This window comes from Taudactylus pleione, unplaced genomic scaffold, assembly GCF_031769625.1.
Source record: "Taudactylus pleione unplaced genomic scaffold, aTauple2 ptg001041l, whole genome shotgun sequence".
Taxonomy (NCBI): domain Eukaryota; kingdom Metazoa; phylum Chordata; class Amphibia; order Anura; family Myobatrachidae; genus Taudactylus; species Taudactylus pleione.
In genome coordinates this window covers 832,195-976,373 of record NW_028285442.1, presented here as the reverse complement: position 1 = coordinate 976,373, position 144,179 = coordinate 832,195, and the positions used below count along the sequence as shown (strand labels likewise).

At 45.7% G+C, this 144,179-nt stretch overlaps 1 protein-coding gene and 1 long non-coding RNA gene across 7 annotated transcripts in view; both read right to left on the bottom strand.

The window, feature by feature from the left end:
- IVD (isovaleryl-CoA dehydrogenase) overlaps window positions 1–54,589 on the bottom strand; it is a 61,870-nt gene extending 7,281 nt beyond the window's left edge. Inside the window, exons 1-10 of one of the 4 annotated variants that reach the window (XM_088461386.1) lie at window positions 54,483–54,577; window positions 52,955–53,095; window positions 52,194–52,364; window positions 45,208–45,297; window positions 43,970–44,021; window positions 43,098–43,267; window positions 31,473–31,566; window positions 5,772–5,908; window positions 5,530–5,626; window positions 4,924–5,017 (exon numbers count right to left, since the gene is read on the bottom strand). In XM_088461386.1, the coding sequence (XP_088317512.1) occupies window positions 4,924–5,017; window positions 5,530–5,626; window positions 5,772–5,908; window positions 31,473–31,566; window positions 43,098–43,267; window positions 43,970–44,021; window positions 45,208–45,297; window positions 52,194–52,331 (872 nt within the window). In that variant the 5' untranslated portion in view covers window positions 52,332–52,364; window positions 52,955–53,095; window positions 54,483–54,577. The other 3 variants (XM_088461384.1, XM_088461385.1, XM_088461387.1) reach the window with 3 other exon arrangements.
- A 17,715-nt stretch (window positions 54,590–72,304) lies between these two features.
- On the bottom strand, window positions 72,305–142,457 carry LOC148454008 (uncharacterized). Of its 3 annotated transcripts, none has more exons than XR_015874850.1 (7): window positions 142,426–142,457; window positions 112,301–112,377; window positions 103,548–103,677; window positions 92,495–92,609; window positions 84,200–84,261; window positions 82,840–82,914; window positions 72,305–72,481 (listed from the first exon to the last, which is right to left on the bottom strand). It is a non-coding gene; the product is annotated as an uncharacterized LOC148454008 (long non-coding RNA). The 3 variants fall into 3 exon arrangements; XR_015874852.1 differs by lacking the exon at window positions 142,426–142,457 and adding an exon at window positions 116,382–116,445; XR_015874851.1 differs by lacking the exon at window positions 142,426–142,457 and adding an exon at window positions 116,283–116,312.
- Window positions 142,458–144,179: the final 1,722 nt, after the last annotated feature.

Genomic DNA, 144,179 nt, shown 5'->3' with positions numbered 1-144,179 from the left:
CCACCGTATGACACTGGCAAGCTGTGTCTTTTTTGGAATATACAATACCTCTAGCCGGCCGGCGTTAAGGAACTTACCTCTCAGTATGAACTTGTAATCTGATGTCTGCTGTTCCACACACACACATGCGTGGAATTAGTTTATAAATACTTGGTGTACTAAGCAGGGCCGTAGCTAGGCTAATGCGGCCGGTGCCATCGCACAGGGCACAACAGGTCAGGGGGCGCTGTTTGGGCCTGTCAAATTTCTATTTATTATCATTCTTGCTTGTAGCTTCCTCTTATTTCATCCCCAGCATCTCCTGGCCTCTCCTATCTCTTCCCTGGCCCTTCCCCATTAAGCCATGGCCCTTTTTTGGGTGCATGATGTCTCTTTGAAAAATGAGGGGGGCGCCAATGCTCTTTCTGGCACAGGGCACCAAAAAGTATAGTTACGGCTCTGGTACTAAGCACCCGATTTACGCTCTATGAGACTCTATGTTTGGACTGTGAGGTCTACAGACATTCTGCTTTGTGCAACTAAGCAGCAGATACTGAGTGATAAAAAGTCAAGAGTGATCAGTTCCAGCATCTACTAACCCCGACACAGACCACAATTATAACCTTATTCAAGACCTGGTGACTCTACAGTGCATTGTCACCAAGTCAGAGTGTTGAAGACTGTGGGCATATATTTGCATTATATTTTATTATTACTATTTGTTTATATCATTCCCCTTTTATTGATGCTTGATTAAGACACCTACTGCAGAGGTGATCTCTTCTAGGGCAAAAGATATACTTATGACAGCCTAATCCATTTTTTACCAGTTTGACATATATTATGTGTAGTGTGTGTTGTGTATTATTATTGTTTAATTTTTATTAAAAATTGATTTTTCTTTTTCTTACATTAAGTGCTCCTTGTTTAGACTATCACTTGCTCTTCTACTCTATGCACCTTATTGAGCATTAATAATATTATCATGTGGAAGTGAAGCATTTCCAAAGAATTTAAGGCTTTATGTTTAGTGGGGTATATAGATCCTACCGCTGTAAGGAGCTACTTCTATGGAATACTAAATGTGATTGTGTTATTAGTTTGTCTTATGCGCCTGAATTGTATATGGATATGTATATACATACACAAATAAATATTAGTTCATTTTAGGTTTGTAGTTTACCTGTTGTTATTATTATTATTATTATCATCATTTATTTATATGGCGCCACAAGTGTTCCGCAGCGCCTTCAAAGTACATAGACAAATAAGTAACCAGTGACATACAATACAATACAATACAGGACATGGATAATAAATATTGCTATATTAGCGACCTTTACGCCCACATAAGCAGCCAAGTGTTAGTTGCCCTAGTGGGGAGTAAGAGATAAATTAAATTACAGTACGGAGAAACATAAGAGGGTAGAGGGCCCTGCTTGAAAGAGCTTACAATCTTTAAGGGAGGGGAAGACAAACAGGAGTGACAGAGAATGGGCTAGGTGGGGAGAAAGGAAGATGTAGCAGCAAGTTAGGATGAGAGCTGGAAGGCTTTAATGAAGTAGTGGGTCTTAAGAGCTTGTTTGAAAGATTGTAGAGAGGAGCAGAGTCTGATGGGGAGAGGGAGGGAGTTCCAAAGGTGGGGAGCAGCACAGGCAAAATCTTTGAGGTGGGAGTGGGAGGAAGTAATCAATTGGCATGAAAGGTGGCGTGTATTAAGTGAACGAAGAGGGCGGACAGAAGAGTGAAGGGAGATTAGATCAGAGATGTAAATGGGAGAGGAATGGGTGAGGGCTTTGTAAGTGAGTGTGAGAACCTTGAATTGGGTTCTGAAAGGGAATGGGAGCCAGTGGAGGGCTTGCAAAAGAGGGGAGGCAGATGTAGAGCGTTTGGAAAGGAAGATGAGCCGAGCAGCAGCATTGAGCACAGACTGATCAGTAGAGAGATGGGATTTGGGGAGGCCAGCTAGGAGAAGGTTACAGTAGTCCAATCTGGACATGACCAGTGAATGTACAAGGGTTTTGGTAGCATCCTGGGTGAGAAAGAGTCTGATCTTGGAAATATTCTTGAGATGGAAATGACAGGACTGCGAGAGGTTCTGAATGTGTGGTTTGAAGGAGAGGGAAGAGTCCTGGATGACTCTAAGGCAACGCACTTTGGGACTAGATGAGATAGTTATGCCATCTATTAATAAAGAAATAGTGGGACATGATGTTATGTGGGAGGGTGGGAAGGCTATCAGCTCAGTCTTAGACATATTAAAGTTTAAGAAATCACTGGGACATCCAGGAAGAGATAGCAGAAAGACAGGTAGAGATAAGAGTCAGAGATGGGGAAAGATCAGGTGAGGAAAGGTAGATATGAATATCATAAGCATAGAGATGATAATGGAGGTGAAAAGAGCTGATAAGTTTACCTAGAGAGGACGTATAGAGAGAGAATAGGAGAGGTCCAAGAACAGAACCTTGGGGAACACCTACTGTAAGAGGCGGTGGGGAGGAGGAGTCGTTGTGAGAGGAAACCGAGAAGGAACGGTCAGAGAGGTATGAGGACAGCCAGGATAGAGCAGTGTCACATAGACCAAGGAAGAGAAGCATATGCAGCAGTAGAGGGTGGTCCACAGGGTCAAAAGCAGCAGAGAGGTCAAGGAGAAAGAGCAGGGAGTAGTGGCCCTTGGATATGGCAGAAAGGAGGTCGTTGCTGACTTTTGTGAGGGCAGTTTCAGTGGAGTAGAGAGAATGGAAGCCAGACTGAAAAGGGTCAAGGAGGGAGTGGGAGGAAAGTGGTGAGGAGGTTGTAAACAATATGCTCAAGGAGTTTGGAGGCAAAAGGGAGGAGAGAGATTGGTCGGTAGTTAGAGAGATTGTTAGGATCAATGTTAGTTTTTTTTAAGAATGGGGGAGACAAGGGCATGCTTGAATGCAGAAGGAACAGTGCCAGAAGAGAGGGAAAGATTAAGAAGGTTGGCAAGATGGGAGCAGGCAGAAGGAGAGAGGTAGCGAAGGAGGCGGGAGGGGATAGGGTCGAGGGGAGAGGTGGAAGGGGGGGGGAGGACTGGAAAAGGGCCTTTACTTCCTCTCCTGTCACAGGGGAGAAGGATGTCAGAGTCGGTAAAATGGATGGGGAGGGGTGATCCGGGAAAGGAGGAGGTGGAGAGCTGGGGGACTGGTTGGATATGATGTCCTGACGTATGGAATCAATTTTAGATGTGAAATAGGTAGCAAAGTCAGTGGCAGAGAGCAAGCAGGGGAGACGAAGAGGGGGTGGGCAGAGGAGGGAGTTGAAGGTGGAAAGGAGACGCTGGGGATTTGAGGACAGGGAGGAGATGAGATTCTTCAAATATGACTGTTTAGAGAGGGAAAAGGCAGCACTGTAGGATGACAGCATGAATTTGAAATGGAGAAAATCTGCCTGAGCGCGTGATCTTCTCCACGGTCGCTCGGTGGTTCGTGAACATTTTTGCAGGTATCTGGTGCATTTGGAATGCCAGGGTTGAGGTGTGGATTTTTGAGGGTGAGTAGTGATCACCGGAGCAACAGAGTCAAGAGCAGAAGTAAGGGAGACATTGTATAGGGAAGCAGCTTGTTCAGCACAGGAGAAAGAGGATAGGGGAGAGAAGTGAGTCAAGTAGGGAAGAAAAGAAAGCTGTGTTGATAGCTTCAATATTACGCTTAGTGATGGTGGCTTTCAGAGGTAGAGGAGGGGAAGGAGAGAGGGATAGGTTAAAAAAAGAGAGGAGGTGATGGTCAGAGAGGGAGAATGGGGAATTGGAGTAGGCAGAAATATCACAACGGTGAGTGAATACCAGATCAAGCAAATGCCCACTCGCATGGGAGGGTGAGAAGGTCCATTGGGAGAGGCCAAATGAGGAAGTGAGGGTGAGTAGTTTGGAGGCAGCAGATTCTGTGGGGATATCAATAGGAATATTGAAGTCACAGAGGATAATAGAGGAAAGGTCTGAGGAGAGAAAGTGAGTGAGCCAGGAAGCAAAGTTGTTAAGGAACGGAGGGAGGGCCAGGGGGGCGGTAGATGACAGCTACTCTGAGGTGTACTGGTTGGAAGAGGCGTATAGCATGAACGTCAAATGTGGAGAATGTAAGGGATGGTTCTGATGGTATATGTTGGTATGAGTAACCAGGGGATAGAAGGACCCCAACACTAACCCCCATGGCAACCCCCAGGCCTGGGAGTGTGGGAATAGGTGAGGCCCCCATAAAAGAGAGCTGCAGGAGAAGTGGTGTCAGAGGGTAAAATCCAGGTTTCAGTAATGGCAAGGAGATTCAGGGAGTTGGAGATGAAAAGGTCATGGGTGAGGGCCAGTTTGTTACAGACTGATCTGGCATTCCAAAGGGCACAGGATAGAGTGACAGTGTTGATAGGAGAGATGTGAATGAGATTGTCAGGGTTGCTATAGCGTGGAGATTAGATTACTTTGGGAGAGTGAGATGAATAGAGTGTAGGGATCATGCGGGCTCCTGTGGTAGGAGGGGAACCTGTAGGAGGTGGGCAGGGAGGGAAATTAAGGAGATGTGGATGAAAGTGGGGTGAAGTGACAGGGAGATAAGTAAGGGAGGAGAGATTAGCAGTGGGGTAGTAGGATCCTTGGGGGGTGTAAGAGAATGGAAAATGGAGTACTGGGAGAAGAGGTTCTAAGATACTAGCAGCAACCTGTGAAAATTAAGGATCCTTTACAGATTAGCACCTTTTGTTCTACATATTTACCCAGTATACACAGCCTGACTAATGTATAATTAAACTCCTGCACTACCATATGGGGGAATTAGGCAAAGAGAAACAATTGTGAGGTAAATTAGAACATTGTGAGGTAAATTAGAACATCAGAGTTAGACCATAAAACCTAATCTATCAGGTTTCCCTTATGCAAAGACATTACACTCCACATCTGCACATAAACTGTACCAGTTGCTCATTTATAAAAATTACCCCAATGGGCCTCCGGTGAGCACAAGTCTCTCAAAATCCAACCCACTCATCAGCACATAGACTCCCTTGCCAATATGTCCAAGCATGTTCTTCTCTGAAAGAAAATAATTTTAAAAAAGGAAAAAACTTTGACCAAACAGACTACAAAACAAGGACAACAAATTATTTTCCATGTTAGTAGGCAGCCATTTTAATTTTTTAACCCATGGAGGTGGGATAAGTATAGAGGGACATTAGGTAGAACTCAGAGAAAAAAAAAGTCACTAAAAGTAGAGTTCAATTTGCAAATGGTGATGACACCCATAGTAAAGAAAGTATACATTTTGTGGTAGGACCTATTTTTATATGGATAGTATCCTTTGGGAAATTTTGTTTTTTGTAGTGAAGGATTGGTCAGGACCACTGGGGATGTCTTCATCGGTATGCTGTATTTCTCACAAAACCTATCACAATAAATAACATTTTGTTTGTAAATGTTATTCATTATTCTATTGCCCAGTGCAATAACAGTACTCAGTAACTGTATTATAGTTACAGTGGTGGTGGCAACGGAAGCAACCTTCCTCCACTGGCTGTATCCAGCAATATTAAGGAGAATGACCTCACCCGGAATCTTGCAGTCCTCAAACACCAGCTCACTGGTGCTTGATCCTCTCATCCCCAACTTGTCAAGTTTCTGTGCGGTGCTAAATCCTGGGGTTCCCTGCAAAAGAAAACACTAAATACTGTAAAACACACAGTACATATACTTCCCTAAGGCCTCCGTCCCTTGTGGATCTACAACCAGGCCTTCTACCATCAAGTAGCTGCCTATTCCTGAGGAAGAAGCTATAGAAGGTTATACTGACCTTCTCCACAATGAACGCAGTGATTCCGTGTGAGGCTGGCTGAATATTGGAGTCTGTCTTTGCATACACAACAAGCACATCAGCATCAGGCCCATTTGTGATCCAGAACTTGTTGCCATTCAGAACATAATAATCACCTAGGAATATACAGCAATAGGAATAGAATGTAGATTTCCAAGCACCTTCCCAAATAAATTCCACAACCCAATATACTTTTAACAAACAAAAACTGTGATTTTATGCATTTGTATTCTAGCATGGATCTGTAAATAGAGCAACTTTTATTATTATTATTATTACTTATCATCATCGTTTATTTATATGGCGCCACAAGTGTTCCGCAGCACCTTACAAGGTACATAACCAAAAAGTGACTTACAGTAAAATACAATACCATGAAGGACAAGGACATGGATAATATACATTGATACATAGGTGGCCATAACACCCAATTAAGCAACAAAAAATTGGCACCAAGTGTTAGGTGTCATAGTGGTGATTAAGAAGTAGATGAACATAAAGTAAGGAGAAGCACAAGAGGGTAGAGGGCCCTGCTCGCAAGAACTTACATTCTCAAGGGGAGGGGCAGACAGACAGGCATGATACAGACAGGGGCACCGAGAGGGGGGGGGAGCAGGTACAAATTACCCAGGCTAAGGCTTGCTGGAGGGGCCCGGCGGGGGCCCTGGTCCGGCACCGCCCCCCCCTCCTACATCACAGCAGCCCAGCACACGCTGCTGTGTGCTGGGCTGCAGTGGGAGACTGCTCGCAGCAGCTGGAGCAGTCTCCTATGCCTATGGGGGGAGCGATCATGCTGATCGTGACCCCCATTGGCTATGTGCCAGGCTGAGGGGCTCATAGTGCCCCCCTCCCAGTGAAGCAGCGCTGCTAAAATGTTTTTTTTTATTCTGTATTTTTTTCCTAAGGGGACGTGGCCATGCCTCCCCTGATTAGGCCACACCCCTTCACCCGGGCCCGCCGCGGCTCTTGGCTGCCCTGGATACAGATAGGGAAGACAGGGAGGAGGGAGCATGTAGTAGCAAGTTTGGATGAGAGCTGGAAAGCGTTGATGAAGTAGTGGGTCTTGAGAGCCCGTTTGAAGGATTGTAGGGAAATATTGTAGTTATTAAACATGGTCATGTAATAAGGCAGACTGGACGGCTTCCTCCCTCCTTTCACCATATACAAATCCATAAGGAAGAGGATAACTGATCAGTATTAGAAGACATTATTCATCACAGGATTTATTTCATTTTAAAAAATAAAAAAAAATCACAGTGACATAATTCTGCATTATATAGAGATTATGTTCCTTTACGCAAGTTCTATTTGGGTGCCAGGGAGCTTTACCTTTGGTGCTATGTAAATGATATAGGATACTTAAATCATTAACATCTAAAATGATTACAAATAAGTAAAGAAGCATTCAGGTTGTGAAGGAGAGATAACATAGTGGCTAATGTTGCTGTAACTTCAGTGCAATTGTTATTATATCTTATACTCTTGACCCTCACCCTCATTTATTACACTCTGGCATCTTCTGCTGAAAAAGACTTTGAACTCCCGTCTGACCACTCGCTAACATGTCTTGTTGTAATACATAATTAACACTCTGCTTTCAAGAAATGATTCTGCATAGTTAGGTTGTAGGGACAGGGACGGTTCTAGGGGCGGGCTAACAGGGCCGTCGCCCGGAGCGCGCCGTTGAGTCCCTCCCATTAAAGAACCTGTCTCTAAAAGATAATCTTTATCTCAGTATTGGCGGCTGCGCCAGCAGGTAATAGCCACCGCCCGCTATTCAAGACCCCACTGTGCCTTATCCAAAGCCGGATTAAGGGGGCGAGTACCTACCTCCGGGGGCCCCCAACCAGAGCTGCTGCCTCCCCTCCTCCTCGACAGGAACAGTGCACTCACTGCACTGATTATGTCCGGGCTCTCCAGTGCTTGCACTGCAGTAACGGTCGGTGAAACACGGAGCCGGAATCACGTGACCCGGGACAATAAAGTTTTTTTAGTTTTTTTTTCCCCCGAGCCTGTACTGCGCGCGTGACGTCATGAGCAGTGAGGAGCCTGCAGCCGTGACTGAGGAGGAATAAAGATAAAGAGAATATTCAGGTAAAGTGAGGAAGTGACACAGGGAGGTTCTGGAAATTATACAGACACACAGGGGGAGGGCTGACACTATACAGACACACAGGGGGAGGGCTGACACTATACAGACACACAGGGGGAGGGCTGACACTATACAGACACACAGGGGGAGGGCTGACACTATACAGACACACAGGGGGAGGGCTGACACTATACAGACACACAGGGGGAGGGCTGACACTAAACAGACACACAGGGGGAGGGCTGACACTATACAGACACACAGGGGGAGGGCTGACACTATATACAGACACACGCAGGGGGAGGGCTGGCACTATAGAGACACGCAGGGGGAGGGCTGGCACTATAGAGACACGCAGGGGGAGGGCTGGCACTATAGAGACACGCAGGGGGAGGGCTGGCACTATAGAGACACACGCAGTGGGAGGGCTGGCACTATAGAGACACACGCAGTGGGAGGGTTGGCACTATAGAGACACACAGGGGGAGGGCTGGCACTATAGAGACACACAGGGGGAGGGCTATCACTTTACAGACACACAGAGGGGGAGGGCTGGCACTATAGATACACACAGAGGGGGTGGGCTGGCACTATAGAGACACAAACAGGGGGTTGGCTGGCACTATAGAGACACACAGGGGGAGGGCTGGCACTATAGAGACACACAGGGGGAGGGCTGGCACTATAGAGACACACTCAGGGGGAGGGCTGGCACTATAAAGACACACGCAGTGGGAGGGCTGGCACTATAGAGACACGCAGGGGGAGGGCTGTCACTTTACAGATACACAGAGGGGGAGGGCTGGCACTATAGATACACACAGAGGGGGTGGGCTGGCACTATAGAGACACAAACAGGGGGTGGGCTGGCACTATAGAGACACACAGGGGGAGGGCTGGCACTATAGAGACACACAGGGGGAGGGCTGGCACTATAGAGACACACTCAGGGGGAGGGCTGGCACTATAAAGACACACGCAGTGGGAGGGCTGGCACTATAGAGACACGCAGGGGGAGGGCTGTCACTTTACAGATACACAGAGGGGGAGGGCTGGCACTATAGATACACACAGAGGGGGTGGGCTGGCACTATAGAGACACACATAGGGGGAGGGCTGGCACTATAGAGACACACGCAGGGGGAGGGCTGGCACTATAGAGACACACACAGGGAGGGACACGCCCCCTTTCCATAAGCGCACGCGCCAAGGAACGCCATCTATTGAAACTTTTTTTTTGTGTGTGTGTTTGGGCGCAACTAGGAAATTTCGCCCTGAGCTCCACAATGTCTAGAACTGGCCCTGTGTAGGGACCATTGGCACGCAAGTCCTTTCTAAAAGAATGACCTTGAGAAAGACACAGAGGATCAGACTGAGGGGTCTATTTACTAAGCAGTGTTAGGAGAGAGTGTGAAAAGTGATAAGATACTGGCACTATACAGACACACAGGGGGAGGGCTGACACTATACAGACACACAGGGGGAGGGCTGACACTATACAGACACACAGGGGGAGGGCTGACACTATAGAGACACACAGGGGGAGGGCTGACACTATAGAGACACACAGGGGGAGGGCTGAACTATAGAGACACACCGAGGGGGAGGGCTGGCACTATACAGACACACAGGGGGAGGGCTGACACTATACAGACACACGGGGAGGGCTGACACTATACAGACACACAGGGGGAGGGCTGGCACTATAGAGACACACAGGGGGAGGGCTGGCACTATAGAGACACACGCAGGGGGTGGGCTGACACTATAGAGACACAGAGGGGGAGGGCTGAAACTATAGAGACACAGAGGGGGAGGGCTGAAACTATAGAGACACAGAGGGGGAGGGCTGAAACTATAGAGACACAGAGGGGGTGGGCTGGCACTATAGATACACACACACAGGGGGTGGGCTGGCACTATACAGACACACAGGGGGAGGGCTGGCACTATACAGACACACAGGGGGAGGGCTGACACTATACAGACACACAGGGGGAGGGCTGACACTATACAGACACACAGGGGGAGGGCTGACACTATACAGACACACGGGGGGAGGGCTGACACTATACAGACACAGGGGGAGGGCTGACACTATACAGACACACAGGGGGAGGGCTGACACTATACAGACACACAGGGGGAGGGCTGACACTATACAGACACACAGGGGGAGGGCTGACACTATACAGACACACAGGGGGAGGGCTGACACTATACAGACACACAGGGGGAGGGCTGACACTATACAGACACACAGGGGGAGGGCTGACACTATACAGACACACAGGGGGAGGGCTGGCACTATACAGACACACAGGGGGAGGGCTGGCACTATACAGACACACAGGGGGAGGGCTGGCACTATACAGACACACGGGGAGGGCTGACACTATACAGACACACAGGGGGAGGGCTGACACTATACAGACACACAGGGGGAGGCTTGACACTATACAGACACACAGGGGGAGGGCTGGCACTATAGAGACACACTCGGGGAGGGCTGGCACTATAGAGACACACACAGGGGTTGGGCTGACACTATAGAGACACACACAGGGGGTGGGCTGACACTATAGAGACACGCAGGGGGAGGGCTGACACTATAGAGACATGCAGGGGGAGGGCTGACACTATAGAGACACGCAGGGGGAGGGCTGACACTATAGAGACACGCAGGGGGAGGGCTGACACTATAGAGACACAGAGGGGGAGGGCTGACACTATAGAGACACTCAGGGGGAGGGCTGGCACTATAGCGACACACAGGGGGAGGGCTGGCACTATAGAGACACACGCAGGGGGTGGGCTGGCACTATAGAGACACACGCAGGGGGTGGGCTGACACTATAGAGACACAGAGGGGGAGGGCTGAAACTATAGAGACACAGAGGGGGAGGGCTGAAACTATAGACACACAGAGGGGGAGGGCTGGCACTATAGATACACACACACAGGGGGTGGGCTGGCACTATACAGACACACAGGGGGAGGGCTGGCACTATACAGACACACAGGGGGAGGGCTGACACTATACAGACACACAGGGGGAGGGCTGACACTATACAGACACACAGGGGGAGGGCTGACACTATACAGACACACAGGGGGAGGGCTGACACTATACAGACACACAGGGGGAGGGCTGACACTATACAGACACACAGGGGGAGGGCTGACACTATACAGACACACAGGGGGAGGGCTGACACTATACAGACACACAGGGGGAGGGCTGGCACTATACAGACACACAGGGGGAGGGCTGGCACTATACAGACACACAGGGGGAGGGCTGACACTATACAGACACACAGGGGGAGGGCTGACACTATACAGACACACGGGGAGGGCTGACACTATACAGACACACAGGGGGAGGGCTGACACTATACAGACACACAGGGGGAGGGCTGACACTATACAGACACACAGGGGGAGGGCTGGCACTATACAGACACACTCGGGGAGGGCTGGCACTATAGAGACACACACAGGGGGCGGGCTGACACTATAGAGACACACACAGGGGGTGGGCTGACACTATAGAGACACGCAGGGGGAGGGCTGACACTATAGAGACACGCAGGGGGAGGGCTGACACTATAGAGACACGCAGGGGGAGGGCTGACACTATAGAGACACGCAGGGGGAGGGCTGACACTGTAGAGACACGCAGGGGGAGGGCTGACACTATAGAGACACAGAGGGGGAGGGCTGAGACTATAGAGACACTCAGGGGGAGGGCTGGCACTATAGCGACACCCTCAGGTGGAGGGCTGGACTATAGAGATACATGCAGTGGGAGGGCTGGCACTATAGAGACACACAGGGGGAGGGCTGGCACTATAGAGACACACGCAGGGGGTGGGCTGGCACTATAGAGACACACATAGGGGGAGGGCTGGCACTATAGAGACACACACAGGGAGGGACACGCCCCCTTTCCATAAGCGCACGCGCCAAGGAACGCCATCTATTGAAACTTTTTTTTTGTGTGTGTGTTTGGGCGCAACTAGGAAATTTCGCCCTGAGCTCCACAATGTCTAGAACTGGCCCTGTGTAGGGACCATTGGCACGCAAGTCCTTTCTAGAAGAATGACCTTGAGAAAGACACAGAGGATCAGACTGAGGGGTCTATTTACTAAGCAGTGTTAGGAGAGAGTGTGAAAAGTGATAAGATACTGGCACTATACAGACACACAGGGGGAGGGCTGACACTATACAGACACACAGGGGGAGGGCTGACACTATACAGACACACAGGGGGAGGGCTGACACTATACAGACACACAGGGGGAGGGCTGACACTATAGAGACACACAGGGGGAGGGCTGACACTATAGAGACACACAGGGGGAGGGCTGACACTATAGAGACACACAGGGGGAGGGCTGAACTATAGAGACACACCGAGGGGGAGGGCTGGCACTATAGAGACACACAGGGGGAGGGCTGGCACTATAGAGACACACAGGGGGAGGGCTGGCACTATAGAGACACACAGGGGGAGGGCTGGCACTATAGAGACACACGCAGGGGGTGGGCTGACACTATAGAGACACAGAGGGGGAGGGCTGAAACTATAGAGACACAGAGGGGGAGGGCTGAAACTATAGAGACACAGAGGGGGAGGGCTGGCACTATAGAGACACAGAGGGGGAGGGCTGGCACTATAGATACACACACACAGGGGGTGGGCTGGCACTATACAGACACACAGGGGGAGGGCTGGCACTATACAGACACACAGGGGGAGGGCTGACACTATACAGACACACAGGGGGAGGGCTGACACTATACAGACACACAGGGGGAGGGCTGACACTATACAGACACACAGGGGGAGGGCTGACACTATACAGACACACAGGGGGAGGGCTGACACTATACAGACACACAGGGGGAGGGCTGACACTATACAGACACACAGGGGGAGGGCTGGCACTATACAGACACACAGGGGGAGGGCTGGCACTATACAGACACACAGGGGGAGGGCTGGCACTATACAGACACACAGGGGGAGGGCTGGCACTATACAGACACACAGGGGGAGGGCTGGCACTATACAGACACACAGGGGGAGGGCTGGCACTATACAGACACACGGGGAGGGCTGACACTATACAGACACACAGGGGGAGGGCTGACACTATACAGACACACAGGGGGAGGCTTGACACTATACAGACACACAGGGGGAGGGCTGGCACTATAGAGACACACCGAGGGGGAGGGCTGGCACTATAGAGACACACAGGGGGAGGGCTGGCACTATAGAGACACACAGGGGGAGGGCTGGCACTATAGAGACACACAGGGGGAGGGCTGGCACTATAGAGACACACAGGGGGAGGGCTGGCACTATAGAGACACACGCAGGGGGTGGGCTGACACTATAGAGACACAGAGGGGGAGGGCTGAAACTATAGAGACACAGAGGGGGAGGGCTGAAACTATAGAGACACAGAGGGGGAGGGCTGGCACTATAGATACACACACACAGGGGGTGGCCTGGCACTATAGAGACAGACACAGGGGGAGGGCTGTCACTTTACAGACACACAGAGGGGGAGGGCTGGCACTATAGATACACACAGAGGGGGTGGGCTGGCACTATAGAGACACACATAGGGGGAGGGCTGGCACTATAGAGACACACATAGGGGGAGGGCTGGCACTATAGAGACACACGCAGGGGGAGGGCTGGCACTATAGAGACACACGCAGGGGGAGGGCTGGCACTATAGAGACACACACAGGGGGAGGGCTGTCACTTTACAGACACACACAGGGGGAGGGCTGTCACTTTACAGACACACAGAGGGGGAGGGCTGGCACTATAGATACACACAGAGGGGGTGGGCTGGCACTATAGAGACACACATAGGGGGAGGGCTGGCACTATAGAGACACACATAGGGGGAGGGCTGGCACTATAGAGACACACGCAGGGGGAGGGCTGGCACTATAGAGACACACGCAGGGAGGGACACGCCCCCTTTCCATAAGCGCACGCGCCAAGGAACGCCATCTATTAAAACTTTTTTTTTGTGTGTGTGTTTGGGCGCAACTAGGAAATTTCGCCCTGAGCTCCACAATGTCTAGAACTGGCCCTGTGTAGGGACCATTGGCACGCAAGTCCTTTCTAGAAGAATGACCTTGAGAAAGACACAGAGGATCAGACTGAGGGGTCTATTTACTAAGCAGTGTTAGGAGAGAGTGTGAAAACTGTCATTTCACAGGCTGTGTTTGAAAAATGACAGTTGGGAGCTGATTGGCTGGCACCTCATCACAGACTTATCACTTTTCACTCTCTCTCCTAACACTGCTTAGTAACTAGACCCCTGAGTGTTGCAGCCAAGTCGGCCGCAATTACATAAACACTGATTATATTCACCAATATGACGCCTTGTATGCATTTATACAGCCCCATCCTTCCTCTTGTTCTAATAACCATCATCAGTGTCAGCATGCAGCTGCACCAGCACTATCATTTCTGCAAGATGCATCTAAAATCAGACAGATCTCTGTATACATACAACTCAGCGGATATACAGCAATTCCGCCTAAAAGCCCTCACTAAACGTAGCCCACACGCCCCGTTACCACCCAGTGACGCCATTACCACCCATTCAGCCTTAAGTGGATGTATATGACTCATAATAACCCATAGATGCCCTAGGCTCCAAAAAAAAAAAAACTTGCCTGCAACTTTGAAATGGCCCCAAGGAGAGGAACAGAGAAAGCCAGAGGCGATTGACTGCAAATCCACTAATCAGCATATATTTAATTCTAATTACTTACTATAGACATAAAATATACTAGTAAAGGGACGTGACATATGCTACATCACTCAGTCTGCCTCTTCTACACAGGCCCACCCCGTTCCCTATCTGCTTACTCACCTAAACTCCACTCTATACCACCCTTATTCCCAGCGAATGGTGGGTTCTCCTCTTCTCCAACGCTAGGTCTGTCCCATCTCCCTAGCAGTGGAAGCAGTTAGAGCGCTCCCCAACTTACAGTGCTCATGCATGTGGGAGATGGGAGAGACCATAGCAAATTATTATATAGATTTACCGCTCCTCCCCTTGTTCAGCCTTACTAATTAAAATACCTTAGCACTATCCCTGCCATGTCTAAAGCTGGTCACCCATATTGTAACACAGCACCCAAAAACTCCAAATCATTAGCATCGTTTCCAAGCATATTGCCTCAAGATGACGGTCATTAGCCCATGTGTGAGCCCATGTGAGAGGCCACCTTCCAATCACACTAACAAGCTGCAGTGAAACTAAAATTTACCCAACAGCTCAGAGAGTCTTGATCTGAATGTTCTACTGAGAGCCGGATTAAGACCTTTAGCGGCTCTAAGCACTTATGATTTTGGTATCTCAATATATATTTTGCTCCCCAAAAAGAACCCATAGAAGAGTCATATCCAAAATTCTCCCCAAGGCCTCTAAAAGCCTCCAAATTTGGAGAACCCCCCCCATCTGGCAACACTACTAAGCGCCGCTAAACTCACTCCCAGTGGACGACTGAACGGGACAGCCAGCATGACTAAGACAAGAACGATCACGTGAGTCTCAGTGGACAGTGTGGCAGTTTACCAGTTACTATATACTAATTTTGTTGTTTTCCCAAGATTAATGTATACCAGTGACCTCTATTATTACTATTTAATTATTGTATTAAGCCCTTTTTTGTGGAACCTGGTTCAGCTGCACCATTTGCAGATTTGCACCATATGATCCATGGTAAATCTGGCAATGGAAAATTTCCTTTCCTTGATGCCCTAAGCACATGCTTATTTTGCTTAATGGTTGATCCAGCCCTGCCTCTGCTGATGGTACTGTAATACCCCTTTTACACCAAAGATAAAACCTGGGTTATTGCAGGGTTAACCCGGGTAGCTCGTTGGTGTAAAAGGGGACAGGGTTGGATTCCCGGGTCGAGTGACCCAGCAATCCAACTCAGGTAAGTTGCAGGGTTTAACACCTGAATGACCTGTGAAACCCTGCAGTTTAAACGGTGCGTTCCGGGTCACGATGACCTGGAGCGCGCCGCATACCGGCCGATTGGCCGGCTTCAGTGGCACTTGGAGATGACGTCATCTCCAAGCATCCGCTTCCACGCCAGAAAAGCCGGGTCACTGCAGACCCGGGTCCGGTGTGAATGGCGCTGACTCCGGAATTTACTGGGTCGGCGCTGGCTAAAGTCCGGGTCTGATCCGGTTTGGAACCCTATTCCAACCTCCGGATCAGATCCAAAATTTAGGTATAAAAGCAGTATAAGACTTACTCAGAGAAATTGTAGAAAAGGAAAATCTACAACAAAAACAGCAGGAAGACCCTTTGTGGGGGCACAACTTGTGTGACACAAAATATTGTATACTCTATCATATAACTTTTAATAGATATAGTTAAAACATATGAGGAAATTAACAAACACTCTTTCTAACAAATAGAATACATTTTCTTTGTTAATATTTTCACCCAGCCATTTTTACTAAGAGTCTCAGTGTTAGTGAGATAAAAATCAATGTCTGGGTCTTTAGAGGGTTAGCTTATATTACTGAAAAGAAATAGTATTATCTTAACCCCGATTGCTAATAAGTTCACTGTTAATTAGCAGTAAGTCTAAATACTGCAATTTTCCAATTAGACAGCAATGGATTAGTAATACGGATACTATATTTTATTTTTAACACAGACATATTCAACAAGATGTAGATAGAAGAATTTATGAATATCCGGGGTGAGAAATATTATAAATATCACTTATGTAAATAACTAATAAGTTGCACAGGGCTGTAAAGCAAATAGAATTATTAACTAGTCAGTGAAATAATTAGTAATACCAATTAGCAGAATAGCTTTTTATTATATGGCAGATAATTCGTTATAGATGGCATCATCCAATTGGCTCTATATTGTGCATATCTAATTGTTATTAATCTTTCCAGTATCAAAATTGTATTACATAGAAGGGCAGTAACAGTTTATAAATGATATTGCACAGATTAGATACTGATATAATATGCTATACGCTGATTCACATTAAATGCATATAGTCGCAATATGATAATCTTAGTTCACGTATTGAGTGGACCTAATGAAAAGAATGCTTATTATATTTCTTTTTTTCTCTACAGAACAAATAACTCATCATAAACAATGTAACCTTCCAATATGTTAACCAGCAATATTCAGGTCATCTGAAATTAATGCAGCTGTATCCCAAAATGCTGCTGAGTGAGACAGACAGACAACTAGATTATCCAGTAATATCCCTACAGTTTGTAGAAAAATATACAATTGTATTCCAGGATCCTAGGTAATAGTGAGACCGACGTCTCTGCACTCACTAGTATGTGTCAGTGACCCATAGAAAAAGTTAGCAGAGTTGCAGTCCTTCAGTCACTAAATAACACCCTTTTCTGCCCGTGTGCTAGAAGGCAGTGTACAGACATAAATCGGGTATATGGTGTAAAGGCTTACAATATAGAAGGAAGGGAAGTCACTTCTGCTGTTCGTATTTTTTTGCTCAGTGCGATCACGGAGTTATAGTGAATACCAAGTAGGTCTATACTAATCACTTATAAGTTGGGTCATTTATTTACCGAATACACATAATTCCAACCTATAAAAAAAATATATCATTACCATTGTTTGTCCTGTGCAAGATACATTTGTTTCCTTTGTAGGGACTGATTTGCAAGTTACTTGGACAAGGTTAATGTTAATACAATCAAAATAGCAATGGAAAGCGGCTAAAGAGGCAATGCGTAGGGTCATACAAGGCAGACAAATAAAATGTAGATGAAATCAAAGGGTAGGAGTAGGCACTACTCATGAGAGGTCTTACTTGTCTTATTTCAGTTGTGCCTTCTTCCAATTAGTATGCAAGTGTGGCTGCCAGTGTAGACTGGGACAGTGCATTAGTGTGGGTAGTATAGTGGGCAATAGGGTAGGTGTGAGTGTGCACTAGAGAGTGTGTAGGTGATAGTGGTGTGAGTGTGAAGTATAAGTGGGAGTTGGAGAGATGTGAGGATGCACTAGGGAGTGTGTGTGGTATAGTGGGGAGTAGGGAAGTTGTAAGGGTGCACTATTGAGTAGTATAGGTGAGAGTAGCGTAAGTGTGAGGGTGCAGTGCAGAAGTGGGGGTAGTATAGGTGGGAACAGGGTAGTTGCGAGTTTGCACTAGTGTGTAGTATAAGGAGGGAGAAGGGTAGGTGTAAGGGTGGACTAGTGTGTGTAGTATAAGTGGGAGTAGGGTAGGTGTGAGGGTGCACTACTGCGAATGGCATATGTGGGAGTAGGTTAAGCTGTAATAAACAGATGAGTTTACAGAGAACAATTAGTAATTTTAAGGTTGTGTGAGAGCCTGAGCAAGCTAGACATGGGTTAATTCTGGGAGGCTCTAGGTAGCTGGGCCCCTGGTCGAGTGGATACCCATTGTAAGGGGAAGGAACAAAGTAGATATTTCTTCTTCGCGGTCCATGGGGTCCACAGCCATTACGTTGGGGTATTAATCCCGGTCACCAAACAGTTAACACAAACGAGCTCTCTGCTCCCAGGATGCACCGGGTTTCCTCCTCATATACCCCACCCCCTGCCTCAGGTAGCCAGTTCTTCCTGTTTGGTGTGTACACCACATAGACAGTGGGACTGCAGGAGCAGTCCTGCAGCGGGTGGTCTGAGCTGTCCTGGAAGCAGCCTCGCACCTGATTGGAGGCGCACCGGCCACGCGCTGCAACTACCACCGCTAGCCTTGGCAGGTCCATGGCTAGGGCTTCGGCAGGGGCTCTCATGCCCTGGACCTCACCCGGATCAAGGGGATGGCAGGTAAGTAGGAGGTTGCAGCGGCTGCTGACGCCGGGACCACGTGGCGGTCCGGCCTCCGGTGGTGAGACTGGCCGGAGGCACGCTGCAGTCAGGAGGCATATGGCTTTTTGTCCTACACTAGACCGCCGGGATATGATGTTCCTGACCAGCCAGGGCTTGTGGTGGCAGCCAGGTCAGTTTACCGGGCAAGTCCAAGCAGCATAGGGGAGGTACGCTTCCCTGGCGGCTCCTTCCCCAATGCACACGCTAGTTCAGTACTCTGGCGCAGTGATTGTGGGTTGCTCCTTCCAGCCTCCATATAAGACAGACAGCCAGCGTGTATGTCAGTTGCTCTCTGAACGCTGCTCCTACAGGACGCTGGGCAGTTTCCCTGTATACCTTGCCTACTGCTGGTTTTGGTGTTTACAGGGCTCTATCCTACCTAAGCTTAGGCTGATTGTTGTAGTGAGAGCTTATATGCATATGGCTCGCGGAGTATTTATGCATGACATGTGATTGTTGTTTATGGATATTGTTTCTTCTGTAAAAGAACTGTAATTCCTGTATACTGTCACTGTCTCTCCCCTTCCCTTGCTACAGGTGTGTGGGTTGAGAGTAGAAAGCAGCACATATACACTCAGAACCAGTGGCATAGTGTTATGTCTAAGGAGTCTGAGGGTCAGGTGGCGGGAGCCCTGTTGCTGATATCCTGTGTAGCCTGCAAGGCAGGTTTGTCCCCACAGGACTTTCTACAAAATGGGCTTTGTGTGAACTGTTTTAGACAGCCACCACAATAATTAAGTTTGCCTGTTACAGGCCCTGAGCCACCTTGGGCATCATTTTCTCAGGTTATGGCTCAGGTGGCGGAGCTGCTGGCTGCCCCGGTACCACCAGTTTGGGGTTTGCCCCAACAAATGCATCCTATGCCCATGATGTGGCCGCCTTGGATGGACCCTGGTGCTGGTAGGGTTATGGTATCATTCTCGGGGGTCTTTCAGCCTCAGGCTGTCAAACCAAAGCAGCCTAAATCTAGGCGTCATTTGCCTTCTCACATGAGCGAGTACTCCAGTGCCTCCTCCTCCGAGGAACAGGCACAGGACTCTTCACAGGAGTCTAGCTCTGAGGAGGGTCATGATCATTCCCAGTAGCAGATGTCCCCTTTCTAATAAGGGCTGTAAAATCGGTGTTAAATATCGAGGAAGGGGATCCTCCGCTTAGGAAGGCCCCTCTGTTAAAGCGCCAGAAGGTGGTTAAGGCAGAATTCCCAAAGTCTGAACATTTGTCAGAACTTATGGAGGAAGCGTGGGTCTGTCCGGATAAGAAAAGCCATCCTTCTAAAAGAATGACGCTTCTATATCCTTTTCCAGCAGAGGACTGTGCCAGGTGGGAGAATCCACCGTCAGTTGATGCACATGTGGCGCAGCTGATTAAACGTACCACTCTGTTAATCCCAGCGGTTTCGCTGAAGGAAACCACGGATAGGAGACTGGAGACTTGTCTCAAATCAATTTTCTCGCTGGCCGGAATGGCCACCCGCCCGGCTATGGCCACTGCCTAGGTAGCAAGAGCTATTGAGGAGTGGGCCAAAACTTTAACAGAGTCTTTACCAGATGCCTCTAAGAGCAACTGGATATGATATCCTTTATTAGAGAAGGGGCCTCTTATTTGGGGGATGCCGCCTTGGATGCAGGGATCCTTTCCTCCAGGGTTTCAGCAGAGTCCGTGGTGGCACGTAGAATTCTCTGGTTAAAGGATTGAAAGGCAGATGCCGGGTCCAAAAAAGCCCTACAATCCCTTCCATTCACAGGGGGTGTTCTCTTTGGTCCAGAATTGGGCAAATTGTATCCTCCATGGCAGCCTCAAAGATGGCAGGTTTGCCATCAGCAACCTCGTCTAAACTGAGAAGGTCGTTCTTTCGGGGGTTTCGGCCGCAGGGCAAGGCCAAGGGTCAGCCCTCAGCGAGAATTCCACCAAAAAAGGCAGGACCCAGGAAGCCCTGGCAGAACAAACGTCCAGGATCTAGGGTCCAGGATAAACCAGTGGCCTGATGGGACGGGCCTCCCTCTGGGGGATCCCAGGGTGGGGGGCCAGCTGCTTCGGTTCTCTGAGCCCTGGCACCTCACGACGGAGGATGCCTGGGTTCGAGGAGTTGTCTCCCGAGGGTACGCCCTGACGTTTTGGAGGACTCCTCCTCAAAGGTTTTTTTGTGTAAACCCACAGGAGGGTTCAGAAAGAGCTTTGGCCCTTCAGAAAGCAATTCTTGCCTTATTAGCATCGGAGGTAGTGATTCCAGTGCCAGAGAATCAGTTCCGAGAGGGGTTTTACTCCAATCTGTTCTTGGTTCAAAAACCGAACGGGTCGTACCGGCCTATTCTGAATCTGAGAGAGCTCAACAAATTTGTTCGAGTCCGGATTCAGGATGGAAACATTACGATCGATTGTGTTGGCAATGGAGCAGGGGGACTATATGGTTATCCTTAGATATACAGGATGCCTATCTCCACATACCAATCACACGGGCTCATCAAAAATTTCTTCGTTTTGCGGTAGGAGGGGAACATTTTCAGTTCCAAGCCCAACCTTTTGGCCTGTCCACAGCCCCCCGGGTATTCACCAAGGTGATGGCGGTGATGATGGCATGCCTCAGACGCCAAGGCGTCAGGATTTTGCCGTACTTGGACAACCTCCTGTTGCTAGGGCAGTCCCCGCAGCAGTTACAGGATCATTTGAGGCTGACAGTATCATGTCTGTAGTGTCACGGCTGGATCATAAACTGGCAGAAGTAGTCACCCTGTACGGTACAACAGATGTGTCATTTGGGAGCAAGATTGGACTCCGTGGTGCAGAAAATATATCTGCCGGAGGAGAAGATTCTTGCCTTACAATCACGAATATGCAGGTTGCTTCACAACAGGCAGTTATCCGTTCTAGTGGCCATGCAGGTCCTGGGGTCGATGGTGGCCACCTTCAGGATGGTGGAATACGCTCAATTCCACTCCAGACCACTGCAGCAATTAATTCTGTCTCGCTGGGACAAGGATCATCGCACGATCAGGTCTCAGTTGCTGCGTCTCTCTCCAGAGGTGCGGTTGTCCCTGTCCTGGTGGTTGCAGACAAAGCATCTCAGGCAGGGTCACCCCTTTTGGGTGTCGGATTGGACATTGGTCAAAACCGACGCCAGTCTTCAAGGTTGGGGGGCAATGACGGGGTCACACACTTTCCAAGGAAAGTGGTCAGTGGCGGAAAGCCGGCTACCAATAAACATCCTGGAACTAAGAGCTATATTCAAAGCTTTAGTGCAGGCTCAAGAAATCTTAAAGGGCAGGTCGGTGCAGATACAGTCGGACAATCGCACCGCGGTTGCCTACCTAAATCATCAAGGGGGCACAAGGAGTCGGGCTGCCTTGGCAGAGGTATCAAAAATCTTGGTCTGGGCTGAGACTCATCTGCCCACGATATCTGCAGTGTTCATTCCGGGGATCCTGAATTGGGAGGCCGACCTTCTCAGTTGGCAGGAGAGTGAGCCCTACATCCACAGGTTTTTCAGAACCTTGTGGACAAGTGGGGTCTACCAGAAATAGATCTGATGGAGTCAAGAAGGAACAACAAGGTTCCCAGGTACGGATCCTGGACAAGAGATCCGAGAGCCGAGTTTGTAGATGCACTAACAGTAAAGTGGTGTTACAAGCTGGTATATCTGTTCCCCCCATTTGCTCTTCTTCCCAGAGTGGTCAGAAAGATCAAACAAGAGGGCAGTACCGTGATATTAATAGCTCCGGTGTGGCCGAGACGGCACTGGTTCACAGATCTACAGTCTCTCTCAATAGACACTCCATGGCCTCTGCCATTGAGACCGGATCTGTTGCTACAGGGTCCCTGCTGGTACCCGGATCTTCATCGGCTATCATTGACAGCATGGCTCTTGAGGCCTCCGTCATGAGGAAGAAGGGTTTTTCCGAGTCTGTTATACATACGATGCTGAAGGCATGGAAACCATCTTCAGCCCGTATATACTATAGAATTTGGCATACTTTCTTTCAGTGGTGTGAACTGAAAAGGGTATGACCCACAGAAATTTCTGATATCCAGAGTGCTTGATTTTCTTCAAAGGGGTCTGGAAAAAGGGCTCCGCCTGGCCTCTTTGAGGGTACAGGTGTCTGCTCTTTCAGTATAGTTTCAACATAAAATTGCTCTGAGACCAGATATAAAGACCTTTTTTCAAGGGGTGTTGAGGATTCAGCCTCCCTTCGTTTCCCCGGTTGACCCGTGGGACTTGTTCTGAAGGTTTTACAGGCTCCTCCGTTCGAGCCTTTAAATTCAATAGACATCAAGTGGCTAACAGCAAAGACGGTATTTCTTCTTGCTATGGCATCTGCACGTAGAGTGTCGGATTTAGCTGCGCTTTCCTTCCGTGAGCCGTTCTTGATATTTCATCAAGATAGAGCAGTACTACGTACTAGGAAGGGTTATCTTCCGAAAGTAGTGTCTAAATTTCATATTAATGAAGAAATAGTAGTTCCAACATTCCAGGGCTCTAGTCTCTCACCAGGTGAGGCTTCCCTGGATGTGGTCCGTGCATTGAGAATTTATGCGAGACGCACGAGCAAATGGAGGAAGTCTGATTCACTTTTTGTGCTTTATGGTTGTCATAGGCGTGGCTGGCCAGCCAATAAACAGTCATTGGCTTAGACACAGGCTGGTAGGAGGGTGCCGGATTCAATGACGGCACATTCTACTAGGGCGGTAGGTCCATCATGGGCGGCCCGCCGAGGTGCTTCTGCTAAGCAATTATGCAAGGCAGCCACATGGTCTTCCATCCATACCTTCGTCAAATTTTATTCCTTTGACAAATTTGCCTCTCAGGATGCCTCCTTCGGGCGTAGGATTCTCCTCTCTTCCAAGAGTCAGGAGCGTCCCCGCCTGTAGGGTTAGTGCTTTGGGATATCCCCAACGTAATGGCTGTGGACCCCATGGACCCCAAAGAAGAAAATAAGAGTTATGGTATGATATACCTTTGTTAACTCTTTTTCTTCGAGGTCCATGGGCTCCACAGGACACCCACCCAGACGCACCTGTAGTTTCTGGGGGAGGTTTCCGTAATTTTCTTCTCTTGAGAGTCTGGACTCATGAGTATGGGTTTCTTCTTTCTTACCCTTTGTTTGTCTCCACCTGCTTGAGCTTGGTAACGAACTGGCTACCTGAGGCAGGGGGTGGGGTATATGAGGAGGAACCCCGATGCATCCTGGAAGCAGAGAGCTAGTTTGTGTTAACTGTTTGGTGACCGGGATTCATACCCCAACGTAATGGCTGTGGACCCCATGGACCTTGAAGAAAAAGAGTTAACAAAAGGTATGTCATACCATAACTCTTATTATTTGAGCCAACCCAGCAGGGGTTTTAGGGACACGCTTATTAGAAGGGAATCAGTCCCTTTAGGACCAACAAAGGATGGGTCCCGAGTGTGTGGGGATTTGGATCTCACTTATTCGAGTTCAAATGGTCAGTATAAAGCCAAAGCAGCTAAGCAGATTTATGTACTGTGTGGCTGCATGCTACGAACACCTTATAAGCTGCAATGGTGCAAAATAACAATTTCAACTAGCTTCCTATAGTTCTAATTATCATGCTTCCTATGCAGGAGCAATAAAGCTCCATGCCTTATTTGTCTGACTTGTGTATGAGGTTGAGTGCTCAAGTCCTAAGTATGGTATGCTGAGAATTGTCTCTTTTAAATCCAGGGAAATTTAAATAAATATTAGCTATTAAGTACACACAAATCAGATTTTAGTGACAGCTCCTAGGAGAGCCGCGGCTCTCCTATCACAGCCGCTGGAGGAAGCCAGAAGCATTGGCAGCGGGCGCCCTGAACTCCTCGCCCGCTGCCTGCCAGTCCAGTGTCGCCGGACCCAGTAACTGCACCCCAGAGTCCGGCGCACTGTGACATTAACCCCCCCCCCTCTAGGGTGGGGCACCGAACACCCCACAAATAGTTTATCAGGAAATTTCTGATGGAATTTCTGAAGTAAGTGAGGTGCATGAATGTCTGAAGCCTTGACTCAACAACGTTCCTCAGGGCCATACCCCTTCCAATCAACCAAGAACTGAACAGATCCCCTCGACAGTCTGGAGTTTAAGATCTGCTTTACCTCATACTCCTCCTGATGGTCCACTGAAATCGCCGACGGAGGACTGCGAGGTACTGAGAAACGATTAAGCACCAGGGGTTTCAGCAGGGATACATGAAATACATTAGGTATCCTAAGTGTACCAGGTAATTTTAAACAAAATGCCACTGGATTAATCACCTGAAGAATCTGGAAAGGGCCAATGTACCTGGGAGCAAACTTCATAGTGGGAACTTTTAAACTCAGATGCTTGGTTGACAGCCAGACTTTATCACCGGGATTTAACAACGGACCCCCACCTCCTTTTTCTGTCTGGAAAAAGTTTATACCTTGAAGAGGCTTTGCACAAATTCTTTGTTACCTCCTTCCAGATAGTACAAAACCAATTCACTGTACCACACACAGCTGGAAGTGGTATTGACTGCAGGCCTGGCAACTCGGGTAATAGTGGATGCAGACCATACTGAGTAAAAAATGGGGAATGTCCTGATGCTTCATGATAAAGCAGCAGAGAAACCCAGTCATCTTGATTGGCAGAAACATACATTCGAATAAACTTCTCTAATTCTTGGTTTATTCGCTCCGTCTGGCCATTGCAGTGTGGATGGTAGGCCGATGAGAAGTTTAACTTGATGCCAAAGCACCTGCATAAAGTTCTCCAGAATCTAGAGGTAAATTGTACCCCTCGGTCAGAAACAATATCTTAGGAAACCCATGAAATCTAAAGAGTTCCCTAATAAATACTTCCGCTAACTTAGGTGCTGAGGGTAGCCCTTGTAATGGAACAAAGTGAGCAGCCTTGGAGAATCTGTCCACCACCACCAGGATAGTATTGAACCCTTGGCATGAAGGTAGATTTGTCACGAAGTCCATGGAAATGTGAGTCCAAGGACAATCAGGCACAGGTAGTGGCAACAGAGGACCAGATGGAGAGTGCGGAGGAATCTTGTGCTGAGCACAGATTTGACAGGCTGCCACAAAATCTTTAACACCTTGACGAACTGTTGGCCACCAATACCCCCCGAGAACTAATTCCAGAGTTCTATTGACTCCTGCATGCCCACTAAAACATGAAGAATGCGCCCATTGCAACAACTTGGCTCGGGATTCAGGTGCTACAAATGTCTTCCCTGGTGGAATCTGGACCTTGTTGGTAACAGCCACGAAGCAAGCAGGATTTAGAATGGCCTTGTCCTCCTTTAATTCTTCCATCTCATCAGAACTGAATGCTCGAGATAGTGCATCGGCCTTCACATTCTTATTACACGGCAGGTAGGTATTCACAAGATTAAACAGATCAAAACAGATAAAAAAATAACGACCACCTAGACTGGCGGTAATTTAAACAATGGGCTGTCTTGAGATACGTTAAGTTCTTATGATCGGTATATACTGTTAACGGAAATTTATCTCCTTCCAACAAGTATCAACATTCCTGAAGATCCAACTAGATGGCCAGCAGTTCCTCATCTCCGACCGCGTAGTTCCTTTCTGGCGCAGAAAACTTTTGTGAGAAGAACCCACAGGAGTACCACTTGTTTTCCTTATCCTTCTGCAACAGCACTGCCCCCACTCCAACCGTGGAAGCGTCCACTTCCAAGAAAAAAGGTAAATCACAATTAGGTTGCCTCAGAATAGGTGCTGAAAGGAAGCACTGTTTCAATTTGGTGAATGCTTTCTCTGCCTCAGATAACCATACACAAAAGTGTATTGACCCTTTTTGGTAAGAGCAGTGATGGGAGCTGCAATGGATGAATAGTTCCTGATGAACTGGTGGCAGAAATTGCAAATCCCCAGGAAGCGCTGAAAAGGCTTTCAATCCGACTGGACAAGGCCAGTTTATAATAGCAGCAAGCTTTTCTGGATCCATTCTTATGGAGCGTACACACGGTCAGATTTGTCAGACTTGTCAGATTTGTCAGATGAACGACGGAACGATTAAACGATTTGAACGATTTTACCAAAGTTTTGAACGATTTGAACGACTGAACGATTTTTGACTGCATTAAAATGAATGGAATCGTCCAAGTCTGACTGCAAACCCATCAGATGTCAGATATCGTTATCTTACAAACGGGAACGCGCATCGTTGATCGTCCATCGTTCAGGCATGTCAGATATGAACAATTTTCCTTCAGATATGAACGACTGAATGATTTTTAAATCGTTATCGTTCATATCTGAAGGAAAAATCTGATCGTGTGTGTGCACCATAAGACAGGAACCTGAAATGATGTATCCCAAAAATGTTAGTTCCTTTTGCTCGAAGGAGCATTTCTCAAGCTTGCAAAAAAGCTGATGAGCCCAGAGTCATGACAGCACCTCACACAGGTGTTGATGGTGACTTGCAATATCCTCTAAAAATATCAGGATAACGTCCAGATATACCACCACGTACTTGTATAACAGGTCCCGGAAAATATGGTTCATGTACTTTTGGAAAACAGCTGGGGCATTGCTTAATCTAAAGGGCATAAGTAAGTACTCGTAGTGGCCAACACGAGTATTAAAAGCCAACTTCCATTCGTCCCCAGACCAGATTCTGATAAGGTTGTAGGCCCACGGAGATCCAGTTTGGTAAAAATCTTTGCCCCTTTTACTCGATCAAAAAGTTCAGAAATCAGTGGTAAGGAATACCGGTTCTTAGTGGCGATTGCATTTAGGCCCCGATAGTCGATGCATGGCCTCAAACCTCCATCTTTCTTCTTAACGAAAAAAAACAAACCAGCTCCAGCGGGTGATTTAGACTCCCTGATAAACACTCGCTCCAGATTTTCCTTAACATATTCAGTTACAACCTGGGACTCGGGAAATGTAAGGGGAACAATTCTTCCACAGGGGCCATCCCATCCCAGGCAGTAAGTCTATAGCACAATCCCACTCTCGGTGAGAAGGTAACGTCTCAGCTGCCTTTTTACTGAACACGTCTCTAAATGATCGATAAGGAACTGGAAGTTAGTCCTCTGGAGAGACGACAGATTCAAATGGCACGGTGAGGATGATAAACAGAACCCACGGCATTGAGAACCCCACGACAGGATTTGAGGTTCATTCCAATCTAGAATGGGAGCATGGGGAGACCTAGACTGACTGGACTCTCGGCTGATGGAAGAATGTAGAATGTTATCAACTCTCGATGAAGAACCCTATTTGCATGGTGACTTCCGTCATCTGTGAGTGAATGGTAGCCATAGGAAGTTTATTCCTATCCACTCCGATGATGCAAAGGGGTTTTTCCAGAGGAATACTAGCAATACCCAACTTTTGGACCTTTTTAGCCATAATAAAATTGCCATGGGCACCCGAATCTAAGAAGACCTTGACTACTTCAAAAGGAATTTCCCACAACCAGATGGAAAACTGGGAAGTAACTATGGCCCTCATTCAGAGCCGTACGCTCTGAGCAGAGCGCACGCTCTGAATGAGGGCCAGCCTCCATAACTATGGAGCGTCCTCCTGGACGCTCGTATAGCTGTGGGTCACCACCCACAGCCTATACGAGCGTGCAGTTTGATGGCCGCGATGGTCTTGACCATCGCGACCATCGAAACTGCGAGCCGGAGCCTGCGGTTGAGGTTTTCAACCGCAAGGCCCGGAGTGATTTTGGCTCTATCAGACAAGCCGGGTCAATACCAACAGACGAGACATGACCAGGGAGCAGACGTAAGCGGATCACATGGGGTAGCCGGGGTCAGAATCATATATCAGATGCAGTACAAAAGGGTCAGACGAATTCAGAGTCACAAGCAAGCAAAGTTCAAGATTAGGAACAGGTAACGACTTTAATGTTGGAGTATGGTATGGAGCCTATACTCTGGCACCTGTGTGCTGCCAGAGACTCCCTCTTCTAGAGAGAACTTGAAATTCCGTGGCAAACGCGATTTAGAGTTTGGCGCACCTGCCCCTTTAAATCTAGAACAGGACGGTGCTTGGGCTCCTAGAAGAGCCGCTGTCGCCTGTCACAGCCGCTGGAGGAAGCTGGAAGCATCGGCAGCGGGCGCCCTGCATTCCTCACCCGCTGACTGACAGGCCAGTGTCACCGTACCCGATAAGTGCACCCCATAGTCCGGTGCACTGTGACACTAGCTGACCAATGTAACATGTAATCTAATATGATCACCTTAGTGTACGCTTGTACATGATATTTAAAATGTTCTATGGTTAGGTTTTCTTCAATATATTGGTGTTTTGTTCTTTTGATTGTTTGGTTATACTTTTGAAGGGTATGAGAACAACATATTTACACTGACTGTACAGAACAATGGCTATCTCCAGGTAAACCCAGTTCCCCCAGCACAAAGTCCAAGGATTGATCTGGGATCCATGGGAAAGTGACCATAGCAAGATCCATTTGAACATCTATTTGGTACTTGTTAAAGGCACCATTCAAGTAGATATCTGGTACAGACCCTTTCAGGGCGATCTGTGTGTTTAAGTTTTATGCTGTTCTTTATCATTACTATGTGAGTAGATAAATTAAAATGATCTTTTCCACATTTGCTGGTGATCTTGCACTAGATTGGTTACCCTTTTTTAGGGTTGGGTATGGAATCCCGGCACTTGGGATGCTGGCTGTCAAAACACAGACAGTGGCATCCCGATGCTGAGGGAATAAGTACGCTATTCCTCCCCCCTTCAACCACTAACCCTCATTTTCTCTACCCTAACCCTCCCTACCCCGCACCCTAACCCTCCCAGTTAGGGCCTAAAGCAAACCCTCCCCCCTTAGTACCTAACCCCCCTTCCCGCAGCCTAACCTTAACCCCCCCCTGGGGTGCCTAAACCTAACCCTACCCCCCACCCCCTCGACTAACAGCTAAGAGCACCCGCTGCAATTATGATCGGGATGCCGGCTGTCGGGATCCCGGTGTCGGCATCTCCACTCATGTCGGGTTTCCAGTACCGGTCTTCTATCCGCAGTTCGGGATTTCGGCACCGGGATTTCATCAGTCGGCATCCCAATGGTAGGTTTTTTAACTACATCACCCTTTTTTACAGGTCTTGAATTTGCCCTGCATTTGTAGAATTTGTTAAAGACATGTCGATACGCCCCTTTACTATCAAAGTTTAATATTCACCAATTTTTCCTGTTTGGAATTGTCACAAGGGATGTACCAAGTTATGTTTGTAATGCACTATATGTTTTTATTATATGTACACATTGAATGGTCCACAAAAACACCTGTGGGAACACAACCCACAGCGCTAAGAGGGAGTCACTCCAAAGATAATTCAGATTAATTCATAAGGTGTTTAATTGCACCAGCGGATTCTCACCTCAGCTGCAGTGGGTCAGGAACGCTGTTATTTTTTCTAAATTTCACTGTAATTTGACCAGGTAAACCTAGTTTCCATGCCTTATTGAGAATTCTAAAAGGTGCGTACACACTAGACGACATTTTAAACGATTTTGCCGATAACACATCATTACAACAAATGCGTGCTCCCATGGGTCGCTAACGACAGTCCCAGTCGTCTATAGTTACAGCTCAATCTGGGGATGTCATTAGTGATGCCATGTTGCATGGCCCCATCCCGCGGCTGTCGTTTCTTCGCTATCGCCATCGGCAAGTGTGTAAGCACTTGCCGAGGCCGGCACCCCGCCGGGTCCATCACTGACGAGGCCGCTGAGTACACACATCGTTTAGTGTGTACTCAGCTTTAGAATCTCATTTTCTGTGTCAGATAAGTATAGAGGGTTGTGATGCCCGGATAGGAGGAGGTTACAGTAGTCAAAGCAGGAAATAATGAGGGCGTGGAGGAGAGCTTTTGTTGTGACTAGGAACAGTAAGGCTTGTATTCTGGCAATGTTGACAAAGTTGGGGCAACATGCCTGGGAGGGGGAATGCATATAGGGAGTAAAACACAGGGCAAAGTGCTGGATAAATGTGACACGAAGAAAGAACATGAGCGACAGAGGAGGGTGTAGTGTTGTCAACGATAAGGGCAAAGCTTGAGCTTCAAGTAATATAATTGCAGCAATGTGCTTTTCATATGAAGCCAAACCTACAATGACCTATGGCCTCAGGGCATCATTTATCAACAACTTTTATCATTCACAACGAGTGATAAAACTTGTTGTGTATGATAATGGTGCTCCAGCCAATCGGCTCCCAACTATCATATGTTTGAAAAATGACAGTTGGGAGCGGATTGGCTGGAGAACCATTATCATACACAACAAGTTTTATCACTCATTGTGAATGATAAAACTTGTTAATAAATGAGGCCCTCAGAGATGTACGTAAACCCAATGGTTTGTGGGTCTGCAATTGTGCAGAACAAGTCCTGCTTGTAACCCTAATCGAGTTTCCATGGGTTTTACATTACTGATATGGACCATAAAGATAGCACTAAGTGAATGATAATCTGTGTACTGGACCTTCCATGTTTGGAATCTGATGACACAAGTGTAACGTCATACAGTTACATGATAGCATAAGAGTAGTACTGTGTTATTGTGCTTTTTCCCCATGTCTGGAAACGACCAGCAATCTGCTCTGCATTAAAAAAGTTGTATTAAATATGGTAACTACTAAAGCAAAACTAAAAAACACATTATAGATATTGTACGAGAATAAAACATTGACACCTTCTCTGTAGTAAGAGAGGAGAGGCTTACCTTTCTTCTCTGCCTTCAGTTTCATGGACACTACATCAGAGCCAGAGTTTGGCTCACTCATGGCTAGTGCTCCTATGTGTTCTCCACTGATGAGCTGTTTAAAGAACACAAGTCCAGTCAGGAGAGATGCCTGGAACACACAGTCGGCTATACAAATACAAAGTTATTTACATATAATAGGTAAGGTTTGTGCAGGAGAGAGGGGCTGAAACAAATTAGCCACGAGCACTGCCGGCGGCTTTGCGGGTAGGTCTCAGTGGCTGGTTTCTGGTCACAGCCTATAGAGGTAGCGAGGACAGGTCAGCTTACCACACTTGGCATTTATACACACAGAGCCAGATGCTAAGGGCATATCATGGTTAACTGAATCTCATCCAAAGTGTTTGGGGACTAGAACAATATGGAACCAATAAATGTATTGGAATGTTAATGGCGTCACAGAGAATTTCAGCTTAGCCAACTCCTGTGTGTCCATAGGTTAGCAAGTTTAAAGATGGGATAGGCCAACATGTAGTCTAACTACCAAAGTACATAGTTAAAACAAAAAAAGTGTCCTAGAGAAGGGGTTGAAGATTGCACCTTCCAACAAAGTAAATTAATCTGAAGTGTTTATTGATCTCCAGAGGCTCATTAGGAAGTTGCCACTTAAGAGGTTCTCTGCGGAACATCCCATGGACCAAAATAATGACCCCACAGAGGAAGGGATTACATGTACAATCGTTAAGAAAAATCCTCGTTTTCTCCAGCACATAAAAAGGGATGCTTCGTGGATACCTTTGAACGAGTGATAAGAGAGGAATTAGAAAGATTTCATTTTTTACTGGGTTTAAGATGGATCCTCTCTAAGGGAAAAAAGAGGCAATTCAATCCCTCAAAAACAATAAGGAAATCATAATAAAACCCGCCGATAAGAGGGGTGGGGTTATTATTATGAACCTAGATTATAACTTGGGGATAAGACAGTTGTTAGATAACAGTACATATAAGAAAAAATAAAAAAAAAGGAGAGGGAACCCCAGTATGGGTGTAACAAAGAAGTTTGAGACATTTATGGTACTGTAAATGAGCAATGGGACTATAACTGAAGGAGAGAGGTCCTATATGAAAATTAATAAACCTTCTATAACGGTAATTTACGGTCCTCCCAATATCCACAAGAGCTTGATAAAATCACCCTGTCGACCGATTGTGGCAGGGATTAACTCCATACTGTCCAAGTTTATAGATCATGCGTTCCAACCATTAGTTAAAAAGACCCCCTCCTACCTTAAAGATACGATCTCAACGATTAATAAATTGACCGAATTTAAATGGGAGATTGTTTTCTAGTAACTGCGGATGTTACTTCTTTGTACACTGCGCTTAGTCACCAGTTAGGGTCGGTAGCTACCAGGTAGCTTTCTTGGATAAAAAGAGCACTTCACAGAGACATATAAGGAGTTTATTTTAGAGGGAATCGCCTTAATTTTACATAAAAATTTATTTTGGTTCTTTTGGACTAATTTTATTTACAAATCTCTGGTACCACTATGGGCACCAGGCTGGCACCGAGCTATGCCAACCTTTTCATGGCCCTCTGGGAGGAAAGGTCGGTATAGAGTGGTCATGAGTTTGGTACCAGCCTGGTGTCCTGGATGTACTACATCAATGATATTTTATTTGTATGGCGTGAGGATTGACACATTGGATACATTCTGAGACTATTTAAATAACAACTCATATAATATCCAATGCAGCACATCAAAAATATGTCTATACTGCTAGAGATATATCTCAGAAGTGTTATACTTTATGGGACAGATGGCTAGACTCCCCATATAACTGTTTGGGGGCTGCATTATTGAGTAATCCCTTAGAATAAGATTATAGTATTATATGTGGGATGCAGTAATAGATGTCATTATTATGATTTTCTATACCAGATGATTATACTTTTTATGTGTTATATATACAGAGGAAAGATTGTATTGTATGGTACAATGATATTTAAATAGCAAGAAGTGAAGCCACACATGTATGTATTTTTGTCTTTTGTTATTTTTATTGTTTTTATTTCATCAATGTAATGTTTACATTGCTTTATTGGTTATAAATGTACATTGAATTGTATATTCTAAACAAAATTTAATAAAAAGCTATTGGATTTACAAAAGAAAACAATTAGAAATCCTAGTTTTAATCAAATATATATTTGATTAAAACTAGGAATTTCAATAAACCCACAGATTGCAATTCCTTTATTAAATATACTAGCAACCACCATCAGAACTCTCTTAGGAGTATACCCCTTAGACAAATTTCAAAGGATCATACACAATTGCACTGACAGAGATGTTTATGAAGTACAGGTGTCCACAATTAGACAACAGTTGGTCTGTAAGTGGTATGTCAATGATTTGGTGGAGAACGCTACGAGACCAGTCCTAGAGATAAATAGAGAGATGTTGCACTAAGTGGCAGTAACTACGATAGTGTTGGAATACCTTTTATTTCAAATCATCACAGCCAGTATAAACAAGTGGAAGGGATTGGTAGAAAACATTGGGAAATTCTAACTAAGGATCCGTTACTAAAACAATGTGTGTGGGAACTTTTGGTCTTTATATACTAGAGAGCTAAAAATATTAAAAACAAAAAAATGGTCAGAAGTGTTACATCTGGACCCAGGATGACTACAGTCAATAGATCAAAAGGGTTCTTTCGGTGCGGATCGTGCATGATGTGTAGATTATGCAAAAATATGAGATATGGTAAGAACTTACCCTTGTTATCTCTATTTCTACGAAGTCCATAGGGTTCCACAGGATACCTTGGGGTATAGGTGTGACGTCAGTCGCAGGGCACCAAAGAGTTAAGCTTTCAGCCTCCCAGGATGCACTAGGTCCCCCTCCTATACCCCGCCCCCGAGCCAAGGCACCTCAGTTAGTTACCAAGCCATAGGCCGGAGGAGGAGAAGGAAGAGAGAGAACAAAGATCTGGACACATACAAGAATCACATTCTCACCAGAGGGAGACGGAAAACCGGTGACCAGAGCAAAGCCCATCTGCAGCACAGGTGCGACAGGGCGGGAGTCCTGTGGAACCCTATGGACTTCGTAGAAATAGAGATAACAAGGGTAAGTTCTTACCATATCTCATATTTTCTACTTCAGGGTCCATAGGGTATCCACAGGATACCTTGGGGATGTCCCAAAGCAGTATCCTTTAAGGGTGGGGACGCTCCTGTGCAGAAAGGAGAATCCGCCGCCCGAAGGAAGCATCCTGAGAGGCGAAGGTGTCAAACCTGTAATACCTCACGAAGGTATGGACAGAAGACCACGTAGCAGCCTTGCAGATCTGAACTGCCGAGGCACCACGTCGAGCTGCCCACGAAGGACCCACAGACCTAGTGGAATGAGCCTTCAGAGAAGGAGGGACCGGTAGGCCTTCATGAAGATAAGCTTCAGAAATAGCCATACGGATCCAGGCTGCCAAAGTTTGCTTTGAAGCAGGCCAACCCTTTTTACGGAAGCCAAAGAGGACAAACAAAGCGTCCGACTTCCTAAACGAAGAAGTGCGGTCAACATAAGTCCTTAAGGCCCGCACAACATCCAAAGAGGCCTCACCCACGGAAAGACCCGGTGAGTTAAAGGCCGGAACAACTATTTCCTCGTTAATATGAAACTGGGAAACAACTTTGGAAAGAAACTCGGGCCGAGTGCGGAGCACTGCCCTGTTCCCATAAAAAACCAAGAAAGGGGGTCTACAAGAAAGAGCCCCTAACTCAGAAACACGTCTGGCCGAAGCAATGGCCAGAAGGAAAACAGTCTTAGCTGTTAGCCATTTAAGATCCACTGAGCCCAGTGGTTCAAACGGCGGTCCTTGGAGAGCCCTCAGGACCACAGCCAAATCCCAAGGCGCCACAGGTGGAACAAAGGGCGGCTGAATGCGGAGAACACCCTGCATAAAGGTGCGCACATCCGGGATTGTAGCAATCCTACGGTGAAACCAGACAGATAGGGCCGAAACCTGTACCTTCAAAGAAGCAAGGCGAAGCCCATGATCTAGTCCCGCTTGCAGGAAGGCGAGAATCCGAGACAGACGAAACTCCCGCGGTGCATAACCTCTCGGTCGACACCACTGGAAGAACGTATGCCACACGCGATGGTATATCCTCGCGGAAGACGGTTTCCGAGCTCGTAACATGGTCCGCACCACCGAGCTGGAAAACCCCCGGGACCTCAGCATGGCCGTCTCAACAGCCACGCCGTCAAAGACAGCCGAGTCAGGTCCGGGTGAAGGCAAGGACCCTGAGACAGAAGGTCCGGTCGTAGCGGCAACCGCAGAGGAATGTCCACGGACAGACCCTGAAGGTCTGGAAACCAGTGCCGTCTGGGCCACGCGGGAGCTATCAACAGGAGCGTCCCTCCTTCCTGTTTGAATTTCCGGATTACCCGTGGAAGAAGGGAGACCGGAGGGAACAGGTATGCGAACCGGAACGTCCACCGGACGGACAGAGCATCCACCAGAGACGCCCCTTCGTCTCTTGTGCGAGACCCGTACACCGGCAACTTGTTGTTGTGCCGGGACGCCATGAGGTCGATTTCTGGAAGACCCCACCTGTCCACCAGTAGTTGAAAAACGTCCGAGTGCAGGGACCATTCCCCCGGATGAACGTCCTGGCGACTTAGAAAGTCCGCCTCCCAATTGAGCACTCCCGGGATGAAGACCGCTGATATGGCCGGAAGATTGCGCTCCGCCCAAACCAGGATCCGAGAGACCTCTACGAGAGCCGCCCGACTGCGAGTTCCTCCTTGCCTGTTTATGTAGGCCACGGTGGTAGCGTTGTCCGACTGGACCTGCACCGGGCGACCCTGGAGAAACCGCTGTGCCTGCTGGAGAGCATTGAAGACCGCACGGAGTTCCAAGATATTTATTGGAAGCTCCGCTTCTGTCGGCGTCCACCTGCCCTGGAACAAGTGTGGACCCGAAACTGCTCCCCAGCCCCGAAGACTGGCGTCCGTTGTCAACAGGACCCAATTTGGAACCCAGAACGGACGTCCCTTGTTGAGGTGGGTCGTCTGTAACCACCACGTAAGGGACAGGCGAACCTCCTGGGTGAGCACAATCGTCTGGGACTTCAGAGACTGAGTCAGCCCGTTCCACTTGGACAGGATCAGGTGCTGCAGAGGTCTGGAGTGAAACTGGGCGTATTCCACCATGTCGAACACCGACACCATGGAGCCCAGTAACCTCATCGCCAAGTGTAAGGACACCCGGCGGCTGTGCAGACAACTGCGCACCCTTGACTGTAAAGCAGAGATCTTGTCCTCCGTCACGAAGATCCTTTGCTGTCCCGAGTCCAATAAGGCTCCAAGATGCAGAATCCTCCGAGACGGGATTAGTGGACTTCTGCCAGTTGATTAGCCAGCCGTGCCGTTGCAGCAGTGCAATGGTCAGGTCCAAGTGGCGTAACAGGAGCTCTGGAGATCCTGCCACCAATAACAGGTCGTCCAAATACGGCAACATGCGGACTCCCTGCAGCCGCAGAGAAGCCGCCATGACCGCCATCACCTTGGTGAAAACACGTGGTGCTGTTGCCAGGCCAAAAGGTAACGCCCGAAACTGGAAGTGGTCGCTGCTGATTGCAAACCTGAGGAACTGTTGATGGCGCCAAAGAATAGGGACATGCAGGTAAGCGTCCTGTATGTCCAATGACACCAAGTAGTCCCCAGGTTCCAGCGCCAGAATGATGGACCGTAGGGTCTCCATCCGAAACTTCGGGACCCGCAAAGACTTGTTGAGTGCTTTGAGGTTGAGAATCGGACGATATGACCCATTGGGTTTCTGTACCAAAAATAGATTTGAATAGAAACCCTGGCCCCTCTGGGAGAATGGAACCGCCACTATAACTCCAGCCTGGAGCATAGTGTGCAATACCTTCCGCAGCTCCGTAGCCTTGTTCCGGTCTGATGGGAGACCCGTGGTGAAGAAGCGAGCCGGGGGTCTGTGCCGGAAGGAGAGGGCGTATCCGTGGGAAACCACCTCCAGAACCCAAGTGTCTGTCGTAGTGGTCGACCAACACTGGGCGAACTGTAGCAGGCGGCCTCCCACCATGGGATCCCCCAAAGGGAGGCCCGGACCGTCAGGCCGCAGGCTTGTCATCTGGCTTGGGGGCCGGACGTCTGGTACTCCATGCCTGCTTCCGGGGCTTGACCGATTCCTTAGGGCCAGCCTGTCGAGGAAACGACTGTGGTTTGGGCCTGCCCTGGGCCCTAGATGACCGAAAGGACGATGGTCCCGAACCAGAAGGAGCAGCGGCCGACGGGAGACAGGCAGATTTGGCTGCCGCCAGCGTGGCCACAATCTTATCCAGATCCGGACCGAAGAGAACTTCTCCGGTAAACGGCAACGCTTCCAGACCTTTCTTGGAATCTGCGTCCGCCTTCCAGGATCGCAGCCACAAGGTGCGACGAGCAGCTACCGCTGCTGAAGAAATTCTAGACACCAGAGTACTAATGTCTAAAGCCGCCTCGTTGATGTAGGTGGCCGAATCACGGAGATTGCCAATCAACTCCGCCTGATCGGCCGGACAGTCGGATTCAAAAGAAGCCTCTAATGAATCCGCCCAGCGCTCCATCGCTCTGGCAACCCAGCAAATGGCCATAGCCGGCCGTGCTGCCCCCCCTGCAAGGGAATAAGCGGACTTCAGGCAGATTTCTACCTTGCGGTCCGTAGCATCCTTAAGGGAGGACATGGATGGCATCGGCAATGTGGCACTACGGACAAGACGGGTCACGTGAGAATCCACCTGTGGAGGGGATTCCCACTTCGCAAAATAATTATCCGCGAACGGATAAGCCACCGCCAGGCGTCTCTGCGGCTGGTATCTTTTGCCAGGTTGTTTCCACGCCTCCTCTAAATGGTCCACCAACTGACCCGAAAGAGGAAAGACTGTGGCATCGCCCTTCACATCTTTGAAAAAGGCATACTTAGATTTAGCCGCTGGGGGAACTTCGTCCTCAATCACCAAGGCTGTGCGGACCGCCCGAATAAGTCCAGGAATATATACTTTGGACTTAGCATCAGCGTCCTTAGTATGGAGAGGTTCCTGATCGTAAGGATCTAGAATCTCCCCATCATCAGACGTCCCTTCGTCATCCTCATAAGGAGCGGACAGAGACGCCACCGGCCTTTTATGAGACCGCATCACAGACTCCCCTTGCAACACATCCGACAAGTGCTGTACAGAACTCGTCAGGGAGTTAACCCACGCTGGCTCCTGAGAACCCGGGAGCGGGGAAATAGGGAGACTGTGGGGTACCACCAATTGTCGTGGGAACCCCTGCATGGGTGACGACACCACAGACTGCTGGGACAAACCCATCGGAGTAAACGCGGGCTGCGGAGCTAACTGGCACACTAAAGCTGTTAACGCCTGAGCGAAACAAGCCCAGGGCGGCTCCTGTACCGGTGCTGTAACCGTAATAGGCCGCGCCATGGACAAACACTGCTGGCAAAGGCCCTCCGCGCTACCCTCCCCCTCCGCTAACGGTACTTTGCACGTGGTACACTGTAGCCGGAGGGGAAAATCACTTTCAGACATGATGGCACCACGTATGTGACCTCTCTCACCAATTAAGTATTAAATAGGCGAGAGACCACCCTGCAGCACCGCACCGCAAGGGCTTTAGCAGAAAGAACAGGGACAGTAATAAAGCTGACAGTTTAGAGAAGAAAAGATTACAGGCAGCAGCGCTAGCACAGTCACATACAATGCAGAAAAATAACAATTCCTGCACTAACAGCGCTGATCACTCAACTACACAGACACAGGGCCTGGTAGGACACAGCGCTGCATACACAGACCTGACCACAGCGGAGGAGAGGTATGCGGGGGGACCCAGACCACGATGCTTCCTTCCAGCGCTTCCAGCAGCGTCGTTCACCATGCGTTCTGGAGAAGATGGCCGCCGAGGAGCAGAGAGGAGGCTGGCCTGGGGGAGGAGCGCTGCCACAGGACCAGTCGGCAGCATGCAGAGAGGGCTGTGTGCAGCGGGGGAGGCGCCGGCTGTGAGACAGGGAAGGCGCGCTCCCCTGGCATGCATTTAACCCCTGGGACGCCGCAGCGCTACCGCTCTGCTGCGGTCCGCTGTCCCAGGGGGTAGTGGAAGCGCAGGTTGGTCGCCTGGCTCCACGCTGCAGCCAGTCCCCAGGGAGCCCCCTGCCTGGGGACTTAGGACCACGTGATCAGCGGGGACCCACCGCGGGACCCCGCTGCTTACCTCTGTCCCCCTTGAATCCGGCCATGGTCCGGAGCATCTGGGGTCACCGCTAGCTGTGACCCCAGACGCCCACCAGCATCCCCGGATCAGTACCGGCGTTCTGGTACCGGCGGGGTGTAGGGAAGACAGCATGGACGTCAGGACTGACTGTCCATGCTGTTCATCCAGTTGTGCAGCCACAGCTGCATGAAGAATAAGCTTCAGGGGCTCTTCTAGCCCCCACTCCAACAGGTGCACCCGACTCCGGCCGGGCACCAAACTAAACTGAGGTGCCTTGGCTCGGGGGCGGGGTATAGGAGGGGGACCTAGTGCATCCTGGGAGGCTGAAAGCTTAACTCTTTGGTGCCCTGCGACTGACGTCACACCTATACCCCAAGGTATCCTGTGGATACCCTATGGACCCTGAAGTAGAAAGTAAGGATACGCACATTACTCGGTATTGGTCCACAGTCCACACAATCCAATAGGACTTATAAAATAAGGGATTTTGTGTCCGGTCATAGAAACTATTGAGTATATTTGTAAGAGTGCTCATGTGGATCCCTGTACATCAGGAAGACCACACAAATTAGAAAATAAAGACTGGCAGAACATGCTTGAAATATTAAGGAGGGCCTCCTATCACATAATTTATCCCTACATTTCCAACAAAAACATGTGCGATATCTCTCATCTGTCCTGATTTTGTGGTATATAAGTGATACATCCAAATTGGAGGGTAGATGATAGATATTCCTAATTTCAGCTTTGGCTAGCCTATCTGATAAGGACCCTGTCCCCTAGAGGCCTTTGAATTTGAACCTAAATGGTTTTTTAAATAAATTTATTAGGAATGATGATGGGTGTAACATCCATGCAGCCCTGTTGGGAGTCTTTTTTTATTGTATTTATTTGTTCATTGGTTTAATTGATGTGCGGTAATAATATGCATGGAGCCTTACCCTAGCATTGTTGTTTTTTTATTGTTGAAAACAGGGACACATTGGGGAGGAGAACCGTTCCCTTAACCTGGGGGTGTGGAACCTTTTTTCTACCGAGGACCATTTTGATATATATAACATTATTCGCTGGCCCGGTGCAGGCCATACCCCTCCGTGTGACGTCACATGGGGCATGGCCTGCACAATTGCCGGTGATTACAGCAATGAATGCTTCGGTGAGCTGTAAGGACAGTGGTGTGACCGTCTAAAGCATCCTAAGGAGGTCGCTCACCCCTGCCTTAACCAAAAGCATCCTCTGGCGTTTACAAATGATCAGTGACAACTTCCGATTTGTGCGTTCCATCAGCCCACGCCTTCCAGTCTTCATGCGTTCCATCTACCGGAAGTGAGCAGCAAGGATGGAGATGGACAATCCGTGTCCGCAATTGAAAGAAACGGTTTTAAGGAGCTTCCATAAAAAAGGAGTTTCCGGTCATCCTTAAGGAGAAAATGGCTGCGGGGGACGATTATGAGGAAACGCAAAAGTGGATCGGGATTCTGGCAAGCCCTCCACACAAGGATACTATATGAATGAGAACATGGAGTATTTCGGAGTTTTCTTGGACAGTTTTAAAGCATATGAATTATGTGTATGCATTATAATGTGTATTTGGATATTTTATGTATTAATGCAATGTATTTATGTGTTACTGCATCACTTGGTCACCGATGTAAGTTTGTTTGGTTGTGAATTGGGATGAAATGTATACTAGTTTCTTAACTGAGGACTATGGGTAAGAGTATAAAGGGCATTTCCTGTCAGGTCCAAATCACATCCTCAGAAAGGACTTCGGTCTGAAATGCGTTAATGGTGGTGGACCTGGACTCTTTTTTTTTTTTTTTTATACAAATAAAGTTGTGTTTACCCATTTAGCCTCTGTCTTATGCAACTGACAGGAGTGGTAACTTCACTTCCCTGGTATGTGAGGGGCGATCCTTTGGCTATATAGTGGGTGACATGTGGTTTTAGGTTTTTATGAATTGTATATGGACTATTTTATGGCTCTGTTATTATAAAATTAAAGAATACTCTATATAAGAAGAACTTGGTGCCTGCCTGTGTGAACCTGATGATTCCAGGTTGGGAGGATCGAGGATTAAAAGAAATCTTTTGGGGAACGTAACAATTTGATTTTTGGCGAGTACCTTTTCATTAATCGGAAAGCGAAGGGAAGGAACTCAGTGGAATTTCGCGTATTGAGGGGGAGCACTAAAGAAACCTTTCAGTGAATGTCGTTCACCGATTTATGGTGAGTTCTATCCATATTGTGGTAGGAAGTGGAAAAGTTCAGAGGGAGGACAGATTGCTGGACAGGATTGGAAAAGACTGTATAGAAGACATAACTGGAGTCGTATTAATTGAAAACATTTTTGGGACAGCGCTTGTGGACTATTCCAATTGGTTTTGTAATGTTCTCAGTGGATAAGTTGGTAAGTTGCAGCAATTTTTTTCAAATTGTTACTAATGTACATAGCGTCCCAGTGCTCCTGCAGCAGAGCGGCACCGTATATAATAAGTTATTCCATATTCTACTCAGAACAGAGGTGGTAGAAAATTTAGGGAAGGGTGGTCACAATCCCGACGGTAAGTATTAAAGTTAGGTACTAGGGGGAGAGTTAGGGTTAGTCTGCGGGAGGGATGGGTTAGGGAAAGTGTTAAGAGTTGGGTTAAAAATACTTACCAAAATCCCTTGGGATGCCGCTGTCTGTATTCTGACTGTCGGAATCCCGTATCCAACCCTTATGAAGTTGCAAACTGAAATATGTGGCCATTGAAGTGCATCAGATTGCCCATCACTGACCTAAGATTCTATTCAACGTTCCACTACAGCAAGCTACTGTATTGAGGGAAGGTGGGAGATATGATATATATATATATATATATATATATATATATATATATATATATATTATACATATACACACAGAATGAGGAATTCCATAATCACTAGAGAGGGGGAAGCATTTACAGACGAAAAGCCGTTCCAGGGATACTGTATGTCTGCAACTGAAACTTGAGAACTGAACAAGGAAGATAGGGCTGCAATTGGAATTATCCGATAAAGGGGTCTATTTACTGAGCATTGGATGGAAATAAAGTGAACGTAGATAAAGTACCAGCCAGTCAGCTCCTAAATGCCAAAGGTGGTGTTTAAAAAAATTACAGTTAGGAGCTGATTGGCTGGTACTTTAACTCTGTGCACTTTATCTCCATCCAAGGATTAGTAAATAGACCCCTTATTCTGTACAGGGGCACCAGCCTTTCATCTTTCCTATTTTATTTAGTTTATTTCATAAAACTTCCAACACAATGGGTGCACAGAAGAGATCAGTTCTAAGCGTGCACTTACTAGACCACAATACTACAGACCATACTGTACCTTAGGTAGATACTTTTCTTTTTGGGCTTCGCTTCCGTTTCTCACCAGCTGGTTGATACAGAGATTGGAATGAGCTCCGTAGCTCAAGCCAACAGCTGCTGACACGCGTGAGATTTCCTCCATCACCAAAACGTGCTCCAGGTACCCCATGCTAGCGCCTCCATACTCCACTGGAAAAGAATTGAAACCAACAACTCAATTAAAAAAACAGAAGCAATGAAATAAAAAGGATTGGAAGAATTTACTGGCTGCATCAGGGAGTGTGGAAGGTCACGGGTCCACTGTAAATTAATATTAGTAGATTTTCAGCAGGGTGATCCAAATGAATGGAAAAATAAAATATAAAACCTTATCTGGAGAAATCCAAGTCGCTGGTATTCTGGATAAAGCGGCCCCATACCTAAGCATGCACATTTTCTTGACCTCCTAAGGTCAGAGGTTCTCAACCATTTTCCACCTGAATACCCCCGTTTGCATTATTTTGATGACCAACATTTGCAAAGCGAAACATTTTTAGTGACTATAATTGCCATTAGATAACATGTCTGGGTGTTGCTATATATAAAGGCAATAAATGTGCTACAAACAAGCATTTAAAAAAACATGATGCAATAGAATGAATTGTACATATAATAAGTAAGAATTATATACTGTATTTAAAGAAAGAAAAAAAGTGACAATAAAACTTTAGTCTACATAGACTTTCTTTTCGTACTCATTTTTTTAGCTATGCTATCTTCTATCATTTTTGTGCTGTACCCCAGGGTTGTGAACCCCAGTGCTAAATACTCATTACATCAGAATCTCTGTATTTCCATCATCTTACTAGAAGTCTCAGGGTATGCTTATGTCATTTTGCGCTGTGTACTAACCTGGGGCGGTAATACCAAGGAGGCCAAGATCTCCCAGCTTCTTCCAAAAGTTCTTTGAAAACATAAATAAAAAACATATAGTCATATAGTCCAAGCACAATTATCAGCACCACAATGACAACAACAGTGACATAGCTGATACAGACTACATTTCATTAATGCATAACGCAACCTTACCAACATAATGTTGTTTCTACAGTTCTGCAACATTTTATTCTGTGTATCTACTATTTTGTTAGGATAATATAAATGGAGAGCAGTACCATTTTCTCTACAGAGATCTTTATGAGCAATAACTGCAATGATCTACAAACAAGGAGAAACAGAACTATAATCCGTTTCATTGGAGCCAAATGAGGGACAAAGCAGCACCACAGGATTCACTGCACTTTGACAATGAAAAAAGGTGCATGTGATATCCCTATTTATCACCCTCTCCTGGCCAGGTAGCTCAGTATGTGTATAGCAACAAGCAGGGGGGAGAGAGAGAAAGAGAGATTTAGTTACAGGGAGCAATCACTCTGATCAGCCCCTCTCCTGATTTTTAGAAGTGGAGTTTTTGCCCATAGCAATGAATCAGATTATAGCTATTCTAGAAGGTGCTAGATAAATTATAAATATAATCTGATTGGTTGCTAAAGGCAACATCTCCACTTCTAAAAACCGGCACTTTAGTAAATATACCCCCTGGATCACCCACCGCAACCAAGACTTTAGAAAACAATCATACTCTTAGTTCCAACAAAGTACAGAACTCGAGGTCTCCTAACCATGCGATTATTCCACAGATGCCATTTCCTTTGCACATTTTCATCTGCATCCTCTATAGCAGGGGTATTCAACATGGGCAGACGATTTACATTAGAACAATCCTGCACCAGCATTTAGAGGACCTGTAATATTAATTATCCAATAACTATTGGTTCTGTATCCTTATATCATATATCACATATTTTTAGACTTATCGTCATTATAGTGCAGATATGGTGCTACCCTGATGCTATGAGTCTTAGACCAAATGATTTCAAAGGAGAAGAAAAAAGAAAGCATCTAATAGAGTGTACTCTGAACTGCTCAGTTTTATTAAACACTACAAGCAGTAAGTTCCGAGATACTACAGATGTAACCACCAGGATCATGCAGAAAGGTTTTGAAGTTGTAATGGATAGAATTCAGATTAAATGGTTCCTGGAAGAGGTATATTAAACTGCAGCCACATAATCATTATGGTTACTCACCCGAATGTCCTTGAACTCATTCTGTTGATCTATTTCTTGTGCTTTAGGGGCCAGATGGTCCTGAAGAAACTTGCGCAGTGTGTGCCTGAGCTAAATTGGAGGAAGATTGCAGTTACAGCACACATACCAGGATCCAACAGGCTACAATAGAACAGAGCCATGGCTAACAGCAAATGCATTTTACCTTGCAAGCTAACGTGCTATATTCTTTCCTTCTGAATGCTAAAGTCTACAGATGAGTCCTTACACATCTTTGCTGCAGTCGTGCCAAAAAGCTCCTCTCGGAGTGCCAGGTCCCGTAAGACTGCCATCACCTGATGAGACTAGGACACTCCAGCACACTGTGCTGATTCATATGATATGTGACACTTGTATACCTGTGTGTGACTGAGTCTCTTAATCTGTATATGAAGAGCTACAATGTACCGGCCGCTTTTTTCATCCCAAATTCCGCTGCGTTTCATATATAAACTCAGGTACACAGATATACAGGTGTCGCACCAGTTTCGGCATAAAAAAGTTGCCTAACGCTAGCAGAGTTGTACGGGACCTGGCGGCTCACTCACACCAGGCAAGTCATGCTGTATGGCTTATTGAGGCTAGATTATGGGTGGGCAATTAGTGGCCCCCAAACTGTTGTAGAACTACACATCCTAGCATGCCCTGCCACAGTTTTCCTCTTTGGCTATGCTGGGATTTGTAGTTCAGCAGCTGGAGGGCCACTTATTGCCCACCCCTGGTAGATGTATGAGGACACATCTGTAACTTCATGCCCAGTTTATAATCTAAATTGAAGGCCACACACAAAAAAAACAAACACTAAATCTGGATAGTTACATTTGAAATTCTAGCACTCCCTCCATTGGCATTGCTTGATTTATACAGCAGCACTTTTTTCTAGTTAGTTCAGAGCACTTATGGTTTACTTATTGCAAGTCAGGGGAGCTTGTAACGTCACTTACTGTATATGGAATGTAATTCTAATAGTCATATATTGGCAGATTGCCCAGCTAATAATGTTACCCAGAGCTCTGCTACAGAATAACTCCAGCAAAATGGTGGTAAAGAATTACTGGCATCCATCCCAGGAGTGTATGCATTGTGTATGTGTGTGTATAACCTGGACAGCACAAAACTAGAATATAGCCCTTATACAGATGTAAAATGGGATCTTTGCCACTAAACCACAAATTGCACAATTAATACAATGAGTTTTTAGTGAATATTTACATAGCTCAGCGCTGTGTTTCCAAAAATGACGATCATTGTAAAAACATATATAAATGCATACAATAGTGCATTATTCAAATATAATAAAAATACAAAAACCCAGTGTACACAGAAATGTGAAAAGTGATTTCCTTATTCTAGATGTGTGTAGATAAGATCCATAGGTTAGAGAATTCCAGCCACCAAATCGTATAAAGATGAAATACCCTTAATTGAGGCTATAATATATGGGCATGTCAGCGTGTCTTTATGGTCCTCATTTCCATTTTATGAAGGGAATCTCCCCACAATTGCCATGAAAAGAAGAAGTAAAAAGATCTAGTGTAACACTGTATGTAACTCACAGGTTCAACTTTAATATGCAGGTACCACACTTACTAAATAATAAAAGCAATACAACATGTAGGTAGATTATGCTCATACCGGATTTATAGCAATTCAGAGCACGTCAATATACAAGGAGCTAGATAGTAAGAAAATCCTGTACTGGAGTCCCATCGAATAAACACAAGTCTTGAATGATGCAACAAACGGGATCCCCGCTGCGCACATATTTCCATTGTAAAATATTTCTCAAAAGGCCAATCATATAATCTTATATATACGCTATCTTTTTACCACGGATAGACTTAACGTGCTATTCATTGGAAAAAGCACTCATGTTGTAATTTTGGCTGTTAGCTACTTTACTGGCGTGGTCACACCTGATGGGACCAGTCAGAAACACCCACTGAGCGGCTGCCGGAAAATTATCTTCTCAGAGGAACCTCCCAGCCCCTCTGCATCCTCCCCCAGTGTCTGCCGTGCAACCAATTACTGCTGCAGAGATGAGCGCCGGCAGGAAAATGTAAAGTCGCAATGTCTTGCTGCCCTGATTATCGATGTTTCAATATATTGTCATTCGATGTTTTGAGAATCAATATTTATGTTGTGTGTTTAAAAATAAAACTGTTTAAAAAAATTGTGGGGCCTGATTCAGACCCGCTCGTAAGCGGGTCGATGGTGGCCCAGTGCGCACGCGAGGCATACGCACTGCGTGAGCGCAAAAAGCACTCGCTCCGGCGCTCACATCCAAAAGGGACAGCTGTCGATTGACAGCTGCCCCGTTAGGAAGGCGGGGAAGGGGGGTGGCTGAGCAAACAGAGGAGTTCCTGCAGGAACGCCTGCAGTTTGTGGGCGGCCATACTGACATCACTAGTGATGTCAGTAGGTGGACTTCCTGCTCTAATAGTGCAGGAAGTCCACTGGGGCTTGCGGCAATGAGACCCTACTGCAAGGGTCTCGTCGCAAGCCCGATGGTGGCGATGGTCTTGACCATCGCGACCATCATCATGGCCGCTTGCATAAGCTGTGGGTGGTAGCCCACAGCTATGCAAGCGGCCAAGAGGCTGCAACAACAACAAAAAAAAAGCACACGCCCTGATTCAGAGCGAGCACACGCTTTTTGCGAGCGACTCTGAATCAGGCCCTGTGTTCGATAAGTTTTAATAGATGTTCTTGACCTAATTCACTTGCAAGAAAAATGGCAATTTCTGAGTGGTTTTTGGAAAAAATATTAGCCAGTTAAGGGGTTAATAGTTAAGTGTAGGAACAAATGGAGAAATCACCCTGTACCACAAAAAGTCCAAAAACATATTGGATAATTCTGTAGTATAAATGTCTATTAGTGGGCAAAAGAAACATTGTTGGGGCTCTTAATGTTTCATATGGCTAGTACTGTACTTGTATTTTTAATAAAAGTTAAAAAATTATAGAAAATGAAATGTTCTACTGTAATTTTGGGTGCCTGTAAATAGATTTTTGTGTTATTTGTGAAAAAACACCTGTCCCATCCGTACAATACCCCCATATACCTGCACCTCATCTTTTACCCCATTATTCTATACTTTGCAGAATATCATCATCAAAATGTAGTTATTGGCCAAATTAAGCTACTTAAAAACTAATAAGTGCCTAATTAATCATCAGATGGGTGTCCCAGGGGTTCTGAACCAAGTCCCAACATTTTACCTTAAAATAGGGAATATTTTCAGAAATGCTTCATTTGCTCAGGGACTGCAAATATAAAAAGCAGTGTTATATCCTATTGAAAATGAATGGGGCTAATCCCTTTCACCTGCTGCTCTGCATCTATACACTAACTAGAGAGAAGGACTAGGGGCAGCCCCCAGCGTGACAAAAACACGGGCGTGACATGTGGCCACGCCCCATACTGCAAGGCCATACCCTCTTTTCAGACACGCACACAGTGTCCCGTTCCTATTAAAGCTAATGTTGGGAGGTATGTTTTAAATGTGTCGCATTTAAATACGCATTCAAAATGTAAACAAGACGGAGAATATATTATAATGATCACTGGATCCTTAAGACTGCGCTATTTCTCATGAGATTTAAATGAGTCTTCACAGTGGTGTAACTGGCTGCTCACATCACTGAGTATTACAGTGCTCCAACATAGCACATTATTCAGCAAACCTTTTATGGGGTGTGATGTAAAAGGTGTAATGATGGTGTGTGAGGCACCACTGTTCCAATTGATTCTCTGGGACATTGCAATTGCTGGTAATTGAATTGACCCCAAGAATCCCCCTATTTAATGCCTTTCCCATGAACTCCTATCATTACCTTGGAATAAGTAGAGAACTATAACTTTGTAATGCAGAAAGAAAAAGACTCTTCTGGATAACATTATATCATATAGAGAGCTCTGTAGCGCACGCAAGGGGGATGCAAGGGGGATTTCCGAGCACACAGAAACCCCCCCAGACTAATCAATTATTTTTTTTAAAGACGGAGACAACCTTGACCCTGCAGAGTCAGCGAGCCACCCGCAGCCACGATTGGAGCTGCCACGTGCAGCAGCTGCTCAGGCAGAGAGCTCTGATCAGTAGAGCTCTCTGCACTGGATACAGAAGATACGGATGGCCGAGGGAGCTGAGGCGCATGTGCAGCATAATATCTGCTAGGGTAGCTGCGGCGGTGAGCTCCTCCTCCTCAGCCTGGGTTTATGTAAGTACTATATGCTGTATGTGTGTGTGTATGTATGCATGCTATGTGTGAATGCATGCAAATCAGTGTGTACAGTATGTATGCATGCAAGCTTGTGTGTAATTTATATATATATATATATATATATATATATATACAGATACATACATACATACACACACACACATATACATATATATTTCTTATGGAAACTCCCCCCCCCCCTTAAAAATCCTGCATTTGCCACTGAGAGAACTTACATTTTTGTGTTTGGGAATACTACAGTGAATGTGTCACATGCTGTGTGACCCACCAATTAGGAGCCACTTAAGGGAAAAGTCTTTGAGCAAGTTGGAGACACTACTGATCGACCGAGAAAGGAGATACATGGCTGCTCTAAGCAACAATGGGGTAGATGTATTGTAGCGGCACTTAATGTGCTGCTATAACGCTTCCCGCTTCGCCTCTTTACCGAGGCGAAGCAGGAAGCACTACCGATGAGATGTATGAACATCTCATCAGCCGGAGAGGGGGAGCGTTAACTTCCCCCTCCGGCGCTACACACTAGAGACCGCAGCACATCAGCCTAGTGCTGATGCGCTGTGTTTCTGTCCCGGCCGGCTCCACTGAGCATGTACGGGATCTCGCAAGTATCGCGAGATCCCCGCGTGTAGCCTGGAGCCAGCAGCCGCCGCAGCAGGGACAGCGCTGTCCCTGCTCTCGGGATAGGGCAGCGCCAGGCTGTAGCCGTCGATAGCGACAGCTACAACGGGCCGAACGGTCAGGCGATCTGACCGTTCATACATGGCACAGGCTATCGGCACTGCTATCTTGTAGATAGCAGCGTCGATAATGACAGGGGCGATTAGCGCCCCTGTCATTTACCGCTCAACCCCCGACCATACATCGGGGAGAAGCGGTATCAGCGCACATAACGTACGCTGATACTGCTTCAGAGCTTCATACATCTCCCCCATACGTCTCTACAACTAGCCAGGGACAGATTAACAATGGGGACGATAGAACCACAGTCCCTGAGGCCTCCACATACATATAGCCCCAACATTATGACAGAACTCAGCTGACCACATGGTCAGTCATTAATCATAAGCATTAAAATTATATTTCCATTTTCCTCACAAAATGGTGACATTTTTCTACTTTTACCTATTTAGGGAGGCATTGTGGCTGATAGTGTATGTTGTGCACTGGGCACAACTGCTCCACTTCTCACAATAAGGGGATCAGTTCAACTGGGGCAAGAGGGGTAAAACACTGAAAAAGGTGACTCCAACAAAAGACATTTGGAAAGGAAAATAATAAGGAATATAGGGCCCCATTTATTAACAATGCATAATCCCTTTAGCGCTCGCTAAGGGGGGTTAGATCATCCTTTCTGTATTCAACAAACAGTGGTAATCTAAGATTTGTCACAGCTTCGTTCTTACCTTCTTTAAATGGCGAGAGCAATGCGGTCCCCATTGATGTCAAAGGGGGACCCAGCGCTGCCCTTCCGATTCCAGCAAAGTCTTCCAGGCACTGCCGTGTCCCCGCTGGGTGAGTGTGCCATGCTCATGTGCAGACAGACCGTTGCACATACGCATTACAAAGGAACCTGTCGCTGGCAGCGTTAGGCTGCCATCAGATGAGTGGAGGACGTGACAAACGAGGACATCGCTGGACCTCGGCAGAGGGGTAAGTATTGATAAATACCAGTGGCATTTTTGTTTGTATCACAGCGATACTAAAAATGCAGCGAGTGTTTAGCTTTGTTAATGAATGCGGCCCATAGTGCTGAGAAATTAGCCCATATACTCTGACATGCACCCGGAAAACCCAAGTTGAAAGTCAATCTGAATTTGCAGAAAATTATATTAAAGTGAGCAGTGATGATTAATGATCGCACCTGGCATCTCAGGCTGTGAAATACTGTTATGCTGTGTGTTTTCTTCTCTAGCAGAGAGGGCACCATGGGGTAGATGTATTATAGCGGCACTTAACGTGCCGCTATAACGCTTCCTGCTTCGCCTCTTTACCGCAGGAAGCACTACCGATGAGATGTATGAACAGCTCATCGGCCGGAGAGGGTGAGCGACAACTCCCCCCTCCGCCGCTACCCGCTAGTGACCACAGAGCATCAGCCTAGTGCTGATGCACTGTGTGTCAGTCCCGGACGGCTACATTGAGCATGCGTGGGATCTCGCAAGTATCGCGAGATCCCCGTGCACAGCCTGGAGCCGGCAACCGCCACAGCAGGGACAGCACTCCCTGCTGTGGGGATAGGCTAGCGCCAGGCTGTAGCTGTCGATAACGATAACGACAGCTACAGCCGGCCGAACGGTCATGCGTTATGACCGTTCGTACATGGCCCTGCCGTCGGCGCTGCTATCTAGCGCCCCTGTCATTTACCACCCAGACCCCCTTTCATACATCGGGGAGAAGCGGTATCAGCGCACATAACGTGCGCTGATACCGCTTCAGGGCTTCATACATCTCCCCCCCATATCTCTAAAAGCACAACCACAGCCTTATACTAAGCTACTAACCATAGCAGCATATTGAATGCAGGAGAAAACTGAACTAATTACAAAGAGAATCATTTATTCTTATCCTCTACCTTTCATGGATTAGCAATGGCAGCGCTAATCTGCTACAGGCATAATGGTTCTGGCCGATCTGTAAAGATAGTGGATGTGTCCAGCAGGCACAGGGAATTACGTGCATTTTGACACCACAAACACGCAACACACGGGTGAGGGGGCCCCCACCTGTTTCTGCTCATCATTCAGCCCGTTCACAGTGTCATCCACCGGGACCCCAGCACTCCAGCATCCCCGGCTGCTCGGGGCCAGCACAGGCCAGCTTCGGCGGCTGCAGCGTGTCAGTGTACGGAGGAGCACTGCCATGATCTATGCAGGAAGCGGTCAGTGTTGCCAACTCTGAAATGGAAAACAAGCAATCTATAAGTAAAAAAAAAGCCCAAAACAAGCCCAACCCAATCCTAAAAATCCCAATAAAAAAAACCCAATTTATGGGGGGGTGTCTCTTTGTCTTCACTCTCAACCTGCTTAACTTCCTTTATTCCCCCTCTTCTCTAACCTAAATATTTTAGTAAACAGAGAGTAATAACAAAGCGCACCTGGAATCCTATAGCAGCTCCTATAATCTATATTTTGCAATGAGAATGAACAGTATAAAATATAAGAAGCGCTGGTTGAAAATAAAATAGATATATAACTGTGATTGCTTGTGAAACAATAAATTCTTAATATATTGTGTATTTTTTATCTGCAAGACCATTCAAACAAAAAGAAATAATAAATAAGGTAAAGTAATATAATGTATGAAATATAAAATCAAACTGAAAATAAAATAAAATTAAAATAATGTATAGTGGAAATGAACAAAATGATCGCAATGATGTTTATGCTCTTTAAGGGTCGGATGGGTGCCAGCTGCTATACTGCAGTGCTGCGGGTTTCTGTCCCTACCTTTCCCTGAGACACGGGGTTCAGCTCGCTGCACGCACCTCCAAAGTCGGTGGTGACTTCGGCGCTCAGTGTTGGAGGAACACTTGTGCTCTGTCCCGTACTGGATGCGGTGTTGGTTGCTTGCCGCTTGCTCCGGCTCGCTGCCGTCCGCTTTTTCCTTCAGTCCCCTTGCTGGTTAGCTGGCCAGAGTGGGGGAATGTCAAATGCTGTGTTGGTGTTTGATAAAAAAAGCTCCAACGCGTTTCGTCCACGTGACGGACTTTATCAAGGAAAACTTTTCCTTGATAAAGTCCGTCACGTGGACGAAACGCATACTTCACGGTGTGGTGACCAAACGTCCGATATGTCGGGCACCGGCTCCATCCACTATGCCAGTGTCTGCATCTGGGTCGTTCCATCGGCCATACATGCAGGCAGACGGAACAACCCAGATGGACAACCTGCAGGAGTGCGCAGGGTCATGCATAGTGGGTACACACTGGCCGATTTGGAAGATATGTCAGCCCAATCCACAGGATCAGGCGAAATATAACGTCTAGTGTGTACCCACCTTTCCTTTACCTGACTCCTCTCCGCATTTCTCTCACACCTCTTCTTTACCTCCTTCATTCCTGTCACCTGTCTAATTCCATTATCCCCTCTTTTTAACAGCCTCAGTAATTTTAACTCGCCCCCATGTACCTGCCTCATTTCTATCATCTAGTTTACCTCTCCTTCTTGCCTGCCCCCTCCAACTTCACCCTGTCCACTGGCTACTGCCCTCTATTCCCCAGACACAACCTTCCCCCCTCCCTCAGTCACTACCAGTGCAAAACACACAGACACACACTTACCTCTAAGGGTGTCTCTGCAATGCACACAAAAAAATAAGCCCAAAAACAAGCAACAAGCTCCTTGCAAAATAAAGAAGCAACTTGCAAAAATAAAAAAAGCCCAATTTTGCTTGTTATAAGAGGACTTTGCAACTATGGCAGGAAGCTTATTGTGGAACACAATAGAAGAAGGGGGTGTGGGAGCCTGAGCCAATGGGATCTGTATAACCTCTTCCTGCCAGGGTGATCCAACCAGAGCCCACCCTGCTCATTACACAGTCTCACCTTCAAAGTGCCTTGTCTGACTGGGTGTATTTTACGGTTACAAGGACACAATCTCTTATACAACAATAATGATGATGATAATGTAACACCCTTTAATAAGTATGAGAGGGATAATCCATATGGGGTGTAAAATATGTAAAAGAAAGTAGAAATATATGTGTGTATATTACATTTTTAAGATAGTTTTGTATCTGTATGTTTAATATGACTGTGTATAATTATAATATGTACAGTGTGAAGGGGTGAAACATGGCCCCAGCGACAGTGATTTACTGCACCTCATACACAGCATGGAGGAGGTCAGCAAGGTTATAAATACCACAGCAGAAGCAGTAAGGGACAGTCTCCTGATCCCCCTCCAGAGCTGACTGGCCTGATAACCTCCATGCTGCCTGGCTTTAGAGTTGAGGTGACAGCAGAGAAGGAGTAACAGGCTCAGTCAAACCAGTGTGGGCAGAGCGGCACATACCTGAACTGACAGCATCAGCGTCAGATCGAAGGAGTAGCCGCAGCAGCATCTGTCCACTGAGATAGTGGAGTTCAATCACAAGCTGTGTGACGCAGGAGCTCAGTGCAGCTGAAGGAAGGCTGTGGCCAGAGTAAGCCAATCAGCAGTGGAGTAGCCCAGCTGAGGAGGCAGCTGTTAGAGATTTGCCTGACTGACATAAGGAGTCAGCTGGGAGCTGCTATACACGGGAGGTGGTGAGCCCAGTTAATAACAAAGCATTAAAACACTAGGAGATAGTGAAGTGAAGCAGACACTGGTCTCAGCTAAAACAGGAGGAATTCAGTTAGCTAACTTGTGAGGGAGTGAAACTGTTAAGGCCCCCATACATCAGCAATTGATTGCACCAATCGTGCAATTTGCCATCGATTGTGTATAAAAATCTTTCCCTTTTTCAAACGATTGTGGCAATTCTGCAATCGATTGAAAGAGGGAAAGATTTTTATACACAATCGATTGCAAATTGCAAGATTGCTGCAATCAATTGCTGATGTATGGGGGCCTTTAGAGACACTGCAATTAACACAGCATTTACATCCTCTTTGCCACACAGTAGAAATATCTATCAGGAATTTTTTCTGCAAACATTATATTCCCTCATTTCACCCTTCCCTGCTGATACTGCTGAGGTAGCTGTCAGTCTGAAAGCAGAGTATACTGAAATATTTAATAAGAATTATTTGGCTATCACTAAGGAGTCACACTTATAAAGCTTTTATAATAGCCAAATGGAGGAAAGTGCTGGGAGTGGGATAGGATTAATTTAGATTATGCAGTGATTCCATTTACTGAGATATTACCTTCTGTCTTAAATTACCATTATTACACTAACTAATCCCTGGGGCCATGAGACATCCTTAAAAAACAGACTAGTAGCAATATCAAAAGAAAATACATTTAAAAGGTAATTTGCTTCAATAGCTACCAATATTAAACGAGAATCTGGACTTGAGACAGTAGAAGCACATTTACTGTACCAAAGGCACCCGTCAGGATATGATTTAAAACACTACCTGGAACATATAGCAACCTAAATACTGCTCAGTCTAAGCGAGCTATAGCAGGGGACTTCCGTCTGTTAAATACAAATTGAGATTACTCCATGATGCAGGACTAAAGGCACACTGCAGGCTGTCTATTGTGTGATAGACCCATTTATAGACTTTTTAAAATAATTTCATATGTGATGTTTTTTCAGTGTTTGTATGTAATAATATACAAGATATTTATCCTGTCAGCTATCTGCTAGGTATCATATAAATTGCTATATTAATAATAACAGTATGGTTAATTGTATTGCAACCACTATTTAAACAAGTGTTATTCAATATGTTGGTATTACGAAACCTCTAAAATAGGTAGAGCATGCTTTCCATCTACAACAGACTGGTCACCTCCAAGACCAAAAATATGAGATATGGTAAGAACTTACCCTTGTTATCTCTATTTCTACGAAGTCCATAGGGTTCCACAGGATACCTTGGGGTATAGGTGTGACGTCAGTCGCAGGGCACCAAAGAGTTAAGCTTTCAGCCTCCCAGGATGCACTAGGTCCCCTCCTATACCCCGCCCCCGAGCCAAGGCATCTCAGTTAGTTACCAAGCCATAGGCCGGAGGAGGAGAAGGAAGAGAGAGAACAAAGATTTGGACACATACAAGAATCACATTCTCACCAGAGGGAGACGGAAAAACCGGTGACCAGAGCAAAGCCCATCTGCAGCACAGGTGCGACAGGGCGGGAGTCCTGTGGAACCCTATGGACTTCGTAGAAATAGAGATAACAAGGGTAAGTTCTTACCATATCTCATATTTTCTACTTCCGGATCCATAGGGTATCCACAGGATACCTTGGGGATGTCCCAAAGCAGTATCCTTTAAGGGTGGGGACGCTCCTGTGCAGAAAGGAGAATCCGCCGCCCGAAGGAAGCATCCTGAGAGGCGAAAGTGTCAAACCTGTAATACCTCACGAAGGTATGGACAGAGGACCACGTAGCAGCCTTGCAGATCTGGACTGCAGAGGCACCACGTCGAGCTGCCCACGAAGGACCCACAGACCTAGTGGAATGAACCTTCAGAGAAGGAGGAACCGGTAGGCCTTCATGAAGATAAGCTTCAGAAATAGACATACGGATCCAGGCTGCCAAAGTTTGCTTTGAAGCAGGCCAACCCTTTTTACGGAAGCCATAGAGGACAAACAAACCGTCCGACTTCCTAAACGAAGAAGTGCGGTCAACATAAGTCCTTAAGGCCCGCACAACATCCAAAGAGGCCTCACCCACGGAAAGACCCAGTGAGTTAAAGGCCGAAACAACGATTTCCTCGTTAACATGAAACTTTGGGAAGAAACTCGGGCCGAGTGCGGAGTACTGCCCTGTTCCCATGAAAAACCAAGAAAGGGGGTCTACAAGAAAGAGCCCCTAACTCAGAAACACGTCTGGCCGAAGCAATAGCCAGAAGGAAAACAGTCTTAGCTGTTAGCCATTTAAGATCCACTGAGCCCAGTGGTTCAAACGGCGGTCCTTGGAGAGCCCTCAGGACCACAGCCAAATCCCAAGGCGCCACAGGTGGAACAAAGGGCGGCTGAACGCGGACAACACCTTGCATAAAGGTGCGCACATCCGGGATTGTAGCAATCCTACGGTGAAACCAGACAGACAGGGCCGAAACCTGTACCTTCAAAGAAGCAAGGCGAAGCCCATGATCCAGTCCCGCTTGCAGGAAGGCGAGAATCCGAGACAGACGAAACTCCCGCGGTGCATAACCTCTCGGTCGACACCACTGGAAGAATGTATGCCACATGCGATGGTATATCCTCGCGGAAGACGGTTTCCGAGCTCGCAACATGGTACGCACCACAGAGCTGGAAAACCCCCAGGACCTCAGCATGGCCGTCTCAACAGCCACGCCGTCAAAGACAGCCGAGTCAGGTCCGGGTGACGACAAGGACCCTGAGACAGAAGGTCCGGTCGTAGCGGCAACCGCAGAGGACTGTCCACGGACAGACCCTGAAGGTCTGAGAACCAGTGCCGTCTGGGCCACGCGGGAGCTATCAACAGGAGCGTCCCTCCTTCCTGTTTGAATTTCCGGATTACCCGTGGAAGAAGGGAGACCAGAGGGAACAGGTATGTGAACCGGAACGTCCACCGGACGGACAGAGCATCCACCAGAGACGCCCCTTCGTCTCTTGTGCGAGACCCGTACACCGGCAACTTGTTGTTGTGCCGGGATGCCATGAGGTCGATCTCTGGAATACCCCATCTGTCCACCAGTAGTTGAAAAACGTCCGGGTGCAGGGACCATTCCCCCGGATGAACGTCCTGGCGACTTAGAAAGTCCGCCTCCCAATTGAGCACTCCCGGGATGAAGACTGCTGATATGGCCGGAAGATTGCGCTCCACCTAAACCAGGATCCGAGACACCTCTACGAGAGCCGCCCGGCTTCGGGTTCCTCCTTGCCTGTTTATGTAGGCCACGGTGGTAGCGTTGTCCGACTGGACCTGTACCGGGTGACTCTGGAGAAACCGATGTGCCTGCTGGAGAGCATTGAAGACCGCACGGAGTTCCAAGATATTGATTGGAAGCTCCGCTTCTGTCGGCGTCCACCTGCCCTGGAACAGATGTGGACCCGAAACTGCTCCCCAGCCCCGAAGACTGGCGTCCGTTGTCAACAGGATCCAATTTGGAACCCAGAACGGACATCCCTCGCTGAGGTGGGTCGTCTGTAACCACCAAGCAAGGGACAGGCGAACCTCCAGGGTGAACACAATCATCTGCGACTTCAGAGACTGAGGCAGCCCGTTCCACTTTGACAGGATCAGGTGCTGCAGAGGTCTGGAGTGAAACTGGGCATATTCCACCATGTCGAACACTGACACCATGGAGCCCAGTAACCTCATCGCCAAGTGTAGAGACACCCGGCGGCTGTGCAGACAACTGCGCACCCTTGACCGCAAAGCAGAGATCTTTTCCTCCGTCACGAAGATCTTTTGCTGTCCCAAGTCCAATAAGGCTCCAAGATGCAGAATCCTCCGAGACGGGATTAGAGTGGACTTCTGCCAGTTGATTAGCCAGCCGTGCCGTTGCAGCAGGGCAATGGTCAGGTCCAAGTGGCGTAACAGGAGCTCTGGAGATCCCGCCACCAATAACAGGTCGTCCAAGTACGGCAACAAGCGGACTCCCTGCAGCCGCAGAGAAGCCGCCATGACCGCCATCACCTTGGTGAAAACACGCGGTGCTGTCGCCAGGCCAAAAGGTAACGCCCGAAACTGGAAGTGGTCGCTGCGGATTGCAAACCTGAGGAACTGTTGATGGCGCAAAAGAATAGGGACATGCAGGTAAGCGTCCTGTATGTCCAATGACACCATGTAGTCCCCAGGTTCCAGCGCCAGAATGATGGACCGTAGGGTCTCCATCCGAAACTTCGGTACCCGCAAAGACTTGTTGAGTGCTTTGAGGTTGAGAATCGGACGATATGACCCATTGGGTTTCTGTACCAAAAAAAGATTTGAATAGAAACCCTGGCCCCTCTGGGAGAATGGAACAGGCACTATAACTCCAGCCTGGAGCATAGTGTGCAATGCCTTCCGCAGCTCCGTAGCCTTGTTCCGGTCTGATGGTAGACCCGTGGTGAAGAATCGAGCCGGGGGTCTGTGCCGGAAGGAGAGGGCGTACCCGTGGGAGACCACCTCCAGAACCCAAGTGTCTGTCGTAGTGACCGACCAACACTGGGCGAACTGCAGCAGGCGGCCTCCCACCCTGGGATCCCCCAAAGGGAGGCCCGGACCGTCAGGCCGCAGGCTTGTCATCTGGCTTGGGGGCCGGACGTCTGGTACTCCATGCCTGCTTCCGGGGCTTGACCGATTTCTTAGGGCCAGCCTGACGAGGAAACGACTGTGGTTTGGGCCTGCCCTGGGCCCCAGATGACCGAAAGGACGATGGTCCAGAACCAGAAGGAGCAGCGGCCGACGGGAGACAAGCGTGGCCACAATCTTATCCAGATCCGGACCGAAGAGAACTTCTCCGGTAAACGGCAACGCTTCCAGACCCTTCTTGGAATCTGCGTCCGCCTTCCAGGATCGCAGCCACAAAGTGCGACGAGCAGCTACCGCTGCTGAAGAAATTCTAGACACCAGAGTACTAATGTCTAGAGCCGCCTCGTTGATGTAGGTGGCCGAATCACGGAGATTGCCAATCAACTCCGCCTGTTCGGCCGGACAGTCGGAATCAAAAGAAGCCTCTAATGAATCCGCCCAGCGCTCCATCGCTCTGGCAACCCAGCAAATGGCCATAGCCGGCCGTGCTGCCCCCCCCGCAAGGGAATAAGCGGACTTCAGGCAGATTTCCACCTTGCGGTCCGTAGCATCCTTAAGGGAGGACATGGATGGCATCGGCAATGTGGCACTACGGACAAGACGGGTCACGTGAGAATCCACCTGTGGAGGGGATTCCCACTTAGCAAAATAATTATCCGCGAACGGATAAGCCACTGCCAGGCGTCTCTGCGGCTGGTATCTTTTGCCAGGCTGTTTCCACGCCTCCTCTAAATGGTCCACCAACTGACCCGAAAGAGGAAAGACTGTGGCATCGCCCTTCACGTCTTTGAAAAAGGCATACTTAGACTTAGCCGCTGGGGGAACTTCGTCCTCAATCACCAAGGCTGTGCGGACCGCCCGAATAAGTCCAGGAATATATACTTTGGACTTAGCATCAGCGTCTTTAGTATGGAGAGGTTCCTGATCGTAAGGATCCAGAATCTCCCCATCATCAGACGTCCCTTCATCATCCTCATAAGGAGAGGACAGAGACGCCACCGGCCGTTTATGAGGCCGCATCACAGACTCCCCTTGCAACACATCCGACAAGTGCTGTACAGAACTCGTCAGGGAGTTAACCCACGCCGGCTCCTGAGAAACCGGGAGCGGGGAAATAGGGAGACTGTGGGGTACCACCAATTGTCACCCTGCATGGGTGACGACACCACAGACTGCTGGGACAAACCCATCGGAGTAAACGCGGGCTGCGGAGCTAACTAGCCCACTAAAGCTGTTATCGCCTGAGCGAAACAAGCCCAGGGCGGCTCCTGTACTGGTGCTGTAACCGGACAAACACTGCCGGCAAAGGCCCTCCGCGCTACCCTCCCCCTCCGCTAACGGTACTTTACACGTGGTATACTGTAGCCGGAGGGGAAAATCACTTTCAGACATGATGGCACCACGTATGTGACCCCTCTCACCAATTATATATTAAATAGGCGAGAGACCACCCTGCAGCACCGCACCGCAAGGGCTTAGCAGAAAGAACAGGGACAGTAATAAAGCTGACAGTCTTGAGAAGAAAAGTTACAGGCAGCAGCGCTAGCACAGTCACATACAATGCAAAGAAAATCAATTCCTGCACTAACAGCGCTGATCACTCAACTACACAGACACAGGGCCTGGAAGGACACAGCGCTGCATACACAGACCTGACCACAGCGGAGGAGAGGTATGCGGGGGGACCCAGAACACGATGCTTCCAATGCAGGCTTCCAGCAGCGTTCACCATGCTTCAGAAAAGATGGCCGCCGAGGAGCAGAGAGAAGGCTGGCCTGGGGGAGGAGCGCTGACACAGGGCCAGTCAGCACAGTGCAGAGAGGGATGTGTGCAGCGGGGGAGGCGCCGGCTGTGAGACAGGGAAGGCGCGCTCCCCTGGCATGCATTTAACCCCTGGGACACAGCAGCGCTACCGCTCTGCTGCGGTCCACTGTCCCAGGGGGTAGTGGAAGCGCAGGTTGGTCGCCTGGCTCCACGCTGCAGCCAGTCCCCAGGGAGCCCCCTGCCTGGGGACTTAGAACCATGTGATCAGCGGGGACCCACCGCGGGACCCCGCTGCTTACCTCTGTCCCCCTTGAATCCGGCCATGGTCCGGAACATCTGGGGTCACCGCTAGCTGTGACCCCAGATGCCCACCAGCAACCCCGGATCAGTACCGGCGTTCTGGTACTGGCGGGGTGTAGGGAAGACAGCATGGACGTCAGGACTGACTGTCCATGCTGTTCATCCAGATGTGCAGCCACAGCTTCATGAAGAAAAAGGTTCAGGGGCTCTTCTAGCCCCCACTCCAACAGGTGCACCCGACTCCGGCCGGGCACCAAACTAAACTGAGATGCCTTGGCTCGGGGGCGGGGTATAGGAGGGGGACCTAGTGCATCCTGGGAGGCTGAAAGCTTAACTCTTTGGTGCCCTGCGACTGACGTCACACCTATACCCCAAGGTATCCTGTGGATACCCTATGGACCCTGAAGTAGAAAATACTGATATGGTCCAACTACCGAGACGGGACCAGCTCTAATCTCATTGCAGTGGATATTTATCAGATCAACGCTTACTGCGCTCTGGGTGTTGGAGCCGTCACTCACCGGGAGAAGGCACGCCTGCAGTTAGCGCTGAATTACGGCGCTCCACTTTTCAAGTGAGTTCACTAAAGACTGTGCTGCTTCGGCCTCACTGAGGAGATCTTGTCCCCGCACTACTACAGCCGGCGCTGCAGTGTACTTGGAGGGAGATCGTCCCGAGCCCCACAGCCGACCCTATACTCCATAGAAGCGGCAATTCTTATAACCCCTTTCTCCTGTTTCCACGGCCTTCAATACCATCTTCTGTGGCCCAAACTAAGTATTGCAGTACCATCAGCTATTTTGCCACCTGACGGCATTTACAACAGGAGCCTGCAGGTAAATCCACCGGTTATTCCTTGTATACATGACACAGGTAGAACCACGTCCAACACGATACATTATACCACTGGATAAGTGTTTCGTACTTTTAAACTGGTAACATTGTATTTGCCTATGTTATCTCCTGGGACCACCTTCATACTATTAGGACTATTTTACCTATGTATATATATATATGTATATATATATATATATATATTATATATATGTTACTGATGCAGTGATTAATACTATTATATATGCATCTGTTATGCTGATGTTGATATGACTATTTAAATAAATGTCTATTTGTTGTTTATGAAACACCTGATTTGATTACTTTATTAATTTACCCCAGACTTTATGGTTGCCTGTTTTTCTAGTACGAAACCTCTAAAACCCTGTTTGAAAGTTATCACAAAATATAGAAAAGAAACTTGTACTGTGGTGTTATGTACTTAACAATCCTTAGGTGAGATATTTCAAGGAGTGAATTCAGTGGAGAAGAATTATACAGACATACAGATAGCAGGTAAATGATGTTTCTATGTAACGCAACACTTATACCCCTTTTACACTGGAGCTAAAACCCGGGTTTTTGAAGGGTTAACCCGGGCAGCTCCCTGGTGTAAAAGGGCAGAGGGTTGGATCGCCGGGTCGAGTGACCCGGCAATCCAACCCAGGTAACTAGCAGGGTTTAACACGGGCGTAGCCCATGAAACCCTGCTATGGGAACAGCGCACTCCGGGTCACGAAGACCTGGAGTGCGCTGCTAGCCGGCCGATTGGTCCGGCTTCAGTGGCGCTTGGAGATGACGTCATCTCCAAGCGTCCACTTTCACTCCGCAAAAGCCGGGTCTATGCAGACCCGACTGCGGTGTGAGCGGCGCTGACTCAGGAATATCCCGAGTCAGCGCCGGCAAAATTCCGAGTCTGATCCGGATAGGAACTTTGTTCCAACTCCGGGTCAGACCCGGAATTTAGGTGGAAAAGGGGTATAATTTAGTAATTAGGTGGGTTTTGCCCAAGTGGACCCATACTACATTATGACAGTAAATAGCTTGGGAGGAGGCACTAAACTTAACCAATCTGCAGTCACAAACAGGGTTACAATAATAATTTAAAAAAATACGTATCTTTTAGAGCAATATATTTGTATGTAGAACAGGTAAGTAGCAATGGGCCTGATTCAGAGCGGTGGGCGCTAAGCAGTAGCAGGTACTGCAAGATTATGCTAATGCTGCAGCTGATGGGATGGGTGGTAGTTGAAATCCAGACACCCTGGTGCAGCCGCTCACAATCCCGATGCTGGAATCCCAACACCAGTCAGAATCCCGGCGCCGGCATCCCAACGGTAAGTAGCTGGGTTAGGCCCTGGGGGCAAGGTTTGGTGTAGAGGGAGGGGTAGGGTTAGGATATTAACTGACAGGTGTCAGTATCCTAACCCTTTTGAGATGCCGGCGTCGGGATTCTGACCACCGGCATCCCGTACCCACCCTGATGGGATGCCCACTGAGATGCCCATTGGCTGCAGCTCTAATCTGCCAAACTCTATGGTTGATCCGAATGTCTGACAGTATTGGCTGCTGGAGTCAGTGAAGCTGCATCTTCTGTCTGCTGGCTCTAGCTACCCCCTCTGTCACAGCCCAGGATCTCCATGCAGTTCCAATCTGCGTCCAACTGTGCTAACGATCGGGACGCATGCACGTAAGTAAAACAGCGGGTGCTTGCGGTCAATGTCTTAATTACCTACATCTCTGAATCACACCCCATATATGGTGTGTGTGTGTGTGACTGGAAGAGATGGATACACTGCAGTATGTTTTGTTATGCATTTATCCAAGTCACTAAGGAAGTTGGATACACTTCCACAGAAATATTGTCTTGATTTAGGTGTAACAATCTCGATTCTGGGGACTGTCTCTGCCGCCAGAGCACTTATACTGACTTCAGTGGCGGAACTCCCGAAGACAAGGAATCATTTGCCGCCGGGCGCCAGCCCTGAAGGGGGCACCTGGCTCCATTGTCATCTGGCCACTGCTGAGGAGGAGCTGCATGGAGAAGGAGCCCCGCTGATCAGCGCTCCACATCTAGTGGCATAACTAAGGCAGGTGCAGTTGCACCCCCTGCACCCTCCAGTTGCCGGGCGCCGACTCCTTCTCTCCCCCCCCACTCGGCGGCAGCCGGAGCTCACTCCCATAGTTCTGAAGAGCAGGCGCCAGGGACGGATGGCAGCAGGCACTGGAGCGGGGTTTAAGGTAAGTATTTTTTATTTGTATGTGTGTCTGTGTGTGCGCACTTGGGGGGCGGCACTACAGGGGGCACACTACTGGTGGCATCATAAGGGGGCATTACAGGGGCCTTACAACTGGGGGCATCATATGTTGTCACCATAGCGGCATTACTACAGGGGCCTTACTACTGGGGGGCACTACATATGGGGACCACTACTGGGGGCATTGTGTAAAAGTAAATACATAGGGGGGGGCGGCAGCAGCTGGGGCTGGGGGAAATTTTAATTTGGGGGGTGGGGGCACCAACATTTATCTTGCCTCCGGGCACCTGGGATGAAGTTACGCCACTGACCGACTTTCTGAGAATGTGAGGTGGGCCATGTCCTAGGGATGTATATATATGGTTTGCCATTGATGGCAGAGCTACAATGGTTCTCTGCCTGCGATGGCAGAGAGCATGGCAATGTTTTGTTGACTCCACAGAACAGGGGGCACTGTAGCTGGGCCCACCCCCCTGAAAGCCCACTCAACACACCACCTCCAATTGCCCCACCTCCCACTCAATCAGAGTAGTTGCCAGAACATGTGTGAAAGTAGTGATGGTGCCATCAGTGGTTTACATGGATGACAGGAAACCATTTATTGTTTCCTGTCATCAGTGTTGAACCACTCTCTGGTATGTCCATTCCATTTTGGAGAAGGGAGAGTCCATTGGGGTTATTCAATTTGCCACAGGATACACCCTGAAGATAATTTTAATCACCATTCCCCGTGCAGCGAGATAATTAGCCATTTCCCCATGTGGTAAACACACACTAACCAAGAGGTTCCCAAACATGGTCCTCAAGGCATCCCAACAGTTCAGGTTTTAGAGATATCCTTGGTAGAGTCTAGATGATTAAATCAAATTGACTGAGGTACTAATTAAGATATCTGTGGTCAAGCATGGATATATTTAAAACCTGGACTGTTAGGCTGCATTGAGGACAGAGTTTGGAAACCTCTGCGCTAACCCATTGATTCTACATAAAATGCAGAATCAATGGGTTTCCCCACGCATTCAAATGCAGAATCTGCATTTTAATGCAGATTTTTCCTCGCAGCTACTGCCTCTGGTCATTAGCACACGGGGTACCCACAGCTAATTGAATCAGGAAGCACTAATTTAATTCCCCCCCGTCTCGAATTACAAAATCTAAATGATGGTAAAAATGCTAAGTAGAAATGTAAGAAAAATTAAAAAGTGTAAAGTCTACTCTCCTTATCAAACAGCACATCTTCTGGTGGTCTAGTGGTGTTAAACTGCAGTGCATCTGGTCCAGAACCTAAGAAGCAGCAGTGCCAGTAGGCCAAGTACTGTTGCAGTGCTTAAACGCTGTACACGCTATGTGATATATTGGTTGTCAACTGTACGAATTATATGTTACATATATATATATATATGTAACATCAAAAATGTATTTGGATTAGTGTTTTACCCTGCCCTACTTGCTCTTTACTTAATTTGTAAATCGTATTATCCTATATTTATCCAGTAAATGTATTATTAATTTTAGTGACCAAAAAACTGGCCTGCTGTCTTGGCTTTCCAGACTGAAATTCCCAGAATGTTATCAGATTAATGTTTAACTGTTAAAAATAATGATGAATAACTCAACTCACCCATATGGCAAAAAATGCAGTATTCAAAATACAGGTGTCTAGATTTGTTAGGGTCATACCTAGAACCCTATTGATAGGTGGGTGTTGTAGCTGGCATTAGGGCTTGCTAACATATTTCCTATATCATACTTTCAAACTTTGGAGATTCTGATCATGGGGCATTATATTGTCATAGTGCTAATTACCAAACCAACAATCAATATATCTATTTATATATTGGATAGCACACCACACACACACATACATACCTAGCACACATACTGTACATGGCACACCACACACACATTGTACACACATACCTGGCACTGCACCTACATATACATAGCACACATACAGTACCTGGCACACCACCCACACACAATCACATACCTGGGGCTGAGAGATCGGCAGCCGCAGCACCACATACTGTGAGGAGGGAGAGGGAGCAGCTGTGGCTGAGTATGTGCAACTCCCCAGCTCCCTCTGACCTTCTGAATGCAGAGAGCCCTGCCGATCCGAGCTCTCTGTAGAGGTAGCTGTGATCGCGGCAGCCATTTGTGTTGAGATGGAGACACCACTGTCTCCATCTAAAAAAAATAACTAATTGGACTCATCAGGGGTGGGGGGTTTCTAGCTGCGGGTGGCATTTGTCAGGGGCACCGGCTGATGGGGGTCCCCCCACCGGCCGGCGCCCCTGACAAATGCCATCCTAGCCAATAGGAAGATACGCCCCTGCAAGTACATCAGCTCATGTGTAGAGCCAATATGTCTGAACGATGTTCTTCACGGACATATCGCAACAGCCCTGGAGCATGATAGATGCAGATATATCAGTACATCTGCCTGTGTGTACAGACGACCTGCCGAACGACCCGTACACTGGCCGCAGGAACCGCCGTCACGACCAGTTTTAATCAGTGACTGGCCATGGCTGGTAAACCACTCACCATTGGCCTCTGATCATCAATGGTTACTAAATCGTTGAGGGCCAACCCTAACAAGTAATTCTAGGTTCCTGTGAACAAGATTTTGTGGTGGCAGCAATTACCCTCCTACAATTCAGGATATCAGTTCAATGTGCTGTTCAAACTATCAGTCAGTAAGTATCTGATTTGGACTGAATGGCATCATTAAGTCAGTGATGACAGTTTCTGTGGAAAGAGGTGGCATAATAAGCCCAACTAATCACAGGTGCAAGACCTTTTCTTATGCATGCAGTGAATCCTTAAACATAATGTAAAAAAATGTGTTTTTTCTTTTCAAAGTGTTTTTTTCAGACTAGCAGCAAAATCATGGATTATTTATACAAAAAGGCAACCGTGGGGTTGGGAGTACATATAGTCACACTCAAATCAATATATATGAAAAAGGTGAGTATTTATTATACAATATTTCAACAAATGGCAATTAATATCCAATCTTAGTAAAATATATATACGTATATCTATATGAACATTGGCAATGCAAATTCAATAAAAAGTTAAAACAATAGCACTATTGGATCCATCCCTGAATTGCTTAAAATGGAACGATATCCATATATATTAATAATGGCAGTCTCCAACAGAGTCAATAAGGTGCTGAGTGAATGTGTACCTTTAATGCCTGACAATATGAGCACTACATTCATCTTGAAAAAGACACCAGAAGGACGTTGAAACGCGTAGGTGCCTCACCTGATCTGTTTATCCCTGCAACAATTACCCATTTGAACTCTAGAATTTACTTTTGGGACTACGTGATCCTCCTGCCACGCTTCCTGCTGCACGGACTCTAGAGCGGCTATTACATTCTGCTCCCCTCCCTAGGGTTGAGCTTTTCTGCCTGCCACCCGTGGACACAGCTTGGTTTACCACCTTGTCAGTCGGAGTCTTCACCTACACCCAGCGGAAATTTCACAGCTTTCCACACGCACCCCCACTTTCTCTGAGTGGCTACATTTTATCACCATCAAGCCGGGGAATTCACTTCAGAGCACCTACGCAGCTTCACAATTCCACGCAGCTGCTTCTCCATTCCCCCTGACACGCTCACATTCCGGACTGTGTTTACCATCATCAGGGAGGAGAGAACTTTCTCCGCATATCCAAGTCCGTTTGTTTTCCAGGACTCCATGAAAGTCTGCAGGTAAAATCTACTTGGAAACCTTGCCCCGCAGTAAAGGTACACATTCACTCAGCACCTTATTGACTCTGTTGGAGACTGCCATTAATATATATGGATATCGCTCCATTTTAAGCAATTCAGTGATGGATCTAATAGTGCTATTATTTTAACTTTTTATTGAATTGCCTTGACAATGTTCATATAGATAGTAAAAGAAATATAAGATTGGATATTAATTGCCATTTGTTGAAATATTGTATAATAAATACTCCCCTATTTATATATATATATATATTTTTTTTTTTTTATTTGAATGTGACTATATGTACTCCCAACCCCACTGTTGCCTTTCTATATACTTACTCTGATCATTTGTGAGGGTGACCTCATTCAACCGTTTGGGATTGGAAGTTGTTGAAAAACTCTACAGCACCTGGGCTATGTTTCAGATTATATCATGAATTATTGCAGGTTGCTGCTAGGTGTGAAAGGGCCAACGGTTGGATCCCTTGGTCAAGTGACCTGGCAATTCAACCCGGGTAGCTTGCAGGGTTTATTACGGGAACAACCTGTGTAAACAGGTAACCCGAGACATCTGACCCAGGTTCTGTTTACAGCATGGGAACTTCTTGTTTTCCCGGAACTTGGAGATGATGGCAGGCCAGTTCCACTACACCCGTGAATAACCAGGTCTGCCCTGGTTTGTAGCCTTATTCCAAATACTGGGTCAGACCTGGGACATTAATGTAAAAGGGGTAGAAGTGTAATTACATTTAAAGTATTATAAGAGTTAATTTATAACAGAAGGAAACCAGTAGGGTTACAGTCAACCTGAAATCTCTACTACTGTAAAACTATTTTGAAGAAACTGCACTTTGGCCTCTCTCCAAATTAAAACACCTGTATTTCTCCATAAAAACTGCTTATATTTGATGGCAGAGTTCCATGCCGGCTGAGACCCCATACAGACAGCCGGCCCGACCCGGCACTAATGCCAGGTCGAGGTCACCATCGGTATCATGTGATGAGCCAACACTTGGAGATGATCTCAAAGCACTGGCTCTTCCTATGCAAAGAACCCTTCTCATGACCAGGATTGAAATGCCAGGCCGCTCGACCCGGCCCATGCACACTGCACAGTAGCCCAAGTTGCTGCACGTTCACATGCAAAAACACGGGTTATTGGAGCTAGTGTAAAAGGGGTATTACTAAACACCCTATGCCTCCTGGACACTTCCCCCAACAGGACCTCTGTGACCTGCTCATGAGTATGTCTACCTACCCTAATGCCCTAACCGAAAACTATCCCCTAATACCTAAACAACCCTAACCCCCTAATAACCTTAACTGTTGACTAACCAAACCACAATCCAATTTAACCAAACCTCTAATCCAATCCACAAACACCATAACTCTAATACTCCAACACGAATGCAGAAACAACCCGAATAATCTAACCCAAAAAGGGGCAAACTAGATTGGCAGATCAGAAGCATTTGGCCATCAAATTCTATGTTTCTAGTTCCCATCCAGTACAAATATGCTGATCTCTGAGTGTGCAGTGATCACTCGCAGCACGGGGGACTGATGATCAATCCCCTCTGTCCTGCTTCGCTGTCATGAACATTGTATAATAAGACAAGTAACCACGAGTTATAGTAAATGCCCAAGAAGGACCTGTCATGTTCCTCTCACACTGAGGAGTCTGAGCAAGGCAAACTTAACAAGATTCAAATGTCAAGATGATACCAGCTAAATTATAAGGTGCAAATTAGGCTCTGAAAGCTTGAGGTGCAGAAATTTGTACAGATGGTCCAACATGTTGGATTTCTCGGATTTACCAATACCAACCAAAACAGGATTGGATCAGCAAATCGGGGATTTTTAACATGAAGAATTTCAGATTCCCTGACGGATGGCGATCTGCATTTCTGATCAGCGAATCAGCAATTCCAGTCCAATTTGGGAAATGGTCGGTTGAATGTGGGAGCCTTAAGATGTAGGGCTAAATTTACTCTGCAAGTCACTGCATTTTAGTGGTCACGGCTGCTGGATTTTGAGAGGAAATAATATCAAATACAACACATCTAGTTTCAGATTATTTATTGTCCCTTTAAATCCAGCGGTTGAAACTGGGAGTATTCAATCAACAGGAAGATTAGTTATTTTGACATCGGATTGCCTTAGAATGGAAGGCACTCAAACACTATGTTAGAGAGCATATGTCAAACATTTTGCAAACCTTTTCAGAGAGCAGACCCTTGGGGGCTATGTCTCTAAAGTATAGACATGAAGAGCATGGAAGATGAAAGCCATATCTATTCCTCTTATCATATGAGCAGGCAGTTTAGTTTTTCTTAGTGGTCATCAAAAACAGGACAAAATTCTATTGGGGTTCGTCCGTGCACTCCACATATGTTACAGAACTGCAGGTGAATGGCGATTATTTTGGATTGCCAACATATTTGGAGTTTGTAATGACCACTAAGTTTAATCAATGCTTGAGACCCTGCACTAGCTACATATACAAGGCTGTAATCAGAATTTGGGGGGGGATATGGTTCAAGCCTCCTATTGAGTGAAGTTGCCCTTAGCAACCAATAATCTACATATTTTGTACTTGATAAAGGTTATCCAGGCACATTGGTTGCTATGGGCAACTGCCACTTTTAAGGAGGATTGATACATCTTCACTTTTGTGGTCTCAGATGAGCTTTATTCACAAATAGTGTGATACATATACATATTAGAGCATGAGCTCCTTTTTAAAACCGATCCCCCGTCAGTGGCTTTTCAATAAACTTTACTGCCAACTATTGCTAGTTGACAATACAGTCTCCCTAGAAATTTGCTGGTTGTAGATTCCAGAAAACTTGCATTTTCTTTCAGGCATCCTCAGAAGTAACAGTGAAAATGGCCAGAGTAACAGGAAAGTCAAATTCTGCAAGTTCTACAGATTACTTCGTATAACACAACCAAAAAAAAAAAATAATTAAAAACGTGAGAAAACATATGAACACAAGTTTGACAAATACATATTTACAAAGATAAATGATAAAGCACTGGGTCCATTCACTTAGCCTGCCAGTAAGTGACAACATGCAGCAATTGCTGGAGCGCCAAACTCTCCCATATTGCTGCATACAAAACACCGCCACAAGTCTGGGATGAGATCACGCGGCATTGAGTTGCTAGTGTTTCTGTACCGCTGCAACCCTCACAACTAATTGGCGCCATTGTCTGCAAAGATCAGCTTTTTTGCCCTTTTGAACAATGTGTGGAAATAGTACAGCTAGTCAGCCAGCATATAGATTATATTGGGTATATACATTAGAAAAGCTATTACTGAATAATGCTGACAAGTCTCATCAGGGCCGTAGCTAGGGTAGTGCGGCCGGTGCCATCGCACAGGGCACCACAGGTCAGGAGGCGCTGTTTGGACCTGTTAAATTTCTGTTTATCATCATTCTCACTTATAACTTCCTTATTTCATCCCCAGCATCTCTTGGCCTCTCCTCTCCGGCCCTTCCCCTTTTTTGGGTGCATCATGTCCCTTTGAAAAATGAGGGGGGCGCCAATGCTCTTTCTGGCACAGGGCACCAAAAAGTCTAGCTACGGCTCCGAGTCTCAGATCATTAATATCAGCCAAGCATCCTTGGCCTACTGAAGTAAAGGTATTGTGGCTTTTGCTCCCCAGTTATTCATATAAAATTTACTGCTGAGCAATACTTAACAGTAACACATTGGTTAAAAATAAGTCAGATACATGCTTCTAATGTAAGTGCACCAGCAAACACTTCAAAGAAAAACTGAAAAAAAAATACATCTATAGAAGTACATGTAATAGACTGTTTGTATTTAGACAAATATTATTGCTCTGTGAAAACTAATTGTTCTGTTACTTCTTTATCCAAGTTAACCTCATAAGAACCTTGTGACAATAAAATGCTCTACACAAACTTATTCTACCATCTCATGTTGGCAGGTGTAAATTATGGAGAGGACTGACAGCACTACCTATTTCAGTTTGTGGATGATTACAGTTGTCTAAGGTAATATTTTAGAAGGACATAACCATGCCATTTAGAAGATAAAATTTACCACAAGTGGCTCTTTATTTTGTACAAAAATTATAGAAAAACATTGGTTGCACACATCAGTTCTAATCACAAATCAAGCCATTTCTTGGAGAGCTGATTGAAACTGCTGCAGGTCACTGTGAAAGGCGCGCTGCTCCTCCAGGAACAGATTCCTGTGCTCCTCTGCCTCCTTCCATTTCTCTCTGACAGACTGACAAAAGAATTGCATCATTTCAGTCACAGATTTTTAAATAGTTTAGAAAAAAAAAAAAAAACACACATACATGGAGGTGCTACCTGTGGAGACAATTGATATATGCGCACAAAAAAAAAAAAGTACAGGTGCTCAACTCCAAATTAATTGATTGTATATAAATAAATTTTAGGTAGGTCCCTAACATACTAAGATTCAAATCCAGAGTGCAGGACACCCCCAAACTGACCCAGCTAAGCCACCTCAGGGCACCGCCATAGTAAGAAAAGTGCAGTGTAAGAGAGATAGTTAAGAGCAGCCAAGGCTGCATATAAAGAATGAAAATAAAAAGTGAAGTACATATATAATACAGTGAAGGGTTAAAATGTGTTATAAAAGAAAAGTGTTATAAAGCAGTGCCCTGAAACAGATCAGCCAAAGCAATCCAGGGGGACCCACACCCCAAAAATGAACCACACAGTCTATGGCGGTGCCCTGGGGCAGCTTAGCTGGGCCAGTTTGGGGGTGGGGGGGGGTGTCCTGCGCTCTGGCTTTGAATCCTAGTATGTTAGGGACCTACCAGACAGAGGTTACTCAGATGCGATAGGTAGGCCCATGACCTTGGCCAAGATTATGCCAAAAACCTCTATTTAATGGAAAAATGTATTTATATACAATCAGTTAATTTGGAGTTGAGCACCTGTGCTTTTTTTTTGTGCAATTTTGCTAATCTGCAAGCAGAGGCTCAGTGTCATGATAACTGCTTGGGAACAGCGATCATACATATCCTTATACAGATGTGGTCTTCTGAGCTGCCAGCAACATTTGTTAAAAAGCTTGTTGTGTAGAAATAGTAGGTCTTGCATGTAGATAAAACGATAAACCTAAAAAGGCATATGGTTTTATTACCAGGAGTTTGTAAGATCTATGGTTATAAAATAGAACACTTAAGAGTTTAAGGACTTAAGATGAAGGTTTACAAAAAGCACAGGGGCGTTTGCAAATTGGATGTAATTAACACTCAAGCCATGTGTAAAACCTACGTAGGCAAGATGCTTGCAGGTTGATACCAGTATTACATGATTCCAGGTTATACCAAGCAAACATCATATACACCAATGTCTAGGTTTTTAAACACTAGTTTTACTGAATAATAGTGCATAAATTATTTGCATAAAAACCATCAAAAACTCTAATACAGCACAACCAATCATCTACGCAAACTGGCATAGCACCCCATTTCCTCAAAAGGTTGTGAATAGTTTATTAGAATAACCCAGCTTCATTGGACTAATTAGAGGTTTGTGAGGGTCTCTGACCAGAGATGAATTGCATAAAACCTTCCTTGAGGAGCTACTTGTCAATGGAAGTAGGGATACAGGGTAAATAGACATGATGTAATGGCTCTTCCATTAAAACCAGCTTTGAGACCTGCTCTCCTGGTGCACCTTCTTATAGGCAAACTCTTCTTGTGTTATAAAGATGCCATCCAAAGGGAAGTCAAGTTTAACAGAGTTAAATGGAGTTAGCCCCTGGTCCACAACAATAGCTAAGTAGTAGACTACCTCTCTTGTAGAATATGGTCCATCTGTTTTTTGGGGAAGGACTTGGCCAATATACCTCTAAAATATGGACGGATCCAATTGTATTGCCTTATGTCTGGGCAGCCGATACTACGTTCTGCACTTCTTGGTGAATGCCGACGATCTATGCACAGGATGGCCCGATGGGAATTACACAACAAAATACTTTAGCCTATGGGACAGTAACCTTTTGCAGAGATGCATTTCTCATGCCTTATGGGCACTACACAATGATATTTGTACCTTGCCACAACAAAATACGTGAGTCAAGAGTCACATGCTTTTAGAGAAAGCTTTTGCACGATTCTTACAATACCTGGTACACTATGTGAGAAATGCTTACTAATACAGTACCCTTTATATACATATGCTTTTATATCTATATGCTTTTGTAGGCAGGTTACCTTTCTTACTCAGCTATACAGCTTTGCTCCAAGAACAACCTTATTTGGAACAAGTTCTAACACTCACATGTATTGCAGGGATAAGCCAATGTTTGGATGGGGTTTCTAACCTGGGTAATATACGCATACAGATGTGTCCACATACATCTATCCTCCGTACGCTACAAGTCGCGGTACACAACGCGGGAGCTCCAAGTGACTCTGTAGCGCTGAGAGTCTTTTTACCTTCAAATGAGTCTTATTCACACAATGTGAATAGATAGCATTTTAATCAGCAGAGGTTGCTTGTGCTATGAAGCATGCCTATGTTCTGTGTGCAACTGCGGGTGTATCTGCATGTGAAACGCTACGTCACTGTTTCAGCGCTGACACTAATGTAGCATTTTGCACACAGATACACCTGCAGTCACTCACAGACTATAGGCATGCTGCATATCATTTTAATTAGCAGAAGCTGCCTGTGCTACTTATTCACTGTGTGATTAAGATGCATTTAAAAAAGGTAAAAGTTGCATGAAAAGACACTCTGAGCTAGAGTCATGCCCATGGCATGGCACAACTAGAAGGGCTGTTTAACGCGTATGGAGGCTAAAAGGATGACGACACCTGTACAGTGGCGTGAAAAAGTTTGTCCTCTTCTTGATTTCTTCTATTTTTGCATATTTGTCACACTTTTGTTTCAGATCCTCTAACAACTTGAGCAAACACAAAGTACAATTATTAAAATTTTCATTTATTGGAATTGCCCCCCTCGTGACCAAACTGAATTCAATTAGACTTGACACCATTAGGCTTAATTAATGCAAGCCCTGTTAAATCTAAACATCACTTAAATAGAACCTTTCCAGCAATGTAAAGTTGGCTAAAAAGGTCACAACAAGCAGCACAGTGCTCCATGATCAAAACAGGATTTGGTACTTACCGATAAATCCCTTTCTCAGATTCCACAGGGGACACTGGATTCTAAGTACAGCGGGTATAGATGTGGGTTAACCGGGAGCTGGCACTTTAAGAATTTAGAAAGGTAGCTAGCTCCTCCCCCTTTAAAAAGAAGCAGCCTTGACACCCTGAATTTTTAATGGAGGCGAACCCAGTCATTCACACCGAGACATAAGACTTCAAAAATGATAGTGTTTTGAAGAGACTTCCTTTCGAGCCTGAAGCATAGTAGGAATCACAAGCGAAGGAATTACTTATAGTCTTAAGACAACTTTGTTTAATGGCGGGGATGTTAAAGGGCTATTTTAAGTCCTGATAGATAAGCTGACCCAGTAGAATATCCTCTTGCAGAGGAAGAGGCCACGGGTCGTCTATCAGTAGAAGACGTAGGTTGGAATTCCACACCCGTCTGGGCCCATAGAAACAATTTAGTTACTGAAGGAGCTTTGAGAAGATCTTCCAAATAAGGGACGATAGTAATACCCTGAGTCCGTAGCAGAGCCCTCATTACGACCCTGACCTTCGTAACAACTCTAGGTGCTGAGGAAAGACCGAAAGGCAAGGCCTGAAAAATTGAAAATGAGAGTCTCGCACCTCAAACTGAAGAAAGGCCTGATAAGGAGGCCAAATGGAAAAGGCATCCCTTATCTGTAAAGACACGAGAAACTCATCCTTCGAGACCTTGCAATAACAGATTGAAGGGACTCCAGATCTGTGGGCCTTCAGGTTCAAGATGGATTGAGATTCTTCAGGTTCAAATAGGTCTCACCGTCCCGTCCGGCTTGGGAACTACAAACAAGCTGGAGTAAAAACCTTACCCCTGCTGGTGGATTGGAACATATACCACCACTCGAAAGAACAGAAGCCTGCTTATAGCTTCCTGCATCACAACCCGTTTGTCTGCTGATCTTGGTAAACCAGTTGTGAAAAATCAAGGAGGTGGTTGGAGTTGGAAATCTGGATTCAACCCCTTAACAACATTGTCCCAGGTCCAGGCATCCTGACAAGATTGGATCCAAACTTCTTTGAATTCCTGAAGGCAAGCTCCCACCCTGGGATCCACCAGGTGAGAGTGGCATGCAGCTGAAGACTTATCCTGTTTAGATGAGGATGCAGTGGCTCTACCTCTGCAACCACAGGAGTAGGTGCTTCTCTGGAATGACCTCTGACACTCCCTGGAACACGCAAGGACCGAAAGGATGGTCCTGCAAAAAGTTTCCTAGAATGGGGAGCCGTAGACGGGAGATAAGTGGACTTACTGTCTGTGACCTGAGATATCCACTTATCTAGTTCAGATCCGAACTAGAACTCCTGTGAAATGGAAGTGCCTCCACAGCTCTTTGTTGACTCCGCATCAGCCTGCCATTGTCGTAGCCAAAGAGCTCTAGGGGCCAAGATAGAGAAAGCAGAGGATTTGGAAGAAAGATTACATATGTCCTTTGAAGCTTCCCCTAGGAAGCTGCTGACTGCAATCTGAGAGGATCTGATTCCTTTAGCGGAACAGAGACCCCAGACCTAAGGCCCTCAGAAAGTTGTGTAGCCCAAGCTTCAACAGCCTTGTTGACCCAGCAGCTTATTAGTGTGGGATGAAGGGACACTGTAAATAGACTTTAATGTATTTTCTAACTTCCTGTTGGAAGATTCCTATAAGGAACTGCTCCTGGAACCGGGAGCACAGTCTTCTTAGACAGACGGGACATCGAAGGTGGAGTCTCACATAATTCCCTACTATCTAAAAGGAAAGGGATATAGGTTAAAAGTTTGAGACACTTTGAATGTCTTATCTGGGTGTTTCCACGCAGAGGTAAGGATTTCATCCAATACCAACACTTCAGACTCTGGAAAGGTGACAGCCTGTCTTTGTCTTTTATTAAAGACAGACGGTGTAGTAGAATCCTTAATATGTAACACCTGGTGGATTGCAGCAATCAACGCCTTTACACCCTGAGATAAAGGTTCCGTCTCCTCAGATTTGAACTTCACCTTTTTATTCAGGCATCTCGCCCTCTTCCGACTCATCCCACCTAAGGGGACTCTGAATCAGTCTTTTAGCGAGAACGAGGCCATGGAAGGGGCCTGGGCTGACATAACATTTGTGAGCCCTTTTACAGATCTGGCTAAAGAACGTGCTCAATCTGTTCAGAGATGGCTGATGTCTGAGATCTGGCAACCTCTCTGCGAGAAGCTTCCAGCTCTACAGACAGATGAGACATAACCTATTTGGGCTGATCACTGTACTTCAGTTATCTTAGCATTGCTCAACAGATACTGTCTTTTAAGTACCGTGCGCTATACCGATTACACCACTGGAGCACATTGTTGGTGAAGCAGCAATCTGAGGCTCTGAAGCACATTTTTCACACAGCATGGAAGTAGATGACTGATTCACAAAAGAACCCTAGGCGCTCCAGAAACTGGAACTGAGTAAATTTCTAGAAGCAGCTCACCACTGAGGGGGATTGGCTTGTCCCCAATTTGAATCCTCTATCTAAGAAGCAGGGGTGTGGGAGCGCTGACTAGAAAGGCAAAGGAGAACAAATGAGATAGTTATTTGCATAAGTGTATAAAAATAGGGAATGGCTCCCCTTATTTTAATATAGGTATAATTGGATCATAACCTTCCTATAGTCAATATAAAAAATACACAGAAATAAATGACAGCATGAACATGAGTGATGATGCAGAAACAATAGGCATATATAGGAATACTCCTAGGTATTGAAAGATAGATTCCGTATAGCAATGTCCATAGATAAAATAAGAAAATTCTATAAATAGGTTAAGTTCAAATCTCTTACGGTTGTAGATATTCTTGTCACATTTATAATTCCATTTACACTGTGATAAGTATCCCACAGAGGAACATGGATACACACATACTGACCCTGTACCTAATTTGTCACATTTAGACTTCCATTTCCACTGTGATAAGCGGTATGGCGCCAGTTTACAGCGCTGAGCAGGCTGCTTTGTTAACTCCCCGCTTGTAAATATTCCTGGCAGCCCTGCTACTCAGGGTGCCAGGATGCACTAACCTTATGGCTGGAAGGCTGGTGGTGGACCGCAACATATGCCGAACGCAGCGCGTCTAGGTACTCCCCAGAGACAGTGGTCTCTGCAGCCAAAGACCCCAGCGCAAATAGCAAGCAGCTGCAGTGGGGTCTCAGCAGCTCCATCGTAGCAGACAGGGAGTGCCTGTCTGTGTCCTCATATTGCTGATCGAGGATCTTTTGTCATATTACAGACAAAATGATATTGGAGTGAACCAGTTCTCTGGGCACAAAATTAAGACTGACCAGTAGGGGTGTATAGAGGGGGAGGAGCTAGTAACCTTTCTAAATTCTTAAAGTGCTAGCTCCCGGTTAACCCACATCTATACCCACTGTACTTCGACTCCAGTGTCCTCTAGTGGATGAAGGAGAAAAGAAATTCCAGAAGAGAGAGAAAAGTTATTGAAATATATCAGTCTGGAAAAGCTTGCTAAGCCATTTCTAAGGCTCTGGGACTCCAGCGAACTCAAATGAGACCAAATGCTGGCCAACATCGCCGGTAGTCAGCGCTGTCAACTGCAAGCCCATTAGGGACTACTCAGGTGCACCACAGTGACAGCAGCAGTGAATCATCGCGCCCCCAAGTCTACGGTGCCAAACAGTTCCCACTGGCTAACTATCTGTCACAGGAGACTGGGGGGGGGGGGTGGGCAGATCGTAAGCTAGCCAATGGGAGCCGTTTGGCACAGAAGTCTGGTGGGCGGGATGAACCATTGCTGCTGTTTCTGTGGTGATGTTCCCCGCTGACTGCGCAGTCTCCTGGCGATGTTAGGCAGCGTATGGGGGTGAGTGTTGTCGGCTCTCCACTTATGTTTTGGACTGCGCTGCAGCCCTTTCTTTGGAACCTTTGGCTAAACTAAAATCTCTGCTTACTTGTAATGTTAGGAGTGTAAATAAAAAATAGTTTGCTGTTTTACTACACTGAATCTCATCTCCAACTTCTCATGCCCTGCACAAGCTGTCTTCCAACTACAACAGCTCACTACCTCTGCCCTTGATGTTACCATTAGCCTCCGTTGGTCTGCACCCTAACCCTGACAATCTAAGCCTACAGGCTACCGCCAGAAATGCTCACATCCTGTTGAGTAAAGGGGGGAAAAAAAAAAAAAAAGTTACATATTCACGCAGATTCTCTACTTCTAATTTACAGTCATTACTCACACTAATTAAGTCCTACCTTGAGAATTGGGAGAAGATTAGATACTTATCACTTCTTTGCCACCTTCAATTCCTCCACCATCCTCCCTGTGGGCCCTGGACTTTACCACCTACTTTACATCCATTATTGGCACCATCCTCAACCCCCTCCTGTCCCTCCAGATTTTAACAAGGGGCTGCAAGGCTGCACCCAGTAAAATCTGCCATCTCAGTGAGCAAGTTGCAGTCTGTGACAGTGGTTTCCTGTTGGAAGAATTACCTGCCAATCATACACAGGACAGGCAGTCTCAGGGGAAGGAGTTTTAGCCCCCTGACACTGCCAGGCCACGTTGAGATTAGAAATATGCGCCTCCAGTGGAAAGTCGCTCCTCTGCCCATCGGGCAGGTCTACCTGCCCTCTATGGAATGCAGCTGCAGTCCCAAGAAGCCGATGGTGGCGCTACATATGCGCATAACATCGCTTATGCACATGAGCCTGTCCCTGCCAGATCCATTGTGCAAAGGTCATGACCACACTGCCCAGCAAGGGACTGCTGCATCTCCTCCTCCCCAGGTCAGAGCAGTGGCAGCTCCTCTCATCTAAGAGGGTAGGAGCCACTCCTTATGCCCCACCATTAGGGATGAACGGAGTCATCCCCTTCATTGTCTTACCCCTCCATTTGTCCCCTGGATCCCACTCCCTCTCTCATGAAGCCTGCTCCCAACTTGCCTTTCTTCAACTTGTCCCTTCTTCCCTCAAACAGTTCCTCCACCGTTCCCTAAGAAACCTTCACTTTACCGTGATGCACTCTCAAACTACAGCCCTCTCTGATGTTATAGTGCATACACATGGTCAGATTTTTTGTCAGATCTGGACGATAACTATTTTAAAAATAGTTCATATCTGAAAGAAAATCTGACATGTGAGCCTGCAACGATGCGCGTTCCCGATTGTCATAACGATATCTGACAGTCTGCGTTTGCAGTCAGATTTGGACGATTCCATTAATTTTAATAGTGTCTAAAATCGTTCAAATAGTTGGTAAAATTACAGGGTGTGCAGTCCAGAAATCTTTACCCTATACTCCATTTAATGTGCTTTATTGCACACCTGAGGGAAAGGAGACGCCCTCAGTCTGGATTAGCACCCCTACCTTATTGGTTTAAAAGCATGGAGTCTAATAGATATGCACACTGGTATTAGGCACAATTCTAGGTAAGTCCTACAAGTTTTATATACTGTAGTGCAACTTTGGTTCATTTTTGGGGCGTGGGTCCCCCTGGATTGCCTTGGTTGATCTGTTTCAGGGCACCGCATTATAACACATTTTTCTTTTATAACACAATTTAACCCTTCACTGTTTGTTTATTATACATGTGCCTCTTTATATGCAGCTGTGGCTGCTCTTAACTATCTCTTTTACACTGCACTTGAACCCTAGTATGTTTGGGACCTACCCTAAAGAGGTACCTGGATGTGGTGGGTAGGCCCATAACCTTGGCCAAGATTATGCTACAAACCTCTACTGATTGCAAAATTCTATTGCATTTATATATTAATAATTTGGAGTTGTGCACCTGAGATTTGTCTGTGTTTGCAGTCAGATTTGGACAATTACACTCATTTTAATAGTCTCTAGAATCGTTCAAGTCGTTGGTAAAATCATTCATCTGACATATCTGACCGTGCGTATGCACCATTAGTTATACTTCTTGCTCCTGGGCTTGAAAGGTACTTATTCAGCATAACGCATGTTAATGTCCTGAAGTAGCCAGGATTTAACCCTAGGGCAAGGTTTCCCAACTTCAGTTATCAAGGACCCAATAGTGCATCATTTTTCAGGTCTCCTAGTTGGTCCACAGGTGTAGTCATTACTGGCCTTACATTTTAAAAGTTCTACAGGTGGAGGCAATTATTTTAATTTTGATACTAAGAAGATCTGTAAAAACATGCACTGTTAAGCTGGCCACACACTAGACCAACTTACATCCAACCATTCAAATAGTTGATAGGACGGAATGAAAATATGGTAAGGTATGAAAGCAAATGACAATCAGCAATTTGCTCCCACATGCCAGAAAATGGACAAAAACTGTTTGTTAAATGTTTCATCTAAACAATTTGTTCAAACTTTCCTGAAAGACCATTTTCATCTGTTTTCTGGCATTTAGGAGCAAATTGCTGATCATTTACTCCCATATGTTACCAGATTTTCATTCCAACCAATCAACTAGTTGGATGAAAGTTGGTCTAGTGTGGGGCCAGCTTTGGGGTTAACCGAGGATGAGAGTTGGGAAATATTGACATGGATGTAAATCCCTAGGGCAGTGTATACAGCACAGCTAGCATGCAAAGCTTTATCTTTTTGAAGAATTTTGAAAATGTAAATTGTAGATTTCAGGATCATTTTGATTAGACCGATCCCTTCTTTTGGATATATTAAGTGTGATAGACCCAAGCTTGATGCACAGCAAGTGCCTTTCCTATACACAGGCGAGGTCAGGGGGTTTTGTTTCCTAATTATCTTATTTTTAAAGGCGCCACAATTTCAGCAGAGAAATATACCAAGTAACAGTAACACATGACATATTACTAAGGGATGTCCACTTACAGTAACTACCATTTTTAACACTGCAATAAAGTGACAAAGTAGGAAGCAGACAAGGGGCAAGTATTGGGTAACTGATGGGCAAGCAGAATTGGATAGGAGATTTAAATGCTTACTACTCTGCATAGCCTTGACTTTATCGATGCTTGACTCCAGAGCATGTGCAGTGCAAAAAACACATCTACACAGCATGAGAGCAAAAACTCGCAAGATACTCTGCAGACAGACATATCTAGAACTCTCAGACCCAAAGTGTGTACAGAAAAGTTTCTTCATATATTGCAATGATGGACGAATAACTCTTATCGGAGAAACCTAGTCAGACCATGTCCTACATTATAGAGGCTGAACATGTGGCTTATGGGTGTGTATAGATAGAATTCGTAACATTATGTACCTCCTAATTTTGGGTTCAGTGGGGTTTATGTATCAAGCAGTGAAAAGTGTGGAGAAGTGGCCCAGTTGAGAAGTTGCCTATAGCAACCAATCAGCTCTATTATTTTCTAGACTTGATAAATGCTACTTCAAAGCTGATTGGTTGCTATGGGCAACTTCTCCACAGGTCTACTTATTTACGCTTTTCACGACTTGATACATAAACTCCATTGTTCTTGATTACAACATTTTTCTTTATAAAACGTGTGTAATACATACCTGCACAAGATTTTTGTGTTCCATGGTAACAAGGCTGCAATGTTTCAGTTCTTTTAATAGATTTTCTGTGAAAACCTTGAACGGAAAGGCATTGACATGTTATATACAATTACAACTTGCATGAGGCTTTTGTTTATATGAAAGTCTTGTGCACATAGAAATTAATAACTGCTCCTGGGGTCAGAAAAACAGGCATCTTACCGATTAAATGCCGTTACATGGGCGTGCATAAATTAGTTAGTGCGATCTACACAGTATGAGAGCGCTCTGCGTGTCAGGAGAGCTGCAGTATTTGTGGCTGGTCAGACCTGCCACGTGAGCAAGATGGCTTCTCAATGTTACCAATATTCACGCAGGTAAGTGACGTTGTACGCAAATGAGAAAGCAGCAGTGGGCGTCCCTATGCTCGGGTGATATTGGGAACGATTAGCATATTATCGCAGTTGTATAGCGTGTGAAAATGCAGCTGCGATTGCCTTAGCGTCCATCTCTGAATGAGACCCTTGGAGGAGTAGCAATGTAATACTCTTTTTAAACAGCTAAAACCAAATCAGTTATTCGTTTAAGAAAAGATGACTATTGGGGCACTTACAGATTCATTGAAAATATACAATTTTTAAAAGATACTATAAACATTATAGAACCATATCTCATAATGAGGCAGAAATAATTCATTTCTAATAAAAGGTATTGTATTGGCACAGACAGCGCTGATAGGAAAGCAGCTCCCCTGTCCTGATATCAGAGACATTGCAGTGTGAATTGCAGCTACTAATGAGAAGAAAGTGATAACTGGTATAATGTAAAAGTGGTGCGAGCTTCAGTGCCAGTCCCTGTGTGCCATCTGTGCTAACAGCACACAGAAGCAGAGAGAGGGCACATGTATCGCCTGAGAGTGGAGGGGGTGGGGATTGGTCCAAAAAAAAAAAAAAAGTTAAAATGGGGTCTTGGAAGTAACATTTGATTGTAGTGATATTAAAAGCAGAGCACATGGGGGCTCAGGTAATTTAACAAAACAAAACACAACTGGTTTTAGGTTACACAATCCAGTATTAAGAACTTCTTTAGTTACTCAATGTAGCTAAAGTACAGTTTTTTTTTCCTATATTAATTTTTCTATACTAATTTGTAGGTGTCGGAAACGGCTGCCACCCAGCAATGGTTGGAAAGGAGAAATATAATATAAGAAAAAAAATAGTAAGTGGATAGATTACAACCCAAATGTAGTCCCCATTGTCCTAGTACAGAAAGGTCGGGCATCCATGTATATGCAACACATCACCTTTAAAAGGGTCCATTTCATTTTTATCCAATCTGAAGATCAAAGCCCAAATGCCTCATACAGTAGGAGTTTCCTTACCTTGGTCTCTTCCCTCACTTTGCTGGTCTCTTCTGCAGCAGCAATGATATTGTCACCTGTCACTGAAAGGGAAGACCGTACATAATCATACACACTATCTTCTGGACCAATTTACTGGCAAAGGAAATTACTTCTACGAAAAGCAAATTATTGCATTATGTAATAAGACATTCTACAGAATTCAAATCTCTATATTACTAGTTAGCAAAATATTAAAGCACTTTCTTGGTTTATTGAATCAACAAATGAAGTTATTGCCTTGTAAGTATTCATTTCCAATTAACTTCATAAGTGAGCAAATCTTATAAGTTATTGCAGTACTTGGCTCGCATGTCTACTGTACACATGAGCCATACACACAGCAAACTAGGCTGAAACAGACAAAACATGTACCTTGTAGCTCCTGATAGAGAATGGGCTATACAGGCACCAGGGGGATCAATGATCACACTACCTGTGTCATTACCAGGGGAGTGCGCTTGTGACTTGCTGGTAGGCAGAGTAAGCAAACTCTTACAAAACGGTCATCTGAAGCAGCCTATGATAGTTAGGATGTCATTTCACAGCAGCCTGAATGACTTTCTATTTACCCAGCATGAAAAACTCCAAATAAACTTTAAAAATGTACATATGCATAGAAATAAAATTCTGTGTAGACCTTATAAATGGTAGTGAGTAATGAGGAAAAAAACACTATTTTAATAGGCCAATTCCGCCATTCACACTGCATTTTTAGCAGACTAAACTGTTCTCAAAAGAAGATTGTCTAATTCATGCATTTAGTATTTCCAAATTACAGGATTAGGAGAGCGAGCGAGAGTCCGTGACTGCGGCAGGGGAGAGTTCAAGACAAAATGAGTGACTTATTGGGACTTTTCAGTAAGTTAATATATATCTAATATACTAATAATGCGGTCATTAGTGCATAGACGCTAGTTATCTAAATTAAAAAGTGCTCTGAATTGAAACATTAAGATGTAACCAATACAGAATTTAGATGAGAACTACAGATGGGTCCTCACACTATTCCCATGCTGTGTACTTTCCTTAGTTGTGGTAAGTTTCCCTCAAATTTGCCTCTTCATTTGCATATAGGGCCTGATTCCGAATAGGGAATAGAGTAAAATAGAGCAAGTAACTACATCTAGATAAAACCATGCTGCACTGCAGGTGGGGCAGATTTAAATGTAGAGATTTAGATATGGGATAAGTGTGTCCAAACTGAAATGTAAATTGCAGTGTAAAAATAAAGCTGTCCAGTATTTTGTGGGCTACATACAAAAGCAGCCAGTATTTACCCTGCATGCAAAATGTATTTGTAGTGTACCTCTTGCATTGCAACATGGTTTGTCCAGGTGCAAAGTTACTTGCTATATCTTACTCAGGCCCATAGTGTACTGGGTACTTAGGATTAGGTTTTATTTTGTTGCAAAGAAACTAGTGTAAAGTCATAGATTAAGCCTAACGATGCATGGTGCTGGTCACTACTATCTGACCTCATTTCCTATTCAACTTAGATTATGGACTTTCCTCAACACTAATTTGTCTTCAATTTTGAATCCTAGTACAGTAATGGTGTACTTGGTATTTAGGATCAGTGTTTTTTTGTGCTACAAATTCCAAGGCGGGATAAATGAGGCTATTTGGCCTGATTTTAGGATAGGTGTATATGTGGGCAGATCTGCAGGCCCACCCTTCTTACAATTACCAAGGCAAGCAATATCTGGGGATTGCGGAGCAGGTCACATATTACAGTTTGCTTTTAGTGAAGAAAATATTTTAGAGAATAATATCCACAACATGTATCACTTCACATACAAAACACTAGGGCAATTATTTGCTCAGTCAGTACACTGGATTCATAGAACTCAAGAAGATAAAAAAGGTCCCATGGAGAGGAGGCAATATTGAAGATATCCTAACTAAGGAAGAACCAAAAATCATCTTCACATTAAGGACACTTAACTCAAAAGGTTTTAATATAGACCTGGAACTTGCACCATTTTTGAAATACATATTTAAATAGATTTGCCCAATCTATTTCTCACTCTTATAAATCAATTCCTCTTAAAGATAACCCTCAAAAGGAAAAGCTCCATAGGCCGATCAACTCAGAATATCCCTTAAACAAATTACTACTTTATACTAGGGATGTGCAGGCTCGGATAGGTTCGAGTTTGCACGTTGAGTTCGGATTTTTCCCTCCAAAAAAGCGGAACTCAGAAAGAGGCTAAACGTCATCTTACATGGACGAACATCATCATTCCTGGACTTTTGTCCAGGAATGATGATGTTCGTCCATGTAAGATGACGTTTAGCCTCTTTCTGAGTTCCGCTTTTTTGGAGGGAAAAATCCGAATTCAACGTGCAAACTCGAACCTATCCGAGCCTGCACATCCCTACTTTATACATATTTAAGTAGTTTTTATGTACCAATTACATTAATTCTTAACAATCTTTTTTTAGATCATCATAGGGAGTAGGACATCTACATCGATTTTAGCAAGCATACACACACATAATATAAATATATATATATATATATATATATATATATATAAAATATATATTTATAATAATGATTTAGTTGAATTGATTATTTACCTTCAACACTATACTAATATCACTTCTTTAGAAGTTTGGTTTCTGATAGTGGATCATAGGAATGTACCTCCCTCTTCAAACTAAGTCCTGGCATGAAGAGCAGATAGATATAGATATATAGATGACAACAGTCAAAAGTTTGGACACACCTTCTCATTCAATGGCTTTTGTTTATTTAAATTATTTTCAACATAGTAGATTAATACTGAAGACACCAAAACTATGAAAGATCACATGGAATTGTGTTGTAAACAAAAAAAAGTGTAAAACAAATCAAAATAGGTTTTATATTTTAGATTCCTCAAAGTAGCCCCCTTTTGCTTTGATGACAGCTTTGCACACTCTTGGCATTCTCTCAATCAGCTTCATGAGGTAGTCTACTGGAATGGTTTTGAATTAACAGGTGTGCCTTGTCAAGAGTCAATCTGTAGAATTACTTGCCTTCTTAAGCTGGCCACATACCAGACCAACTTACATCCAACCAGCCAACTAGTTCATTGGTTGAAATGAAAATCTGGTAGCGTATGGGAGTAAATCATGATCAGGAATTTGCTCCTAAATGCCAGAAAACAGATGAAAATTGCTGATTGTCATTTGCTTTCATACCTTACCAGATTTTCATTCCAACCAATCAACTAGTTGGCTGGCTGGACAGAAAATCTTTAGATGTGTGGCCAGCTTAAATGTGTTTGAGACAAATCAGTTGTGTTGTGTAGAGGTAGGAGTTAGTACACAGTGGACACCACTATTTGACTACTGTTGTAATCCATATTATGGCACCAACCACTCTACGCAGTAAAGAGAAACGACAGTCCAGCATTACTTTAAGACATGAAGGTCAGCCGATATGGACTCTGATGGTTTTTGCAACTGCCCTTGAGGATACATTCAAACGCTATGATGAAACTGGCTCTCATAAGAACCGCCCCAGGAAAGGAAGACCAAGAGTAACCTCTGCTGCAGAGGATAAGTTCATTAGAGTTACCAGCCTCAGAAACTGCTACTTAACAGCACCTCAGATTAGAGACCGTAAAGTCTTCAGAGTTCAAGTAGCAGACAAATCTCAACATCAACAACTGTTCAGAGGAGACTGTGAATCAGGCCTTCATGGTCGTATTGCTGCGAAGAAGCCACTGAGGATGAACAAGGAGAATCATTTGGGCCAAGAAACACAAGGAATGGACATTAGACCAGTGGAAATCTGTACATTGGTCTGACTAAACCAAATTTGAGATTTTTGGTTAACCGCCGTGTCTTTATGAGATGCAGAGAAGGTGAGCGGATGGTTTCTGCATGTGTGGTTCCCACTGTGAAGCATGAAGGAGGAAGTGTGATGGTGTGGGGATGCTTTGCTGGTGACACGGTTGGTGATTTATTCAAAATTCAAGGCACACTTAACCAGAATGGCTACCACAGCATTCTGCAGCGCCATGCCATCCCATCTGGTTTGCGCTTACTGGGACCATCATTTGTTTTCAACAAGACAATGACTCCAAACACACCTCCAGGCTATGTAAGGGCTACTTGACCAAGAAGGATAGTGAATGAGTGCTGCGTCAGATGACCTGGCCTCCACAATCACCCGACCTAAACCCAATTGAGCTGGTTTGGGATGAGTTGGACCGCAGAGTGAAGGTAAAGCAGCCAACAAGTGCTCAGCACCTCTGGGAACTCCTTCAAGACTGTTGGAAAACCATTCCAGGAGACTACCTCATGAAGCTGATTGAGAGAATGCAAAGCTGTCATCCAAGCAAAAGGGGGTTACTTTGGAGGAATCTAAAATATAAAACATATTTCGATTTGTTTTACACTTTTGTTTACAACATAATTCCATGTGCTCTTTCATAGTTTTGATGTCTTCACTATGTTGAAAATAATTTAAACAAAACCAATTGAATGAGAAGGTGTCCAAACTTTTGAGATAGAGATAGATAGATAGATAGATAGATAGATATATATATATATATATCTAATGGTAGAGCTGGCAGGCGGCACTCAAATAGTTAACAAGAAATGACACGGAACCTCCGCAAGTCTAGTCAACGTTTCAATTCCAAATACAGAATTTTCATCAGGACATAACATACAAAAAGTTCAAACACTTACCTATATACCCTGCACCAGACACCCAAATGTGAAGTGCTGAAAGGACCTCGCACACGGACGCCCGTCAATGCCGTTTGGGGGATAGGGGATTATAAAAGAGAGTCTTATCGCAAATTGGAAGACACTGATGTGTTCAAACGTCTGGATAGTGATCCAACAAATGCCTTTCATAAGGAATTGGAAGACCTTCTGATTAATGCAGTGTCCAATAATATAATAACTTACAAAACGGCGACCTCATTGCTTCATGAGGCACCTAGAGTTCTGATTTTCTATCTGCTCCCTAAACTGCACAAAAATAGTGTACAGCCGCCTGGTAGGCCAATAATATGGGCCAGGGATTCGTTGTATTATGACAGCTCGAAATATTTGGATCTATATCTTCAGCCGGTAATTCAGAGTGAGACCACTTTTTTGAAGGATACTACTATGTTCCGGAATAACTTGAAGGATTTGGCATACTTACCTCTTGATTTCTTTATGGTCACTATAGATGTACTTAGCCTCTATACCAACATCCCCCATAATAGGGGTATTGAGGCAATGAAATGGCTTATTACTAATAACGGTAATTATTGTGGCCCTGATACTTTTTTTATATAGACTTTTTCCTGGATCTACTACGTTTGGTTCTGACAAGGAATTTCTTCATTTTTAATGGAGATTTCTTTATCCAGCTTCAAGGGTATGCGATGGGGTCCTGTGTGGCCCCCGCATACGCGAATGCATTCATGTTTTCTCTGGAAAAGGACCTGTTTTTCCAAGATTCTGTAAATGCAGCAAAAATCATCTTTTACAAGCGATATATAGATGTGTTCCTCCTATGGATGGGCTCAGAAATTGAATTTAGAGAGATGTCCCAGATCAATCAAAATGATCCCAACATTAAGTTTACGTACGAGATCAGTAATAAATATGTCCATTTTTTGGATGTAGCTGTGACACAGAAGGAAGGCAAAATCTGCACTTCAATCTATAATAAACCCACTGATTGCAATACGTTGTTGGCTGCATCTAGTCATCACCCAGCTGCCCTAAAACGAGGCTTACCATTCTCTCAGTTTGTGAGGGTGAGACGTATTTGTGATGACAGAGTGGAGGAGGAAAAGCAGATGGATCTTATGTACAATCGTTTTCTGCAAAGGGGGTATTCTACTTTGGCCCTCACAGCAGCCAGAGTAAAAGCTATGAATATACCTAGATCCAAGTTGCTGCAGAAATCAGTTGGACAATCTAATAAGAACTAAATGTTGTTTATTAACCAATTTTCCATTGCTAGTACAGAAATTATTAAGAAAGCCAAGAGACACTGGCCTCTGATTAACCAGGAGGAAGATTTGCCCTTGCTTAAAAATGCGTCGCTGGTTCCTTGTTATAAGAGCCAAGAATATCAAAGATTGGGTCGTTAGGACCGATATTACTAGTTGGGATTCCAAGGTAAGAAAAACTAATTTTTTAACTAAAAAACCAGGTAATTATTGGTGCCTCAACTGTACCACCTGCAGCTTTCTGCAGACCGGAGATTCGTTTCCTCATCCTATGACAGGAAAGAAAATTCGGATACATCATATCCTTACCTGCACAAGCAGATTTGTGGTATACTTTATTCGGTGCCCCTGCAGACTTTCATATATTGGAAAGACTAAACGTCAATTTAAAAAGAGAATGGCGTTGCACAGGAGTGCAATTCGTTTGGCTATCGCAGGCAGGGCATCCGATCAATCTGTTGCCAAGCATTTCAGGGATGCCAAACATAACTTAAGTTCATTGAGACATAAAATGATCGATCAAATCCCTGAGCACCATCGAGGGGGGGATAGATCTAAATTATTGTTGCAAAGGGAAGCTTGTTGGATCTATAGACTAGAGACAATGAGCCCTAAAGGATTAAATGAACAATGCTTACTCAATTGCTTGATTTAGAATTGATATCCTTGATTATGGTTATGTTTAATATCTTGTTCTCAATGATTGTTGAGATGCACCTCTGTTTTCTAATGCTGATTCGAGATATTGCCTCAGCTAGTACCGATTTTAATTAATTGCTAACGGCAGGTTTATTATTGTGCATTTTTGTGTAATGCTGGTTTGTATTATTGGAGGCATAACTAAGGTATTTGCATGCTCTAGAAATATTAATTGGCTTGCTCGCTATATTGCTGAGCGTTATGCGCTAGCCTCTGTTTGTAATTTTATTGTTGATCTCTGTCACTTAGCAACATGGCCTCCCACTGAGGACGTTGGCCCCGCCGCGACTGGTTCCCGAATGGAGTTGACGGGCGTCAGTGTGCAAGGTCCTTTCAGCACTTCACATTTGGGTGTCTGGTGGAGGGTATATAGATAAGTGTTTGTACGTTTTGTATGTTATGTCCTGATGAAAATTCTGTATTTGGAATTGAAACGTTAACAAGAGACTTGCGGAGGTTCCGTGTCATTTCTTGTTAACTATTTAAGCCGCCTGCCAGCTCTACCATTATTTTATCCTCAATTAGGAAGGCACATGCATACTCCCACACAGAACGTGGATTACACAGCCGTACAGGAAAGACACTGAAGCCACCTAGGACCCGAGCTGAGGAGTGAATGCAACATACCCCATCAGCGGTGACCGCCAAGGACTGACAGTTGTAAGGTATGGAATTATACAGCTGAACGGGTAGCGTACCCTCCTATACTGCACGCTGATTCCTGCGTATACCAGGAGGTTCAACTGAAAAAAAACTGAGCATAAGCTATATTGACTGTATGAAGCATCTTATCAATATTGAACACAGCACCTTATTTACATCAGTTACATAAGCTAGTTCTCAGGGAGAGAGCCATTGTTACTAACAAGTTGACTTACAAGACTATATGCTGCACCTTATCCATACTGCATGTGGCACTTTAGGTTTACTATTCAGAGATGCTTATGCAAGGAGCCTAAGGGGGAAGTAAAAAATGCTAGGGCGTATTCTCTATACTCTCCAAAACCTGAACTGAAATATCCTATTTTATAATTTATGTTGTATTGTGTGTTTATACTGGTATTAGTTTGCACAACTCAACAGATCACATATAGGAAGTATTTATTTATATATTGATAGTTTTGTACACTTATTTAAAAAAATATTCTACAATATTTAATAAAAAATTTTGTATCATACATATACACACATTTATTATAGACAAGGTGCGCGCTGATATGTCTTTTTTTATAAAGTCATATACCACCGTTGGGTTGGGTATGAGATCCCGGCGGTTGGGATGCCTCTGGTCAGAATACCAACAGCGGCATCCTGACAGTCAGACTTTCCTTCTGCCCTTATGGGTGTCTGGATTCTAACCCTTAGCCCTCCCAGGTGCCTAAACCTAACCTCCCCCTAACGCCCGATACTTACCTTCGGGATGTTGGTGATCGGTATTCTGGTTCCGGGATCCCGACAGTTTATTTCGGCCGTTGGAATCCTGCACGCCGGGATGCTGACTACATCCCGCCACAGACAGTACATAAAGAGAATGGAGTTTTAGAATAGACATCTTATTCCTTTTTGAGAGTGATCAATCGCTTATGTGCTCTGTCTATTAATCTTAAATTTTACTTGCCTGGGTCAATGTTTCTACTCTCTAAAATCATCATATGTTTATCCGCACACCGCTTTAGTTCTTTAATCTCTTCTTTTGCGGCATCCCATTGTTGACCAATCTCGTTTACTTGACTCTGTTAAATGAAAGCAATGATAGTATTATATGAGAAAAAAAACTTGTACTTTGTAATCTAATATACATACAGCACAAGCTAGATTTTAGGAGTGAATGGTGGAAAAATAACCCAAAAACACCACATTACATTCACACATACACACGTAGTCAGTCTTGCCTAAAATACACGTGGCCACATCTCCTGGGGGGGCACCGTGTGCGATTGTTTCCCCGACACAACCAGAGGAGAAAGCTGTGGTATAATCAGCGGCAGCAGCCTCCCTGGTCCCATTGCAGAACAGCACAAAGCAGTGTATGCTGGACTGAGGAGACAGGCTGCAGCTGCCAATGACCGGTAAGGAGGTGCAGGGGAGGTGGACTCTGGTCCCCGCTGGGCCCCTCCATCAGGCCCGGGCAATTAATAGTAAAGTTCATTAGGGGAAGGGGAGGAGTTCTAAGAATTTTATTACGTAACAATTAAATGTATTTTAATTTTCCTTAACTAGATATAACATTTAGGAAAATATGAATGTATTTTACCTATGTTGACAATATATGCTTACATTCTGTGCCAACATAGATAAAATGTCATGAAATAAGTTGAACTAAATAATCATGTCTGCTTCATATCAGTATCGACCTTTTGGGTGTCTACATTTGGCCATGGTGACATGACATTTTGATGTCATTATTATGTTCTATATTTTCATTGTTGACAATAGGACATCATACCCTGTAGATGTGTTGGCTCAGTGACCGATACCATTATTCCAGCTCACCTGTTATATGGTGGTTTACACTTCAGTGAGAATAGGGAGGGGGTTTCAATGACTGGCTACCATGCTCTCTTTCCTGCCAAACACTTACTTTCCTCCATACACCACTTCAACATTCCTATTGATAACCCACACCTTTGCCCTGTGGACCCGATTAACTTCAAACAGTTAAGGTAAGTTCTTACCATAACTCTTTTTTCAGGATCCATAGGCTCCACCAGGGAGACCTTGGGGATGTCCCAAAGCATTCCTTTCAAGGGTGGGGACTCTCCTGCGCTGAGAGGAGAATCTGGTGACCAAAAGGAAGCATTCTGAGAGACAAAGTTATCAAATGCATAGAACCTTAGAAAAGGTCTGGACAGAAGACCATGTGGCCGACCTTACAAAGCTGAGCAGCCGAGGTGCCACAGTGAGCTGCCCAAGAAGGACCCACAGAGAGTAGAATGAGCCTTAACAGAAGTCGGAACAGGCAGGCCTGCCTGCACGTAAGCTTCTGAAATAGTCATATGAAACCATCTAGCCAATGTTTGTTTATTGGCTGGCCATCCCTTCTTGTGAAATCCATAGAGCACAAACAAGGAGTCCGATTTCTGAGGAAAACTGGTATGGTCCACATAAATCCTGAGGGCGCGGACCACATCCAATGAGGACTCACCTGCCGAGAGGTCTGGTGATAGAAGAGCCGGTACTATAAAATTTCCTGATTAATATGGAACCTAGAAAACCTTAGGAAGGATGAAGCACCGCCCTGTCCTGGTGAAATATCAGAAAGGGAGGACGACAGGAGAGCGCTCCCGATTCTGACACCCTCCTGGCAGATGCAATAGCCAGAAGAAAAAGTCTTAGCTGTCAACCACTTAAATTCCACTGAATCTAGTGGTCCAAATGGAGGACCCTGGAGGGCCCGAAGAATTACTGCCAAATCCCAAGGAGCCACTGGAGGGGGACAAAGGGAGGTTTAATCCGGAGGACACCCTGGAGGAAGGAGTGTATATCCGGAAGTGGAGCAATTCTACGTTGGAACCACACTGACAGTGCAGTGACATGCACTTTCAGCAAGGCCAGGCGTAGGCTGAAGTCCAATCCAGCTTGAAGGAATGCCAGGATTATGGAAATTCAAAACACCTGAGGGTCGTAACATCTTGTACGACACCACTGGAAATATGTATGCCACACTATGGTAGATCCTGGCAGATGCAGGCTTATGCGCCCTAAGCATTGTGTTGACTGAGCTAGAGAATGCTTTGGACCTTAGGAGGGATGTCTCAAGAGCCACGTTGTCAAAGACAGACGATCCAGGTCTGGGTAATGGCAAGAACTCTGAGACAACAGGTCTGAACGTTGAGGCAGCAGGAAAGGAGTGTCAATGGAGAGACTCCGAAGATCTGAGTACCAATGATGTCTGGGCCAAGCTGGAGCCACCAGCAGGACAGTGCCTCAGTCTTGTTTTAATTTCCGAAGAACTCGAGGAAGCTGGGAGACTGGAGAAAATAGGTACGTAAACCGGAAGGTCCATTTTACTGACAGAGCATCCATCAGGCTTGCTTCCGCATCTCTTGTTCTGGACCTGTACATTGGTAACTTGTGATTGTGTCAGGAGGCCTTGAGGTCCACCTCCGGGAGACCCCATTTGTCCACAGGAATTGAAACACCTCTTGATGAAGACACCATTCCCCTTTATGCACGTCGTGACGGCTGAGGAAGTCCGATTCCCAATTGAGAACTCCCAGAATGAACACTGCCGAAATGGCCGGAAGAGGAGATTCTGCCCATGTCAGAATGCGTGACACTTCTGACACTGCTGCGCGATTTAGAGTGCCTCCCTGATGGTTGCTGTAAGCCACTGTGGTGGCGTTGTCGGACTGAACCTGCATGGGCTTTCCGTGAACAATGTGCTTTGCCAGTTCCAATATGTTGATGGACAAGGATGCCTCTACAGCTGTCCACCGGCCCTGAAAGGAGTGTGGACTGGTCACTGCCCCATCCCCAGAGACTGGCATCCGTTGTTAGGAGTATCCAGTCCGGAATCCAAAAGGGGCGACCCCTGGTTAGATGAGACATCAATAGCCGCCAAGACAGACAGGCACACACCCGGAGAGTACCATTGTCAGAGCCCTGATCGGGTGGGGTAACCCGTTCCACCTGGAGAGGATCATCCCCTGCAGGGGCCTGGAATGGAACTGAGCATATTCCACCATGTCGAATGTGGTCTTCATGGATCCCAGAACCTGCATTGCTGGGTGGACTGACACCCGGCGACTGAGGAGACATCTGCGTACTTGCAGGTGCAGCGTGGAGATCTTTTCTGGAGTCAGAAAAATTCTTTGCTGGTGAGAATCCAGAAGGGCTCCCAAATGAACCATCCTCTGAGGGAATTGGGGAGGACTTTTACCAATAGATTAACCACCTGTGCGCCTGTAGACAAGCAACTGTCAGTTGCAGGTGGTAAAGCAATTCTGGAGAACTAATCAGGAGGAGGTCATCCAGATATGGTAGAAGCCAGATACCCAGATAGGCTGCTATGACAGCCATAATTTTAGTAAATACCCTTGGAGCCATGGATTTGCCAAAGGGCAGCGCAAAACTGGAAATGTTGTTGCAGTATAGCAAACCGCAGATAACACTGGTGAGAAGGCGTTATGGGAACATGTTGGTATGCATCCTGAATGTCCAGTGATACCATGTAATCATTAGGTTCCATAGCCAGTATGATGGATCGTAAGGTTTACATCCTGAACCTGGGCACCCTGAGGAACTTGTTCAGAGATTTGAGGTTGAGGATAGGCCGATGAGACCCATTCGTTTTTTTGGACCAAAAAAAGGGTAGAACAACCAGTCCCTCGTTGAGATAGTGGAACTGGTACAATTACCCCTGCTTGCAGCAAGGACTGTATGGCTTTCTGGATCTGCAAGGCCTTGGTCTTGTCTGAAGAAGGGCCTGTGCAGAAAAACTGATGGGGAGGCCTTCGAAGGAATGAGAGGGCGTACCCTTGAGAGACCACTTCTCTTACCCAAGCATCCATGGTGGTTTGACACCAGCACTGGGTGAACTGAAGTCGGCCTCCCACTGTGGGGCCCCCCCAGAGGGTGGCCCGCCCAGTCAGGCTGAGGGTTTATGCTCCTATTTGGAGGCCGGGCATCTTGTGCTCCAGGCCTGTTTTTTGGGTTTGGCAGCGGACTGCCTAGTAAAAGGACTGCCCTTTGGGTTTTCCTTGACGACGAAAGGACCTAAAAAGCAGGAGCTTCGAGAATTTGCAGGAGCAGAAATGCAGATTTTGATTTGGCTAACGTGTCAATCTTGTCCAGGTCTGGACCAAACAAAATCTCCCAGCCTTTCTTAGAATCAACATCTGCGCTCCAATAGTGTAACCAGAGGGAACGGAGAGCCGCTGCGGCAGAGACCCTGGACGTCAGTAAACTAGCATCCAGAGCGGCCTCACCAATATATGCAGCCGCATCGCTAATATGGCCGACTAGTGACCCCTGATCCTCTGGAACTTCCAAGGAGTTCTCAAATGTATCAGCCCAACTGTCTATAGCCTTAGCTACTCAGGAGATAGCCATGGATGGGCGGGCAACAGCTCCTGAAAGAGTATATAGACTTTAGGGAAGGCTATCTGTAGGATATTTAAGGAAGAAATGGAAGGCATAGGTAACGTTGCACTTTTAATTAACTGTTTAACGTGTGAATCCACTGCAGGAGAAGATTCCCACTACTTACAATGAGCCTCGGGAAATGGGTAACAGGAGGTCAAAATGTTTGAGGATGATACCTCTTACCAGGCATCAGCCATGTGATCCACCAGCTGATCTGACAGAGGGAAGACTGCTAAAGTCACCTTCAACTGTTTAAACAGGGGGTGTTTGGATATAGGGGCTGGCTCGTCATTCTCTATAACCAATATGGATCTGACCGCACGCACCAAGGCAGGAATATTAATCCTCGACTTGGGCTCAGCCTCTTGCATAGGGGAGCCAGGGTTAGAGGTATCAGCCACCTCAGTCATCAAAAGACACCTCAGACCGATAGCTGTGTGGATTGAGATGACAACATAGGACGCTTAGCTGGTCTAACTGGCTTCTCACTCTGCAACATGGTCTGAAGAGCAGTAGAAGTCAGAAGTCGCTGCCAGACACTGTGCTGAGTTAGAGAAAACATCCACCCATTGCGGAAGTCTACCCTGTGGTAATCCCACTGTGGGAATGACCGCCTGCTGTGGTACAGGAGGGGTCTGCATAACCAGTGGTAGTCCCTGTGAGGGAGGGACAAGCTGCTGTGGTACCCCCATAGGAGGAAACACAGCTGGGACCGCCATGCGGTCCACAATGGAGGTCAGCATCTGGGAAAAAGCCCAAGGTGGCTCCTGTACTGATGTCGGGGGGGTTCGAGGAACATGGCGGGTTATAACACCTCACACAACCCATCCCGAACCACATCCTTCTCACTGAAAACTGTTGTACATAATCTACAAGATTGCGGCATGGGTACACAAATGTGTTCATTACCCTTGTCAGACATGTCTGCAGGGTAAAATGATGCACAATATGGTACTGGGTACAAAGCAACCACAAGTATGTATAAATACTAACAGGGAGCAATATACTGGTCCTGTCTTATGCTTAAAGTAAGCTGCAGGAACATGTTGCCTAAATATGGTGTCTGTCTCTGGGTCTCGCCCTGGCTAGCACTGACCCCTACAACGCCCGCCGAGATCCCCAGATCAGTACTGGCGTTGCGGCACCAGAGGGGTGACGGAACAGCAGCGCAGACGTCACACGGACAGTCTGCTGCACGTTCTCTTTTCTTGTTAAAGAGAAATAAGCTTTAGGGGCTGTAGAACAGCCCCCCTGCAAAATGGTGGCCCAGTTCTATATCCTCCATCACACACAGTGTTACATTTTAATTATAGTCACCCACAAAGTCCATTAGGACCAAATCCATCTGTCTACTAAACATTATTAGAACTAACTCCACTTATCTACTATCCATTGCTTTTTTTCCCCCCCTGACAACCATTATTCAATCTGCCATCTTCAATTAACTAAGGATTGCCTAGGTTAGATGCCAATTTAAACCTTTCTTGCTCACTTGTCATTCACTACCTTAGGAAGCAGTCGAGCCAGAATAAGTGACATTCAGTTTATTATTTTAGGTTTTATTTCAATTGATTTGCATTTAAGGGTTTGTATTTATCTGACTTTAGTGTCACCTAGTTACCTTTATTTTATATTTTGTTCTATTAAATGAGTCAGTGTCTGTTATATGACCTATGTTCCAATACATATTTATTAGAGATGAGCGGGTCCGGTTCTCAGGGAACAGTCCATCAGAACTTTGGAGATCCGAAACACAGCTCGGATCTCCCTGCCCTCCCCAGATCCCTAATCGAGGCAAAACCTGTTGGATCTCGGAGTTTTGCCTCGAGCGTCCATTTTCAGTCCCATTGAAGTCTAATGGCAAGTGCTTATTGTCCATAGACTTCAATGGGCACAGGAAGAGAAAAAATAGGCCGCCCATCCCCCGCACTGAGGACACTGCTGGCACCCCTGCTCTCCAGCAGACATCGCTGGCACCCTGCACTGGGGACCCTGCCGCCCCTCGTACTGAGGACACCTGCACCTCCGCACTGCCCCACATACTGAGTACACGGTGACCACCCCACACTGCCAGCAGCCACTCACCGAGGACACTGCTGGCACCCTGCCAGCACCCCCTGTACTGAGGACACTGTCAGCCCCCCCCCCTCCGACACCACCAGCACCCTCGCACTGAGGACGCTGCCGGCATCCCCGCACTGCCGACACCGCTGTCACAGTAAGTGCACTATTGGTATATCCAACCCACACTGTCCAACCTGCACTGCACATAAACTGCACTAGACATGCACTGTAGCCGAATCACACTGTACACCGCACTGTATCCGACCCGCAGGTATGGAATGCTGGTTCTATGGTTGGGGATATTTTGGGGAACTGCTCAACAAGGCTGATTGAATGGGGCTTTACATGGGCACAGAGTGCCAATCACTGGCCCAGCACCCCCAGGAGGGAAATACAGATTGGGCACTGAGTAGGCTTGTGCACTTGTGTAGGGGGCATTCGTGTCTGCTGTTGCTATTTACACATAGTTTAGGTTTTTTTTGTTTGCTATGACTACTTGTTTTGAGAAAGGATATTCCACGCACGATTTTTAGTAAATTTCTGTGTTGTATTGTTTTCTATTGAACGTACTTGCGAGTTAGTTTGAGTGGTTATTACTAATACATTGCTAATTTCCAAAACCGTGTATTTGTGCCGCTGCTCTGTTGCTTAGTTTAGCCAGTCAGGCTTTGGCTTATGTTTGTGAACAATATTGTGAGCTGTGAAGTGGACAAAATTGACTGGAAATTAATGTTATTGAGGCCAATACTGTAGGAACGTAAAAGGCCCAAATTACGTGATTTTAGCTGTTTATATTGATTTTTGAAGAAAAGACAGAACCAAAATCTTGAAGGAGATACAGATCCAAAACACGGGGGGGGGGGGTATATAAGAGATCCCTAATATTTATCTCTTATATACTGTGTAATTTGAATAAAAAAAATGTCTTTCACACCTAAACTATTGTAGTAGACAATTCTGCTATTCCTGTGTGCACAGCTCACATAAAGTGAGGAAAGGAGGAGGTTGTTCATTGGGCAGGCAGAAGTCCTGATCAAAGTCCAGGTTTATATGATATAAATCCCTATATCTAGACCAGTCACAGGATACAACAAGTAGGTCTGTAGTGTGCAAAAATCTAGTGCAATACTGTCTACAGCTTGGTCTCCTGAGAGGAGGTCAAGGTTTAAAGTAGGATTTGATATAGTTCTAGTGATCCACAAAACGGACTTAGAAAATACTCAATATCAAAAAAAAAAAAAAAAAAAAAAAAAAAAAGAAGGATAAAATAAATCTGTTAGCGCAGTACACCTGCTAATTTTACCAGACAAATGACTGGCAATGTCAAAGTGCCACCCAGCTCTCTGGAACAGTGCAGCCATTTTATCTGAGCAACTAAGGCAACGTAGACCTTAACAGCAGGAAGAACTATAAGTGTAGGAGGTAGCTACAAAGTTACACAAAATCACATTCTCTCGCATAAATGCAGATATGCAATTACTGCATGTAGAATTTTACACGCATATATACACACACACACACACACGTCACAACTCAGACTCACAAACACACCTTTAAGTACCTTTCTGCCAACCCTATGAGTTTTTCCAAAACGTTACCAGGATGGTCTTCAGTTTGCCCATTTATTTTAATCAGCTTTGTTATTCTTAATACTGGTCTTATTTTGGTAACACTACATTCTAACCAAGCAATCCCTAGCACATGAATACATATAAATCCAAAATGTATTAAATAGTGTTTAATATGATAAAATAGTCAATGAGGGCGATTGAATTTCGCACGATAATTAATAGAAGTTCCCAGAGCTATTCAGTGGACCACGCTGTTAAGTCAGACTAGAAGCACAGGAGGGTGCGAGCAGAAATCCTGTAGTCCAGTGGTTCCCAAACTCTGCGCCGTGGCACCTTGGGACACTTACAGGGGTGCCTCAGGTTGGTGGCCCAGCACCAAATCATTTATGGTCAATGTAATGTAAACACTGTATGTGAACAAACAGAAGCACAAACCTGTCCACCACCACATAACTGAGCCTAAGGATGACAGGGAAGCACAATTTACTTCACTTTTCTACTTTACTTCAATTTCTTCTGAATCTCTGTTGAAAACAATGCTAATACTCTAGGGGGCAATGATTCAAAAAAGTTTGGGAACCATTGCTGTAGTTGGACTTAACAGCACGGTCATTGAATTGCCGCCAATGCACCAGATAAAAAAAAATATAAAAAACACATAAAACAGTAATGATTTATATTTCTGGTACATAGCCTGCACCTAGGAATATTGTAGAAGGGTGATGGACATATTCCGAGATTTTGACCAAAACTAAAAACTTAATAGCTGGGGTTTAAAAAACAATTTTTTACCCCATAACAACCTCCTCCTGCAGACATCACTGGAGAGTTGAAAGCAAATTACCCCCATTCTAGTCTTCAACTTTCAAAGCTACGGAACTTTTGAGGTGAACCAATCTGGAATTATGTTTTTCTAACTTCAAATAACTGCCCTGCATTTACTGCATACACATTAAACATCACTAAAATGGCAGTAGGTGTGACAAACTCATGTAAATAAAAGGGTTATGCGGTTTGAGTTCTGTAAAACAGGAAATATATGGTGCCAGAATCAGTTAGCTGTAAGTTGCGCTAGAACGGCTTCCGGCAGCTTCACGGGATTGGCCTATTAGCTGATTTCTGCTCGCAGCTTATAGAGGTGCAAACAGAAATCAGCTACTATAAAGAGCCAATAGGCTCCAAGTGCATATTCCACACTGGATCTTCAGTAAGTAATACAGAAATAAACTAGCAAGGGATTTAACATAGGCGTCGAAATACTGACGCTTATGTTAAACCCGACGTGAAGAGTGAAAAGTGATAAGGTGCCAGCCAATCAGCTCCCAACTATCATCTCACAGGCTGAGAGTGAAAAGTGATAAGGTGCCAGCCAATCAGCTCCCAACTGTCATTTTTCAAACAGTCTCCTAACACTGCTTAGTAAATAGACCCCACAGACTTCTCAGGGGAGTGGAGGCAGTTAGAACAGCAAAGGGGGGAAGTGATGTGCAGCATGTGTGGGATGTTGGATAGGAAGGTACAGTATGGTTACTCACCCACGCACAGGAGGAATGGTTCTCTTAAGGTGCATACACACTACACGATATGCTCCCTGAGCGATATCGTCTAGTGTGTCCCCGGCAGGCTGTGCTCAATGTCGTTTATGACATTGAGCACAGCCGCTGAACGATATCATTAACGATATCGTTCAGCGCCGGGCTCTCTCCCCCATTCCCTGACATGCAGCAACTTGACGAGATCGTCAGGTTGGCCTGCATGTCAGCCCGATGAACGATGATGACGAACGACCCGCGGGAACGCGCGTCGTCGTCATCATTCATCTTTTTGGGCTTAAAAATGGACGATAAAGTGGACGACTGAACGCTAACGATATAGTTATCGTTCAGTCCTCCACTTTATCGCCCAGTGTGTACTCACCTTTAGACATTAGAGCTTTTATTCTGTACATACAAAAAAAATAATAATAATAATTCTAAATTATACAAACGAAACAACTTAGCCACTGCTTCTTAGAGCAGATAAACAACAAGTATACACCAGTATACTGATGAGACATCTGTCACATGGTTAGTGTAAACATTGAGCAATAAGCTTTAGCATTAACGTTTCAGGACAAAGGATTCTTAAAAAAAATCACAATACTGAGATTTTATCAATCAAGGCTTTATGTTTGCAGCTGTACCCATCACAATACAAAATGCCTATCATCAATAAAGATGTCAAATTAAAAGGCCTATTCGTCCATGCCAACGAGTCTGTAATACATATGGATATCTTCTGCATACAGAACAGTCCTGAAGTGCTATACTTCCCCAACATTATTATGAAGTAGTCTACTCCACCAAGCTCTGAAAACAGTTTCCAGAGCTTGAGGACAGGTACTAATGCCATCTTCAGATTGCAAAGAGGGGACCATTCTGGTCCCGCCAGCCCTCAGTACAGTCCGGCATTGTTAACTTTTGACACTACTAATTAGTAGTAAGGAACGAGAGATGGCCGCTTTTCAGTGCAGCTGTCCCTGGATCCAGAGAAACACTGGATCTTTCCAGTAGATTTGGATCTGCCACCACAAATCACAAGACTAACCCATAATTTACACTTGGCCAACATGTTAATTAATAGGCTCATAAATTGTTTATTTTCAGCACACACTTAAACCAGATATGTAAATATTGCCAACATGCCACAAAACAATCTGACCGGGTGGTAGTGGTTTATGCTCTCAATGGGAAATTCAATTTGTGATGAGTCACTGAAATATGATGGCAGCTCATCGCAACAGTTCTTTACCTCACGCTCATAGGGGTGCGCAGTTAAGTTGATGGATGTTGGGCTAACCCAAGTATAGGCAGCGCCTGGCCACACATCACGTCTTACCACCACATTTAACAGAATATGCCCTATAAATGTAATTTTACAGAAACAGAGCAATACTATTCAGTAACTTACCCAGTACCTCCAGCCTTAAACACACCACAATCAGGGGCACTAGATGAGAAAGCAATGTTAGGATCCTTGCTATAGAGTGGAAGAACAGGCTTCTGAGGACAAGGTTTCTTGGCACAAGGTAACACAACATCTATAAAGAAAGGAAGATATTAGCAGACAGATTTTAATTTTACAAAATGATGCAACATTTTACCTCACTAGTGACACATACAGCAGTTATGGAAAGCTGCAAGAGAAGTACAATAGTTTATTACCCCTTCCAAATTCTGACTCGTGTTGCATACACAGGTAGCGATTTTAAAGAGCGATTTGAACAATTGAAATTGCTCATTTAAAAAAGGTCCCTACCAACTTACCAGCGATGCACGGTCACGTATGGACGATAGTGATACCGTCCATCGCCCTTGCATACCGGTCAACTTGCTCAATATCGAGCAAGTTGTTATAGGGACCCGCGATCAATAAGTTGGTGGTGTGCTGGATGATCGATAGTGATCATACAGTAGACCAGGGAGGGTGCATAATAATCTATCAGTGATATTGTATCGCTGACAGATCACTACGTGCGTACGCACCACCACACTACATTTGGTCCTGTAATCAATTAATTTTGAATTTGTTGTGTCAGCAAATTTCCCCCTCAAACTGTTACTCAGAGGTGTAATATTTACTTGTGAAGTGATTTATATAGCTCTATTTAACCACCACTTGCTTTTGTCCTAGGTTTCCAACTAATACTAATGAACGAGTCACTAAAGATAAAAAGAAAAGCAGTGAAATAGACCAGAAATAAATCCAAGACGACTTATCTGCCATTTGGAAAAAACAGGAGACTTTAAATATTTGAAGATCTGGATCAACCAACCGGAGAAGCATCGGAGAGCAGAAAATCCCTAGAGATCAGGACTCTGCATCCTTATAATCTTATGGAGGCAGGAGATTTTGCTAGCAATCCTTTAGCTGGTTAGTGCATATGACTGCAGTACAAACTTGGCCTGAAGGTGACTAAAAAACAGTTATGTACCATTCATTTTTGAAGAGAATATCTGTAAGACTCTAAGGGCCAGTTTTAATTAGCCGCAAAAAATGAGATATGGTGAGAACTTACCTTTGTTATCTCTATTTCTACGAAGTCCATAGGGTTCCACAGGATACCTTCGGGTATAGGTGATTACATCAGGCATTGGACACCACAGAGTTAATCTTCAGCCTCCCAGGATGCACTGGGGTCCCTCGCCTATACCCCGCCCCAAGGCAAATCAGTTTCATAACAAGCCATAGGAGAACAAAGAGAAAAAAGTCTGGAACACACAAGAATCACATTCTCACCAGAAGGAGATTGAAAAACCAGTGACCAGATCAAAGCCCATCTGCAGTACAGGTGCGACAGTCCTGTGGAACCCTATGGACTTTGTAGAAGTGGTAAGAACTTAACTTTATTATCTCTATATCTTATTTTCTACTTCAGGGTCCATAGGGTAGCCACAGGATACCTTGGGGATGTCCCAAAGCAGTATCTTTTAAGGGTGGGGACCCTCCTGTGCTGTAAGGAGAATCCGCCACCCGAAGGAAGCATCCTGAGAGGCGAAGGTATGGACAGAAGACCACGTGGCTGCCTTGCACAGCTGAACTGCAGAGGCACCACGGCAAGCTGCCCATGAAGGACCCACAGACCGAGTAGTGAGCTTTGAGAGGATGGTACAGACAGGCCCTCATGAATGTAAGCCTCAGAAATTGCCATGCAAATCCATCCTGACAAAGTTTGCTTAGTGGCAGGCCAACCCTTCTTATGGAAACCATAGAGGACAGACAGAAAGTCAGATTTCCTAAATAAACGGTATGGTCAACATAAATCCTTAAGGTCCTTACCACATCCAAGGAGGCCTCACCTGCAGATAGGTCTGGGGAATTGAAGGCCGGTACTATAATTTACTCATTGATGTGGAAACCAGATACCACCTTAGGTAGGAACCCAGGACGAGTCCCCATGAAAAATTAGAAATGGGGGGGTGACATGTGAGAGCCCCCAAATCTGACACTTCTGGTCGAAGCAACGGCCAGAACAAACAGTCTTAGCTGTGAGCCATTTTAGATCCACTGAGCCCAATGGTTCAAATGGTGGTCCTTGGAGAGCCCTAAGGACCACAGCCAAGTCCCAAGGAGCCACAGGTGGAACAAAGGGAGGCTGTATGCGAAGTACACCTTGCATGAAGGTGTGGACATCAGGAAGTGTAGCAATCCTACGCTGAAACCACACAGAGGGCGGAAACCTGCACCTTCAGTGAAGCAAGGTGAAGACAGTGATCTAAGCCTGCCTGTAGGAAAGCCAAAATCCTGGATATCCTAAAAACCTGAGGATCATATCCTCTAAGTCGACACCATTGAAAGAAAGTATGCCACTCGGTGGTAAATTCTTGAAGATTGCTTCCGAGCATGGTGGTAACAGCTGGAAAAACCCCTGGACCTCAAGAGGGCAGTCTCAGCCACGCCGTCAAAGACAGACGGCCCAGGTTCGGGTGATAGCAAGGACCTTGAGACAACAGTTCCGGACGTAGAGGCAACAGCATCGGAGCGTCTATGGATAGGCTCCTGAGATCTGTGTACCAGTGCTGTCTGGGCCACGCTGGAGCCAACAAGCAGGAGCGTGCCGCCTTCTTGCTTGAATTTGCGAATCACTCGAGGAAGAAGGGAGAACGGAGGGAAGAGGTACACAAACTGCCATGACTTTGGTAAACTTGAGGTGCTGTGGCCAGACCAAAAGGCAGTGCCTGAAATTTGAAGTTTTGGTCTTTTACTGCAAATCTGAGGAAACGCTGGTGTGCTGAGACAATAGGAATATGCAGGTAGGCATCCTGAATATCTAGCGACAACATAAAATCCCCAGGCTCCATCACCAAGTTGATGGAGCGCAGAGTCTCAATCCTGAACAGAGGAACAGTCAAAAATTTGTTGAGTGATTTGAGGATGGGCCTGTTAGACCCACTGGGTTTCTGTACCAGAAAGATTGGAGTAATACCCCAATCCTCTGGGACAACGGGACCGGTACTATCAATCCAGCCTGGAGCATAGAGTGGATCACCTTCCGGAATTCCTGGGCCTTGTCTCGATCTGACTGAAGGCCCGTGGTGAAAAACCAACTGGGAGGCCACCGTCGAAAGGCGAGGGCGTACCCCTGAGAGACCACTTCTCATACCCAAGTGTCTGCGGTTGTGAGACACCAGCACTGGGCGAACTGAAGTCGGCCTCCCACTTTGGGGTCCCCCAAGGGGAGGCCCGTCCCGTCAGGCAGAGGGCTTATCGTCCGACTTAGGAGTTGGAAGTCTTGTACTCCAAGCCTGCTTCTTTGGCTTGGCAGGTTTCTTGACCCCTGCCTGTCTCGGAAAGGACTGCACTTTGAAATTACCCTGGGCCCTATAGGGCCAAAAGGACGAAGTACCAGACCCTGATGGGACTGTTGCCGATGACAGACACGCCGACTTAGCCGCTACCGGAGTGGCCACAATTTTGTCCAGAACAGGGCCAAACAGGACCTGTCCATTAAAGGGCAAGCATTCCAATCTCTTTGTGGAATCTGTGTCTGCTTTCCAAGAATGCAACCAGAGGGTGTGGCGTGCAGTCACTGCTGCTGAGGAAATTCTGGAAATGAGGAGCCCTATATCCAAGGCTGCCTCATTAATATATGTAGCAGAGTCTGAGGTTACTCACTAACTCCACCTGCTCAGGTGATGAGTCAGGGTCTAGAGACATCTCCAAGCTATCAGCTCAACGCTCCATGGCTCTGGCTACCCAGCCATTGCCCCCCCCACCACCCCCCCCAGCAAGGGAATAAATGGATTTCAGGCAAAGTTCCACCTTGCGATCCGTGACATCTTTTAAGGAGGACATGGAAGGCATGGGCGATATAGCACTCCTCACAAGACGTGTGACATGAAAATCCACCTGTGGAGGGGTTTCCCATTTGGAAAATTATCCACAAAGGAGTATGCAAAAGCCAAACGTTTGAGGCTAGTACCGCTTACCTGGATTTTTCCACACCTCCTCTAATTGATCCATTAACTGACCAGATAGAGGAAATACAGTGGCATCACCCTTAATATCCTTAAAGGCATATTTAGATTTGGCCACGGGGGGAATAGTCATCTGTAATAACCAAGGCCGCATGGACTGCCCATATAAGGCCAGGTATATCAATTTTTGACTTAGACAGAGCTCTCCCGTACTAGGGAGGTGAAGTCTGAGAAGTCAAAAATCTCTCCGTCATCAGATGTCATCCTCCTCATAATGAGCAATCTGAGACACTAAAGGCCGCAATGACTACTTCCCCTGTAAAACGTCTGTCAGGTGCTTTACTGTATTGGACAATGAGTTTACCCATGCAGGTTCCTGGGAGACCTGGGGGGGGTGACAGTGGTAGACACTGGGGTACCATCAACTGTCTAGGGAACCCCTGCTTGGGTGATGACCCGAATGACTGCTGTGATAACCCCATTTGGGGGAAGCGTAGGGGGTGTTGCTAGCTGACCCACCAGGGTTGTAAGTGCTGTAGCAGAACAGGCCCAGGGTGGTTCCTGCACGGGCGCAGTGACAGTAATCAGGCGTGAAATTATATAACATGCCCGACATACACCTTCAGTGTGTCCCTTACCCTCTGCCATTGGTACATTACATTTGTTACACCTTAGCTGGAAAGGAAAATCACGTTCACTCTCAGACATGATTAGTGTAACGGAGTGTATGTGACTCCCCTCACAGGCAATATATTTTACTGTGAGGCAATGAGGACCCTGCAACACCGCACAGCAAGGGCTTTAGCAGAAGAACAGTGATAATAAAATGGCTGACAGTCAGAAATGAAAGTACAGGCAAACCGTGCTAGCATTAAGTCACATACAATGCAGAAATAACTCCCTGCACTATTAACACTGTAATCAACTACACAGACAGAGCCTGGTAGGAACAGTGCAGCATACTCTGACCTTACTCTGGAGGAGAGCTATGCAGGGGGACCCGGACCGCAGCATTCGTCATTCCCAGCACATGTGGAGAAAATGGCCGACGAGGAGCAGAGAGGAGGCGGTCGCGGGACTCCGCCGCTTACCTGCCCCCTTGAATCCGGCCACAGTACTGGTAATCTGGGGTCACCGCTAGCTGTGACCCCCAGATACCTACCAGCATCCCAGATCAGTACCAGTGTTCTGGTCCAGCGGGTTGTAGGAGCGACAGCATGGACGTCAGTACTGACTGTCCATGCTGTACAGCTCATCTTGTGCAGCCACAGCTGCTCTGAAGAAACTCCTGGCCAGACACCCACCAAACAGATTTGCCTTGGCTCGGGGGCGAGGTATAGGAGAGGGACCCCGGTGCATCCTGGGAGGCTGAAAATTAACTCTGTGGTGTCCGATGCCTGATGTCATCACCTATACACCAAGGTATCCTGTGGACACCCTATGGACCCTGAAGTAGAAAGCAGTTATGGCGAAAAGCATTCGCAGATGCAAACTTTTCACACAAAAATGTATATCGTGCAATCCTATTGCCGAAGCTTTTGTATATGTAAAACTCCATAGACAAAAACCGGCAAACTTTTCACCCTCTGAGAGCAGGTGAAAAAGTTAGCAAAATCCCTATTTTTGGCTAAAAATGTGGAAACTTGGTTCAGTACCATTTTGCCCCCCCCCCCCCAAAGACACCCCCACTATGTGGCCGTTCACGCCCCCGTTTCGGGAGTGCGCGTTTTCGGCTTGTGCTGACTCTCATGCCCAGCCCCCTGATGTTCCTGCAGCCTAGCGGGAACACTAGATATACTACTGACAGATTTCATGTGGTATAAGCCTATATACTATCAGTGCAGCCAGATTGGGACAGTCACTAAAATAGGATCATAAACAGTTGTATACACGGACACTGTATAAGTTGACTGTGCAATAGCAGCCATTTCCATATAATATGAAGAGTGCACACATTAAGTGAACCAGATTAAAAACAGTCCTTTAATCAGAGCTGCATATAAAGATAAACCAGGCTCTTGATAAAAGGAACTTTAATACAGATCTAAAGAGATCTTTACATGACTAATTGTTGGAAAGTGCAGATTTTTATTGAATGAATGCAGGTAAATTTTATTGAATCTCTTTAGATTATACATGTATACGTTTAAAATAATCAAATTTAAAGTTAATTACATGCAATAAACTTGCTATAGATTTTTATACATGTAAAAATGTACAAGTACTTTCTTTTCAGCCAAAGCAAATATATTAGGTAATTAGCGCAGCAATTAATTTTTTTAGTTTTAACTTTAAATGGGCATACTGAACATCAACAGTGTTAGAGAACAAAGGACACAGACACTCTTTTCACAGTTAACTGTAACTAAAACACCCATTCCTGTTGAATCGCAGCCTTAATATTGTAGAAACATTTTTTGGACAAAATCAGAAAGAGGGGGGCAGCAATATTCCAAGACGACTGGCTTTCCTTGAAGCTTCCCTCTTTCTATGTGGATCTGCCCCACATCATTTCAGCAACTTACCCTTCTTTTGTCCAAGTGGTTATTAGCAACATTATGTAAAAAGGGAAAGAACAGTCTTTGTTAGTCTCTTCCAGTGGGACAGAAAACAGAGTAACTGCAAAGAAAACTAATAAGTAGAAATGAGACTGACATTCATTTACATTTTTTGGATGTGTGGTCACTACCAACCTTTCCCCCAGTACTTTGACTCTAGATGTAACATTGGGAGAACCATGGAACCTGAAGTTTGCTCAAGCTACAAAATTCACCTAATCTCAAATAAGGTGAAACAGTTACAGGGACTTTTTCCAATTTATCCTGCTCAGGTTTGTCAGTAAACGAAGGCCCACACGCCAAATGAGGGTCACAACCTGCTACAAACCAGCCCAGGATTCCTCCGGAGCTCCGAACACCTCTGTCCGAAGTTCAGAGGTAAAAAATGCTTGGTGCAGTCTGGTGACGTCACTCCTGGGCCGGACCTATCTATAGCTTCGTCCCCAGTCTACATAGACTCCACCGCTGGCTCATGAGGGAGTGTGGATGACTGCTGCTGGCTCATGAGGGCGTGTATAGGTGCCTACACTCCCTGGCAGTCGTGGGCACAATTTGGTGTTAAAAACTGTCCAATGTAAAACGATATATCGTGCCTCCTAACTATTCCAGTGCATTGTAACTGAGATTGTCAGATCTGTCCTACAGCACGGCAGATCTGAAGATGCGATGTATGACCTGCGGGGACGTGCATCGGCATCGTGAGTGGACACTCACGATTTGTGCATATTTTATACGATTTGTCGTCACGATGCGTCGGAATCGGGCAAATCTAGTAAAGTATCGTTAAGTGTGTAGGCATCTTATGTGAAGGAGAGCGACAGCCTGTACAAATCAGTGTACTCACCAGGAAACATTAGTATCTGGGTGGCATTAAGACGTAGGGGGTGGGGAGACAATGTATACTTTCAAAGACTCTTACTGATATTGGTTACTTGCTGGCTGGACACAGATCCAATTGTGTACAGCAGTTGAGACAGTGTACATCTGCACCCTCCACCTGCCCTCTGTAATGTAACTGCTGTCCAAACAGCACCCTGCCTTTTAAAGAGGGGGGGGGGGGGTGGAGAGATTTCTGAGGGGAAGGCTCAGGCAGTCATGTAAGCTCAGTGAGACCTATTTTGTCTGGCAGACCCCTAGAGCAGCATAAAGCTATTAGGCATGAAAATAAAATAAAAAAGCCAAGCAGAGCACATGTGAAATTAAGCCTTGGGAGAACATTGCAATTCATGCTCTTTTCCTCTTGCTAATGTACACAGCCATCCATGGCACTTCAGAAGAGCGCCCTGAATGAACTTACATAGAATGGCTATGGACAGTGTTTTAGAGAACAGCACCTCTTTCTAAAATGTGAAGAATTTTTACTAGTCATGAGGATCCACTAAAGAGCTATCCTGTTTCTAGGACAAAGTAAGGCAGCTACAAGGCTGTAAATTACAGTCAGTATTCCCTCCCATTGTAGCCATCTAGTTCTCCCTCCCTGTGCAGGTGGTCAGAAGCAGCAGCTAGTGTGATTGACAGGCTGCTCAGATCCTGTGTGGAGACTATGCGGAGCACTCTCCATAGTCTCCTCCCCTTTCTCTGCAGCATGATAGTGACTGACTGTACATGGACAGCGCTGCTGATTGGTCAGAGCACGTCATAAGGAATCCAGACTTTTCCCTCTTGGGGGGAGTTCCTAACCCTAAACTACACCAGTGGTGCGTTACACTTCCCCCCCCCATACCCCCCTCCCACACCCTAAACCTAACCCTCTTGGGGGGGTGCCCAACCCTAATTTCCCCCCAGGTGCCCTAAAGCTAACCCCCAGGCCACAGTGGATACTTGCCCAGATTGTTTGTTCAGGATATCTGCATGGGCATTTTGCCGGGCAGTGGTATTTTGACAGCCAGCATCCCGTCCGCTGGCATATGCACTACATCCCAAATAGGAGAGGTTCTCTCACAAAGATACATACAACTCAGCGTGAGAGACTATACACATTTAGTTACTTGCACAAAGTAAAGGAGCCATTATAGCAGACTTCTATTCAGCTTCATCTCAGGCCCCATGTGCCTAAATAGGCATAATCCAACTATAGAAATCAGAAGTTATACTTATTCTGTTTAAACTGTAGTATTACTTTACAGAACCCATAGTAAATAGGTTATGTATTTTAGATTTAGAAACAAACATGGAAATACTGATTTACCTGTTGCGTTTGCGGCATGCGATCTAACAGGTAACTTAGATTTTTCCATGGTCGCTGCACCTTTCATAAATGCAATGCTGTAGGAATAAATAAAAAAGTGGTTTATTGCAATACATAAGCAATAGAACAGGTGTGCTAAATAGTACATTGCCTGTCATTAGCAGCTGACAAAAGTACAGAGCTCTGCAGCTTCCCTCAGAAAACAGGCTACAACATTAGGTATTTGTGTCTGCGCTTATAATAACCGATTCAATGAACAAATATATTCCAATAGCTGTTAAAAGTAAAAATGTATTGTGAAATAAAATAAAGAATAGTCATAAAATTATAATGACTGCTGTCATAACCACGTTACAATTGACAGTAACAAACCAGTGAGCTGAAATCACTTCTAGAATACACTCAACAGCAAATGAGAATACTGATACAATGTATCTTAAAACTGTTACATGTCAAGACAGACGACAAATGGAATATCTATTATCATCAATGTTAATTTATATGCACCACAAGTGTTCTGCAGCGCCTTACAAGGTACATAACCAAAAAGTGACTTACAGTAAAATACAATACAATGAAGGACAAGGACATGGATAATATACATTGATACATAGGTGGCCATAACACCCAATTAAGCAACAAAGCATAGGCACCAAGTGTTAGGTGTCCTAGTGGTGAGTAAGAAGTAGATTAACATAAAGTATCTACATTTACAATATCATACTAATACCAGATAGGACCATGATAAAACATAAGTTGTAATACCTGGTATGGACGGAGAAAGTTCCTAAATGACTGCAGTCATAATTTTACACTATTCTCTTTTGTATTGTACTGCACAATACGTTCTTACCATTTTATTTAAAAGCTAGTGGAACACATCTGCAGGCTGCCAGATAAAATGTCTGTCGGTCTGACAGGCATTGTATCTGGCAGTGTATGCCCATCTTATGCCGGGCATACACTATACAATTATTTGTCAGATATCTGGCTGGTTGGAATGAAAATCTGGTAATGAATCGGAGCAAATGACAATCGACCATTTGCTCACAAGCACTGGAAAACAGACAAAGATGGTCGTTCAGACAAATATGGGTAAAAAAAATGAATTTAACAAATTTGAACAATTGTTTTTTTGTCAGTTTTCCGGTGTTTAAGACCATAATATCGACTGTCATTTGCTCCCATACATTACCAGGTTTACATTTCAACCAGCCAGATTGGACAAATATCTAACAGATAGGGTGGAATTTAATTGTTTTCGCGGCCCGCATCTCCAGTCTAAAGTAACAGTAGATCGCGGGCCGCTATACAATTGTCCAAGATTTTCATGCTAATCGCGCCCATAGAGGTCAGGTTTAGCCGCGTAAAGCAGCTAAACCCGACCAAAGTGCTGGGCGCGATCGCGAAAAGTGATGTTTGGGCGCCCAAACATGTAACTTTTCGCACATTTCAGCTCTCATCCCCCTGGGGCTGCGAGCTGAAATGTAGCGCTGGCAGCTGATCGTGCCCGACAGGAGCAAGAATTGAATAGCTCCGTCGGGCGCGATAGGGGCTGGAAAGAATTGAATTCCGCCCATAATTGTATAGTGTATGCCCAGCATTAAGAAAGATTTTTCACCACAGGTGATGGCAATCATACATTAAGAGGGAGGTGCAGGAGCAAAGCCTTTTGACCCTCCTGGAAGGGGTCATGTTGGAAGGTATGCAATATGGACTGTGGCGGAACTCCCGAAGACAATGGAGTCACTGGCCGCTGCTGTCAGGGGGGCAACAGAGGCACACAAATAAATCTATAATTATAGATCCATCTGTAAACGTTGGCAGAGGTTATAGATGGATTTAGGGGTGGATTGGCAACCAGGAAAGTTCCAGTTCTGGTCCGGTTCTATAGCCCCCCCTCACACTGCTGTCAAGCCATAGTTCCGGTACTTGCGTTCCATTTGGAATGCAAACTGGAAGTTTGCATATGCTTCAGGCCGGATAGCGGGCACTTCTGGGTGCCACTAGCTGGAAGGGCTGTTGTTAAATAGCTGGGAGCAGCGGCTCTCACACCGCAGCTTCCAGTTGTGCCCCCCACGCCTGGTGCTCTGTCTGCTCACCCCCCGCTGTCAATGAAGCTGTTCAACTTCAGCCGATAGGCGAGTGGGTGGGGTACCTGGAGATGGTTTACCAGTTAGTCAGCGTCCTCTCCCTGGCCCTGAACAGCGCCGTGCAGGTGAGCCGCCTCTCTCTACCTACTGTGTGCTCGCCACCCCCAGCTTCCTGTCTGTGTATCACACTCCTTGTGTGTGATCCATCCCTGCTATCATGTGTGCTGCGTGTGATCCATCCCTGCTATCATGTGTGCTGCGTGTGATCCATCCCTGCTATCGTGTGCTGCGTGTAGTGTGCGCGCTCCCTGCTGCCATGTGTGTACTGTGCTGCGTGTAGTGTGCGCGCTCCCTGCTGCCATGTGTGTACTGTGCTGCGTGTAGTGTGCGCGCTCCCTGCTGCCATGTGTGTACTGTGCTGCGTGTAGTGCGCGCGCTCCCTGCCATGTGTGCTTCCTGCTGCCATGTGTGTACTGGGCTGTGTGTAGTGTGTGCTCCCTGCTGCCATGTGTGTACTGTGCTGTGTGTACTCCCTGCCACAATTTCTGTACTGTGCTGTATGTAGTATGTGTACTGTGCTGTGTGTAGTATGTGTGCTCCCTGCTGCCATGTGTACTGTGCTGTGTGTACTCCCTGCCGCAATTTGTGTACTGTGCTGTATGTAGTATGTGTACTCCCTGCCGCAATGTGTGTACTGTGCTGTGTGTAGTATGTGTGCTCCCTGCTGCCATGTGTGTACTGTGCTGTGTGTAGGGGAAGCAGTTGGGAAGCCGGCAGATACAATGGCGACCGCCAGCTTTCCGACAACTTAATCCCGGCAAGGGTTAAATGACAGGCGTCAAAATCTCGCCGCCCGTCATTTTACCTACGCCGGGATACCGGCGCCCGGCCTCCCGAGCGTAGGGATTCCGGGCGCGGACAGCTACGGGGAGACACACTTAGGGTAAGGCACTCCCCCGGGAGGTTAGTGTCAGGCTAGGGGGGGGTTAGAGTTACACACCCCCGGGGTACTTTGGTTTAGGCGGTGGGGAAGGGGGGGGGTTAGGTTTAGACACCCCTAAGGGAGTGTTAAGGTAAGTATAAACTAACTTCTACACCAAGGACGATTGGGATTTCCTCCCGTCAGCCTGCTGCTGGCGGGATTTGAACCGCCGGCCGTGTGTAGTGTGTGCTCTCTGCCGCCATGTGTGCACTGTACAACAGGGGGAGGGGAGGGGGAACTGCACTAATAGAGATGTGGAAGTATTGGGAGTAAGGGATTCTCCTACCCATCAGTACTTATAGTAATGTAACATGCCCAGCGTATCACCAACGCTCTGCTTTCTTAAGTGGGTTAATAGACACAGTTCAGGTGGAATTAATTAGATATTCATTATAAAGAGTACGGTCACATATACAAAACGCATGTGATGGACATAACGTTGGTGCAGCCCAATACTTGATGTGACATAACGAACATATAAAAGGTTCAAATAAACATTTGCATGTTTTATTGTTTTCTGTAGTGGCCAATGTTTGTTTTTTTTACCGGTGTGGGATGAAATGTATTTTTCTTGTGGGATTTTGTTCGTCTGCTCATGCGTCTGAGTTGAGCTGGCTGGAGGGACACTAGGGGGGCTGGCTGGGGAGACAGAGGGGGATGGTTGGAGCTAGATACACATGGGTCGGGGGGCTGGAGAAAGCAGGAGCTTACAGGGGGAGGGGGGGCACCACCACCTATTTTGCCTCCGGGCACCTGGTATGACCTTATGTCACTGAATATGGACAATACAGATGCAATTTTGCTGAGCCATATACTGCAGGTACACGCCCACTGCACATTCAGTAGTGACACCATTGATATGTATAGTAACATAAGACAACAGCCATTAGCTACAGCAACAACGAACCCTCTGCATTAATTCCTTTGGACCATAAGTGGAAATGTGATCTATCCAGAAATCTCGGGTGGGGCGTATGGCTGCTGGGCCCAGTCACGGGTCACTCACTGCTTACAGCACAGAATCAGGTCTCAGAGAGTGCTGTCCCTCTGTCTCCGCGCCATGAGGAATTTTCAAACAAATCAGACGTCACTTCTGGACATGTGCAGAAAGGGGATGAGGGGGGTGAAAAAGATTTTTTAAAAACCTGGAATACCGGACCACCAGCTCCCTGCAGCGACCCCTGCCGTTGTGGAGCTGTCTGAGCGCGTGCCCGGCCGCGGGTCTGTGACCGCTGTCACCGGGGAGGGACTGGGAGGGAGGCCGGGCATGGCCAGCAAACGGAGGTGGGGCGGCCAGACGATGTGTATTTGTGGGCGGAACAGGGGGCAGGACCGTGCGATTGAGTCATTTTGGCTCCGCCACACAATGCCAATGTTACAGGCATTGTCAAGCAGGGAGTGGGGCCAAAATGACAATTCAGTGGGGTTTACAAGGTAATTGAGGGGGGACAGAAGGTGTGCGGCAGCTGGGAGGATTGCCTGCCTTCCTGGGAGGTCGGGAGCGGCAACCGACTTTCGGGAGGCTCCCAACCAAATCAGGTGGGTAGGCAAGTATGCTTTAGATGCATAGTTAACAGGGGAAAGTTATGATGTTACCAAGCACAGCACATTGCAGGCTGACATGCTGTACTACTCATTAGTAGGGAAATTGATGGAAACTCATGAAAAAAAATATAGCAAACAAAAAATACAACACTGCGCACTGGGCTCTTAACTAGTTGTTTGTGGTGAGCTGCTGATAGTAAGAAAGGGGGAGTGTCTTCCCTCTTAAAGTATATCACAAAAGGGGAGGATACAATCGGCGCTCAACCAATGAGGGTATGGAACAATATTGTATAGCGTAGGAATCAATGAAAATAGATCAAAAATGATGTGCCCATATAAATGTGAATCAAAGTAGATGGTATTATGGATATAAAAAACTTTACTATAAATTATGCAATATAATCACATGAAACAATAAGAAAAAGTCGCCTGCTGAATCTGTAGGACAGACTCAAATGATGGTATATGATGTTGCTAGTAGCAACCACAAATGTTCTGTGCTCAGATCGTCCGTCAGCACAATGTAGATGATAATGAGACCCTATTGACCGAGGATGAAAGTAAATTATGTCCAATAGCGGCGTCCCGCTGGTGAATTAATCTGCTGCTGTGAACTGTTGTAAATAGATGATCTATGTAATAAGTCAATAATAAAGTAGAAATAACTTATTGCAGGTGTGCTTGGTCTTCTGCCCGGGTAGGAGAAAATACCACACAGTAGGTCAGTGCAGGGACTCCGGACTGGGTCCCATCGGCTAGTTCCCGAGCGGGTGATGTATCTAACCAAAGACCTATCCCACACTCAGGATGCTAACCCTGGTGGTCCCCTGTCACTGGAGGGGAAAAAGCTGGAGTCAACCGTGCCCGATCACTGCCCACGTCCCCCTCCGTATGGAGACTCACCTGTCCTGATGCTGCGTGTGGCTGGATCCCTTCTCCTCCCGTGCTCAGTCTCCTCTTCCTGCTTTGCGTGCGGCGTCCTCAGTTCCCTGATACTTCCGGGTGGTGTGTTTGCTGTGTCACGTGTAGCTCGCCGGTCACGTGATCGGCTCAAGTTCGGTCTCAGGTCTCAGTGTAAAATCTATTGCTGGATAGGTCTAACCATGGAATATGCGGGTATAATGTCCTCCAACGCGTTTCGACCACTTTGTGGTCTTCCTCTGGGAGTATAAGTGATAAGTGTAGGGTAGGCAGGGTATATCATGTGTAGTGAACCCCCGCCTCTCATCATGATTGGTTCTCGTTAGTCTCTCTGATTGGTATCATATATGTCAATCATTGTACTTAATAGTAAATCTGCAAATCTCGTTTGCTAGACATCTCACTGTTAAAATGCAAATATTTTCCCTAATGGTGGCCTCATACATTAGCTGTCAGTGGCTCTTAAATGCGCTTCACCTCTGCTTCTAGTCACATGCTGGGTCTAGTGTTCCCCTTCTGTTGGTGTCAATCCTGGCAAATAGATGTTTTGGAAGAATGTTGTTTGTCTTCGTAAAAGGTGAATGGAATTGATGTATGGACAACGGGTACCTATAAGTAACTAGGTGTGCAGAGGATTGTTCAAGATTATTACAAGATGTATTGTGACATGTAATCAGTCACATATGATAGACCTCACCTCGTTATCTATATTTAGACCTTTGGGGGTCAAAGTATCCATGGTGATCATAGCCCTCAATTCTTCTCTGTTAATCTGTTTGATGCGGTCACCCCCCCTCCAATTCGGTGTTACTAGTTTTAATGCTGCAAAATCTATTCCCGTGGGGTCTGAGTTATGGTACTGTTTGAAATGTAGGGAGATTGGGTGCTCTTCGCATCCAGCCTTAATGTTCCGTATATGTTCACTCAATCTTATTTTTAGAGGGCGAATGGTGCGTCCTATATATTGTTTTTTGCAGGGGCATTCTAATAGATAAATAATTCCCTTACTAAAGCAGGTCATGTTGTTCCTAATGGTCCATTTAAAACCATTAGATGTCGAAATGATAGTGCGTATAGGTTTCGTGGCCCTTTTTCCTGTAGTGGTACACGCTGAGCATTGTCCACAAAAATAGAAACCTCCCTTCGTAGCTTCCTTCTGGTTGCCCCATAAGCTTGTAAGAGTGGCTTGTGTGGGTTTGGTTGTGGCTATGTGATTACTGACCAATCTTGTTTTGAGGTCTGCTGCTTTTCGGAATACCACTTTGGGGGCCTTTGGTAGTACTTCAGCTAGAGTATGGTCCTGAAATAATATTGGCCAGTGTTTATTAATGATCTTTCTAACACAATTGGCTTGGCTACTATAATCCGTAACAAAATATATATCTTTCTTTTCTTCTACTGTATTTTGTTTGTCCTTGTATTGTAATAGTTGGTTTCTCTCCACATTTTTGAATTTATTGAATGCTAGGTCTATTGTGGTTATGTTGTACCTTTTATCCTCTAATTGTGCTTTTAATTTCTGTCCTTGTTCTATGTAATCACCTACTCTCGAACAATTCCTTTTTATTCTTTGGAACTGGCTGACCGGAATACTGTTTAGCCAGTCTAGGTGGTGTCCACTAGTAGCCAATATAAAACTATTTACATCTACGGGTTTATGGTGGGTATTGGTGTGGATCTGATTATCTGCAATAATGATGTTAAGGTCAAGAAACGTTACTTGTGTTTTACTGAAATTGGTGGTGAATTGGAGGTTATGATTATTTTTGTTAATGTAATTGGTGAATAGCTGCAATGATGCCTCATCTCCTTGCCAGATGAAGAAGACATCATCTATGTATCTGGTCCAGAGGACGAGGTTTGCGTCGAGCTCGCGATTAGCCCATATGTACTGGTTCTCCCAATGACTCAAACAGATTCGCGTAGCTCGGCGCAAACCTCGTCCCCATAGCGGTCCCAGTCACCTGCAAATAAAACTCGCCTTCGTACCACAAATAGTTGTGTGTAAGTATGTACATAATGCTACTGGTAATAAAGTCACCCTGTTCTGGTGTCATTGACGGATCATGGTCAAGGAAGTTTTTAGCGCTCTGTATCCCCAATGAGTGTTCAATGACTGAATATAAGGAGGTCACATCACTGGTGCCTAACCAGTAGTCCCCTTGCCACTTAATGTTTTTCAATTTGCATAGGATGTCGATAGTGTCTCTTATATATGATTTCTGTGTTTTTACATACGGTTGTAAGAAACTATCCACATACTGTGACAAGTTGGATGACATAGATCTTATACCCGAAATGATGGGTCTACCCGGAGGATTAAGTGGATCCTTGTGCAATTTAGGCAAATAATAAAATACCGGGATTACAGGGTGGGGTGTATCTAAGAATTCAAATTCCTTAATAGTAAGGATCCCTTTGTTCAAGCCTTCTTTAAGATGTTTTCTTAACTGTTCCTGAAACTCTTGTGTGGGATCTTGTTTGAGGTGTTTGTAAGTTGTAGTATCCTGTATTATTCTCATAGCCTCTGTATGGTAAGTGTTTTTGTCCAAAATCACTATACCCCCTCCCTTATCTGCTGGTTTAATGATTATCTCCCGATTGTTCTTAAGATCTTGTAGTGCCTCATTTTCTTTCTTTGTTATATTCAATTGTTTTTGTTTCAGCTTGTTGTCACTAAGTGAACAAAGATCTCTTTCCAATAAACTGGTAAAAGTATTTATATGGTGTCCTGCTATGTATGTGGGGTAAAAACGTGATTGAGGTTTAAAGTCGGTGTGTCGATAAATATCAGATATTGGTACATGTTGAATTGATGGAGCCTTCTGAAAAAAAATTTTTAGGGTCAGTTTTCTAGTAAACCTATGTATATCCAAATAAGTGTTAAACTTATTTGGTTTGGTAGTTGGAGCGAATTTTAGGCCTTTGTCCAGAACTGATATGTGTTCTTTGGTGAGCTCCATGCTGCTCAAGTTGAATATGCCCTGTCCCTTATGTGTTCTTGTTTTGAGTGATGTCTTTTGGTATTTCTTTCCTCCTCTGTATCCCCTTCTAGTTTTCTTTTTATGGGTCTGTTTGGTTGGTATTGGGAATTTGTCGCCTGCTCTAAAAAAAGAGGGTCTACACATGATGTGTTCAATTGTATTGATTCTCTGTTTATTATAGAATCCAATGTGGGTCTATGTTGTTCGTTTGATATTTGTGTGGGATTCTCTTTAAGACTGTATGTGCTAATGTTGGCTAGCTCTGGTGCTATGTCGAACCAGCCTTGTTCCAATGATTGCCTCGCTAAATTCTCTCTGGACTCTTCCTCCTCTATGTCATATATTGAAAATGAGTTGCTATCACTGACGGTATTGTCTCCACTATCTGAAGATGATCGTGGACTGAATTGTTGGTCTATTTTAGTGATTTGGCCTCCTATTCCTGAGTGCAACCTAGTCATATATTCCTGGTAAGTGAGGTTGAGTTTTTTATAAATAGGGGTATCGGTTTTCCCTTCTTTATTTATTAGATGGTGATATTTTTTTTATGTTTGTTTCCTAGTTAGTATGTTCGTCGATAATAGTTTATGTGTCAATGATTTGCCTCTGCTTTTGTTTTTAACGATGCCTAAACGATCCCTTAAAATTTTATCTTTTTTAATGGAAACCAATTTGTCCTCTCCTTGACGTAATTTCCTAGTGGTTAGTTCGGTTAATGCTTGGAATTCTTTATCTTGCTCATATGGAGCCAGTATATTATTTAGTCTGTCTAGTTCACTACCTAGATGGATGAGTTCTTTAGATTGTGTCTCTATTAGTAATTCAAGTAATTTCATAGAACAGTCTGATAAAATGGATTCCCATTGCTTGATAAATTCAAACAACATTCTTCCAAAACATCTATTTGCCAGGATTGACACCAACAGAAGGGGAACACTAGACCCAGCATGTGACTAGAAGCAGAGGTGAAGCGCATTTAAGAGCCACTGACAGCTAATGTATGAGGCCACCATTAGGGAAAATATTTGCATTTTAACAGTGAGATGTCTAGCAAACGAGATTTGCAGATTTACTATTAAGTACAATGATTGACATATATGATACCAATCCGAGAGACTAACGAGAACCAATCATGATGAGAGGCGGGGGTTCACTACACATGATATACCCTGCCTACCCTACACTTATCACTTATACTCCCAGAGGAAGACCACAAAGTGGTCGAAACGCGTTGGAGGACATTATACCCACATATTCCATGGTTAGACCTATCCAGCAATAGATTTTACACTGAGACCTGAGACCGAACTTGAGCCGATCACGTGACCGGCGAGCTACACGTGACACAGCAAACACACCACCCGGAAGTATCAGGGAACTGAGGACGCCGCACGCAAAGCAGGAAGAGGAGACTGAGCACGGGAGGAGAAGGGATCCAGCCACACGCAGCATCAGGACAGGTGAGTCTCCATACGGAGGGGGACGTGGGCAGTGATCGGGCACGGTTGACTCCAGCTTTTTCCCCTCCAGTGACAGGGGACCACCAGGGTTAGCATCCTGAGTGTGGGATAGGTCTTTGGTTAGATACATCACCCGCTCGGGAACTAGCCGATGGGACCCAGTCCGGAGTCCCTGCACTGACCTACTGTGTGGTATTTTCTCCTACCCGGGCAGAAGACCAAGCACACCTGCAATAAGTTATTTCTACTTTATTATTGACTTATTACATAGATCATCTATTTACAACAGTTCACAGCAGCAGATTAATTCACCAGCGGGACGCCGCTATTGGACATAATTTACTTTCATCCTCGGTCAATAGGGTCTCATTATCATCTACATTGTGCTGACGGACGATCTGAGCACAGAACATTTGTGGTTGCTACTAGCAACATCATATACCATCATTTGAGTCTGTCCTACGGATTCAGCAGGCGACTTTTTCTTATTGTTTCATGTGATTATATTGCATAATTTATAGTAAAGTTTTTTATATCCATAATACCATCTACTTTGATTCACATTTATATGGGCACATCATTTTTGATCTATTTTCATTGATTCCTACGCTATACAATATTGTTCCATACCCTCATTGGTTGAGCGCCGATTGTATCCTCCCCTTTTGAAAAAAAATATATAAATTTTTTTTTTTTGTAGATTATCTCAAATCCAGCAATTTGCAGGATCCCAAACAGCATTGATTTACTGGGGTGGGGGATAAGATCATGGCTGCAGGATAGGAAACAGAGTTGTAGTAAATGGAGTGCAGTCTCAAGAGGGAAATGTTTCCAGTGGAGTACCTCAGGGATCTGTACTTCGACCAGTGCTTTTTAATATCGTTTTGTGACATTGCAAATGGTATTGAAGGGAAACTGCCTTTTTGCAGATGACACAAAGGTATGCAACAGGGTAGGCACCAGTAGGGGTAAAACAAATGATTGATGATCTAGGCAGATTAGAGGAATGGTCAAGAAAATGGCTAGTGTTCTCTAACTCTGGCGGCAGGCAGGGCGCCGGAGCTAAAGAGAGCATGCCCAAAAAGGGGGCGTGGCCATTGAAAAGGGTGCGTGCCTATAAGACATCCCTTTTGTCACTCTTGGGGGGCGTGCCCGGCACTTACGGACACGCCGCGCAGCCCCAAGCAGTGCCGACAGGGGGAATAGATGCCGGGCGCATGCGCCCGGTGTTTATTCTCCGGCGGTGACCGGGTCACTGCACATTTCACTACCCACGGGACACTGACCCGCGGGTGAAGACAGCACCCGCAGCCTGTGAGGGCAGGGCGCTTTTTGCCCTCCAGAAGGAGGGCACCACGCTAAAACAGCCTAGCGGGAACGCTAATGGCAACTACAGTTTAATGCCAAAAAATGCAAGATCATGCACTTGGGTCTCAAAAATCCAAAGGCTAAATATAGTATTAATAGCACTAAACTGGAAAGTACTGAAGAGGAAAGGAATCTAGGAGTTACTATTTCAGGTGACTTAAAGGCAAGCAAACATTGTAACAAATCAATAAGGAAGGCAAGTCAGATGCTTGGTTGCATAGAGAGCAACTTTCTTTCTGCAGTAGCAGAAAGAAAGTAGTGATAATACCACTGTATAGGTCATTGGTACGTCCTCATCTAGAATACTGTGTTCAGTTCTAGAGGCCATATCTCCAGAAGGATATTAATACATTAGAGACTGTACAAAGAAGGGCAACTAAAATGGTGCAATGTCTACACCACAAAACGTACCAGGAAAGACTAAAAGATCTTAATATGTATAGTTTGGGGAAGGGAAAGGGGGGACATGATAGAAACGTTCAAATATCTAAAGGGTTTTAACAAGGTAAAGGAAGGAGACATTCTTCAAAGAAAGAAGTATTAGAACAAGAGGACATGTTCTGAAACTGGAGGTAGGTTCAGGGGAAATTTGAGGAAAAATTACTTCACAGAAAGGGTAGTGGACAAGTGGAATAGCCTCACATCGGAGGTGGTAGAGGCTAAGACAGTAGAGCAATTTAAACATGCATGGGATAGACATAAGGATATCCTTCAGAAGGAGTAAGGACCAATAAGGGTTGAGGTAACAATATGTTTAAAAATGGGGTAGACTAGATGGGCCAAGTGGTTCTCATCTGCCGTCAATTCTATGTTTCTACGTTACTAACTGTGAAGCTGGGTACACACTAAACCAGGGGTCTTCAAACTTGGCCCTCCAGATGCTGTGGAACTACACATCCCAGCATGCACTGCACATAGTTTTAGTATGCTGTTATATCAAAAAGGTGGCAGTGCATGCTGGGATGTGTAGTTCCACAGCAGCTGGAGGGCCAAGTTTGAAGACCCCTGCACTAAACGGACTGTACCCAGTGATACGACCCTATGACGACCGACATATCGGGCAGTCCGTACACATTGGGTGGTCTGGTGCCCTACCACCCAATATGCCAAGGCCATTGCCTGATCTTACGGCATGTACAAAAGATCAGGCAATGCGGCTGCCGACCCCACTGGAGTGCACACACACTGCACGATATTGACGATTTGTTGTTCTGATGCGTCGGACTTGGCCAAATTGTTAGCAATATTGTGTAGGTGCCTTGATAGGCTGTGGTGCAGGTACAGGCTTTAGATGCATATATTAGGGGAAGCATTAGCCATGAGAGCAAAATATATATCTCTCTATATATTTATTCTTTTGATAAAGCTTCAAAGAAAGGAAGCAAAACACGTCAGTTGATTGCTACAAATGATTACAATTTGTTGCAACTTGCCGGATACTATTTGAATATTGACACTACAGTAAATTGGCTCTGGCCGGCCACGCTGGACTTGCACCATAAAGGTGAAGGCGGTCACAAGTGATTCATTGTTATAAGACCTGGAGGTCATTACACCAGCGGCCCTTTCCGAATTCTACGGAGTCCATCAAGTGCTTTATTATAAGACCTGGAGGTTGGAGACTGGGTATCAAAAACGTGATATGTGGATAATGGTCCGGTGACCAATGGACGCGATCTTGATTCGATCCTGCGTCTTCGGATGCAAGAATCGGATCTGAAATGCTGGATGCGTCTTTTTCCTTCAGACGTCACCTCCTGCAGCATTAGCACACAGTATATGCACACATCAGCTGCGTACAAAGATTGTGCAAGGCGTACAACTCTAAATCAGGCCCAATGTTCTGTATTTAGTGAATAGGTTAGTTTAGCCTTCCACTGCATCTATAAATGGTGTAGCGATACGGTCTCCATTGGCGGTAATGGGGATCCAGCAATAGTCTTTCCAGCTTTAGCAAAACCTTCCAAATGTTGCCGTGTGCCCACTGCGTGATAGCGCATGTGCATTAGACAGTGTAGGACGCAGCCAAGGAAGGGAACGTCCCAGGACCTCCCTGGACAGGTGATCTTGTTAAATGCCAGCAGCGTATATTTGTTTATATCACTGATTCTAAATGAAATCTACTGCCGGCAATATGTACAGGTCATAAGTGGTGCCCTTAGTAGATGGTAAATAAGACTAATGTAAAAGTAAAAAGGTGTGTTATTTTATTCTTATTTGGCAGTGGTAAGACAAAGGTTCTATTATGCTACTGACCAAAATAAAGTTTAGTTTTTTTTCTTGTAGCACAATCAATGGCAAATGCTTCAGTAATGTAATGTGATTAGCAATGTACTACACCACGGATAGGGGAGGCTTTAATTCTACTGTCCAAGTGTCAATGTTACAATGTAGGGGAGGGAGAACAGCAAAAAAAAAATGTGCAGTGGGGGTGGGCTGATGGGCATTTATTAATTATGATTTTCATGCAAGCACCGGCAACAGTATCATTAGACAGTGACTGAAAGTACAGCTCACTTTGGACCTCATTCAGAGCCACTCGTAAGCGGCAGTACGCTCGTTCAGAGCGATGTTTCCACATCTGCGCATGCGTATGGTTTTTAATACGCATGTGCGAACCAGTCAGTGCGCCCGAAAATAGTTTGTTCGCTATATAGCGAGTGCCTGCTACTTTGAGTGACAGGAGGAGGCGTATGTGGGTGGTAACAGGGGAAGGTGCTTGAAAACGGGGAGTGGAGATCAGAACGCAGGTGTGCTTAAAAGGTCAAAGCGGGCGTTTTATGGGTGTGCATAATTAATACAGCAGCGTCATTGACCACGTCACTTGGTTGTTTTATAGTCAGAACTGCTCGCAATATAGTGGTAGGAAAAACCAACCACAAGAATAGTGAGCAGTTCATACGCTGTTCGATGTACTCGATTAATCTAATAAATAGCGGACATGACGTATGATGCGAGCGACCAGGGGGAGTTTTTAGCAAAAAAAACGAGTGCAGGTTTTGTTCACTCGTTCAGACATGGAGGCGGCAACAGACCGCAAGGAGCGTACGGTTCATTTGAATAGCCACCCCCTTTTTCTGAACGAGCGAGCGCTAATTGCGAGCGGCTCTGAATGACCCCCTTTGTCACTTGTCTGTCTTTTCAGTTCTTGACTCAGGGCCTGATACAGCAAGGAGCACGGATGTAGACGCACACACCCATCCGCTGCGAGGATATGCTAATAAATGCATATGCACGCAGAACAAGCTTACTCCCAGCACTATACAATACCTCCCACTAACGTGCGTTATGTTATACCACGCAAGACAGCGAACACATTGGTAACATTGAGAACTATCAGACAGATTAGCATATAGTGGTTGACCTGGCTCCACGCAGGATGCGTGCTGTTTTCTGCATGCAACTAGACCTCAAGCTAAGGCAGTCACCGCAAGGGCTTAATTATGCATGCCCCTAAAACCGTCCAAACGCACAGACACGCCTGTGTGATGGCCCAGAAATAGCATGTCTCTTTAAGTTGTACATATTAATTGTTTAAGTGATCCCACTTAAAAAAAAAAAAAAGTGAATTCTATTAAAATGTGCTTTATTCTTTATGGTAAACATGAAGTATGTGCTACTGGTGCAAAATAATGCACAGTAGTATAACCCTGGACACTGGAGTTTAAAAAAAAATAAGAAATATATTTTAGTATTTAACAAACATCATTAGTGGCAGTGGCTGCAAGAGCCGATGGTGGGTGAAAAGTTTGGGTAATCCACGCGCCAGCTGCACAGCGTCTTATACTGAACACAGAAAAAAGGGGATTTGCCCTCCAGCACACTGTAGCCAAAACAATACTTAAATCCTACTTGATAATAGAGATTCAGAGGTATTAGTTACATACATTTGCAAACATATGAATAAGCACCAGGCCAATCCTCAAGGCTCCTCTATACTGGCGTCCCTAACATTAAGGGGTTCACGTCCGAGAAGCAAGGCACCCCAAAAAATTCCAGCCAAGAACCATCCCCTGGGCATCACACGAAAAGAGGAAAAAAGGTGATAGTGAAGTGTAAAGGATAGATGTTTAAGAATAAATCAATAAGTGTTAATGAAATGAGAAAGAATTAAAATTACAAATATACAATCAGAGAAGTGAAAAAATATTCTATGTGAATTAAGTGGTGATGCCATGAGAAAGGTCCAGTCAGAACAACCCCGGGGGCCCCACTCCCAAACGCTTACCCCAAAATAATTATTGCTACATAATAGTAGCACCCACTCTGGCCTTTTTTCTAACTTCATAGGGTGTTTATCGGAAGCAGTGCTAACAGCTAACAGCCAGCTGGAAACAGGAGCTGTGCAGAGAGGAGGCATGGCTCAGGCGGAGCTGGGGGAGAGAGACAGGAGGCGGAGCTGGGGAGAGTGACAGGCAGCTGCAGTCGGAGCTGACAGAGAAGGACAGGTCCTGAGCTTCTGGAAAAGTCAGAGGCTGAACGGGGCTAGGAGGCAGAGGGCCTGATTCAGAGCCGGACGCTATTTGCGGACGGTCGTTCTGAAAAAGGGGCCGGATATTTAAATTAAGCGCTCGCTCTTTGCGGTCTGTTGACGCCTCTATGTCTGAATGAGCGAACAAAACATGCACGCGCTATTTTGAAAAACACGCCCCCTGGCTGCTCGCATCATACGTCATCTCCGCTATTAGATTAATCGAGTACATCGAACGGCGTATGAACTGCTCGCTATTCTTGTGGTAGCATTTTCCTACCGCAATCATGCGAGCAGTTCAGACTAAAAGACAACCAAGTGACGTGGTCAATGATGCTTCTTTGTTAATTATGCACACCCTTAAAACGCCCGTTTTGACCTTTTGGCACGCCTGCGTTCGGATCTCCACTCCCCGTTTTCAAGCACCTTCCCCTGTTACCACCCACATACGCCTCCTCCTGTCACTCAAATTAGCAGGCATTTGCTATTTTGCGAGCACACGATTTCTGACCGCACTGACTGGTTCGCGCATGCGTATTACAACCCATACGCTTGATCAGATGTGCGAACATCGCTCTGAGCGAACGAGCGGCAGCTTACGAGCGGCTCTGAATCAGGCCCAGAGGCCCTGATTCAGAGCCGGACGCTCTGACAGAGCGCTCGCTCTGAATCAGGGCCATCCCTCTTACTTTTTGGAGCGGCCTCCTGGCCACTCGCATAGCTGTGGGTGACCACCCACAGCTATAGAGAGTGGCCAAAATGACGGTCGCGATGGTTAAGACCATTGCGACCATCAGGTTTGCGACGAGACCCTTGTGGTAGGGTCTCATCTGCCGCAAGCCCTGGAGTGCATTTGGCTCTTTCAGCCAAAAGCACTCCCACTGACATCACTAGTGATGTCAGTGGGGCCGGCCCCAGACGGTAAGCGTTCCCATGGGAACGCCTCCGTCTGGGCAGCCACGCCCCCGGCACGCCCACCAAAGGGGGTGTGCTGTCAATCACCATCGACAGCACGCCCCCTTTGGTGCGAGACCCATAACGATGGCTTGGCCGTCGTTATTCGGGTCTCCCGCATGCGCACGTCGGAGCCGCCTCCGTCATGCACACTTGGCTAACATCAACCCGCTTGCGAGCGCTCAGTCTGAATCAGGCCCAGAGAGTGGTAAGAGAAAGCCATGACACTCCTGCACACAGGCATTCCTCAAATAGTTCTCTTCCCTGCAGACAGGGAAAGTCTATTCAAGCCCTCAAGGCTATGTGTGCAGAGTAGATAAGACACTGTTGCACCCATCATGCAGAATCCACTGGCATCTATCCTCATTAGGAAGCCTACTATAAACAGTTATCCCCACCAATTCCATTTATCACTGACATAAAACAGGCTGATTAATTACAGACATCCAAGGGAAAGAGTAGTGACCTAGGAGTTGCAAGACATTAACCCCCTCAGGCACGGTAGCTCACTGAATGCAAGTGTGTAGTCCAGAATCTAAAAAAAAAAAAAAGAAAACAAACAAACTCCTGTCAAGGTTTTAGACTTAAGGTGGGTATCCACTAATAGATATACAAACGAGAGCACGATTACGACATTCCAGTCGTGCTCTGGTTTGTATAGTGATGTGCCTAGACTGAGCGTTCACTCGTTCCGTCCAGGCACATCCCTCCATCCCCGCACAGGATTAACCTGATGAGATTGTTAGGTTGACCAGCATGTACGGGCGATGTCGGAAGCAACCAGCAGACACGCGCATCGCTGGTTGCCCGATGCATGTGCGATTTACAAGCGATTGCATGATAACGACGTTATCGTGCAATCGCTTGTTAAAATCGCCTAATGTATACCCTCTTTACCCACATATATTCAGGACAAGAACATGCGCAAATAGTGAATTTAACACTGAGTGACAGTATTAATTATAAGGGAGCAAGATGCCCTAATACGGAGTCTTTTCACTAAAATTAAACTCCTGCATTATAGTATTGAGCGAGTTGAGAACAGTTACAATAACCCCAGTGCAGGATACATTGATGCGAGCAACAAGACCTACAATCAGCTAGCTACAAATGAAACATTTGGATGGTTGCCAGTTAGATACAGTACTTCATAGAGAACAGTCTCCAGATTTCCTAGTGCAGTTGAATACAAAATATCCCAGCAGACTGGCGGCATATTTCAGAATGTATCTCGGAGGGGATTACTATAATAAAACTCACCGTTTGGCATTGAGTGTTGTTCATCTCTTTGTAATGTATTGTTTATAATCTGTAATGTATTGTTTATAACTTGTAAATACCAACAGTTTTAGGGCTGTGTACCGTTTCACATTAAAACTTTTAAGAATGATACCAAATACTATAGGTCTTCTGTCAACTCTATACCAAAATGATATTAATCATTAAGTTAGGACTATTACACCTGCGTTTGCCTGTTCACACCCACAATACGGCACTTCCTTTCAATCACTTTTCTCTTGGTCTGCACATGCAGAACTCATCGCAATAGCTAGCTCGCACACTGCAATGTATACACATGTGCAGAGCTAAACCATCGGCCGAGTGCATGCATTCTCTCCTTGCTGAATCAGGCCTTCAGTCCACCTACAGCTGAGCCTCCATGCACAGTGCACTGCCACTACTGTGCAAAGAATGCTGGGAGGCACATTATTGCCCCTACCAGTAGGCAGATGTGTGCAGGCAGTGCTGTATACAGGGGTTAGACAGCAGAGCTGCTGGGAGGAGGCGTAACTACATTGCCCTCAGTAGTGGGGGCAGTGGCGATGAATGCAGGGGAAGACGCCCAGGTGCAGGGATGCTGGGAGGCGGCGTGATGTCATCAGCCCTTCCAGCAGGCTGCCATAACACCCAGTAGTGGGGGCAGGGGTGCTGGATGCAGGGGAACCAGCCGAGCGCGGGGATGCCGGGAGGCGGTGTTACATCATTGCACCTCCAAGCAGGCTGGTAGAACACTGTAGAGGGTCTGGCAGCTTTGATGCAGACCAGAGATGGCCGAGTGCAGAGCTGCTGGGAGGTGTGACGTGACAGTCGCTCACAGCAGCCAGGATAATCACACGTCTCTGTAATGTGAGGTGAGACTTGATTCAGGGAAGGCTAATCTGTTGCCAGGCCTAAATGGGGGTGACATTCCGTTTTCAGTCACTGACGTATGTAGTGGATGTTATAATGGTATGGGGAGCCTGTAAAGTGGCATAATCTGAACTGGGCACTGTAATGTCTTATATGAACTGGGGCACTATGGTATGGCATAATCTAAACTGGAGGGCACTGTAATGTGGCATAATATGAACAGGGAACACTAATGTGTTATACTATGAGCTGGAGACACTGATGTGGCATAATATGAACGGGGGCACTGAGGTGTGACATATTATAAATTGGGGGCACTGAAATGTTGCACTCTATGAAGTGTGGGCACTACAGTGGCATAATATGAAATGGAAGCACACCAATGTGGCATAAGATGATGTGGGCCACTACAATAATATGAACTGGAGGCACTACACTTTGGCATTATGAACTGAGGGCCTGATTCAGAGCCGGACGCTCTGACAAGAGCGCTCGCTCTGAATCAGGGCCCTCCTACCTAAAATTGGAGCGGCCTCCTGGATGGTCGCGATGGTCAAGACCATCGCGACCATCGGGCTTGCGACGAGACCCTGCTGTAGGGTCTCGCTGCCGCAAGCCCAGGAGTGCTTTTGGCTCCATCAGTGGGGCCCATGGGAACGCCTCCGATTGGGCAGCCACGCCCCCGGCACGCGCACCAAAGGGGATGTGCTGTCACTCACCATCGACAGCACGCACCCTTTGGTGCGAGACCCATAACGACGGCTTGGCCTTCGTTATTCGGGTCTCGCGCATGCGCACGACGGAGTCGCCTTTGTCGTGCGCATGCGCACTTAGCCAACATCGACTCGCTTGCGAGCGCTCAGCGCTCGCGAGCGGGTCTGAATTAGGCCCTGAGGACACTTCAATGTGACATAATAGCTCCACCGGCTAACAGTCATTCACACACACTAACATATAAATGTTAGCTTAACAATACACAGTACTTGTCTGTTTATCAAGGCCGACAAGATCATAAGAGGCACCCGCTCTGCCCTTCTGAGAGCACAGTGGGTGTGCTAGGAGGTAGGAGAAGCATTGCCAGTCCCCTGCACCATACTATGGTGCAAAGCTCCACCCATTTTGGATCATGGGTGTGTGAAGTGGGGCAGGTGGGAGTTATGCTATTCTGCCTAGGGATGGCCATCGGTGGGTAACCATCATTGGTTCCATCGATGGTAATCATTGATAGTATAAAACCATTCAAAAGGAAACCATTGATGGTTTCAACTACCGATGGTCCCCTCTGCTGTATGACATACTGGGCTGCCAACCAATCAGAGGGGCGAGGTTTCATGGGTGTTTCGGGAGGCGCAGGGCCAGATTAAGCTTTGGGGTGCCGAGGCACAAGAGATCGGGGCCTTCAGGGGTGGACTGGGCCGGGGGGCAGGGTGCCACCAGCCCCCCGGGCCGGTACAATTTCAGTGTTCTAGGGCCGCCAGTCTGCGGCAGGCAGAATATGCTTCTGCTCCCCGGCCGCTGCCCAGCTAGAGAGAGATCCGACTGAAGTGCAGGGACTAAAAGAAAATGGCTGCCCCCATAAGAGACTACAAAAAGATGGCCGCCTTCGACCAATGGGGAGCCAGGTCTCCCTTCCCAGAAACCCAAGAGGCTGGAGAATGGGAAAAGGGGGCGTGGCTTATTGAGTGGTTAGAGGAGCTGAAAAACTACATTTTATGGCACCCATGGAAGTCCTGTCTTTTTCACTCATACCAGGTAAGGGGAAGGTGGGGTGTGTAATATATATATATATATATATATATATATATATATATACATACACATACATTAGATAGATAGATAGATATAACTTACCACACAACTGTTTAATTTTTTTCTGTTTAATATTTGTGACCAAAAAATGTGTTACTTACATTAGTTCCACGGTATCACTATTTTTGGACTGGTAACTGCTGTGCATACAGCATAATACTAAAGTTGCATACACACACAACAAATTTTGTTACCAATGATTTTATGAACAATTTTCTGTCAGATTATCTGTCAGATTTTTTTAAAGTGTAATGAACGATTTTTTTGAACTACAAACGATTTCTGCATATTCCCTTAATGAATATTGTTCAGTTGACAAGTCTGACTGAACTACAAACGTGAACGCGCATGAACTTAATAGTTCATAGTTTGACTCAGAAAGTGAACGATTTTTTCAAAAGATTATCGTTAAACGATAACGATAATTGTTCAAAAAATCGTTGTGTGTGTATGCAGCTTTACAGAAAAAAAACTAGAGGTCTATGTACTAAGCCTTGGAGAGAGAGAGAGAAAGTGGATGGAGAAAACATACAAACCAATCAGCTCCTAACTGTCACTTTACAGGCTGTGTTTGAAAAATGACAGGAACTGATTAGTTGGTACTTTATCTGGATCCACTTTATCTCTCTCCAAGGCTTAGTACATAGACCCCTATGTACTATGGGCCTGATTCAGAGGTGGACGCTATTGCAATTCGCACGTAGACTGAGGGATTATTTGCCATTGAGCATGCAATCGCTGGGCGAGCTCGCAGACAACGGAGGCCCATTGCAGATTGGGTGACAGGAAATGACCATTTGAGGGTGATGACGGGGTGGTGGTTAAGGGAACGCAGGTGTGTCTGGGCGTTTGAACGCTGTTACGTGGGCGTGCATAAATTAGCCACTGCTAGTTCATACACAGCCCTGCATGGCAGAAGAGCTCCCTAGGCTGCGGCAGGTCAGACCTGCCGCAAGGGTAAAATGGCCGCCGTTGTCCTTCGATGTTACCGATATTTATGCGTGCATGCGATCGCGCACGCAAGTAGGAACGCATCAGTGGGCGTCTTTATGTTCGGGTGATCTTTTCTAACATTAGCATATTTTCACAGCTGCGAGCGTAGGGAAGCACGGCTGCGTACGCATTAGCGTTCACCTCTGAATCAGGCCGCATGTCTCCAGCAGCCCAATCCACGCAAGCACACGTACGTACAGCTTTCCCCTATGACTGCGAGACACCAGAGCACATGAATTTACCTGAAGGATATGGAGCAGGCTGAAAGCTTTGGGCCAGAATCCGGCAGGACAGGCATTATTAGATGCTACACACAAGCTGCTGGTCATTTTGTAATTGTCAGTGAGAGGCGAGGTCGGACCGGCGGCTAGACACAGGCAGACGCTAGTGGCCATAGCTGAATAACACCTCACCATTAATAGGCCCCTATATCTACTGTGACCACAGTCCAAGTCATTCTTTTTTTTTTTAAATCGTCCCAACGCAATAAACAGCCTTAAATGGACCAAACCACACCCCCAACATTGTCACGCCCATTTTTAAAATTGCATTTCCTGGGCCACTTGCTTGTGTTTGCCCCCCAGGCTGAAAGTTGCCAGCCAGCCCCTGGGGGCCTTCCCCTCTTATCAGCATGATCCACTAGGCTGTGCATGTTGTGGATGCCTTTTCCCGCTGCGCTCCCATGAGGCAGCAGCTCAGATCCTATCAGCACTCCTGCAGGGCCATTGAGAGCCGATAAGAGCCTGGGAACTGGAGGCAATGTGGGTCACTGTCCCCGCTAAGCTGCAGCATGATTGACATGCAGTCCCTTGGGGATGGGGTGGTTATGGCCAGCGTTCTTGAAAAGGTTTTCAAGGTGTGCCAAGGCCAGTGGCTGTGTTTTCCAATGCAGATTCACTGGCCCCAGCGTCGTGAAAACACTGATACCCGAGTATCTTGAGGGTCACTTAGATGGGCACAGCGGATCACGGGAAGCCGGCAATGGAGCTCTCTTTACACAAGACACCTCCTGTGGCATTAGTATATTTACCCACACTGAATCAGGCCCTATGCCCACACTTCAGACAAGATTAGGTGCCAGGCATGGCTAAACACTGCCAGTCAGCTATGGAGCTGCTCTATACTTTACCCTATTGTATGGAATTCCCACTCCTTGGGGGCTCTGAGCCAAGTCCTAGGTAGCATGCAAAGAAAGCAGACCCTGGTGTTCCTACTATGCATGTCAAAATAAGCCCACAGGACCAATGAGCTGCTGCACACAGGAAAATGTATTTCTGTCTTTAGGAGCATAGCAATCAGCCGCTGAAGTACCACCCACTAGAACCCCCGCCAGACCGTAACCGCAAACATCCCCTGGCCACCTGTCCAGGCTGGATATCATACAAATGGCGGCATAGTGGAAGGTTTTATAAGCCCTCCCTGCGCCTCACTGTTTCAACATCTCCCATGCCTCGATGACCGATAGGAGTGGTGCACAGGTAGGTGCTTAGCTGCAGCTGGGTCACGGCGACCATTTAAAATGAAGGGTGATGATTATCAATCCTCACCCTTCATCAGCGCCACGGGCTGGGAACCATCGTTCTGTTTGTCTCTCCTTTGTAGCGCTGCCACAGGCAGTCAGTTAGTGTTTCTGTGTTGAACCAGGAGTGACCATAGCACACTCACTCCTCCATTGTGTCATACAATATTATGAAGACATTAAGAAAGCCAGGAGGAGGTAGTGATGTGCCTTTTAATCAGGCATTCTTCTGATGAGGAGCCTGTCTGGAACCAGAGCTCCCTAAATACCAATGGCATGTGAGGCAAGTGAATAAACAGAGACCACTTGTACCTAGCTATAGTATGCACACCATGTTTTAATTTGATCTAATGCTATACATAAACTACCTCTTAAGTCTCCAAAATATTAAATAATGATTCCATTAATTGAGCACTGATAGATAGTTAGATATATCTATCTATATACATACATATATCTTACAGTACTGTGCAAAAGTTTTAGGCAGGCGTGGGAAACATGCTGCAAAGTAAGAATGGTTTCAAGAATAGAAATGTTCATAGTTTAGTTTTAGCAATTAACAAAATGCAATGTGAATGAACAGAAGAGAAATCCAAATCAATTCAATATTTGGTGTGACCACCCTTTAGATTCAAAACAGCATCAATTCTTCTAGGTACACTTGCACAGTTTTTGAAGGAACTCAGCAGTTAGGTTGTTCCAAACATCTTTGAGAACTAACCACAGATCTTCTGTGAATGTAGGCTTGTTTAAATCCTTCTGTCTCTTCATGTAATCCCAGACAGACTTGATATTGAGGTAAGGGCTCTGTGGGGGACAAATCACTTCCAGGACTCCTTGTTCTTCTTTACACTTAAGATAGTTCTTAATGACTTTGGGCAAAATTTACTAAGTGGCGGTTTGCCGGTGGTTTCTGTTCTATTCTAAACCCCGGCGGTTTGGTGGCAGGTTCTATTCTGTTCTAAACCCCGGGGGTTTGGTGGCGGTTTTGCAGCAGTTTCTAAGTGACAGCCCTGTTCTATTCTAAAATGTGTTTTGATGGCAGTTTTGCAGCGGTTTTGGCCTTAGTAAATCTGCAGATGGCAAAACTGCTGCCAAACCACAGTCAAAACACATTTTAGAATAGGGCTGTCATTTAGAAACTGCTGCAAAACCACCAACAAACCCCTGGCGTTTAGAACAGAATTGAACCCGCCACCAAACCGCCGCTTAGTAAATTTTGCCCATTGGCTGTTTGAGGTCATAGTCTTGCTGCAGAATAAGTTTGGACCAATCAGACGCCTCCCTGATGGTATTGCATGATGGATAAGTACCTGCCTGTATTTCTCAAAAATAAGGATACCATTAATCCTGACCAAATCCCCAACTCCATTTGCTGAAATACAGCCCCAAACTTGCAAGGAACCTCCTGCATGATTCACTGTTCCAGGCTGATCTACTGTGAAACTAATGAAGCTTAAGCTTCTGGGGACCTGAAGCAAATTTTTTTTAGTGAGTGAATTTTTCAACAAAATCAATTGAGTTTTTTTAAGTGTGTGTTATTAAAATAAGGTTATTTTAGTGATAGAATCATAAACCAAAAAGGTTGAAGTACTTAAATATTGACCTTAGAATATGCTCTATAGTAGTGCATGTAGGGGGGGTTCTGAGTACCCATAACCACCCCCCCTGATCAGTACTGTCTGGCATACACTCTACAGCTCCAGTCAGAGGATGACTCTTATGAGCTGTCCGGGCGCAGAATAGAGAGCTGCTGTCAGTGCTCCAATCTCCATTTTTGCTGTCCCATCTGCCAGAAGTCAGCCCTGCAGTGCTGACCACAAACTAAAAGCTGAGCTAACTGAGGGATGGCATGCAATTCAGAGGCGGGAGCACGGAGTGTGGAGGAGAGACCAGACTCAGGGGGATTCCAGAGATCCCGCTCAAGATTAATAGCTGGGATCCTACAGAGGTAGCAAGTAAGTTTTGGTTTTGTATATGATCTATCTACAGTCTCTCTCTGGGAGGTTTCTACATCGATCTACAGTGTATCGGGGGGGGGGGATCTACATCTATACAGTCTCTCACTCTTGGGAGTTTCTACATCTATCTATTTATCTACAGTCAGTCACTCTTGGGGGGGTTCTACATATATCTATCTCAAGTCTCACCCTCTGGGGTTTTCTTACGTCAGTCTACAGTCTCACTCTCCGGAGGGTTTCTACATCTATATATCTACAGTCTCACTCTGGGGGCTTGTTGCTATGTTGAATATTTTTATTAGAGGATTTGGGGTAGTGATTTGGGTTAGTGTTTCCCTGTTACGTGCAGTTAAATGTTGTGTGTAAAACAAGGGGAAATGTCCATTGTATAAAATTAAATCACATGTATTTCTGTATGTACCATTAGACTAGGTTGTCTATCCATCTGTCTATCTACAGTCTCACTCTGGGGGGTTTCTACATCTATTTACCTACAGTCTCTCACTCTCTGGGGGCTTGTTGCCATGTTGAATATTTTTATTAGAGGATTTGGGTAAGTGTTTCACAGTTAAGTGCAGTTAAATGTTATGTGTAAAACAAGGGGAAATGTTCGTTGTATGTATAAAATTAAATTATCACATGTATTTCTGTATGTACCATTAAACTAAGTTACCATGCATTTTATTAAAATGTTCAAAGGAACAAGAGGGATAATTAGCACATAAGATAGCAGTGTGCATAACATACAGACTGACAGTAGGGCTGGCCATACAGATGAGGGGAATTAATATAGAGCTGAAAGGTTCTGGTACAATGACAGAAAAAGGCTGATTGAGGGCAGAGGTGTAGATGTACTTCCCAATAGTCCTGATCAGGTCTGCCAAGAGATTGTCCAGATTCTGTGCACAGGGTAAGTGGCCATGCCCATCAAGGGGCCTCTGCTGGTGGAGGAATGCTCTAAAAGGGGCATGGCTGCTCCATCTTAGGGCATGCTTACACCTCTACAAAGACCCAACTACTTTGTACCCGTTTCCCTTCCTCTGTACCACTGATGCCGATTTTAACAGGTTTACATCCTCCAAAGGCAGGGTGGGTTATCAGAAAGTGGGAGTGGCTCAATTTTGAGAGGTATGTACTGTTGTGGCTCCTGTATTTGTAAAATAAAAAGAATCATGTGACCTGAGCTTTGTACATGGCATAAAATCAACCCCGTTATTTATATATTTGTTAGTAATTTGGACAAGTCGTAGTCTATCCCTCCAGACACTCATGGCTTAATTCTGAGATGTTACATGGGTTTAAGTGGATTATCCTTTAATACCAGATAAATAGTTGCTCAAGGCAGGGCTGTAGAGAGCCTAGCTGGGCCAGGGAAATGCCAATGGGGCATGACCCAATCAGGGCCGGTGCAAGGTTTCCTGACACCTTAGGCAGGACTTCAGCCTACACTCCCCCCTTATGAAGCACTGATGTGACCCTTTGGTTGCCAGTCCGACTATTCCCCTCAGGGTAGCGTCTAGATTCCCTTCACTGAGAGGACCCATCACTCAGGGAGCTCTGCACAGGAGCACTCTAGAATCAACTATGAAAATGTCATGGCCTCACATTATCCCACTGTCCAGCAGCCAGCAACTACACTTGCCTATAGAAGAGTCTGGCTGCCGGCATCTGGCTGGTCCTCTGTCCCTGCCTGCTGCTCCTCACCTTCTTCTCCGGCTCCTCTACACAGTTTACAGTCTGACAAACTGCAAGTGCTGAAGCACGACACATGACAACAGCACACCACCGCGTAGCCTTACACAAGAGGCTAGGGGGCGGGTAACAATTACAGCAGCATGCAGCACTAACACAGACAGACAGCCACAGGGTAAAGTAATGGAGACAAGTGTGCCGCACTGTCATTGCACACTGGTTCAGTCACTGACACTTGCTTCATGCCTTGCTGTGGTACCTGGACTTCAAAAGGACTCATTTTTGGGCTTATTTTGGTGGTGTGCTGATGAATGGCCTAATTGGATGCCTTGAACATATATTTTCTCACACACCATTCCCATATGGTATGTCTTTTCCATCCTGCATTTTAAATTATATATGACTATTGGATGATTCCAATATTTCTTCATGATATGACACCAGGAATATTGGATTAATTTCCATTTTTTGCACTTTGACCCTTTCTTATTTATTTACATGAAATGATGCATTGTGACACTATTTCATTTGTGGATTTTAATATAATAAAATTGTTTACATCTTTCCAGTCATCAGCGCAATTGTATCCATTCTATTTTTTATTTCAGTCACTGACACTGACTGAGTGGTGGCTGACGCTGGCCTTACCAGCACCACGCCGCCACTTAGACTACAACCATGACTCATTAGTACACACATTCATTGGCGGTATGAGGCGCCCTCAAGTGGTCAACGCCCCTAGGCAGCTGCCTAAAGCTACATAATGGTGGTGCCAGCCCTGGGCCTAATGCAAGGACGCGTGGCCATGCCTAGTGCAAAAGAAAAACAAAAAAAAACAACTATCTGTGGTGTCGCTTGCGTGTGCCACAGTAGGGCGCCATTTCACCTCTCAGCCAGGGGCAGATCCAGGGGGGGCCTGATCAGTGAGATTGCTAGCCCCCCCCCCCCATATCTAGTGCAAGCAAAGACAGCTGCTTTGCTCAATAGCAGCAGCAGTCTTCCTGCATTCACTGCAGACCAGCATATAGCAGTGTGTTTGGTACTGCTGCTGTTGACAGGAATGGGGAGGGCTAGCCAAAGACCTGGGCCCCTCCAGCAAACCAGGGCCCGGGTAATCATACCCTCCCTCTTGGCCCAAGTTGTTTGGTGCCATCTGCGGACTTGAGGGAGATTTTCTAGCCACCCCACCTTTAATAAGCAGGCACACAATCCAATGCGGATTATCTAGGGTCAGTACTACCAATTCCACACCACTGTTGGAACTGCACCAAGTTTGAAACAGGGAGCCAAGCCACCAGTCTCCTCTTCTGCCTTCTATTTTCAGCTAGGCTAACTTGGCGTTGCTACTCCTATCACATGGGTCCAGTATCATGCCCATGTGGATATCAAAGCCTCTGTACTTTGCTTTCTTTATGCAGGGGGATATACATATACCTATACCCCTTTTCCACCTAAATTCCGGGTCTGACCCGGAGTTGGAACAAAGTTCCTATCCGGATCCGACCCGGAATTTTGCCGGCGCTGACTCGGGATATTCCCGAGTCAGCGCCGCTCACACCGCAGTCGGGTCTGCATAGACCCGGCTTTTGCGGAGTGAAAGTGGATGCTTGGAGATTAGTCATCTCCAAGCACCACTGAAGCCGGACCAATCGGCCGGCTAGCAGCGCACTCCAGGTCATCGTGACCCGGAGTGCGCTGTTCCCATAGCAGGGTTTCACGGGCTACGCCCGTGTTAAACCCTGCTAGTTACCTGGGTTGGATTGCCGGGTCACTCGACCCGGCGATCCAACCCTCTGCCCTTTTACACCAGTAAGCTGCCCGGGTTAACCCTTCAAAAACCCAGGTATTAGCACCGGTGTAAAAGGGGTACTAGTGACAAGGTCACTGGCATCATAGTGGAAGGCAGATATATTTGCCCTAGATTCCTAACCTATTTGTTTTGAAACCTATAGCTGCATACACACACGATTTTTTGAACGATCGTTTAACGATAATAGTTTGAAAAAATCATTCACTTTGAGTCAAACGATGAATGATTATCGTTCATGCGCATTCACGTTTGTAGTTTAGTCAGACCTGTCAACTGAACGATTTTCATTAAGGAAATATGCAAAAATCGTTTGTAGTTCATAAAAATCATTCATTACACTTTAAAAAATCTGACAGATAATCTAACAGAAAATTGTTGGTAACAAAATCGTTGTGTGTGCATGCAGCTTTAGGAAGATTTTTGTCAGAAGCTTTTTGGACTATTAGCTTAACAGGAGGCTAATTAGAGCCTTCAGCTATATGGCTGGGTTTTAAGGCTCATAGTAAAAGGAGGAAATTCTGCACAGAAAAGTTAGGTATATGAGAAAAGCCAAAGAAACATTTAATGGGTGAATGACCCCAGTGGCGTAAGTTCATCCCAGACGCCTGGAGAAAAGTTATAATTTGGTGCCCCCCGTCACAGCCATTGACACTGTAATGTAGCATTTTACATGCACATACACCTGCCAGGGAGTAGTGAGAGTTGTGAGTGAGGAGGGCACCGGATGAGGAGCAGCGACACTAATGAGCAGGGACAGGCTATAGATAGACGGAGGTGGCAGCTGATGGTCTGACATGGACCTTTCCACTAGTGTATGGTGGCTTATCAGGTGTCGGGAAGAGGTGCCATGTATTGGGCGACCGTGACGGTACACTCCAGGTACATAGCTAAAGCCTTAAGTGGGGTGAATATATTGTGGGCAATGGAGGAGGTGCCCCATCAGTGCTGGTGCCCGGCGCCTCCACTGTCTCCCATAGTTCTGCCCCTGAATGACCTTACTATAAATGAATTGTGGTGGTGCACCCCAGGAGTAAGAAATATTCAAATACATTCACTTTGTAATTACCCTGTGCAGCAGGATATTAAAGAAGACTCCTTTGCGGGGGCACTCTTAGATTAAAATATTGAGACTTAACTTTTATTAATATATTACAAAGCCACTCACAAAAAAACATAAGTATAATTAAAGGAATGTAATTCCAAGTGAGCGAAAAAAAAGTCTATTCCCATAAAAATTTATGGGTGTAGTTCAAAGTCCAGTAGCTCCTTTACCATGAAAAATCACACGACATTTACGACATAGCAGCATGTCTCCAACAGGCTACAGTGCTGTGACAGCATGGAGAGAAGGAATGTACCTGACCACTGACTAGATGTCAGCAGTGAATGAGTGATGAGGTTAGAGCTTTCTGACACCAGTGGTACACACTCACATCTTTTGCCTGTCAGCTTTCTTAGCAGGGAGGCAGGTCAGTGTCCTTGATTGTCTGGCCTTAAATAGGCTGCAGTATGTGAAACACCCCTTCCATCATATGGGGGAGTGTCTAACATGTGTTCATGTTTAGTGATCGCTGTCCAATTAAAGTTACCTAATTTGCATAGATTTGCTGAGTGGATACATTCCTCCTAATTCATTCAGGAGTGTGATTAAATGATTTACAGCTGATAGCCGTTTTACACTCAAAGTTGCCCTCATTCCTCTAGAACAGTGATTCCCAACCTCGGTCCTCAAGGCACACTAACAGTCCTGGTTTTAGTGATATCATGCTTTGGTAAAATCAAAATAACTAAGGTACTAATTAAGTCACCTGTGCTCAGCTATGGCTATCCTTAAAACCTGGACTGTTGGTGTGCCTTGAGGACCGTGGTTGGGAACCCCTGCTCTAGAATACCTCTTTTCCACCAAAAACCCAGGTCCGACCTGGGTTTTTGGACATGGTTCCAACCCTGGTCAGACCCAGGTCAGACCCATTTACACTGCACCTTTGATCTGGGTTACTCCCAGGTCAGCCCTGTTCACACTGAATTCAGGTCTGCCCTGCTAAACCTGTGAGGTCATAAAAAGTGGGAGGCGACTGCTCCACAACCACCAATCCGCTCATTTTAGGCATGATCCAGGTCAGATAACCCGGGTTGCACCGTTTACACTGCACCATTACCTGGGTCCATCCTGTGTCCAACCCTGGTAGCTACCTGGGTTGGATTGCAGGGTCACTTGACCCAGGTTATTTTTCAGGGACCCTTTTACACTGAGCTGCGACCCGGGTAGACCCAGCAAAAACCCAGGTTTTTGCTCTGGTGTAAAAGGGGTAGAAGAAACACACACAGAGGAGGGGAGGAGAAGCCAAATTATTTGGACAGTGTATCCTCCCTTTCTGCATGTAAAATGTCAGAGTTAATGTCATGGGCTAAACATTCAAGTGTTCATTATTATATCTTAGTCAGCATCAGATAGGTTTCAAGATATTTCAAGAGGACACTTATTATTTCTGGTAAAAAACAAATTAAATTCTTTTGATACATCATTATCTTATGGTTCTTATAATTGGACATTTTACTTAAATGTGAATCACAACAAATTAGAACAAATTAGATCCTGACCAATTATTCAAATAGGATAAAAACAGAGGTAAGAGATTACAAAAGAAGGAAATTTACTATGCACTGTGGTATTTATATCCCTCAGCTGAATAAATTAGTAATAATTACTATTCCTTGGGAGAAATTTATTAATTAAACATCACAATTCCACAAGTTTGCTATGCATTACATAGTACTGTCACACATAAGCCTGTCTATTGTGTCCGCTTGCTATGCAATGGTGAGGCAGGTCCTCCTGCAAGCTTATTGTATAGCAACCATCAAATAATGATATTGCGTCCGTTTGCTGTCGTATTGCTGTGCAATAATACAGCAGGTCATCCCGTATACTATAGCGGCAGAGCAAAGCCCCTGCTGTGTTTAATTAAATTGGGGCAGTATGAAAATATATAGATATATTCAAATGTGTCGCTAGCTAGCGCAATGTGTTACAGTCAGACATCTAGGGATCCATCTACACGCTATGTATGTTGGTATAATGAGGTTGGATCTGCTAAATAAATATTCCTATTTTACCATAATAACTCATCAGCCTATTTATATATCATATTCTTAAGGCTGTCAGGCTGATCATTATGGAGACACA